General features: G+C 38.0%; 4 protein-coding genes across 6 annotated transcripts in view; 3 read left to right on the forward strand and 1 right to left on the reverse strand.

Annotated features, from left to right (window-relative positions):
• The first annotated feature begins 23,393 nt into the window (after positions 1-23,393).
• Positions 23,394-36,599, forward strand: PDAP1 (heat- and acid-stable phosphoprotein). The gene is made up of 6 exons (XM_012941971.3): positions 23,394-24,122; positions 25,418-25,782; positions 26,691-26,758; positions 28,396-28,598; positions 30,680-30,834; positions 32,658-36,599. The coding sequence occupies exons 2-6, from the start codon at positions 25,776-25,778 to the stop codon at positions 32,825-32,827; spliced, it is 603 nt and encodes a 200-aa protein (XP_012797425.1). The 5' UTR covers positions 23,394-24,122; positions 25,418-25,775; the 3' UTR covers positions 32,828-36,599.
• Positions 36,600-38,083: 1,484 nt separating this feature from the next.
• MS3_00009351 (uncharacterized protein) lies at positions 38,084-58,955 on the reverse strand. Of its 2 annotated transcripts, none has more exons than XM_051217716.1 (7): positions 58,893-58,955; positions 56,806-57,007; positions 56,406-56,762; positions 51,869-51,926; positions 43,862-43,929; positions 41,091-41,182; positions 38,084-38,627 (listed from the first exon to the last, which is right to left on the reverse strand). In XM_051217716.1, exons 2-7 carry the CDS (start codon positions 56,953-56,955, stop codon positions 38,549-38,551), a joined length of 804 nt encoding a protein of 267 aa, XP_051065152.1. In that variant the 5' UTR covers positions 56,956-57,007; positions 58,893-58,955; the 3' UTR covers positions 38,084-38,548. The 2 variants fall into 2 exon arrangements, with proteins under 2 accessions (XP_051065152.1, XP_051065153.1); XM_051217717.1 differs by having other exon boundaries at positions 38,463-38,627; positions 56,406-56,767.
• A 10,658-nt stretch (positions 58,956-69,613) lies between these two features.
• On the forward strand, positions 69,614-99,434 carry MS3_00011156 (uncharacterized protein). Of its 2 annotated transcripts, none has more exons than XM_035733812.2 (10): positions 69,614-69,670; positions 69,718-69,828; positions 69,877-70,056; positions 76,290-76,360; positions 78,607-78,820; positions 80,747-81,001; positions 85,442-85,831; positions 88,587-88,791; positions 90,241-90,559; positions 98,786-99,434. In XM_035733812.2, the coding sequence occupies exons 3-10, from the start codon at positions 69,945-69,947 to the stop codon at positions 99,335-99,337; spliced, it is 2,118 nt and encodes a 705-aa protein (XP_035586165.2). In that variant the 5' UTR covers positions 69,614-69,670; positions 69,718-69,828; positions 69,877-69,944; the 3' UTR covers positions 99,338-99,434. The 2 variants fall into 2 exon arrangements, with proteins under 2 accessions (XP_035586165.2, XP_051065154.1); XM_051219569.1 differs by having other exon boundaries at positions 69,750-69,828.
• Positions 99,435-113,722: 14,288 nt separating this feature from the next.
• The window catches only part of MS3_00009354 (uncharacterized protein), a 61,107-nt gene continuing 30,650 nt past the window's right edge, over positions 113,723-144,179 (forward strand). Inside the window, exon 1 of the mRNA XM_051217719.1 lies at positions 113,723-114,740. The gene's annotated coding sequence lies outside the window, so the exon portion shown is untranslated. The remainder of the gene's footprint in view (positions 114,741-144,179) is intronic.

Genomic DNA, 144,179 nt, shown 5'->3' on the forward strand with positions numbered 1-144,179 from the left:
CCTATATTCTAGTGGGTAAAGGTCTAGTGAACGGAGGCGTTCTTCGTAAGGCTTAGATTTGAGTCCTCGAACTGATTTCGTGGCTCGCCGTTGGATACGCTCCAAAGTGACCTTGTCCTTATGGAGTGAGGGGGGGAGTACTATGTTTCCGTACTCTAAATGGGGACGGATGAAACTATTGAAGATTGTATGGAAAGTTCGTCCGTCAAACTGTCCAAAAATGCACTTCAACGTTACCAGTGCAAGGTTTGCTCGGAAGGCATTTTTGTCACAGTTAGCGTAAGACTTTAAGTCATGGGGCACCAGGACTCCTAAATCTTTTTCGACTTGGGATACTACTAGAGAGGAGTTTCCTAAGTTGTAACTGTAGTTTGCGACATGTCGCAGATGGACTACTTTACACTTTGAAGTGTTAAAGGTAAGTCCGTTGTCGTCTGCCCAACTTTGAAGTCGAGTCAGATCCTCCTGAAGTGCCTGTGTATCGTCTTGGTTGCGTATCTCTCTCCAAAGTTTCACGTCGTCGGCAAAAAGTAGTAAGTCTGACGTTACCTGTTGAGGAAGATCATTTATGTAGATCAAGAAGAGAAGAGGCCCTAGTACTGAGCCCTGGGGACCCCACTAGGACATTCCATAGCCTGAGATAAAGTGAAATTAACCCTAACCTTAAAGTGTCGATTTTTTAGGTATGAAGTAAGCCAATCGATTAGGGGTGGTTTGATACCTAGTCGTTTGAGCTTGTTGATAAGACACAAGTGGTTAACCTTATCAAAAGCTTTTGAGAAATCAAGGTAAATGACATCAACCTTTCCCTTGCAATCGAGGATGCTTGTCCATCTGTCCACCGCAGTCAGCAGGTTGGTTATACAAGAGTAACCCTTCCTGAAACCATGCTGTTGGGGTGAGAAGAAATTTAAGGACAGTAGATAGTCATTTAAACCGTCGCATATCAGGGACTCCATGAATTTTGAAGGTAATGACAGAAGAGCCACCGGCCGATAACTTGAAGGTTCATTGCGTCGACCACCTTTGAAAATTGGTGTGATGTGAGCCAACTTCCAGTTTTCCGGTAATTTGCCTCGGCTAAGCGAGTGTGAAAACATCACGCTAAGCGGCGTTGCCAGGATTGAGGTTGCCTCCCTCAGTATGGCAGGATGAACCATATCCGGGCCAGGAGAAGTGTCAAGTCTTAAGTGCTGCAATTTCCGGAACACCAAGTCAGCGCTTAGGTCCACTTCAGAAAGTCCTGTGGAGTTGGAGATGAGACTGTCGTCAATAAAGTTGATGTCAGCCGGTTGAAATGTTTGAGAGTAATGGGCCGCCAGAAGGTTAGCGGCGTCGCCATCGTTGTTGGTCGGGCCGTTAAGACCTAGCAGTTGAGAAACTCCTGTTTTGGCTTGACGAAGAGAGGCTGCATAACGGAATAGGCTTCTAGGGTTAGAGGCGAATTTGTCCATAAGCTTTGTTTGGTGCTGAAGCCTGTCTTCTCTTATAGCCTTCGTGCATGTGTTCCTGATATGTTTGTATTGCCTATACGCTCCATCGTTATTAGTTCGTTTGTATTCCGCCCAACAGTGCCGTTTGCGGCTTAGGAGGCGAAGGGTACGGTTCTTGATTACTGTAGGTGGCTTGAAGCTTTTGGGAACCGTTTGAGGAACTGAATGGTCTGTAGCACATAAGAGCGTGTGCAGTAAGAAGTCCCAATGACCATCCACATCGATTTGAGGGTGAACATCCCAAACCACCTGTTGTAGATAGTCATGTAGAGCTGGCACATTCAGCCGTTTAAAATTCCAACGCAAATTATTGTTGGGATACCTTAGCTTAGTTTTGATGACAAAACTGAAGGCTATGACGGCATGATCGCTTTTTCCCAGAGGAGCCAGGATTGAGAGGTTGTCGACTAGGAATTCTTCGTTAGTGAATACACAGTCTAAGCGCGATGGTGTCTGACTGTTTCTCCAACGAGTTGCCGACCTCACATTTTCATATAAGCCCAAGTCATCGATGAGGTTGAGGAACCGAGCTTCAATTGAGTTGTCGCCTCCAGTGTACGTGTGTTCCGCGAAGCTGACTCTAGGGAGATTAAAGTCCCCTAGAATCAGGATGTGTGTGAAGCCGAGACGGATAGAGCGGGATAGTCCTTCCAGCATACGACTATCGTACTCGGTGTCGGCAGTTGGCTTCCTGTAAATGACTCCGACTAGACACCTGGAAGTACTAGACAATCTTACAGAGCACCATATGGATTCCTCAAGATTGTTAAACTCGAGGTTGTGAACCTGGTGCACCTCCAAGCAAGAGCTTATGTATATGGCTACTCCGCCCCCAATTCCTGTTTTTCTGTCGTTGCGGAACAAAGTCATCCCAGTCAATGCTAACTCTTGGTCCGAGAACTGAGAAGATATCCATGTTTCAGATATTCCTATCAGATGGGCCTTATTAGCGTTGCTTAGTTCACGTAGTTCATCCAGTTTGTTTGGTAGACTCGCGGCGTTCATATATAAGCAGTTTATGCTTTCAATTTGGAACGCGTGAGCTTCGTCCTGTTTTTCTGTATGAACCTTATGTGAATGGACAGGTAGCCCACCTATGTGAGGTTTGCCGAGGTGGTAGGCCCTGTCCTTTACACGTTTTTTATCGTTTAGACAGTCCACAAGTGGAATGGTCAGCTCCAACTTGTCTTTGTTCTTGGTCCTAACTTCGTATGGCCTATCCGGGTGCATGTGGATTCCAGGTGGCAATCGACGTCTATTAGCACGAAATGCTTCCAGAACTGCAGCCGCCATGTGGGAAGATGGGAAGGTTATCTTCATTAGACGGGGTCTAAGATCACCGTCCTTCTTGGCTAGTCTCGTCACATGCTGAGTCAGTATGTGTTTGAGCCTCAAGGACTGTTTGATGAATTTCCATTCCCTGATGTCAGAATTTGATTGAGTAGGGTCTGCATTTTCCGGTATACCTTGGACAATTATGTTTCTTCCGCGGAAAAACTTCTCACGAGATTCTTTAGGGACGTTTCGTATGATACTGCGCTCAGAGTACGGTATGTCGGGCAGTATTCTTACGTTACCATCTGATTTCAGCAAGTGGCTTGCTAGCAAGACGTCCTCTACGTCGGTAGCAGCCTTAAGTGTTACTCGGAGAAGCCTCGGGTGATTTAGATGCTTAGAATCCTTTCCTCGAGTGAGCCGGGTGACCGTCAAAGGCTCTATTCTAGGAAGTTCGAGCTTCTTGTTCAATTCACCCCATAGCATCCTGTCGTTTTTGTCCTGCAGACTGAGAGGAAGATCAGGCTTGTCAACGAGGTTCATGATAATGAGAGAATCGTCATGAACTGTTGTTAATTTACCAGGTTTCACGATGGGTTCAGGTTTAGTAACTTGTTGTTTGGAGGTCAGTGTGCGTTTATGAATCATGGGCTCTTTATTGACCGGACAAACAGTCTTGGGGGTAGTCTGTGCGACTAAATTACCAGTTATTTTCCGTGCAGCAACTCTTGGGTTGCTCGGCTTAGGCGGTGATGCCTGGTTCTTTTGGGCTCTCTTAACGTGGGTCGAATCACATGCAGGGTTTTTGGCAACCACTGTTGTGTTCGGGGACCCTGAGCTGGGAGACCCGAGTTTGCCTAGAGAGTTCAGTACCGTCGACGTAATGATGGTACTGAGCCTCGACACGTCGTCGTTAGTGTGGATGGATGCTCCATCGATGGAATACCTGTCGATATCCCTGTTTTTGAGTCCGTTGCACTCTCTTGTTTGTATATCAGTTTTTTTACTATCGTATTCCAAGTTAACTGACAACTTGTTCCGAAGACTTGTCAGTAGGACAATGATGTTACTCAGCAAGACTACGGAGTCTGTGTTGCACGTGACACACACCCACTTTTGCTCTGACTTGCTGAGTCTGTTGTAAGCAGTTGCTGTCAGATCTGTGCATGCTTCGTGGAACCAACCTTTGCAGTTGTCGCACTGCATGCCAGTTGTGACAGCAAAACGGCATCCCGGACGTTTGCATGAGTTTTTCATGACGGTGTTGAAGCAAATTATGTTATAGATGCTTGCAAGAGCCTAGGACCTTTTAAAAAAAAACACTAAAAAACACACTGAAAACGGACAAAAATGGACAAAACGAGTGATATAAACTGAAACTAGTCTATACGTGAAAAACAAAAAAAACCGAATAGTAAGCTGAGGCAAAACCACAGGTAACTATTAAATATAGTGAAACTCAAAAAAAAAAGTAATCTACCGAACGTATAGCTCAGGATAGATTCTTTAGAACTGAAATGGTACTTTTGTTGCGTAAGAACACAGCAAAAGTTTGATAAATGCAAATCACGTTAGGACTAAACTTCCCGTTCGAAAAGCGCTGTTAGATAAGAAGAACTCATCAGTTAACTAGCCTCCGTGTTTGCGTGTTGTAAATAACAAAATTCGAGAAGTTGTACATAAATGAGACTTGAAAATAGATAATAATTAAATAGACAAATTCACAAAAACAATTTTTAATCTTTTTTGCTAATCCTAATATATAGACTTCTAGCTGGAAGAATCAAGTGATATAACCGACGGTGTGAAAGTGAGTTCATGCTCGTTGTTTTCTTCATTGCATGTCCAAAATGCATCTCTGGTTTTTTGAGTAGTGAAGGAGTATTATCTGCGTCTTTTTTAAGTTCAACACACGAAATTGTTCCGGTTTGTTGCAACTATAAGTGTTGCGAAGATTATCTAGCTATTTTCCTATATATGCTTTCAAAGGAGAACCATCGGCAATTTATTCAACCCTAAACAACGCACTCAACATGCCCATAACACTTAAAAGACGTAGTCAATAGCTTCACTCGACCATATTTTCCTCACTTTTGTTTACACAATCAGTAACTCTCCTTTGATAATATTTTCGTTGATAAGCACTCATATATACGAATTGTTGAGCACAAAACTATAGAACGCCTGCAATCCAGAGATGATAATAAAAATTTGATGGCTAGACCGCCATACTTCCTTTTCGAAGATATCAAGAACTGGAGATATTATTCAAGAGCTTCCACCGCCTATATATGAAAACTCACTATACTCTTGGATTTCCTCTCTTTGAGATGGAGCGGATTCTTATTCTCCTGTAGCTCAACGATATTTATCCCGTTTGATCCATGTTCTAGATCTATTATTAACTTGTTCTTCCATCTTTGCATTCGATCTAGGAGATTTATGTCTATCTTGAAGAGAGGGGCTTCAACAAGACTGCAAATAATGTATGGTTGTAGAATTATGGTCTACTTTGTTATTAGCACCATTATAACCATAGCCCTAATCCCATAATTATAAATATGTCATGATGTGACCACCTAATCTATAAGACATTCTTGGAAGTTACACTAATATCTCCACTGACTCATCGTATCGTGACAATTAACAGTATGATGTTTCGAGTTTGTAAAGGACACGTTTAGGCTAAATATAGAATAATATATTTATGGAGAGTGAAGACAAGTTATACAGAATGACCACGTCTGCGAGGCTCAGCCATGTTATCCGATTTATTTCAATTGAATACTCTCGCGTTCTCCATTGTTGGCCTTCTCTGCGTGTTATTTTTTAATATTCATTTTCCTAGTTATTTCACATTCAGCTTCGAGAACTGCGTGGTTTTGACCAATGCTACGATTTCGTGTAGAAATATTTGAACAAGTGACGGTAAGATGCGTAGTGACAATCGTTTGTTTATAGCTTAACTCATGATTAGTATAATTATTTTGTGTTTAGAAATAGGAAAACAGTTAATGTTGTATCATTTTCGATATTATTATTGCCTCTGGTTCAAATTAGAAAGTCAGTTGACGTTTATGTTGCCATGCTATCCGTATGAGTTGCATTTCATTTGCATTTGCATTAGTAGGCTAGCTGAAAGAACAAAACAATACCGTGGAAAAGAGGAATTTTAACCAGTTAGTCAGTTTGTTGAGTTTGATACAGTTAGTTCAGGTACGGGGAGATTTTGTTGACCTCAATATTACTTTACCGTGTTGGAATTTGGTAATACTACTAATATATAGGAATCATTATCAAAACTTCTTTTAGGTGAGAATAGTGATAATCGTGTGTACTTTGGACAGATACTTAAACATGAGTGTATTCATGAGAGATGCTCTAGACATAATGAAATAGACTATTAGTTTACATTTATGCCAACCTGCTGATGATGCATCCAAGTTCGTTGCAAATACAGGATTAACCATAAGGTAGAAAACGAATTATCGGAAATATAATGATTAAAAATTATTGAAATCGACAAAACTGTTTTTCCACAAACATAAGTGGTGAGGCGTTGCACTATGCTTTCGGCTATATAATTCTTTACAAGCTGAACAACAGTGGGTGTCGCTCATGTGATTATCTACGAGAACATAAGTTATAACCAAGAGGATTACAAATATAACCTCATGTCTATGATACCGATTTGAACTTATGTCAGTTGTGAGATAAGTTCGAAAATATTATCAGTGTTCAGGAGGTTTGCTCAACTACTTATATCTGTTGTCAGATTTATTATTCTGGTAGTAAATCAGCAGGGAAAAACGCAGTGTATAAACTTGAAAGAGATTAACTATTCAAATAAGATGGTGAAAGGGTGGTCGGTTATCAGTGTAGATCGACAAGGTAACGCCAAACGTGGAGAACACACGTCTTTGCATACACTCCCCCTGTCTGTCTGTTACTTTGGGTCTTCAATAAGAACATTCCTTCGTCATACATCTACTCAAAATATGATGTTCTCAGTGAAAAAGACCATTATTTGGTCAATTATCAATGTTTTGGCCTCATATATGGGTAGTACGTCGCCTTAATATGGATATAGATTTTACAGTCGATGCGAAAATTACTTCTAGTCAGTTGGCGGTGGACTATTTCATCATTTCAGCTTTCAACTTTGTGTGCAAACGTTTTCTATCGACCCGGGACCACATTGATATGCTCAACTTACAAATGACCTAACTTTCACTGATATATATACTATTCACTCATGGCTTTCATTGGTACTATGTATCCCTGAAAGATCTTTCGGCTTATCAGTATAAAAATAAGGTAAACAGAAAATATTCATGCAAAATGGTTTAGCTGCTCAGTATCCATTGCTGTTTCATGTGATTTAGACGCTGACAACACTATCTAGATTGAAGATGAAAGCTATTTAATTAAACTGACTTCTTCAGAGTAAATAATGTCACTAAAATCACCTATCTGATCAAAACATTTCTTAGTAATTGAGCAGCCTGTAGATCTATGGCTATCTTATTAAATTCTCATTATGCTTTGAATTATCTGTGTTACTACGATTAAATTTTTAACTCATAGTAATACTGAATGGTGTTACTGTATACCAGTATTGATGTCTATATTTAAGCGTGAAATTTGAAGCGGTGAGGGCTAAATATAGTGGTAGCAATAACAATGAGGAATATAAAGTATTGAAAATATGGTCCGAAAAAAGAACAGCATGAAAAGACATGAGGAAGAAATTCTAGAACTCAGCATCTGGAGAGAGTTAACGAATGAATGTACCATCACCACCATAGCCGGTCCTAAACTATGGCACTCGAATATATATGTCGTCTCGATCGAGTCTAACCAACAGTCGTTAACTTTATGAACTGAAGTCATGCTTTGGTTTGGTATCACCTAGCTTTCGTTCAGCCTGTTTCTACATCGAAAATTGGAAGTTGAGGTAGGCACTGATGAGAAAAAGTGGATGAACAAGTATGACTGGAATTAACCACTAATAAGAATGGTAACAATAGGTTTCTCTCTCCACACCTTATCTACATTCCCCAGGATCACACTTGTAATTACTCTCAGAAAGAAAACTTTTCACACCCTTTAGTACCAACCCATCACATAAAAATGGCTCCCATGTATAATAACAGTCGCAACGCCTCCCAGTTACGCGCAGCAGACCCCTTTTACGCTAACGTAAACAGCCATAACAGAGGCTGTGTGTCTAACCATCAAGACTATTTTGCAAATAACCATACACTTCACAGTAGGCCTGCACAAGATTTTTTTGGAATAAGACCCCTAGTGGAGAAGATTTGTAGCTCAGGTGGATGATTTTGGTGGAGCTTTGTTCTCTGAACTCAGAGATCCCTGATGACACCTCTGTTGAAGCATATAGCCCGAGTTATTTCAAACCACATGCAAACCATAAATTTCTTTCCTCCGTACAGTTTCTGTCAGAAGGCACTCCCATCCTTTCCTCCTGAGTAAACGCCTCAATCAACTTCCATAACTCGTCTGATACATCTCTCACTAAGTTTAGCTATCAAAATACCAAACTAATGAAGAACATTCAATACCTCATTTCAAACTCATCTCACACCCGCGAGGGTTACGACGACTTTATCCGAGATACCCTCACCCATTTTAATTTAGTAGGCCACTCGCTTAATATATGTCTTATCAACGCTCGATCGATCTGCAACAAAAAGACGGATTTAGCCCTGTTTGTATCCATATATCAACCACCACTTATAATGATATCTGAAGCATGGACTAACCGTAATATTTCCGATCGAAGTAAATCTCTTGATAACTATTTCCCATGTAAAAGTGATAGATTGAATGGACGAGGTGGAAGATGCCTTATTTACGCTCTCTAGCCTAAACTCACTACTATGTGATATGCCTGAACCAAACAAACTGGAGGATTAGGTTTGGACTGTAATGAAGCCGTCGAATTCCGTTACCTTACTGCTGGTTTGTGTTTATCGTCAACCCAATGCATCAATAGATGAAATAGCAGTATTATCGGAGGTGTTCACACTAGCATCATCCCTTCCATTCACAGACAAGCTTATTTGTAGTGATTTCAACATGCCCGAAATTTCTTGGCACCCAGTCAGAGCGCCGAGACGTTATGAATCATTTATTGAATGCTTAGAGCTTGGACAATGGACTCAGTATGTCGAAAGCCCTACCAGACATAAAAACATCTTGGATTTTGTCTTTACCTGTGTCTTCATCCCCAATACTTTGTATATTGGAAAAAAATTTCCAGGTGGTGATCATAACATTGTCATATGCAGCCTTGATGTAAAAACCACAACCGGTAGAGGTAAAACCGTAACACTTCGTAGAAACTATCGCAAGGTTGATTGAAACAACTTCCACAATTACCTGAGAAGCACTGATTGGAGAACTTTCTTTACTGCAAACAATACTGACACACTAACCAATATATTTTATCACAACATCAGGAGTATCATCAACAAAATCGCACCTTTAGAATACTGTAGACCTACGTTCTCCAAAAATCTCTATATACCGGTCAGTGCAAGAAGACGTCTTCAAAGACATTGTACTCGATTCCACAACTTAAATGAATTTTCCTCTTTATTAACGATGACAGAAATACTTTTCCGATAGAGGCAATAAGTAAAGAAAAAGTAGTAGCACAGGAAAAACGTGCAGTTGAACTTAATGATAACTCCTCTGCACTCACCATACTGCTCCAAAATAAAGTTAAACGTTCTACATCGAGGGGGAGTATATTCATTAAAGGCAAACAAGTATACGAAGATCCCAAACTTGTCACAGAATTATTTAGTGAACACTTTTGTTCCTCACTAACTAACAAAAAACCACTTAGTGATTCAGAACCAATCCCAGTACCTCCCTGTGAAATTACTAATGTAGAATTCAGTGTACAAAATATCTCCAAGGCAATCAGTACATTGAAACACTCCTACACTGATGGACCAGATGGTATTTCATCTAGCATGCTAAAACGTGGTGATGATGTGTGTTTTGCTTCTCAAACCGTTCGCGACATCACTCTCTACAGCCTGTTACCTTAATGCCTGGAAAACTACGCATATCATTCCCAAAATTAAAACAGTACTTGAAGCAAATGTTGACAATCACCGGCCTATAAACATAACTTCAGTGGGATCTAGAGTGATGGAAAAACTAGTTAAGGCGGCTGTAGTCCAACATCTACTAACTAATAATCTCATCTCAACCTACCAGCATGAATTTCTTAGGTCCAAATCATGCGATACATGCCTAGTAGACTACTTGAATGATATAACTCTGAAACGAGACAGCGGACTCCTTGTATCAGTCCTATTCCTAGACTTTAAAAAAGCCTTTGATAAGATCCCACACAAAAGGCTACTCGTCAAACTAAAGTCCTTCGGAATACACAACGCACTGTACTCATGGTTTGCTTCGTTCTTAACAGAACGTAAACAGATGGTAAAGTACAATGACTGTCTCTCGTCCCCTAGACCAATCACCAGTGGAGTCATCCAGGGAAGCGTATTAGGTCCACTTTTGTTTCTTATGTATATAAACGATATATGTAACACCATAGAATTTGGGAAACCATACTTATATGCTGATGATCTCAAAATAGTATACAGCTATAAGCCTGAGACTCTAGACGAAACTGTATCCCAGATCCAAAATGACCTCAACAACTTAACCACATGCAGTGAAAATTGGCAATTACCATTTAACCTCAACAAGTGCGAAATCATGCACTTTGGAAAGCATCCCTATAAACCGCAACCTCACTTAAATAAAAATAGAGTCCAAACACTCGAGTAAGTATACGATTTAGGAATGAATTACACAGTAAGGCTGAATTGTGAAGAACATGCCTCCTCTATTATTTCTTAATCTAGACGGATAATTGGTTTATTAATGAGAACATTTTTCACAACAGAGGGTAAGCTTATTCTCTACAAAATATGTGTACGGCCCTCTCTTGAATACTGCTCTTTTGTCTTCTCTAATATGAATATCACAAACAAGATAAGAGTAGAAGACGTTCAAAGAATTTTCATACACCAACTGCTGGGATGTAACTCGAATCTCGATTACACAGATAGATGTAAGCACCTCTCTTTAGAAACTTTATGGAACTTTACGCTCAGGAACAATTTATTATTCCTCTACAAAGCGATACATGGACTCTCATTTCTAACCTTCTGCCCGACTATGACCCACGACCCAGCCTATAGACTAAGAAACAACGCATATACACTACACACCTTAAAACACCAAAAACAAACGCGTTGTAAGTTTTTACAGTACGGTATAGTTTATTGTGGAACAGGCTGACAACGCCTATCCGTAACTGTGATACGTTTACCAGATTAAAAAAGCTAATCACCCTATTTCTAGACTCCAAAGAGCGTCAACATTTCGTCGAACTCCCACCCACCAATGAGGCACTTTATTACCGGCCGCCTAGTATCTAGAAGGAACAAGAATATAACGAGCCCCACTGTTATTAATATGAGTATAACCAAATCACAGAATATATGGCTTATCCTTTCCTATTATTCATTGTTTATTAATCATGACTTCATGCTCCTAACCCTAGCTTTCAGTCTCCAAATCTCTACAGGTTAAATGTACATTATTCTTCCTAAATGTCATGCCTTTTTTTTCTAATGCAAGTAGACAGATAGCTCAATCTTATGGATGCTGATCTACTAAGGCCGATCATACAAAGCTCAAAATTTGGCCACAAAGTCTTGTGAGTTTCTCAATGTTTTGTTTGTCTTACCCTGAAATCTTGTTTTTTCTACAATTTTATACCCTCTCATATCTTTTGATTTGCTATTAGTCCTTACTTCTTTAAACCATTAGTTATTTTCATAGCAGTGTGACATACTATGTGGACATCTAACCCATAAAACAGACTTTTCATCTATCTGATTTGCTTGCAACATGGACCTAGTAGAGACAGTGTATTCCAACTATGGGCTTTAATTAAAGCAGTATTCATACTTACCACAACCGTAAGAGAGCCTAACATCACAAAAGGAGGGAGGGTGGCGTTACTGACCAGCAAACATGATGGTGGGGAGATAAATTCAATCCACCCATGTCTGTAGGGCAGAACATTTTGTTTAATTACGGCTCCTTATGGTTTAGTGGGATGTCACGAACTTAAGGTATTAATGCTGACTTATCATGCAAAGTACCTCACTAAATCGTGTTACAAACGTTGAATTAGTTTCACTTCCTACCCAGTAATCCTATTACAAGTAGACTAGACAATTGTATGTCCACTCATACTTTGTTTACACTTATTTTCTTTAACCCATTAAAATGCTCTTGCTTAACAAGTACCTTAATAAAAGAGTATCAGACTAAGTAACCATACTTCAAACATTCCTTCATGAATATTGGCTACTCTGCCTCTCGTGTTTTCTTTTACTTTCTCCCTCTTTCAGCCCCCTTGTGATATGGAACTGGTGACTTCATCCTGCACCATCCTAAAAGCCTTAGACATTCCAAAGGGACATAAGGTTGCGACATTCAGAAGCTCACACCTTCAAATGGACCTATCCTTGACCATCAGTTGCACATTCGCAACGCAACTTTCGTGAAGCGCGCCAACTGTAGTACTGATTAAAACCATCTACATTCATATCTTATAAATTATCAACCCAGCTATGTAATTTACTACAGTGGATATTGTATCATTTGCAACAATTTGATCTTGCCTGTAAACTGGCATGCCTCATGTAAAAAACTGTTATTTGAGAATAAATTATTATTATTATAACTATTCCTCAATAATTTGAACTTCAAAAATTTTTGAATTCCATTTCTAGTCAATTTTTCCTGATCACTGAAGTGTTTTGGACTTACAAAATTCAGAAACAAAACATCCAAGATCTGAAAACATGTTTCGTATGATAAACTGAGATTTATTCACAGATGACTCGTCAAAAAACATCACTGATGTTTTCACTTGTTACTTCAGATTCTATTTTGATATTTTTTGTCTAAACCAAATACTTTTCGTAATCTTCGACCGATTACATCTCAAAACTGAAACGAATTCATGAAGAGATAGACTCCATTAATGTTCGAAATCTGAATGACCTAATAAACTAAGAAATTAAACGTCTAAATTTGACGTTTACATAGCGAATCCTGTCTTGTAACAACCTCAACTTCATGGGAACCCGTTATTGAGCCTAGGGGCAGGAAACACTAATGATGATATCCAACTGAACGTTTGTGACTTATGTAAGTTATGTAAGTTATCTAATGCCCTGTTTCCGATGTCGTCATGTTTGGAGAAATACTGCGTTTTGATTTTCACTGAAACTGATATCCGAAAATGTTTTCGGTCAATTGGTTAGACCTTATATTTAAAACCTAAGGAAATCCTAAAGCTACTTGTGGTAACTGTGCATCTTTACCGGATCCTTCCCAACTAACTTCATAACAAAATGCGAATAAATATAAAAACAATTCCAACATCAAAGTACGTGTCTGGGGTATAAATGCGAAATTGAGAGCCATAGCAGTAACTTTCAATTATCAAAAAAACAACGGTATATCTATCGCTGCTCCCAACTCGACCTACACAAAAAGTATATTGATCAACACATTTTTTTTAAAAATGAGAAGGAAGGACTTGGGATGCTGCCATGGCTAAGCATCATAACATGGTGTTCACCATTCTAAAGTGTAAAAAATATGCTTGATGTGAATCGCTAGGCTATACTTGGGTGAATTTATCCGCATTGCAACCATGTAAACTTAATGTATCGCACAGGGTCATCTATGCGTTCAAGTAACCACAGATTTTGTCATTTCATAATGTATTTTTGATTAAATAACTAGATTATGTTGTTAATTTTGCTCTGTTCTTAATTTTTGTTCGTCACGTCCGACTGCGTTACACTGTACGTTCACTGCACGCTGGGATGTTATTTTAAGTCATAGTGAGTGTAATCACATAGTTGATTGTTTCTAGATAGACCTTCAGTGCATAATGTTACTGAAGAAAAGTTTGCTGTACTGTAAACTATGTTTCTATGATCAACTGACTGTTGTCATCGGTCGGAAAGAAATATATATATCCTTTTCTTCTGTTAGGTAAGTTCAAATGGCCCATATTTCGTGTTTTGGTTTTATCGGCTGAATTATGTTCATTTTACTCCGTTTAGCAACATGTCTGTGCAAATGGAACAATATTTATGACACTTGCTTAGTTTAGTATTCTTTGTTGCCGTTATAATTTAGATTAGTCGATAGAATTACAGTATACTTAAGTATAGTGCTTAAAGCCTGTAACGAAACGGATCAGTTGAGTAAGTAGAGCTGCCTGTTTTTAGTGAGCATACGGATTCAAAACAGTTTGATTAAAAATATGAAAAAAACGTGCCGCTGATACTGTTGCTGTCATATATTATAACATAGCTTTAAGTACGTTTGGTGTTTATTTGTAGACAGTACGTCTAACACTGTTCATGTTTCAAGACCACTGTCATTAAACAATTTCCCCAGCAATAACATCGGTAGCAAGATAGCTAAGTGTCTGAGCTTTTATTTGCCTGCAGAAGAGCAGTATACAGTCTTAGAAGATGAGTGTTCTGTGTCTCAATTTAATGCAGATGGCTGTGGACAAATGTTAAGAATCTTTTTGACAACTGGGACTTCTAGTTTATCAGACACTAACTGTGCTTGTACGTCTTCCTGTTAAACTTGACGCGGATGCATGGGAATACTTAAATGGGAGCAAAATAATAAAAGCATTGCAATACGGTACTAAGCTCATGTTATGCTTTGCACAAGTAATAGTAGCTGACCTGATCTAATATTCATGAACCCAAGGTAAGTCACAACTACATAAATTCTTCGCTAAAAACATGTAATTTGGTTATTTATCTATTCCACATTTCTGACTAAATTCATTAATATTTTCTCATTTAGAATGCAACAGGAGTGAGCCATCACAGATCCTAATAACTGTTTCGCCCTTGGAACTATAGCCCTATGAAACTGTTTACGGGAGACCCAACTAACAGCAGATTATAAAAAGCATGCTGGATGTCCATTTTAGTCTCACAACCACTCCCAGTAATTTTTGAATTACTTACTTTACTCTTTCGTTTGAAAAAAAACACAATAAAGACTGCATTTAATTGAGACACAGAACACTCATCTTCTAAGACTGTATACTGCTCTTCTGCAGGCAAATAAAAGCTCAGACACTTAGCTATCTTGCTACCGATGTTATTGCTGGGGAAATTGTTTAATGACAGTGGTCTTGAAACATGAACAGTGTTAGACGTACTGTCTACAAATAAACACCAAACGTACTTAAAGCTATGTTATAATATATGACAGCAACAGTATCAGCGGCACGTTTTTATCATATTTTTAATAAAAGCTCCAACTATTTTTCAGCAACTAATGGATACCATTCTATCGGGTATCCTGAGGGTCACAACTTATCTTAATGACATCTTAATTGTTGGCACATCGTTAGAACAGCTTCGAGAACGCACGACGGCTGTACTACAACGCGTCAGCGATAACGGACTCCGATTACGCCCAGAAAAGTGCCAAGTTTTCTTGAAGTCAGTAAGATTCTTGCGATTCATCTTTGATGCCGCAGGTCACAGACCAGATTCTGAAAACATCCGCGCTATAAAACTGGTGCTGACTCCTACTAATATCTCTGAGCTACGATCATTCCCGGGATTAATTAGTTACTACTCAGCCCTTGTTCCGTCGGTGCATGATATATGTGTCCCGCCAAATTATCTTCTGAATAAGAATACTAGATGAAACTGGACAAAAGAATGTGAAGCTGCATTTCGCAAGCTGAAACAATCATAAGCTCTGAACTATTACTGACGCACTACGATCCGTCCATGCCAATCATCGTCACTGCAGGCGCTTCGGCTTTTGGACTCTGTGCTGTCATCTCACAGCGGTTCCCGGACGCAATAGAGAAAGTTCATATGCATGCATCTCGCACACTGACTCTAGCGGAAAGAAAGCGCAGCCAGATAGAGAAAGAGGATTCCGCCCTTGTGTTCACAGTACGCCGTTTTCACAAGTTTTTGTACGGTCGAGGATTTGCTCTCCTCACTGATCACAAGCCTCTTCTCACAATTTTCGGATCAAAATCTGGTGTTCCAGACCGCTCTGCAAACCGTCCCCAGCGATGAGCTTTGATAGCGTTTGGTTATGATGTTGACACTCACTACCGGTGCACCCAACAATTTGGTCAGGCAGACGCCCTGTCACGACTTATCAGTGAACACCATACGGCCGGCGAAGATGCAGTCATTACCTCCCTAAAGACAGAAGACCACGCACAATGTTACCTGACGACTGCTGTTCGCGCCTTGCCAATCTTAGCATCTGAGATACATTTTGCCTCTAGGAACGACTCCACCATAAAGAGAACGATGAACTGCGTCACCGCCAAATGGTCTCGGTGGTGACTTGAAGCAGCTTAACCACCGTCGGGACTCATTATGCGTCGTGGCCCGGTGCTTAATGTTTGGAGATAGAGTAGTGGTGCCAGAGTCCCTATGATTAAGGGTGCTAAAGCAGTTCCACACTGGTCATCCTGGCATAAAACGAATGAAATCCATCGCTAGAAGCTATGCTTATTAGCCCCTCATGGACCAAAAATCATGGATTTAGTAGGCAAATGCACACGATGCCAACAAGAGGCGAAATGCAATACGAAAGTGACGTCGGTCCCACCGCGCTTCCGTGTCTCTGGCTGAAATTAACAGTTTGAAATTCAGAAGGTTTATGTGTGAGGCCTCTAAGGACAAAACTATTCGTTTTAAGGTGTCGTGAAGGGGTGGAGATCAGTATTCATGCGGTCACATAACCTGCATACGGAACGAGAATGTTTTCTGTAGAAGATGGCAGATCATGAGAAATAAGAAGAGAAAATAAGAGAATTTTCTTGAAGCGTATTTCATGTGTCCTTTATTTCTATTCCCTTATTTACTCCATTTCCTTCTTTAAACTCAATTCAATATTCTTCTCAATTGCACAGACCCGATTTATTATTATTAATATTCTACTATTATTGCTCAAAATTTTTTTAAATGGCAAGTAGAATGCTGACATTATTGAAAATTAAGTATTATTGCATTTTTTTGAAGAAACCCGAAATGGTTTCTTCACAACACTTATGTACCCATAAGATGTTTGTGAATAATAATAATAATAATAATAATAATAATAATAATTACCAGTGCAACTTTTAATCGGAAACTTTGTTTAAACCTTTGTTTGATATTCGATTCTTAAAGAAAGTTCTTAAATAAATTTTTGAACCTAATGCTACTTTGTTTTATCTACTTAATCGTTGCAAGAAACTTGTGATATACGAGCCTCTTAGCACCTAGTTCATGTGTTCAAATGGTTGTGGAATGAATAGAAGCTTTCGCTTAACAGGCTTCCGTGTCTAGTAGCGGGGGGTCACGAATAACTCCAGGCAGAAACCTAGGCATATTGGCGATAAAAGAGGAAACAGAAATTGGTAAATCATTGTATGATAATATCCTTAGACCTTAAGAATAGATCAGATTACCTCTTAAAGGACTCCTGGGCAGAATTTGACAACTCCTTAGGAGTAGAAGTGGTGTCTACAGTACGTTCTCCTATGTTGTCTCCAGTTTCTGGGTGTTATCCCTTTGGTTAGTGTTAAAACTAAGCTTAAGTAGGTGTTTGAGAGGATGTCAAGAAGTGTTAAGATACTGTAAGCCATTAGGTCACCTCGAAGACGTCTATACTCTAATGGGTTAAGGTGAGAAAGTTATACTAGAACTACGAATAATGTGGGAAACTAGTCAACCAGGGCGTACGAAGCACTCGAACTAGGAGACAGTTCTCCAACGATAATTCGAATATGAAGGTAAAAATTTGCAGGTACTTTTTATCGTATGGGTGAACATATTAGGTACCGATTGATGTCATACCGTAAAAAAACAGAAGTTTGCGAGTGGTGAAATATGATCTATAAAAAGGTGAGCGTAATAAAAGTTAATTGCCTCTTTACCCACTGATTATGACCCTTTGGCTTGCTTTTATGGCCAAAACAGCAAACATACACTACACACTGATAGCAGATTTCCGGCTTTTCAATGTTAAGCTTGCTTTAACGCACGATGTAATGAGTAAAACCTTTCTATTACTGCTATATGGCATATTTTCATAACAAACCCTCTGCAATAGATTGGTAGCATCTGTGACTTCATCTGTGGTTATCGGAAGTCTGATTCCTTTCGAAAACAATACTGATATCCCCTACTGCTGGGCACTCCGTATTAGTTTGACTCGTTGGTGGGATAGCGTTGTCCATAGTACTGAAGAAAATTGAAAACCGGAGATTGTTTCCTTTCGCTTTGCCGATAACATCATAAAGAACAGTTAGGAACGAACATAAGGACAGTTAATCACAGGCGGCAGCAACAATTATTTTAGCTGAAAAACGAGCTTCGGCCTTGGATATCTAGAAAACAAGTCAAAACAAAACCGATAAGACTAGCCAGCTTGGCTGAAGAAATACATTGACTTCAGTAGCAGCACCAGCCGAAACCCAGAAAACAAAGCAAAATGAGGAGAAATATTACTCCAACATTCAGAGTATTACATTAACTTCTGCATTTTAGCACACTGAAACATTAAATTCTGTAGCTACACAAAAGAAATAGCTGAAAAAAAGCACAGAACGAAAAAAGCCGACCTCCATTGCTTACAAAGATGGCGGATATAATAGTTCCCGCCTCATTCTGATTAATTGTTAAGATGAAGGCCACATTTACGAAATTGAGTTGCGTTTAATTGCAGCCCTATACTTCCACTTTAAACACTACTTGATGACTACTGCTACCAATAAAATTTACCATCGTCAACATTGGCAGCTCGCTAACCTAATAGGTGTATTCTTACCTCATCGGAGGAGGATAATGCACTAGACTTTGAGGAAAGCGTTTAACAACTTTATTAACTTAAGGTGTGCTTCAAGAAAATTCTCTTATTTTCTCTTCTTATTTCTCATGATCTGCCATCTTCTACAGAAAACATTCTCGTTCCGTATGCAGGTTATGTGACCGCATGAATACTGATCTCCACCCCTTCACGACACCTTAAAACGAATAGTTTTGTCCTTAGAGGCCTCACACATAAACCTTCTGAATTTCAAACTGTTAATTTCAGCCAGAGACACGGAAGCGCGGTGGGACCGACGTCACTTTCGTATTGCATTTCGCCTCTTGTTGGCATCGTGTGCATTTGCCTACTAAATCCATGATTTTTTGGTCCATGAGGGGCTAATAAGCATAGCTTCTAGCGATGGATTTCATTCGTTTTATGCCAGGATGACCAGTGTGGAACTGCTTTAGCACCCTTAATCATAGGGACTCTGGCACCACTACTCTATCTCCAAACATTAAGCACCGGGCCACGACGCATAATGAGTCCCGACGGTGGTTAAGCTGCTTCAAGTCACCACCGAGACCATTTGGCGGTGACGCAGTTCATCGTTCTCTTTATGGTGGAGTCGTTCCTAGAGGCAAAATGTATCTCAGATGCTAAGATTGGCAAGGCGCGAACAGCAGTCGTCAGGTAACATTGTGCGTGGTCTTCTGTCTTTAGGGAGGTAATGACTGCATCTTCGCCGGCCGTATGGTGTTCACTGATAAGTCGTGACAGGGCGTCTGCCTGACCAAATTGTTGGGTGCACCGGTAGTGAGTGTCAACATCATAACCAAACGCTATCAAAGCTCATCGCTGGGGACGGTTTGCAGAGCGGTCTGGAACACCAGATTTTGATCCGAAAATTGTGAGAAGAGGCTTGTGATCAGTGAGGAGAGCAAATCCTCGACCGTACAAAAACTTGTGAAAACGGCGTACTGTGAACACAAGGGCGGAATCCTCTTTCTCTATCTGGCTGCGCTTTCTTTCCGCTAGAGTCAGTGTGCGAGATGCATGCATATGAACTTTCTCTATTGCGTCCGGGAACCGCTGTGAGATGACAGCACAGAGTCCAAAAGCCGAAGCGCCTGCAGTGACGATGATTGGCATGGACGGATCGTAGTGCGTCAGTAATAGTTCAGAGCTTATGATTGTTTCAGCTTGCGAAATGCAGCTTCACATTCTTTTGTCCAGTTTCATCTAGTATTCTTATTCAGAAGATAATTTGGCGGGACACATATATCATGCACCGACGGAACAAGGGCTGAGTAGTAACTAATTAATCCCGGGAATGATCGTAGCTCAGAGATATTAGTAGGAGTCAGCACCAGTTTTATAGCGCGGATGTTTTCAGAATCTGGTCTGTGACCTGCGGCATCAAAGATGAATCGCAAGAATCTTACTGACTTCAAGAAAACTTGGCACTTTTCTGGGCGTAATCGGAGTCCGTTATCGCTGACGCGTTGTAGTACAGCCGTCGTGCGTTCTCGAAGCTGTTCTAACGATGTGCCAACAATTAAGATGTCATTAAGATAAGTTGTGACCCTCAGGATACCCGATAGAATGGTATCCATTAGTTGCTGAAAAATAGTTGGAGCTTTTATTAAAAATATGATAAAAACGTGCCGCTGATACTGTTGCTGTCATATATTATAACATAGCTTTAAGTACGTTTGGTGTTTATTTGTAGACAGTACGTCTAACACTGTTCATGTTTCAAGACCACTGTCATTAAACAATTTCCCCAGCAATAACATCGGTAGCAAGATAGCTAAGTGTCTGAGCTTTTATTTGCCTGCAGAAGAGCAGTATACAGTCTTAGAAGATGAGTGTTCTGTGTCTCAATTAAATGCAGTCTTTATTGTGTTTTTTTTCAAACGAAAGAGTAAAGTAAGTAAGACAGGTTTAGCTCCAGGTTTCAACCGAAGTGTTGCTTTCATAATACTGCGCTGACTCAACACAGGCTGGAAAATGTTGAAAACTCCGTCATTAGTTCTTTCGAATATGCTTCAGCTTCGTGAGGTTGTTTCACCAGATGTCATACGGTGCTTAACGGAACGTCAGCTGAATATAGCCGGTCAAACCAGTCTAAACCAAGCACATTAAGATCAGCTGGTGTGATGTAACATACTCCGGCAAAGGCCAGGTCATAAAAAGGAACTTTACAATCCAGTTGTCCCAACAAACGTAGATAATTACCCCATGCACTTCTAGGTTTCTGTGTTGTTGGCACCGTGCGTGGTCTTCCCATTTTTACCCAATATTTTCGTGAGAGAATCGTTACGTCAGATGCAGTGTCCATTCGCAATCTAAACGGGCGCCCATTAATATATTAAGGGTAATACATTTCCTCTCACCTAGGGTTGAGTTCTGACAGCTTGCTATTAGACTCAACGAATTCGTGTTGGATCTAGGCGTAGGCTTTCTGGTACCTCTGGAGCTGCTTGGCTTCATTTTTTCGACAAAAACCATCTTTATGACCCATCGCATTACATTTCCTGCACCGATGTTGTTTATATGGACAGCTTCGAATAAAATGTCATGCACCTCAGTGCCAACATGGGGCAGGAGGATGCGTTTTTGTCTGTTGACCTGAACTAGATGTCGCTGGGGCAGGTTTATGCGTGTTAGGTGGTTGTTGGACCACATGATCTTCAGTATGATCTGAACCACCACTCTGGACCGTCGTAGGGTCACGCTGTAGATTGATTAGACATTGATATTCGTTCTCAATATCATTAAGAGTTAGTTTTGGGTCATGGTTCAATCGACTTAGCAAGAGTGTCCTAATTTCACTGAACTTCTGCGATTGAAGGCTGCAGATGATAATGAGGGCCTTAAATTGGTCTTCCGTCAGCGACTTCAACCGGAAGCGTTCGCATTCTCGGTTGAAGATACCCACATGTGTAAGAAAATCAGCATCTCCGTTCATAGTGAGCCTCAAACATCGATAGCGCGCATTGAATACTGAAGAGTTGTCTCAATGACTGAACAGTGTCCGAGAATGGGCGATCGCGTGGGTTTAGAGGCAGAATTAAGTTGCAATACCTGCCTAGTTCACTAGGACCGAAGTAGCAGCTGAACCTTCCAAGCATTATATTGGTAAGCGAAGTCAAATTTCAATAGGACTTCATAACACATGTCAAAAATAAAAGTTGGAGTCAGGATCATAATGAAACTTAGTAATGCTATATGCGATGTCATCTATTTATTGTGCTGTAGTTGCATTAGATGTGCTAGGCTGTGTGGGAGGCAAAATCTTGATATCTGCCAACATTTGCATTAGTTTCAATTGCTGCTCGAGTAATAATTCAAGTTTGTAAGGATCCGTGTTTCCGAAACCACCACCGCCAAATTTGCTAGGTTTGAAGTTATTACAAGTTCACTTAGTATACGAACGGAACAAAGGCTTGTGACCGTCGACCAATAAGCTAGCTATATGATGCGTCCCAGCCCCGCTAACTAGAGGAAGAAGTCCAGGTTTGGAGCGAGAAAGTATATTCCGTAAGCCAGAAGCACGAGTGAATAATAACAGACACAAATCAAACGTATATATAGCATAAAACTCGCACTGGGAAGCGTTGCAAAAACAGCATACTAAAAGTACACAACGGACCAGTAAAGTTGAAGATTCTCCCGATTGGGAGATACGACATGAAGTTGTAAACAGGCGCTTTTGGCGCGAAAACAAGGAAATTTAAATTTCCAAAACAAAATTACAAAATTAAGGCACTTACCAAGCACGCTCTGACACGTTTTTTGAATCCCTTGAAGTTAATGCTATTAAGGTTTCTCTAACAAAAACAGAGTCGATGGTCATTTGTCTCAGTCTCATTGTTTCTTCTTTTCATGTTTTGTGGTTTTGGAGGAAAGTTCGTAGAATTACGGTCTAAATCACTATAACAACAGATTCAATCCTAAAATTGTACGTTTGTCATGATGTGACTATCTTATCTATGAGATCTTATGCGGCAGTCCTACTATTGTATACCTTGACTCATCGTCTCGTAAGAATGGGCACTATAACATCTAGCGCTTTTGAAGGTTACATTTGAGCTAACGAATAGTATATTTAATGTCGGTGGGGACAAGTTAAACAAATTGACCACATCTGGGAGGCTGGTCCATGTCATCCGATCTATTTCAAGTGAATATTCCCACGTTCAACTTTTTTGACTTTAAATTGAAGTTACATGCTGAAAGTGAATCTCCTCGGTAATTATATGTTCAGCTCCGAATATGGTGTGGTTGTAAACCAATGCCACGAAAAGTTTTCCATCTATATTACTGCACTAAGTGGCTGCATCCCTTTGGCATCGCTCGGGATTAACACCTGCGACTTTTTGATTCTTACATTTGGCCTATTATTATTTACGGCCCTCCATCATTATTTTTTCGGGATTTCGAAAAAAGATTTTACGAGGTTACGATTAGTACGGTTGTGGATAGACATTTGACATCTTGCGAACCCCTGAAAAGTGTTATCAGATGCTAGCTTTACATTTTTTCCAAATGTTTTTCCCTGCATATCTTCTGGTAGAACTCGACGACAATGCATTATATTCCATGCACGGAAGCCAAAATACAAAAGCTCTGCAGTGCCTTATCTAGCAAATATACTACAAGACGAATAGGTTGTTGAGGCTGGGTTGGTCAAATACTTATTTTTTTAGACATAAACCAGTACACATTCATATCTTATGGAAAATCATTTCGTTCAGATCCAGGTAGTTCATTTATTTAATTTGTGTATATATAAGTGCGGTTATCTGTTTTCTTTTTCTACGAAACAAACTTGTTGGAATACTTTGGGATGAGAGTTCTATGTAGTACTACACATTTATTATTGAATAAACGCATGAATAATAGTGATATTGTGTACTTAGACCAACGGTCTTGGCGTCTAAACATATTTTTGGAAATTACCAAGGCAGTTCCAAATTTTCTGCTTGATAGTGTTTTGCAGCGAATTCGAAATGTGAACACTGCGGAAGGTTATATTTTCCAGTACACATAGAGGAGATGAGATTACCATATGTATGGGAATCGAATTGCTAGTTGGTGACAGTAAACAATGACTTAAGCATGATTGCGCGCTCTCTAGTGCGGGAGTCACTGGGATGTTTCATGTGTCATGATGATTTTGTTGACATTTTATTACTAAGAGATCGATACTACGTGGCATTATATATTGCACATCGTCAGCCAATATTTTTGAAGAAAATTGAATTTCGCAATTAAACAAACCGCGAGGATTACAAAATTTTCGGCAGTCACCAAACCTAACATATGTAATGGGTTATGCTACCTCCTAGAGAAAATTAAAGTTCATTTACCTCATCTATGTTCCATGTACTGTTCCGTTTCATTTAGTTTTTAATACTCTTGTTGTTGATGTTCTGAACGGCCTGAACATTCTACATTCATGGCGCGAATGTTATTTCACGTAGGGTAGAATAAATGCTTCCTGGTTTATCTAAGCAAAGTGCTGATGAGTTAACTATTCCGTAGGTTTCGGAGTCCCCTTCAAATTAGTTAGTTGACTGTTTAATAAGAAATTTGTTGGTTTCTCGCTCCTGCCCTTATTCTTGTTGCTTTAGGCAGAGTTATTGTCCTCAGTCACACTTTCCACCTTCCATTCTCTATATGAGCTCACTTTAATTCTTGGAGTTATATTGTGAACATAGTCTTAAAGAACTGCTATCCTCTTTGGAATCTTTAGGCTATGAGATTTAATTCCATCTGGAACGATAGTTTGTTAAGCAAGATTGACAGATTTTCGAAAATTCAGTTGCGGAGTCGCTTAGGTTTCAGAGAGCGAAGGAGCATCTGAACTCAATTTACCTCCTTGGTCGTATTTATGAATATGAGATGACTGTAACTTCCAAAGTACTTAAATGTAACTGAATTGTTTTATTCCTTGTTTGAAATTTGGAAAGACATTTAGAATTTCTCATCGAGCCATCATCGATTACAATGGCCTGAGTACATCACTTTCCCTGGGTTACTCTTAAAGGACAATGAGTAGGCATGGAATTCATGTTTGAAAATTATATTCAAATGGTTCAAATGGTTGTGGACGGAATAGAAGAAGCTTTCGCTTAACAGGCTTCCGTGTTTAGTAGCAGGGGATCACCAAATCCTCCAGGCAGGAACCTAGGTATGTTAACAATAAAAAAGGAAAAGAAATTGGTAAATCATAATGTGATATTACCGATCCTGAACTATTCACAAGAATCGTAATATTTAACAACAGAAAACTAGTACGTTTTTGCAAAGTTTACGAAACAAGAATTGATGTATCTTACACCAAAAACCTTATTTTCCTATACACATGGAACAGTCTTTGAGAGATGATAACTGAATATCTTTTACACTTCAAACTGTGAAACAGTCCATGTGAGTCACGTTTCAGGCTACAGGTAAACCTTGGGCAACACTTTGGAACATATCCAATGACGAGCCGCGAAATCAATTCGGGACTCGAATTCAAGCCTTATGTCAAATTCTGGAATTCGCTGCTAGCTGGGCTCGCACAAACGACTTCATATGAGTTCTTTAATAGAAAGCTTGACATGTTCTTGAAGACTAAAGATAGTATATTATTATGATTCATCAATCTTTTTGATCTCTTCCCTCTTTTATAGATAATATACCTAGGTTCCTGCCTGGAAGTATTGGTGATTTAATGCTTCTAGATGCGGAAGCTCATCAAGCGAAAGCTCCTTCTATTCCGTCCAAAACTATTTGCATGAGACAATCTATTCATCTTTTATGGGCATTTCGGTTCCGCATAAAGACATTGTGTTACAAAAATAAGAGGTTCGTTACAGGGTGACGATAAGATACTGAGCACCGTAAAGTAGCGTGATAACTTCTGTGGTGAAGAAATTTAAAATCTCGAGGTCATCTCTGGCCCATCGTATCCGTGTTTTTGATTGAATCTCCCTTTCAATTCCAAGGGTTTTCTGACTTCATCTAACATCCCATTCTATTTTAGCAAAAATGAGAGGTAATTTAACACAATTTTTTGTTGTTACCAATTAAAGCTGTAATCGATAAATGATTAACGCTGAATATCCACTTATTAGCTATTTGACCACAAACATTGGTACAAGGAGGCATCAAGTATATATGCGCCATACAATTCAAATAGTTTGTGTGAGGGCTGGGACAGTTCCTGGGCGTCCAAACTGAAGCAAGTGGTTCTGTTAGGGGGCCGCACTCTTGTCTAATCTTTTCCCATGCCACCACTTGGCAATTTTCAGCTATTCAAGTCGTTAAACATTTTTGGTTCTAATTTACTGTCATTACGAGTAGCCTTATAATTAAATCCTCCGTATTCTTATACCCTCTTCATATTTTTTACCATTTAGTGTTGTTGCTACCATCATTACGACAACTTTATAGCTGTCTTTTGATAATGGCCATTACCTTCGTCATCCTGTGTATAATAATCTTGACAATCTACATGTTTCTCGTACTCAAATACCTCATATTCCCTCGACTATCACATTTGTTTACAAATCGAATTTGTGTGAATACGGACATTATTTGGGATTACTTTAAACTAACGATAAAAGTGACACTTCTAACTACATGGTAAAGTACTCAACTATACAAATCACTGCAATTAAGGAGGAGTTCACACTCACCAACCTAAACGAATACAGTTTGTCTCACGGTGTTTGTTGCTTTTGCCTTCCAAAGATTATTGGCCTGTTTAGGTTAGGGCCGGCTAAGCTAGAGGAAAAGGTTAACACTGTCTTACATTATGCAATTTTCAAAATTTACACTAATTTTCAGGTTTTATAGACTAACTAGCTAGTGACTGAGTCTAAAAGCATCAATGTTGATATGGTCTTGAACTCATAATTAACTCCGGTCGTACGATTGTCTTGTTTTCTATTAAAAAAATAGGCAAACGTATGCACAAAGGTAGAACCCGAAAGTTTACTGCCCCGGAAGAAATTGATCGTCAACTTGGAGTAAGTTATACAAAATTTTGGAAGTTGGCCATCAAGTTTTGTCTCTAGAGTTCTATTTTTAAAGGAGATTTGACCATAAATCTGGGTGTTATATCGTTTTCGAGACTGGCTCTTCACACATTATATGGCGAGCAAGGTTTATACACCACGTTATTGATTACAATATTTGTTCTGCGTGAACGAATTACATGGTTAGAGCGGAATACAAATATAATTAATCAGTCAGTAACTTGTGCTGTCATGGGTATGAGGGCTGATATCACTTCCCGGCTGCCCACACCGTGGAAGGGTATTTCTTGAGGAACCTGAAAAGGAAATTGGATTAGTGTTGGTCTTGACGACCTGGGAGCGTGACCGCAGAGCCCAAGGGACAACTGCTTGAGGCCGGTCGCGCACGGCCTTTTTGTGGAAGGTTTTTGACGTGTTAGCTCCGTTCTTCAAAGGGCCTTACCACCGGAGACGGAAATCCGTGAGGTAAGGTGAGGTGTGACATTTTTAGGGTCGACCTTTTCTAACCCCACCCCTCCTTGTGGGAAGGCAGCATCGCTGCAGATGCTGGTTGTCTGAAGGAAACACCTTACTGCTGTCACACCCCTCTACAGTCAGCAGTACGACTTCGCCCTCAGACCTTGAGTTGCTGCTTTTAGTCTTACCGTTCACCAATCGACCTGCCTGGCATGGTAGAACCTGCAGGAACATATGTTCCAGCCAATATAGCTCGGTTGGGTCATCACGATAGGCAAGCCCGACCACCGCGTCAAGGTAGCAGCTTCGATCGGGATATAATTAATCGTGTGCTGTCACTTACACTCTGGGTCAGTCTGTAGTATAAACTGTAAATCCAAAAAAAATCCCCAGACTACCGGCACTAATAATAATCATACGCTTATCAGTAACTAACACTGGGCCATTTAGATGTAGGTCAAATGCTAAGTGAAGTGCTGACAGGCTCACGCTATCGGTCAAGCTCTGGTTTCATTTTCCAAGAAAAGGGACACTATATTGATTGGAAATGCAGCGTTGTCTTTTGAAGAGGAGAGACATAAATTAGGTATACACGTGTTTCCGATTCAATTTAACAAATAAAAGCTCCCTACTCATTTTCGGTTTTCGCACTCAAATAGCCCGTTGGGTTTTCGTATAAGAAGCGTGTATATTGGTAAAAGACTCTGTCGATGGCAGAACATAACATTAACTAAATCCGAGAGGCAGTTACTGAGGTTATAGCGGAAGTCCATAATTAGTAGAGTTCAACCGTGTTTGGAGGAGGTCAATTAACCATTAATGGCGGTGGATGATTCTCGCTCAATATCACATTAGATGAATGAAGTTAGATGTAAAACATTAGGTCTTAACTCAGCGATTGGGAGATTCAGCGCTTGCCGCTAAGCATCAAGGCACGAGATTTGTTCCATAAGTTAGTCTCATCATTCACACTATAGAGGAGTCTCATACTAGGAAAAAATAACTATTCGGCACTTCCAATCTACATACAGTTAATCTGTGGTCTGAACTGCAAGAGTCCTTTTTTTCGAACTGATTGTTTCCAACTTTTGCTTACAGATATTATCATAAAATTTGCATTTATGGCACATCATTCAACGCTTATTATCATATTGATCGATTTACTTTTTTAGTTATCTAAAGAAGCTGAATCATCTCTCAATAAAACAATTCATGACAAGAATATTGACGATACTGAAACGGATGATGATGATGAGGAGGAGGAGGAGGATGAAGATGATGACGATGAGCAAGACACAACTGAACGTCATAAGGGTGTTAGTCATTTGATTGAAGTTTGCAATCCTAATCATGTAAAATCTTCCAAAACAGTTGTGTAAGTTATTCTAATCAATTGATGTTTTGATAGTGTAATGGTGATTTCGGTTGATATTTTTTGAGCCTCGTCTCTAAAGAATTAGAAGATATTGGTTCTAATGTAATAGTATATGCTATGCATTTAATACCGAACAGGCCCCCAAATGTGCTGGTACGGCCGAAAGTGGGGAGTGTCAGCTCGCCCTCTTGAAATGCTCTCATATGGCCACGTGCATGCAACCACTGTCAGGGAAGTCCTACTCACTGCCTTCTCGCGGCAATACTGTTTTTTTTACGAAATTGGTAGGACGAAAAGCTAATATCCGGCTCTTTAACCGGGTTGGTGGTCACGGGGAGTCCACTTAGGAGGGTTAGAAAACCCTGATTCCAAACCAGTGGTGCACATGGTCTCCGGTATCCTGAAGGAACAAATAACGTATGAGCCTATTGATGGTCACGGGCTACCACGGGACTGCATTCTCTTACGTTGCTCCACTGTCTTGTGGATTAGACCTTTAGGTCAAATGCTCCGGGTGGGGCTCCCTAAGAAAACCACGTGCTTCTATCTGGACATCCAGGGAGCATCCCAGTCCTCACATAAATCTAGTGTCTTGTGGCGCATGTTTGTTTGTTGCCTCCTTGTACCAATGTTTATGTGTTTAAATAATAATAATACTGAACAAGAAATAGTATTTACTAGGTAAGTGAAAAAGATTACCCGACTTCCATAGACATTTTTTTGGAATGATATTACCCCTGTCATACACATCAACACACAAAAAGTTACTCTGACTTATTGACTTACTTTTATCAGTTATTATTATTATTATTTATTATTTAAACACAAACATTGGTACAAGGAGGCACCAAGTAGATATGCGCCACATAAATCATTCGATTTGTGTGAGGGCTGTGATACTCCCCGGGTGCCCAGACCGAAGCAGGTGGTTTTCTTATGGAGCCACACCCCGAGCCTTTGACATAAAGGTCTGACCCACAAGGTAGTGGAGCATCGTGAGGAGATGCAGTCCCATGGTAGCCGGTGACCAATGATTGGTTCATACGCCATTTGTTCCCGCAGGATACTGGAGCCCATGTGCATCATTGGTTTGGAATCCGGTTAAAGCGCCGGACATTCGCTTTTCGTCCTCTCACTTTCGTAAATAACAGTAATGACACGAGAAGATAGTGAGTAGGACTTCCCTGGCACAGGCTGTATACGCGTGGCCGTGTGAGAGTATTTCGAGAGGGAGGGCGGGCCCACCCCACTCTCGGCCATACCAGGGCATTTGGGTGCCGGGTGTCGTCGGCTTGCCGACGACCATACCACGTTTTATCAGTTACCCCAGTTATATTCCTACTTCAAATTTATTATCGTGTTTCAGGATGATAGGCTATCCAAATCTTTTCAGATACGTATTACGTATGCCGAACCACCTCATACCTTGACACCCGATATTGGCTGGTGTAGAGGTAGGTTGGAAAAAAAGTTAATAGAAACACCCAAAACCAGACACAACATACGTCTATGAAATCATTGACTGTTGGTCTAAGTTATATTAGTAGGTTCAGACCACCTGGTTAGGATATGTCCAAAAATCGAAACCAATGGTATGATACGTTAGATGGCGTGGTTAGTCACAACGCCACAGAAGCATCCACTTTGTCTTCCTTTAGACCTTGAGTTGTAAAATTGTTATACTTTTATCATACCGATTTATGTCCTATAATCACCTGTGTGGCTGGTCTGTTCACTAAAACCGATAACACTACTTCTAGATAATTTCATATCTCTGTAATGATGACTAATTGAACTGATTTACATATGTTCCAGGTTCTATGTTGCTTATGACTGACTGATTAAACGTTACTCCGTCTGGTTCAGTTCGGACAGCCGATTCGTATCATTAGCTCTCAAAACCAATATACCTTAGAGGTGCACTGAGTGAATGTGTTGTTTTAATAGACGGTAATAAAAAAATTCCACTGATTACGTATATGTTGCATTTCATCAATATTATTTGTAAACTGCACGCAAATTAGCTATTAAACTCAGTTTTTTTTCTTAAAGAAAAAGTAGTAATTTCTTCTATATTTCAGTCCTTCACGAAAAGAAGTTGCCGCATCTATTAAAGCTACAACTGATCCAATAAAATTATTATCGGAAACTGAATTAGCAGCTAACATAGCACGTCTTCAATTAGTTAGGAAAGAACGTGAATTAGCAGCTCAAAAACTTGAACAAGAAAAACAAGGTAAACTATAATTTGTACTTTTACATATTATTCAAACAGTATACAATTGTGAGTATAGTTTTTAAAATGTAAGTTATATATATAGAAAGAGTAGAAAAACAGTGACACCTCATAGTTTAGGTATTCCCCTAAATCATTGAATAGTTTTTGTATGATAAGAGAGATTAATTGTTTATCGAATTGTATTAAAGCTCAGAAAAAGTTCTCAGTCGTCAAGTTAATTACTGTTAGTAGTAAGACCATGCATCAGTCAGTCAGCTACGACGTAGGATCAGGCATATATATGCATCGATACAAGTTGTCATACCTCATTAGCACAACAAGATGAACACCGGATTCATGAGAGTAGTTAATTCAATGGTGGTAATATATAAAAGAAAGATTACATATAAGGATATAGCACTGGAAGAAAGAATTAGTTCGTAAAAAGACAGGTATAAAGCGATTTTAATCTCATTGTTTAAAGGGAAGACAGAGAGTGTATATACCTACGCCATTGTGATCGATTCCGAGCCATGTCCACACACAGTCTACAACCATTCGTTACGATAGTCACGCGGACTCCAACCAAGTAGTCTGCATCTACCAACATGGCTACGGCTAGAAGTTAGTGACTTTATGGACTGATGCCACGTTTTGGTTTGGCCGCCCCTAACTTTCTTCCGGACATTCCCAACACCGATTAGCATTGCGCGTCGTGATAGTCGGAGTTCAGGCATATGTAAAACGGCCCAACCATCTCAGTCGATGAAAATTCACAACCTCATCAACTGGTTTACCATCATTCCCTAATACCCTGCGTCCCAGCAGATGCCAGCAATATATCTGAGGCATATCTGTTATTATTATATTATATTATCATATTTGTTTAAACATATAAATATTAGTACAAAGGGGCACCGAATAGATACGCACCACACAAGTCACTTGATTTGTGTGTGGGCTGTGATACTGTCTGGGTGCCCAAACCGAAACAGGTGGTTTTCTTAGGGAGCCACACCCGGAGCCTTCGACCTAAAGGTCCGGTCCACAAGGCAGTAGAGCGACGTCAGATGTAGTCCCATAATAGACGGTGACCAGTGATTGGTTTATACACCATCCGTTCCTTCAGGATCCTGCAGCTCATATACACCATCGGTTTGTAATCAGGGTTTCCCAACTCCCTTAAGTGGACTCTTCGTGTCTACCAACCCGGTTAGAGCCGGACATTCGCTTTTTTCCCTCTCGATTTCGTAAACAGTAATGCTGCGAGAAGGCAGTGAGTAGGACTTCCCTGTCAGTGGCTGTATACATGCGGCCATGTGAGAGTATTTGGAGAGGGGACTCTCCTCACCCTCGGCCGTACCAGGGCATGTGGGGGCTAGATATGTCATGCAAGTCTCCGACCAGTGATTAGGCAGATACCAACCAGATATTTTTCACCTACCAATACAGCTTAGTCCAATAGTCAATGAACCCATTGATTAGTGCCATGTTTTGGTTTGGCTGCCCTTAGTTCTTTTTCCGACGTGCTCCTACACCGGTTGATATTGTACGCCAGGGTAAAACGTCGTTGGGAAGGTATAATGCTTATCCTGACCGCCTCATTCGGTGATAATGAACTGACTTTCAACATAAGATTCCTATTTTGTAGACCACGACCCACTTTTTCCAGTAGTTAGGAAATAACAACTCGTTAGGTCCCTATATGTAAATATTTAATAATACTAAAAGTTTATACATGCAATATATTCTTCCATGTAAAACTCGTTTTATTTCATACCATGCGAGTATTTAAAATAACGTTGCTTATGTTTCCTTAATCTCACAATCTTATCATTTAGCCCGTGAAGCACAGCGTGCAGCAATCGCTGCAGCCAAACGTACATCTCAGACAAAACCACAACAGAAAAGTGGTCGTAGTGGTAAACAACATACTAAAAGTAACAAAGAACATCAAATAGTCAATCAAAGAAACAATACAAACTCATCAGTACTCACCGATGATAACTGATCGATTAATTGGTTGGTCAATGATTATATTATCCCTAAGTCTATGCTTGTCTGATGACTCACATATAAAGATGAGGAATAACAACTATGTTGCAAAGTTGCCATATATATATATATATATAATACTCAAGCAAATCCAACTATCTTTATTCTTTTCGATACATGCCATAAAACTGTTTTAGATTACGTTCTCTGTTATTTGACTTTCTGTATTAATAACATGAAAAGTTAATTCATAAATTGTATTCTTTTTTAGCCAACGTGTTCTCTTTTATACATTTTAATAACTATATAAAACATTTATATATATACAGCTGTATTCTTGTATGGTTGTATTAAGCTTGATAATACCTTCAATCAGCTTTTAGAGCAAATGCTTGTTTGTGTGTATAGTGCAATCACTAAGTAAAGAATTTCAAGATTTAACACAGTATAGCGAATACAAAACGATAAGTGGTTTCTCATGAAATTATGAATGGTTGGGACGTGCCACATGTATTTCAATCCATAGCCTACCTTAGTATGCTATGCTGGCAAGTGTAGAATTAGCTTAGAGACGATCAGAAATATTTAAATGAAGAATGGATCAGTCTATGAATTTACTGACTGCTTTTGTCTCATTTGTGTTGGGCGGTTCAAAGATCCTAACGAGGATGCGTGAGACAAAAAAGATCTTGGACTTGGATCTCCCAGTAGTGAAAGAATGCTCTATTTCATTAGGCAAGAAGTGTATTATCTTTAGAACTGATTTTTATTATCTCTCTTTGTCTATCTTTCCTAACACCACATTCTAGTGATACAAATCTTTGGTTTCAAACTGTGACAGCTTTTTCTCTTAGTTTTACCACACCCCCAATTGACCTACTTGGTTATCGTAAGAACTCAATAATTAAGCGTCTCAAATGGACTAAATCATCGCATTACATTGAAATCTGACCATCATGTGCATTAACAGATTCTGTCAAGTCAGTTAATCTTAGTCATAGTCGTGAATATACTTGTTGTAAGGACGACATTCGGCGGCCTTTGCTCCATTAGGATTAGCAGGCGTAAGTAACTAAGGACGACATTCCCTGGTTTTTCTTTGCATTAAATAAAGCTTGAGTTATTCACATGTAAATGTTAGTTCAATTAGAAATTGCGTGGTTAGAAAATTTAACCAGCAAGCTGAATTATAACAAACATTAATATCCTTAAGACCTACAGGACGTGTTCAATTGTAGTGATTGTTTCTCAAATAAAACCTTAGTGACATATTTGAGGGACGTATATTCGTCTGTATTTATAGTACGTCATAATCTTGTATTTAACGCGTATAATCACATGAATTGTAAGTTTGAAGAATACAAAATAGTGAGTTGTTTGTCCGATCTTCCTGGCGTTCTGATTGATAGTTTGATGATTAAAATTGCAGTATCGCGTGGACTATCCAACCGCTTTAGCACATACATTAACGGCGTTAACTGGGACATAGTATAGAAAAACAACAAACCCTATTCCATATACTACCAATTGAAGATAGTCTCGTTTAAATTGGTGTAAGTTATAATCCTGGTCCCAGTAAACTTTTTAGGACCGTACCCAATACATTTTATTTGAAGAATCCAACTTTCTTGTTGTTAGTACAAAACAGAGCATTGCGGAACACCCTTACTAATATCCACAGCGGAAAGAGACTGGCTGATGAATATTTCCAAGTGTTCTCTTTTAACAACATAAACCCATAGAACACACAGCTCTAATTCAAAGAAAATAAATCTTGAATAAACACATGTGATTTTCACCGGAGAAAACCTAGTTGGATAAATTAGATGCATCGTAGTGTCACTTACTATGTTAAGCCCATATACCTTATTCCAGCTTCTGGACACGCCAGTTTATCCGTTATTATTGAGTCACATTTTGACCTTGTTAATTATTCAACTTACCAACCCCAACTGTCTTTATATGAGCGTATGTGTGTATACACTTATCCTATTCACCACATGTCTGTAACCTATTTTTACCTGGCTATGAATATTGATTAACACGTGATTAAATAGAGTTGGTTCACATGACATCTCCACTACACGTCATTTCACGTCACTCCTCTCTTGATTTCATCTCCTTGATTGCCTGTTCAAATCACTGAGTGTATAAAATAAACATAATCAAAAGCCATTGTTCGCATTAGGCTTATTTAATTCCGTTATATTCACTAACGCGAATTAGGTCGATAATAATATACGAGAAAAGTCAGTCAGCTACAACGTAGGACCAGGCAGATATATGCATCGGTCCAAGGTGCCATACCTCATTAACACAAGGTGAACACCAGGTTCATAAAATTAGTTATTTCAGAGGTGGTAATATATAAAAGAAAGATTGCAATAAGGATATAGTACAAGAGGAAAGAATTAGTTCGTAGAAAGAAAGATATGAAGCGATTTTAATCTCTTAGTTTGAGGGAAGACAGAGAGTGCATACATCTATGTCATTGTGATCGATTCTGGAAAACATCACTCAGAGTCTCTAACCATTGGTTACGATAGTCACGCGGACCCCGACCAAGTAGTCTGCACCTACCAACATGGCTCAGACTAGAAGTTAGTGATTCCAAGCACTGATGCTAGGTTTTGGTTTGGCCTCCTCTAACTCTTCCAACCATCTTCAACGCTAGTCAGCATTGCGCGTCGTCGTAATTAGTGTTCAGTTATACGTAACACGTGGTCCAACCATCTCAGTCGACGAAGATTCACAACCTTATCAACTGGTCTACCATCATTTCCTAATACCCTGCATCCCAGCAGATGCCAGCAATATCCGAGGCATCTGTTTCTAAATAGTAGTAGCTTACGAGTGTCTCCTACTCTTAATGGTCATGCTTCGCTGCCGTAAAGTAGAACAGAACGAACTGCCGCGCAGTATATTCGTCCCTTAATTGATAAACGGATATCTCGCCTTCGCCATAAGTGACGTAAGTTGGCAAAAGCCAAACGAGATTTTCGAATCCATGCTGAGATTTCGTCAGACACAAACCCATTAGGGCTGATCAGACTTCCGAGATAAGTGGAGTTGTCAACGCGTTCAACCACTTCATTTCCTATCCTTAGTTCAGGTGTTAATGCAGGCCAGTCTTGAAGTAACAACTTATATTTAGAGGGAGAGAAGCGCATTCCAAACATTCTGGCATTGTTGCTTAGTGCTACCAGAAGACTCTGCATTTTATCAGCGTCTTCACCAAACAGGACTATATCATCTGCGTATTCTAAGTCGATAAGTGGACCACCTGGAAGGAGATCAATACCCGAGAATTCAGTAGACGAGAATGTTAATTCCATCAGTGGGTCTATGAAGAAGGTAAACAAAAATGGAGAAAGTGGACAGCCTTGACGGACACCACTTGAGGTTGTAAAAGCAGACGACAGTTCGCCATAAGCTCTGACTCGACTAGTAGTGTTCGAGTAAAGAGCCTTCACAAGGTTTATGTACTTCTGAGGTACGCCTTTTAATGACAGACTGCCACAGAATCCCGCGGTCTACCGAGTCAAATGCCGCTCTAAAGTCAAGAAAGACCACCATTGTCGGACGCCGGTAAGTATGCCCATGTTCTAGAACCTGACGAATGGTGAATGTGGTCGATGCAGCCACGACCAGGTCTGAAGCCAGCCTGATTTTCTCATGTTTGCAGTTCACGAGTCTTAGTTAGGCGTTTGATAATTATCGAGGCTAGTATTTTAGATACTATATTTGTTAAACTAATCCCTCTGTGGTTGTCACAGGATGAGTTTGACCCTCTCTTATATATTGGGACGATAAGTGATTATGACCAGTCAGATGGGATAACGTCTAACTCCCAGATCTTAGCTAAAATATTAGTCAACCTAATCGCTAAAATTGGACCACCATCCTTAAAGACTTCTGGAGCCAATCCATCTGGACCAGCTGCCCTTCCTCGTTTCAGATTCGCTATAGCCTTTTGAACTTCTACTAGAGTTGGGGGACCTACTTCAATGTTCCATTCACACTGTTTGGGAATGGAGGGTAGTTGTAGGGTCGCTGAAGGCCAGCTGAACTGTTCTCTGAAATGTTCCGCCCATCGTTCTAAACGTCTGGACTGAGAACAGATGAGTGTCGTCTTTTTCAGAAATAGTCTGACTTACACTTGACTTATTAATTCCAGTTTCTTTTATTAGTCTGTAGAGCTGTCTTGTGTTCCCTATAGCCGCCGCCTTTTCCATCTCTTTTGCTTTCGTTGCTCACCACTGCTCACGGTCGTTCCTTAGTATGATATTTCAAATTATTTGAATTATAGTACGAAATAAGAGTCTCAGAGATAACGCAATTGAATTAAGAAATAAGACACAAGCACAAGCGAATGTACTGTATTTGGAATTTGAAATCGTGCAATCAACAAGTACAAAAGTATCATTAGTTCGTTCAAACACCACACTTAGACTTTGCCTAACCTAGATCTGATTTGTTTTCGCTCTTCATCGTGTTCAGAGTCTGGTGGGATGAGTTTACGAGAATCCATCAGTGCAATAGACCTTGAAGAAATCCATTGGTTTTTTGTAACCCTGTGGTTTAAATCACCGATAGATGTCACTGCTGTTTCCACAGCTCTTTGTATAGCTTTCCAAGTAACATCTGAGTCAGTCTCGTTTTCAGAACTACTTAAGTGTGACCTCAGTTGTTCCTGAAACCTGCTTCTGGTTTTCTCGCTACTCAATTAAGTTCTAATGGGTCTTTTTAGTGTAGCTTTTTTGCGTCCAGTGAGACGAAAGCAGATGCGTGCCCGTATTAAGGCATGGTCGGAATCCAAGCAAGTACTCCGGAATGAGCGACAATCTTCTACCGACTCTCTCCAACGATGACTGATGGCAATATGGTCTATTTGAGTCCATCGTTGGTTTGGTGTAGGGGGTCGCCATGTTAGACAATGTCTCTCCTTATGCTTAAAATTTGTGTTTGCTAAAAATAAACGATTGTCTGAGCACAGTTGCAGCAGACGATCACGGTTATCTGTTCGTTATGCCGGAATACTAAAATATCCACCTAAATGCCTTTTTGTTTGGTTTAAACTACCTATCTGGGCATTAAAGTCACTTGCGACGAGTACTATGTCTGAACGTTTAACTTCCTGAAGAAGTTCAGGTAGCTTTTTGTAAAATCCATCTTTCAATTCATCCGAGCTGCAGTCGGTGGGAGCGTAGGCAGAAACGACAAAAAGGCACGAGAAAAGTTAGGATGTATATTTTGACAGTAATAATTCATACGATCTACTTGGAGTCGGATCCCGGGCCACTAAAGCGTAACAAATAAAAAAGTTACAGTAGTATGTGTAGTTGATGAATAAAGTTAAAAACCCTGTTATCTACAAAGTACAAATTTGAACACTTCTTTTGCAAACTAATAGTCGAATCCAAGAAATGAGTATACCTTTGTGCGAAACTCCTTGGTTAAATTTTCTTGCACTCTGATGTTGGTGTTCACATCACACTGAAACTTGAAATCAGTAGTATTTACAAGTTAAAACATCGCAACACATTAACCACTATTTATTCATCAAGATTCTAATTCACGAAAATCAAATCACAAAATACCACCAACGAAGAAATACCAGATTGTTATAATCAAAATAAAGACAGAATTCATTTTGTAAACTGTACAACATTTTATTTTCTTGATTACCGAAATCAGTCATTTAGTGTATAGATTTATGACCACATTTTATTTTTTGTCAGTAATAGGATCGAAATGCTTTTTTACTGCTTCGTGGAATAGAAAGACTGGAAATACGTAAACGACAGAACGATGAACTACAAAAAATGATAGAGAAAGTTTATAAATGTAATATTCTTTTCAGTAAATTATGAGGACAATGAAGTGACGAAAATCAAAATGCACCGTATTTTGCGTACACATTGGCTGGTTATCCAAGCTGTGATAAGGATCTGTTGATAGAAATTTTAAATGGTTTAACTAACAGATGAGCGCTTACTTTAGTTAACATTTAGTCTAACCTCAGCCAGTCGCGCGCGAGACTGAAGGCCCTGAGTTCGAATCCCGCGGGCGGGATCGTGGATGCGCACGGCTGAGGAGTCCCACAATAACATGAAACGGCCGTCCAGGGATTTCAGGTTTTTAATGGTGGTCTAACAACAATCGGTTTATGATCTCAATCAAAACCTTAATCATCTCCGCAACCCTATACTGACAGTAACATTTTTAATGGTTTGAAATATGCTCGATTTATTCTCTGTTCCTTCGCTCTATACGACCAATCAAAAATGTCGTTTCCCAGACGTTTAACGAAGAATCTACGTTCAAAATAAACTGTAATTGCTTGAATTTAGTAACAAAATTGTTATTTTTATTCCTCCAGTCATGTTACCTCATATGCATATTTAAAACAGATAAGGGATAATCTATTTGGAGGAATTTTTGTGGTTGTTGGATTCCCAACAGAAAACCAGTTTGTTAGACCAGTTCAAATAATCAAAAATGTAAATATATTTTCAATGAAAATGCAATGGTATATGAAATAAAACAACTATATATATCAGGGGTTTTGTGGAGATTTTAGTAATTTCAATTGTTGAAATCATGAGTCAATTGATCAGTAGGTCCTGGGTTCGAACCTCGCGGGGTGGGATCGTAGATGCACACTGTTGAGGAGTCCGACAATAAGACGAAATGGCCGTCCAGTGCTTCCAGGTTTTCCATGGTTGTCTAGTTTCAACTGACTCATGATCTCAACCATTGGAACTATATATACGTAAAGTTAACGAATTACACATTCTGGGTTATATATTCTACACCTCATTTAAATGGCTTTGAAATAAATGAAGAACAATAAGAATGCAAACTCTCTAGTAGTGAATGATTATACATCCAGAAAAGAGAAATTAATTCACAATAAGAATATTTAGAGATGTATGGAAAATCGTACGGGGAAGTGTGTATCTCGCACTGTTATACGATGTGTGAATTTACTACAAAACACCCAACAGAACACAATTATGTTCTGGATAAAGGTAAATGTAAAAATGAAGTCGACAGAATGAAAGATCAATCATCTTCCTCAATAGAAGCGGCATACCAGATAGTGGCTACAGCAGTGTCAATTATACATTCAGTATGAAATTCACTAAACATTTCTAAGGTATTTTTTTAAAATCCCTCTAAAATTCATTATACCCCATCTGTTTAAAATAGACATATGAGATAACATGACTGGAGTAATAAGAATAACAAATTTTTACCGAATTCGAGCAATCATAGTATATTTTGAAAGTAGACTCCTCATTAGACATCTAGGAAACGACGTTTTGGATTGATCGTATAGATCGAAGTGATAGGAGGATAAATCAAGCATATTTCAAATCATTAAAAATGTTATTCCCTCTTTCAATCCTCATCTTTATTAACATGTGCTTTTTTGGTGGTTGCCCTCATGAATATGCGCCTTCTTACACTCGTCCTTTTGATAGTCACCATCTGAATGGATACCGTTCAAAAGTCATTTTGCAATTATTACCCTACTGTTAGATTCAAAAATTTCGCCAAGAATTGTCAGGTTTCTTCAAAGCAGTGCTTGCATCTACAATGAACACCTTTAGTGAATAAAAATGAAGATAGTTCGTAAAGCCCTAAGCATAGAAGACAAATTGAAAGAAAGTCGGTGCAAAACTTCACCAACTAAGAGAGGTGGTCAGAACCTTAATCATTTCTTCTTATCCGGGTGACCCATTTTCTAAGTATAGATGGTTCATATATTTGGTTTTGAGTAATACCTTAGGTGTGAGGACTAAATTGACAATTTCCGTCTGCGCAAACTGAAGTGCCAAACAGAGGTCTAACCGGTGAACTAGTGGAGAAACGTCGAATAATTCTGCCATAAAGGCATTATGCTCCACTTAATCCGACGAGTAGCAATGATCAGCTTAGAAGTTATGTGACAATCACACTACGGACGCCCTAAGACATAATACAGATGTAAATGTAAACCAATGGATACTGATTCAGTAGTCTAGGAACGAAGCGTACGCCGCGAAACCTGGAGATCTTGGACTCAGATTTAGCAGTGGTCATGGTTGTCAACCACTGGAGTCGACTGAGATATAAACTCAAAATTCCTGGACAAAATGATCAAATTCGATACTTAACTATGAAACACGCATTCTATACACAATGTACTAATAAAAAACAAACCAATTTTAATGTGAAGTAGTAAAGAAATATCCATACTTATTACTATTTACCACACTTTGAGAACTTACCTTAATCTCATAAATATTACAGAATAATAAATCAATAAACCAGATGTTACGATAAATGCAGTGAGTACTTTTTCCCATACAGAAGTTTGAATCTTTGATATGAAAAAAAGAGTACATAACAAGTACATTATTAAGTAATTAGTATAAAATCCTAATTTAATGAACTGACGAAACGGACATCCAGTGCTTCCAGGTTTTCAATGGTGGTCTAACATTGATCGATTTAAGATCTCAATTAAAAGCCAACAGTCTGAACAACTCTATACTGATAATTATCATATGCTCACTAGTGACCAGCTTCCAGAGATAATGCTCCGAGTTCTAAAGAGAAGCCGCGACCAGTGGAGTTTAACCGTGTCGGGTGTGAGGCACTTCGCCAACGAAGATAATGTAAGGAGGTTGAGCAATATTGTAGATTGGTTAAAGTGCGACAATAACAGCGTCGAATGACGTCTTAGTGGTCTAGAGTTTGGGTATTCTTGTACCAGACTGAAGGTGCCGGGTTTCGACCTCCCCTGCCAACAACACCCTCACTTTCGTCACATTACTCAGGTTTATGCAGTGTATTTCGACAGTTAGCATATGATCTATCACTACCAGGCATCACATTGATCGATTGATGATCTGAATGATGAAATTAGCAAACAATCTCCACAACCCTATACTGATATTTATTATGATGCGCTGGCTGACCAGTGACTAGCTTGGAGAGGTGGATCTCGGAGTTGTAGTGAGAAGCTGTGACCAGTGAAGGTAATCCACGTGAGGTGTGAGGCAGTTAGCCACGGAAGACAATGTAAGGTGGTCGGGCAATATCGTGGATGCGCACTGCTAAGTGGCCCCTTACTAGGACGAAGCGGCGGTCCAGTGCTTCCAGGTTTTTAATGGGGGTCTAACGTTGATCATTTCATTATCTCAATTAAAAGTATCACATATCTGGGCAGTATATTCGATAAACAAGGAGGATCTTGTGCAGATGAAAAGGCAAGGATTGACAAAGCAAGGACAGCATTCCTACAGCTGAAGAACATACGGAACTCAAAACAACCGGCAACCATTATCAAAGTCAGAATATTCAATACGAACATCAAGACAGTTCTACTGTACGCAGCTGAAACTTAGAGAACTATTACAGTCATCACCAAAAAATACAACTATTTATAAACAATTGTCTACGCAAGATTCTTAATATCCGCCGCCGAATTGCCTGGTACGAACGAGGCTGCCGAGTCCGCTCTCCCTCTCGAAATGCTCCTACATGGCCACGCGTATACAGCCACTGCCACGGAAATCCTACTTACTGCCTTTTCGAGGCATTACTGTTGTTCATGAAATTGAGAGGACGGAATGAGAATGTCCGGCGCTTTAACCGGGTTGGTGGACACGAAGGGTTCACCTAGGGGAGTGGGGAAACCCTGATTCCAAACTAATGGTGTATATGGGTTCCAGGATCCTGAGGGAACAAAAGGCGCATAAACCTATTGTTAGTCATCGGTTACCATAGGACTGCATCTCCTTACGTCGCTCCACTGCCTTGTGGATTAGACGCATATGTATTTGGTGCCTCCTTGTATTTTATTGGCCCGGGATCTGACTCCAATTAGATCATATGTTGATCGCTATTGAATGATTGCTATCGAAATATATATGTCGCCTATTCTCGTATATAATTATCGACTTAACTCGCTTTAGTGAATAACGGAATTAAAATAAGTTAAATACGAGAAAGGATTTCGAATACGTATATTTTGTACAATCATTGATCTGGGCAGACAATGAGCGGGAAGAAGCGAATAGAGGAGAGAGAAATGAAATGACGCGCAGTGGAGAAGGCATGTGAACCAACTCCATTTAGCCATGCGTTAATCAATATTTATAGTCAGATGATGATGAATAGAATAAGAAGTGTACACACATATGCGCTCACATAAAAACAGTCACGGTTGATAAGTGAATAATTAACAAGGTCAAAACATGACAGAAGAAGAATGGATAAATTGGCCTGTCCAGAAGCTAGAATAAGTTATATGGGCTAAGCTAGTAAACAACACTATACTACCAATGTTTATGTCTTTAAATAAGTAAATAATATCTGTTGGCCAGATATCACCAGCTTAACCTACTATAGAAGAGAACAAACCAACTACCAACTAAAGAGGAAATTAAGAAAAACGCTGGAGGTGGATATGACATACATTAGGGATAACAGGAAAGGATTTCTCAGGACAGAGGTCGATGGAGAATGCTAGGGAGCAGACTTTGCTCCTCCACAAGGGGTAATATATATATATAGGAACCATTAATAGTAAAAGTCGAAATTAATTGTCTATAAAGAAACAAAAATATCAACAATAACCAATTAGACATAGAACAGACGGGATATGGCTTACAGTGGAATTCAGGACGAGCATTTCATCCTACTTGAGACTTGATCTTAATTGAATGTACCTGGATCCCATAGTTGATGTCCATTCCGGGATTCAAATGCACTGGCGTTTGAAACGAAAGGTACTATATTGACATCAACCCTAGAATGCACGTACATTCATCTAAAAATGATTCCCAAACAGGACAAAACGTGCGTCTAGCCACACTTCATCTATCTTTTATCAAATTACGTCATAATGGCTGTATCGAGGAAATCCACACAAGACACCCATATCCTAACTAAGAATAACAAAATATCAGTCAAAAATATCAACAATAGGATAATCTAAACTATTTCAAATTGAATTAACAACCAATTAACATCTATCAGAATTAAAACTTACATGTGAATCTGGTAAAATCCAATATCGATCACAAGATAACTGATCACATAATGTAGTTTGAAGTAGTTCTACAATCGTTCATTATTATTGTTATTAGATAACCATGCAATTATAATCATTTTCCATGATATACGGGTATTAGATGTATGATGATAAAAAATAATGAGAAAAGTATTCATCAAATCAAATAACACAATATGTGAATTGATCTAAGTTGTCATAATATATTATAACAGTAAGATAATATTAAGAGTGTCAGTGATAATAAAAGTTACTGACAAAGATGATTGATACAGTGGGTCAATTAAAACTCACTAAATGAAATCATGTTGTGCCAACCAAAAATTTAAATGCGTGTGTAATTGACTGAGAAGCAGTTTCATTTTCTAAGGGGTATATACAAATATATGATATGCATGTGATTTAATTTAGCCCAATAAACGTTTTCGTTCTGATAAATCTTCTAGTTGAACGCTTGAATCGGTTTGGTAAGCTCTTCTAGCAACCTCTAGACTCAATCTACACGGCAACTTGAACACGCGAGAAAAGGTGCGAAATATGTTAAGAGCGATTTATTCCGAGGTTATTTTATGTACAGAAAATCTAGGGTATTTATAACATTTCAGATGACCTTGGGCTTTTGGGAAGTTCTAGAACCCTTCTAAACATAGTAGTAGGAAATGCGACACGTGACTTTTCACTTTCCAGATGTTTCTTACAAACGTCTATTGAATGTTGATTGAATAGGATGTCTCCAAGCGTTTTCAGGGCCACTTTTGGGCTTTTGTCGAGGAATTTTCTGGGTCTTACCAACACTTCCACTACCAGTTTCCTCACTCAGTATCTGGTTAACGGTTTGCACATAGGAAGTTTATGTACCAATATCATTATAAGAAAAAGTAGTACAATAACGAACAGAAATTAGTTCATGATAGTGAAATAATAATAATGGGAGAGGCAGTGCAGTTAGCAAAGCTACAACCAGAAAGAATTCTCCCAGTTAAATTTACATCCACGTTCTATGAAGAAAGTGAAAGAAAGTTACAGCACGATCACTATTGGCTTCTATTCTCAGCCATATCTGATGAAGTCTCGAGCCACTGTATTGCACCATTTCTAGGACCTCAACAAGGGGTCGTGAAGAACCAATAGAAGATAATTCTGTGCAGCATTACTTCATACCACGGCACCACCTCTCCGCTTTTTCCAACCAGTCCCAGAGTCGGAAAATAATACACGACGTGGGATTCTCTAGGGTGACATTCGTAAGAAGTATCCAACCACTGAAGTCGATGTTTCAAGATAGTAACACTAAATGCATTACTTTCGCTGTGCCCAACCTCTGCCTTACTAACATGGTGTTGCCACCGGATGTCAACAATCCTTCGGAGACAACGATGACCAAACACAGAGGGTCGTCTAACATCCTTAACTCTGAGTATAGGCCTCACAAGCATAAAGCAAAACTCTAACCGACGCACTGTAGATACGACATTTTACAGCCAGACTAACATCACGAAGGCTCCAAAGATGGACCAGATTGGCATAAGCCAATCTGGCTTTCACTATACGTTGATTGATCTCATCACTCACGCCACCACCAGCACTTATGCAGTTACCGAAATATATGATTTTTTCAACCAATTCTATCTGCTCGCTACCTAGGATGAGGGCAGGATCAGAGCCCTGTCAGTCTTGTAGAATTACTTTGCACTTAGAAGGTGCAAAGTACATACCATATCCACGAACACTAATTATCAACTGATTAAGTGAGGATTGCATAGCTTGGGTATTATCGCACAGTAAGATAATATCATCCGCATACTCAGGGTCGAGAAGTGTTACTTCAGGCAACAGATCTACACCACTATTACTTACATCCATCAGAGCTGTTTCCAGAACGTCATCGATAGCAAAGTTGAAGAAGAATGGTGAGATTGGGTAACCCTACCTAATTTCACTTCTTGAGTGGAACAATGGGGAAAATTGGTTGTATGCTCTCACTCTGCCTGAGGTGTTTGTATATAGGGTTTACAAGGTGTTATTAAACTTCTCAGGCACACCCTTCTTCAATAGACAATCCCAGAGAACAGTCCTGTTCAACGAATCGAAGGCAGCCCTGATGTCAAGAAACACTACGATTGTTGGCGTGTGATAAGTATGACGGTGTTATGACATCCGGCGGAGAGTAAAGATATGATCAATACATCCTCGACCAGAACGAAAATCAGCCTGCTCCTCATGAGTCAATCTTTCTCGGGTTTTGAACAACCTACGGAGTATGACGGAAGCCAACAGTTTGGACGCAATCGGAAGTAGATTTATCCCCCGATAGTTGTTACAGAAAAGACGTGAACCCTTTTTAAAGATAGGGACAACTAGCGACTCATTCCATGATGTTGGAAGACTCTCTAGCTCCAAAACCTTTGTAAACAACTTAGACAGTTCCTTAACAAGAAAGTCCCTATCATCTTTAGAAAGGTTCGGAGGTGAGTCATCTGGACATGGTGATTTGTAGCACTTCAAGAGTTGAAGTTCCTTGCGGACTTCCGCATTATTAGGCAGATCAGTCGTCACGGGTCATGGAGGACGATTCAGTTAAACAATAAACCAATCACCCATTAATGGGATAATTTGTGAGTCATGCGTATAACCTACACAGTTATAGAGTGATCTAGTATAGTCAGGCTATCACGAAAAATTCCCCACTATATACAATTCAAGAGAAAAACTGGTGATGTCAAGAAGCTAATGTGGTTTGGCGATTATTGATATCAATACATGTAAAAAACACAGATAGGAATCCGATTGGAGAAATGTTGGAATTGTGGATGAGGGAAACTGTAACAATCTCTCGAGATATGGCATTCAAATCACAGATTTAATCTATCAATCAATATTAAAGAGGTCAACCGATAGTCAGGTGGTGAAACTTATGAAGATAGCCAATCACAAAAAAGCCATTGTAACGAAATGATAAAACACTTATGGAATAAATGAAAGATTTGATTCTACACAATGTAGGCACTGATGTTGTTCGGAACAATAATAAGAGCTCCAAAATCGAACCATTTAGTTCATAGAATACAACATTAATAAAAGCATCCATCTGAAAATGTCAGTCAGTCAGTCAGTCAGTAACAACGTAGAACTTCGTACGTATGTACATCAGTTCGAGTTGCCATAACTACATTAGCACACAGAAACAACTGTCGATTCAAATGTCGTAGTGTTAGGCGTAGTAAGAGTATAAACAGTAATCGGAAGGATAAGGGTTTGAAGATGTTATTCAAGGAGTATGATCCAGTAAAATAAATTTGCAAAGAGAAAAATAAGGAGCATGAAGATTTCAGAAGATCAGGATTTGGGAGAACCCAAAGATTGGATGCACATGCGCCACTGCAAACGATTTTGAACCATGTCATTCAGAGTCTCTAACAAACGGTTGCTATCATCTCGCGGTCCCCAATCAGGTAGTCTATACCTAATAATATGAATCAGTCCACTTGCCAGTGACTTCATGGACTTGTGCCATGTTTTGTTCTGGTCGCTCCTAGCTTTCTTCCAACCTACTCCTATACTATTGAACATCGCACGTCGGTGCAGTTGGTGGTTGGGCATACGTAACACTTGTCCCGGCCATCTCAACTGATAAAGTTTCACTACGTCATCAATTGATTTGCCATCCTTACCTACTACCCGTTTCCAAACTGTATTACTTACTCGGTGGTCCCAGGATATACGAGCAATGGTTGAGGGGAGAATCGCATCCCGAACATGCTTGCATTGTTGCTTAGAGTGGTCAGAAGACTCTGCATTTTGTCAGCGTCTTCACCAAATAAAACTATGTCATCAGCATATTCTAAGTCAACAAGTGAACCCCCGGTAGAAGTTCAACCCCTGGAAATTTCAATGAGGGAAGTGTTATCTCTAAAAGTACGTCGATGACAAAGTTGAACAAGAATAGAGAGAGTGGACAGCCCTGACGAACACCACTTGAGTTAATCAATTCTGATGACAGTTCGCCATAAGCTCTCACTCTACCAGTTGTGTTCGAGTAGAGAGCCTTTACAAGGTTAATGTACTTCTTCGGTACTCCTTTCAATGGCAAACACTGCCATAGAACCTCACGACCAACAGAGTCGAATGCTGCCTTAAGGTCGAGAAATACTACCATTGTGGGGCGTCTGAATGTGTGTCTGTGTTCTAGGACCTGACGTAGTGTGAATATCTGGTCTATACAACCACGTCCAGGTCGAAAACCGGCCTGATTTTCTCTAGTCTGTTCTTCACGAGCTTTAGTTAGGCGTCGAAGTATTATTGAAGCTAATATTTTAGACACTATATTAGTCAAACTGATTCCTCTGTGATTGTCACATGAGGACTTTTATCCTTTCTTAAAAATTGGTACAATCACTGATTGAGAGCAGTCAGATGGGATTACGTCCGATTCCCAAATTCTACCTAGGACCTCAGTTAATCTCACTGCTATTACTGAACCACCATCCTTAAAAATCTCAGGAGTAAACCTGTCAGGACCTGCTGCTCTCCCTCGCTTCAGATTTCCTATAGCTTTTTCAACTTCATAAAGAGTTGGAGGACCTAAATTAACTTGCCATTCAGGTTGACTGGAGATCGTGGGAAACTGAAGTGTGGCTGAAGGCCAGTTGAACTGATCCCTAAAGTGTTCTGCCCATCGATCCAATCTCCTGGATTGAGAATGTATAATATGTCCATCTTTCACTGAGATTGTTTCGCTAACAGTCGGGTTCCTAATTCCGGTTTCCCTAACGAGTCTAAACAATTGTCTGCTATTATCTATTGCCGCTGCCTTTTCCATCTCTCTTGCTTTCGCTACCCACCACTGTTCACGATCATTGCGTAGGCTTCTTGTCAGCTTGCGCTTGAGCTGACCCCGCTCTTCGTTATGCTCAGATCCAGATGGAATGAGTTTTCGAGCATCTATCAATGCGGTTGATGCTGCTGAGATCCAGTGTTTCTCCCTAACCTTACCGGTTACCTTACTGGCAGATATCACTGCTGTTTCCACAGCCTTTCGGATATCATTCCATGCTGCCTCAGGGTGGGCATCATATACATGGCTGCCCAACTGTTTTCCTAGTTGTTCCTGAAATATACTCTTAGCTTGACTATCATTAAGTAGGGCCCTAAGAGGTTTACTTGCAGTGTCTTTCCTATGTCCAGTAAGACACAAACAGATACGCGCTCGTACTAGAGCATGATCTGTATCTAAGCATATGCTCCAGAATGAGCGACAGTCTTCTATCGAGTCCCTCCATTGGTGGCTGATAGTGATGTGATCTATTTGGGTCCAACGTTGGGACGAATTAGAGGGTCGCCATGTTAAAAGATGTTTTCCTTATGCTTAAAGTTAGTATTTGCAAGAAACAGGCGGTTATCTGAGCATAGCTGCAACAGACGGTCGCCATTATCTGTTCTTTGAGCCACGACACCATAAGATCCACCTAGGTGTCTTTCACTTTCGCTTAGTTTACCTACTTGAGCATTAAAGTCACCAGCCACTATTACTACATCAGAGCGCCTAGCTTTTCGGAGAAGGTCGGAAAGCTTTCTGTAAAACTCATCTTTTACATCATCTGAGCTGCAGTCAGTGGGAGAATAAGCAGAGACGACGAAGAGGCAACGACGAGTGTCCCTATCTTTCCGAGTCCTTACTGTTCCGTTTGGTCGGACAGCGCACAAACGACTGCCTACTGGAATCCAGTCTAAGAGACCTAGTTCTGCCCTAGGACTCAATGCTATACCTACGCCGGCCAGTCCACGAGAAGCAGCATCTGGGCTTCCAGATACACGAAGTGTGAATGGAGTTGGTTCTTTATTTTGGTATGGTGAGGTCAAGTGAATGACGCTACTCGGATCCTGTATCAGCGTTTCGGAGACGCAGCATACATCGATGGCTCGAGATTCTAAAGTCCTAGCTAAGGATGCCTTTTGTCCTATTTGGCATAGTGTTTGGACGTTATAAGCTCCAATATGAGTTTCAGGAGACCAGGAATAACGTCCCGCGTACTCGAATTGTTTGCCCTGGCGGTACGAGGTGATAAATGGACAAGAGAAGGGTTAGTTGGGGAGATAAGAGTGGTATTAGGAGGTGTAGGAAGGATTTGAATGTGGCCAACTTGGTCTCGTGTGCTGTTACGGGTATGAGGGCTGGTGTCACTTCCCGGCTGCCCACACCGTGGAAGGGTATTTCTTGAGGAACCTGAAAAAGAAAATGGATTAATGTCGGCCTTAACGACCTAGGAGCGTGACCGCAGAGCCCAGGGGACAACTGATTGAGGCCGGTCGCGCACGGCCTTTTTGTGGGAGGTTTTTGACGCGCTAGGTCCGTTCTTCAAAGGGCCTTACCGCCGGAGACGGAAATCCGTGAGGTAAGGTGATGTGTGACATTCTTAGGGTCGACCTTTTCTAACCCCTTCCTTCCTTGTGAGAAGGCAGCATCGCTGCAGATGCTGGTTGTCTGAGGGAAACACCTTACTGCTGTCATACCGCTCTACAGTCAGCAGTACAACTCCGCCCTCAGACCCTGAGTTGCTGATTTTAGTCTTACCGTTCTCCAATCGACCTACCTGGCATGGTAGAAGCTACAGGAACATATGTTCCAGCTAATATAGCTCGGTTGGATCATCACGATTGGCAAGCAAGTTTGCGGAGAACTACTACAACCATCATCAAGATACAAGTATTTATAAATAGTTGTCTACGCAAGATACTCAACATCCATTGGCCGGATACCATCAGCAACAGCCTTCTGCGGGAGAGAACAAACCAGCTTCCAGCTGAAGAGGAAATTAGGAAAAGACGATGGAAATGGATAGGGCATACATTGAGGAAATCACCAAACTGCATCACGAGGCAAGCCCTAACTTGGAATCCTGAAGGGAAGCGGAAAAGTGGAAGTCAAAAAACACATTACGTCGGGAAATAGAATCAGATATGAAAAGGATGAATAATGACTGGAATAAGCTGGAAAGAATTGCCCAGGACAGGGTTGGATGGAGAATGCTGGTGAGTGGCCTATGCTCCTTCATGAGGAGTAACGGGCGTAAGTAAGTTTGCGGAGATTACTGAAAGTTGGACATCCTTTGAAAAACATGAAACACTGGACAGTTACCCGACCGTTGTTGCTACCTTGATGTGGTGGTGGGGCTTGCCTATCGTGATGAAGCGACCGAGCTATATTGGCTGGAACAACCGTTCCTCAAGGTCCTACCATGTCAGACAGGTCGGTTGAAGAGCGGTAACACTAAAAGCAACAGACCTAAGGTCCGAAGGCGAAGTCGTACTGCTGACTGTACAGAGATGTGACAGCAGTATGGTGTTTCCTTCAGACAACCAGCATGACAGCGATGCTGTCTTCCCACAAGGAGGGGTGGGTTTAGAAAAGGTCGACCCTAAAAATGCACACCTCGCCTTACCCCACTGATATCCGTCTTCGGCGGTAAGGTCTCAACAAGTACGGAGCTAACACAAAAATTACCCATAGAAAGGTCGTGTGTGACCGACCTTAAGCAGCTGTCCCTTGGGCACTGCGGTCACGCTCTCAGGTCACTAAGACCACTACTAATCCAATTTCCTTTTCAGGTTTATTTATTTATTTATTTGAACACATAAATATTGGTACAAGAGAGCGCCAATATATATGCGCCACACCTTTTCAGGTACTTCCAGAAGAACCCTTCCACGGTGTGGGCAACCTGGCAGTGATAACCGCCCTCATACCTCAAACAGCACTGGACAGTTATTTCATCCTAATATGGGAACATGTTAAAAACCCAGTGATTATGACTTCTCACCAGATTTACAAACTTACCTAATGGTTCTCCATCTATGATCTAACTTGGATCAGCTTACAATATGGATAGCATTATGAGATTTACTTTTAACACCAAGAAATTTACAAAACTAAATGAATAGAAATAATAGTGTTCGTTTAAAGAAAAGAAAATTGAATTTATAACTTACGACGTATTTGTGTACTGCTACTGTCATTTCCAGATGGTGTACATTTATTCAAGATATCCTAGTTTATACAAAAATAGAGAATATGGATAAAAGAACAGAAAATATTAATAACAAGACTGTTTAGTGATTCAGTGGTGTATGCTGCTTATATCGACATAATTAGTATATGACGTTAGTCGTGAACAGAAGGTCTGGAAGCAGAGAGACAAGACCATCGAACAGTAAAGAATGGAAACAAAGAGGAATTTGTATGAAAATGCAAGAACAATAAAGTCTGAATCATTTTAAGACAATTGGTGGATATTTTGCAAATTAAGCATTTATTTTATAATTGTTAGATTTTATTAACAAGTCCTGTAATTTTGTGTAAGATACATTCGATTGTTCCCACCCGTGTTCTGTTCACTACAATTCCATCTAAAGAAAACTTGAATTTACCGATGATAAAAATAGAAAACTCAACACAAAAGGCTCACTGTTGTTATTAAAAGCATTCCCCATAAAAATTTGAAATTCTGAGACAATATCTGCTGAAACCCACTAAAACATTTTTTTCAATATCCATCCCATGTTTCATATCATAAGCTTAATAATTACACGTTTCTTAACAGACACTTTTGGATGAAGTTTAGAATATAATACATTGGTTTTACCCATCATGACTTATATTTACCAGTTTACTTGCTTCTATGAAGAAGTGTGTATTGACCAGACACGTTTTGTGTTCTTTCACCTCAAAAATGATATCTCTTAACAGTCATAATATAAACTATCATATCTGCGTCATCTTAACAGTGCCGTAACACCGATTATCCATATATTTAGGTACAATGCTTCCCGCGAATAAAGTATCTGCAATTTGATGTACGTTTTCAATAGAAAGCTATTGTTGGTTTTTTTGCTTTAGTAATATAACCCGTATCTGATTAAATAACTTTATGAAGCTCTCTTACTCCAAATCATGTCTGTTACTTACTTACTCCTGTTACTCCTCATCAGTCAGTAACAAAATAGAACTGTGTACGTACGCACATAAGCTCAAGTTGCCACAACCACATTAGCACATAGATACTGTGGTGTGTGCTACTTATATTGATATAAGTAGTATATGACGAGAGTCAGGAACGTAATGTCTGGCAGCAGAAGATGGGGGAAGATCAAGAAAGCAATAGTGAGAATAGAATGCAATTTATGTGAAAATGCAAGGGCAATGAAGTCTGAGGCATTTTGAGACAATTGGTGGACATTTTGCAAATTAACAGTTTAATATATGGTTCTCAGATTTTATTGAGATGCTCTGTAATTTCGTGTTAAATACATCCGAGTGTCCCCACCCGTGTTCTGACCACTACAATACAACTGTCGATTCAAATCCCGTAGTGGTAAGGGTAGTAAAATTATAAGCAATAGTCGGAAGGATGAGGGTTTGAAGATGTTATTCAAGGAGTGTGATCCAGTAAAATAAATTTGCAAAGAGAAAAATAAGGAACATGAAGATTTCAGAAGATCAGGATTTGGGAGAACCCAAAGATTGGATGCACCTGCTCCATTGCAAACGATTTTGAACCATGTCATTCAGAGTCTCTAACAAACGGTTGCTATCATCTCGCGGTCCCCAATCAGGTAGTCTACACCTACTAACATGAATCAGTCCACTTGCCAGTGACTTCATGGACTTGTGCCATGTTTTGTTCTGGCCGCCCCCAGCTTTCTTCCAACCTACTCCTATACAACAAAACATCGCACATCGAGGCAGTCGGTGGTTGGGCATACGTAACACTTGTCCCGGCCATCTCAACTAATGAAGTTTCACTACGTCATCAATTGATTTGCCATCCTTACCTAGTAACCGTTTCCTGACAACTGCATAACTTACTCGATGGTCCCATGATATACGAGCAATATTTCGAAGACACCTATGATCAAATACTAGTAACCTACGAATATCCTCCTCATGGAGGAGCATAGGCTGTACACCAGCACTCTCCATCCAACTCTGTCCCGGGAAATCCCTTCCAGTTACTATTCATTATTTTCATGTCTGCTTCCATGTCCCGACGTAGTGTGTTCTTCAGCATTCCTTTTTTCCCTCTCCCTTCGGGATTTCAAAATAGCGTTCACCTCGTGATGTAGTTTGGTGATTTCCGCGATGTATGTCCTATCCACTCTCAACATCTTTTCCTCTTCAGCTGGAAGCTGGTTTGTCCTAGTAGGGTGTTTCTGATGGTTTCCGGCCAACGGACGTTGAGTATCTTGCGTAGACAATTGTTTAGAAATACTTGTACCTTTTTGATGATGGTTGTGGTAGTTCTCTAAGTTTCAACTCCATACACTAGAACTGTTTTGACGTTCGTATTGAAGATTCTTACTGTAGGAAGCAATTTCCTACAGGTTCAACTCTAAGCTAGTCCCTAGACTGTCGAATACAGAGTCTTGGTTCAGCCAAAGTCAGAACAAGTAAGCAATTTGGTTCGATAAACTTTATCTGTTTCTGAAACGTAAATTAACACTGCTAGTGTATAAAACAAAAGTACAGTCTATAAACAGGGGAAAACGAAGACATAAACAACGTACCGAACAGTAACCAGAGAGTAGGAAAAATGAGTCAACAAGGCAAATATTGTTTCATAAGAAACATCGAATTGTGATTGGTGAATAAATAGGACACAGTCATACAAGGTCAAGAAAAGTTGGTGTAGTGGTGGGCGTTTCACTTTACTACTGGTGGGTTCGTTTATCGATCACATTTTACACTTACTTTGATATTAGCTGACGGTTGTTTTTAGTTCCATATGTTCTTCAACTGTGGGAATGATAACCTTGCTTTGTCGATTCTTACGTTTACGTTTGGATCCGATCATCCTTGTTCATCGACGATGCTTCCCAGTTACTTGAAAGATATTTCATCTTCTAGAGCTTCTCCATCAAAGTATGATTGGGTTGGTGTTCTCCGTTTTCTCCCAAATTCTAATCTTCTGAATTCTTCATGTCTCGTTTTTTCCTCCTTCCAAATTTATTTCACTGGATTATACTCCTTGAATAACATCTTCAAACCCTCATCTTTACGATTACTGTTTATACTTTTACTACCTCTACCACTACGGGATTTGAATCGACAGTTGTAACTCTGTGCTAAAGTGGTATGGCAATTCAAACTGATGTACGTACATACGAAGTTCTATGATGCTACTAACTGACTGGTGTTCTCCGTGTTGTATTTGGGGATCTTGCTTTTTCCCTTGTGTATGTTAAGGCTTTCTGATGCAGTGGCTGCTGCTACATTGGTTGTCTTGACCTGCATTTGTTCGTGTGTATGGGAAATTTCCTGAGATAAACCAATAGCATATTTCACTTTTAAATATCAGTAAATCCGACTCAGTCACTTAATTACATAACAACCCAATAATTCAAGATCCCCATGCTCCCATACTATTATTCTAACCAATTTTCCAAGGTTAACATATTTAAATGTAATGGTAAGTTATCAAAAAAAGTAAAACCTAACAATTACGTGCATTGACTCAATTCGTCACATTGTATCAGCAAGGCGAGATAGATATTAGAATGATAGGAACAGTAATAATATTAGAGGTAGCAAGGAAAGTTTAGGTCTAGACAATATAATTCCAGAAGAACGAATTCGCGGAATAAAAAGTATAAGATAATTCTAAAGCTCAAGATTGAAAGGAAGACAAAGAGTGAATGTCTCTGTACCGTTGTGGCTGATTCTCAACTACGTCAGTTAACGTCTTTAACCATTGATTGGGACGGTCGCGCAAACGGTGGTCGGGGATACGTAATACACATCAAAAGGGGTTAGACTGCAACGAATTCACTACGTCATACACCGATTTGGTATCTTTACCAAGTACTCTGTATCCGAATTTAACATTGCTTACTCGGTGGCGCCAACATACGCTAGTCATGCTTAGATAATTTTATGACTAAATACGAGTAAGCCATATATATCCCTTATTTTAAAGGTTACATTTGAGTATAACAGAGCCGACTGTTCTGCAGTCAACTTGTCCTTCAGTCGAAAGACAGACATCTCCCATGCGCCACAAATAATCCCAAGTTGGAATGAATGAAATATGTATAGTGACATATTTTATATTCACCAGCAGTGGTATTTCGTTTTTTGGAAGGTAAAACCTAGCAATGAGGCTACTGTTTGTTGCCAGGTAGAGTAACTGACTTTGTAGAAACACCAACACCACATAATTAGTGAAGGCCAACTGCTTGTAAATATCTCAATTTCAGTCGGTGACTAATCAAGTATGCATCAGTTTCTTAAAACGTTACCGTGTTCCGCCTTAAATACTGATACTCGATTAAATGTAATACACATGTGGAGGGAAAGTGGTTTAACTGTGCAAGCTTTCAAATCTACACCACTCGACAAAAGGTTTGACGGGGGCCACTTTATCTCGGTCTAAACAGATGGGTAGTGGCAGTATTAGCATCTAAGCAAGTCCCGCTCAAAGTATAGTGTACATGAGTTCCTAATTAGATACTTGTGTGAAAAAATACCTACCTCACATTGCTTTGAAATAGCTTCAAACGACTTTGGATCACATAATGCTTCATCCCAAAACACTTGATAACCATAATCAATATCTGGTTTTAGTACAGAACAACGAAGCAACGAACAATAGGACGATAAACAAATTGTACGACTGGTACTATAAGCATTTGTTTCATGTCTATTGCCAATATGTAAATCAAATGTATTTTCTGTGTAAAATCGTTTACCACACATTTGACATTCCCAATCATAATCAGAAATTTTATTTTTCATTTGTTCATGAATAGCATAAATATCATGTTTAGGATGAAAAGGGCATAGTTCGTTCATAGCAACACCTGTATATTTAAATAGTGGGAAAACAATCTTTTCTGTAATTAAATGAATATTTCAAAACTCAATGACTTACCTCATTTAAGATGGAACGTGCTAAACGACTTTGAGAAATGCTGCATTTGTCTAATATATTACTGTATACTGTCGAAATCGAAATGATGATTAAACAACACGCAGATAATATCCGTGTTTTGGATAATGTACGACCAATAAAAGAATCCATTTTAACGAAATTTAGAAATATCTGTTCTTAAGCATAGCATTGAGAGTTGTAGCTAGATGAAACAGATTGAATAAGTAAAACAAAAATTAGTTGTGTACATAATCAAAGGATCAACTCCAAAACCCTTGAAGAATCAAATATTTAACAACTAGAAGGCATAGTCATTGTAGATAACAGTAAACTTCGAAGCTTGATTATTCTCCCAGACCACTTCAGTAAACTGAAACCACGTTCGGTAACTGATGTTGCTAAATAGTTATGATGTTGACAAAAACGGTAAGGGGTCATCTCCGATGATAGTTTAAAATCAGTTTTTGTTGAAAACAAAGACGATGAACGTTTGATGGCAGACAGTAAGTCTTCAACTCCTCGAGATTTATCACTATCAAAATCCGTTAACTTTACTCCCATTCTCATCAAATGTGAAATTTAGTGTGGTGGATCTGTTAATAGCCCTTAACTCTTCGTACATTCGAGTGACTAAAATACTTAAATTTTTGTACCATTTCCTTACATCCGCTATACTAGATAATAAAATTTTGGTCAGATTATATTACGACAACATAATGTCCCTTTGAACCCATTCCTTATTTCCATAAATTCTAGTCAGCTTGACTGATTTTAATACACACCTGGTAAAATAATAAACCCGTTAATATGTTACAGAGAAGTCTATTAAGTATGAGTTTCATCCAATATTCATAATGTCGCTCATGTACACGGAAAATAACCCTGGGAAACAGCTGCTTGAGAACTGAAGTTGACAAAATGAACTCTTGAATACTTTGTACTTTTGTACACAACTCAAACACTCGTGTACACTATAGGTATAATTACAATTTTCAATTCCTTAATATTTGTCTATAATCTAATTTTTGCTTGACCTTTTTTCAGACAAACCCCCAAGGCTTAAACAAAGTTTTCTTCAACAGACTAAGATTAATTCATATCTATTGATCAGACCATGTCGAAGGCTCCGGGTGTGGCCCCCTAAGAAAACCACCTGCTTCGGTTTGGGCACCCGGGCAGTATCACAGCTCTCACACATATAAAATGAGATTTGCGTGGCGCATATGTGCTTGGTGCATTCTTGTATCAATATCTATGTTTTAAAATAAATAAAATAAATCCCTTTATTTATTATACTTCCTGATAATGGATCCATGGTAGGATTAGTATTTTTGCTGAAGAAGTGACTGTAACTGTCGCAGTGATTCGAAACTTAACTATTAAGAATCAAATGATCGTGGGGGCAAAGCTACCAATCTCCTTGTAAGAAATGAATATATTTGACTAGCAAGTGACTAATAATTCACATACGAAACTACTGCGAGGTACTTGTACGTAATCTAAGTATTTAGAGGAACCTAAGAGCATAAGGTCGTGGCATACCTTTAGTCGCAAAAATACCAAGCAACTGTTCGCGATATGTTTACACAAGATGTCCTGCTAAATAATAGTTCAAGGGTCTGTACCTCTATTTTCTAATATTTACGATCTCCAGTACACGGGAAGATTCATTATTGGTTGCTTAGTTAGGCAATAAATCTTAAGATTTATAGGCGTGGCTATCGTAACCGTATACCACAGTATATACCACAGAAAGTGAGATTGTGGCACAATCAGAAAGCGTACGCTACCACAAAACGTATTTGCAGGACAACACGGGATAACATACGTCCGAAATGAGGAACTCGATCAGTTGGCTGGAATTGCTGTTGGACTAAATGTCCCCATGAGGTGTATCCTGAGCTCCCAACTTTGGGGTTTTTGTGCCATTTCCCCAAAATTGGGAGCTCGGGTATGTATCTTCCCAGATCATTTAGCTTTTAACTAACTGCAAATGCCTAATTAAAAGTATTGATCCAACAAACTAGTCAGTCAATAATCCCAAATGACACGTCGTCCCTTTCATATCGTCTTACGTTCATACATACCGCTAATTCAGAAATACAAATCTTCTGTATCCTAGTTTTACGCACTTGACCTCAAGGTCGAATGTTATAAACGAACTTTGGGACTTACGGCACAATGAACTAAAACATTTATGACAAAAAAGTACCTTAACAAGTTCATCTTTTTTAGTCATGTAATTATACTTTACTGTCTGGTTCTATTCTTTTCTTTAAACCATTAAGCAATGTGCTTTACACTTGTTTAGGTATTATAATTATAACCTCGAAGAAAAAGGCACTCACTTATCGTGAATCAACTTTGCTTGTGTGTATCTATTCCATTCAAGCCGTATTTGGTCTACTTGACCATAATTATTGAGATTAAGGTCTGAAATTTACGTCAACTCCGTTTTGTGGTACTCTTTTATTCCTTTGCTTCACACACTGATGAATAACGCGAGTATGGTTTGACTTTTCTCTCATTCATATCTATGTACAGTGACCAGTCGTACTTATAAGTGTGAATATCTGAATCGTTTCCACCTTTTAGAGGACGAAAAGCTATTAATGTGAAAGGCGATTCAATTCTTACCACATTCAAAAGATGCTGGGAACCTAACTCCCAAAGACTTTATATATTTTGTTGTTCGAGTGAGATACCGCTAATCAAGGGAGCGATGGGCTTTCCATGGACTTCCCACAATAAAGTAAACGGTGACTGCATTGGTAACATCAGTACGGTGGGAGAAGTATGTGTCAGTGTAGTACGAGCTATTACGGAACAAATATGCGACTGTGAAATGAAAAATGGAAACCTCCCTTAAAACAAACAAAAAGCTAAATACCACCGGATGTTGATTCTTCAGATTCTAAAGTAAAACCTGAAGACCTAGATAAAACCGTCATTGTTCCAAGTAGTCCGGATGTGGTTGCCCTGAGTAACGGGAAATGGGCAACAGTTCAGAAACAAAGAAGAGAAAGAAAAGAAACCGCAAACAACATCCGTTCGCGTGACTTGTATTTGATAGGCTCCTATTCTAAATCACAGGATAAACTGCCGAATTCACAAAGACATAACCCTAAAGTGTTTGGAAAACTTTTGATCTCAGAGAATAGTATTTGAGTTTTTCGTTACAATCAAACAGTTCCTATCCAAAATAGTAACGTTTGGAAAAAGTTGTGGCATCTGTTGATAGCGTCTTATCAGAATATTTCGCTGGAGTTTAGATCGAACAATTGATAAGAAAAGGTGGGAGGAACGACAAAAATGTTGAACCCCCACCATATAGACTCCTTAGTGTCGGAGGAACAATTAAATCTTTTGTTAACTGGTGCTCGAAGTCACGATAACACTGACATCCTAGTATGACGTTATGTCTCCAGGAGACAAACTAAAAAAGAAAACTTCATTGGCTGAGGCTGAAATGCGTTGACAAAACGGTGAGGAACATCTCCTTTTAGTGGCATTTACAGTGGTCATTTCCTGGAAGCCTATGCTACCAAGGCCTGTACGGATATGTCATTAACTCCAGGAGTCCTATATAAAAGATTCATAGACTTGGAAATATATTCTATAACTTCGAATTATCGGTAAACTAATTAGGATTACTCATCTCAGCCGTGACCGAAACTTAGTTAGTTCATGACTTTGACGTCATCCCAGTATTATCGGGTTACAAATACCTTAAAAGTTATGGGAGTGGATGTAAGTAATGCGCTAGAGTCCTCACATAGTTAACGATATAAAAATGCGTTCCTTTACTTGTGAGTCTCGTGATAATGGAACTTGTTAGGTCCTGTAATGTGAACCCAATTTTTAAGTTTGTACATTTTGATGAATGTCACTTATCGTAGTTCAGTCTGCTTAGCTGATATCTTTATATAACAGCACTTACAGCCATGGAGTAAAACTAGTAGATGCCTGATATTTGAATGTTCTAATGCAAATGATATTAATTGGACGGAGATGATCACCGTAGGATCTGAAAACTCTTTCGCTAACAGGCTTCTGATGACGGTATTAGGGCATACTTTAGTACATCATGCATCCAAACCCATACGTTTTGGTTCAAAGATCTCCATTAGAATGATTAGTCACTCATGCAACTGAAGTTATTGCCTATACAGATATTCTCCCACCGTAAGCAAGTAACGATCATGCTGTTTAGCCATTCATGTTTAGGGTTTGTGATTTAGTACACAACCAAGTTAAACCTCGCCCAAATGTGTAAAGAGCAAAACATATCGGCTATCCAGTGGTGCACTGCGACAACGGACTGATCAGTCAATACCAGCTCAACAAATAAAGAAACCTGGTCCATATTTGAACGTACTCTTAGCTTAATTGCGTACTCGTTTATACCGTGTTTAGTAATACGTAGACCAAATAGATGTTCACAAGGGAAAACCAAACAGGTCGAGAAACTTTTTAGGTGTAGGAATAAACTTTGGAGTATATTTATCTTTACAGGCTCTGAACAGTACAGATCGATTTATTGTGAGACTCTGGACGTTTGCAAAGCGTTGATAAGGCTGGACATTCATATGAAAATCAATTGGTTGTGGCCCATGAAAGTCCGAAAAGTTTGTAATCGTAAATAACGAATAAAACCCAGCAAAGTGATGGAATCCTCCCTCTATTGGTACAAGAAAACCCATTGATATTGGCAAGAAATGATGTCACAACTACTAAATATTTATCGCAATGTTCCAGTAAAGTGTTTCCTACTGACGGTAGTAGAAGACTAACGATTGGCTGTTATAATAGCGGCTCGTCGATGGAAACTGAGGTTATTGAGAAAGAAGCCGTCTTACTATTACTTCAACATCTCAAGACAGATGTGTTCTGTGGTCCTGGCAAATCTGTTCAGTGCACGAGAAGATCGAGCTGCAGAGAAAAATATAGATGTTTGAGTGGATATACCTTTCATAGATCTAAGTATAGCCGTCGACAACACCTTTCATTTGGGTCCCGAATTAAAACTTGAAACTTTTTGAACCGATCATGGAATCATGATCTAGATAAGTAATTTTCTCAATGATAGAAGATAGCGGATTGGGTCAAACGGGGCTCAATGAGCTTGAGAGTCAGTAGAAAGTGGCGATCTCCAAAGTACATCCCTTGATCCTTTCCATTTTTTACTTTATGTAAGTAGCTTACAGATTGTAGGAGTCATCTGCCCTACTCTTTGCAGATGAAACATGACGTTCTCTGCCGTTGATCAGATAGGATAATATCGTTTAGTGTGCAGGTCCACAATCGGTATTAGCGGACCTATTTGTACTGCTAGACTAATAGCCTAAATGTTAGTCTACTGATTAGCTATGATGTGATTGCCTGGCTTACATTCAAGTCTTGCAATTACTTACATTGACTCCTCCTATCGCGGTGGTCAGCACTATTATTTGTATTATTCCTTAGAAAGTGCATTTCTGCTGACAACAAAATAATACACTCAGTACAAAAGAGGTGAAATTATTGACTGATCATGGTCTCATGGCCGAGTTACACAGTATCGGAAAATCCGCGTTGACTTGCACTGACCTTCAATCCTCTTCATCAAGTATTGACCGGCCCAAATTGATCTTCTAGGTTAGTAGATGTGTGGAATTAAGGTCTACTATGATGTTAGTACTGCTCTATTAATTGATCTAATCCTAAACTTGTAGATTTGTCATGATATAACTTCCTAATCTATAAGTCACACCATCGACTACACCAACTCACTGTGTCGTAACAATTACCAATACATGATGGAGAACAGGCTTAGGCTAGAGAAGGAACAATATGTTTAATATGAATAAAAGATATAAGGTAACATTCAGATGGACCACGCCTGCATGCCATCCAATCAACGCTAGTCCGTTCAACCCATTCTTCCCGCCTTTTCCATCGTTAGATATTTCTCCGCGTTAAATATTGAATTTCTATTTTCCGAGTAGTCTCGTGTTCAGCTTTGAGGATTGTGTGGCTATGGTCTAATGCCACTACAGATGTTCAGCTTTATGATGATGGCTGTTCACCGACATTCTGTTACCACTATTACCACTTCGAAAAAATCCAAAAAAGGGCTAGGCAATCAGAATGAGATACTGCGTTCGGAATCTGTGAGGACATATGTTCGAGTATTCTACTACGTAAAAGTGCCCTAGGCTATATTCAGGTCGGTAAAAATGTCGGTTTCACTCAAAGACTCTCGCCGTTTCGTTAGATTAACCCTGAACGGCTTGATATGAGGCATCCGTTCCGTATTTCGATTGTCGTTTGTTAGTAGGGCATTTGTTAGGTTGAATGAAATACTAGAGTTTTTATAAATAAGAAGTCTGTTACTTCAGTAAAATCACAAAATCATTGCAAGGAACATCGAATAAACTTTCTCTGTTTTGTACTATACACGTTGGCTCAATTGTCGCTTCATAAATTTATCTCGGATACCGATTTCTCTACTGAAGTAGAGAAATAAAGGTTCATGAGCCTTGTCGTCTTCGGTTAAAGCTTGATGCGTTCCAAAAAACAACGTAACACGAATAAGAATAACCTAGCAGTTCTAGATGAGCGAACGTTCTATAAACCACCGTTTTAAGCGTACGTAAGAAGACAAAATCTTACAGGTAAGCTCAAACCATTACGAAGTATAAATTGCACAGTCGATCATATTCCTGGACACTTCAGACCATGGAAGATTGCTAACACATGGACCTTTTATGATAACATGAAACGTTTGTTCCCCAGACGTAGCAAACTGTATTTACAGATACAACGAATCCCGAAAATGCACAAACAACAGACTGGATAAATATGGTGGGTTGTTTGCAATGACAGCGTAGAAAACGTTAACAATTATTTCTCGAGAATCATCAATAACTAGGTAACACTCCAGCTTCTCTAACGCATTCATTTTTATGATAAAAACGCCTTGGAATATGAAAAAGTGTGAAGATGTGACAGGGACTGTTTACTACAAGAACTTCTCTGTGATTGTATTTTAACTTAACTGCATATACAACTTGCAGACATATTTTTCTGCATCAAATGTCATTCTTCCTTTACCAGCAGTCATGATGCATCAGTAGATTTTCGCTCAACTTCTATTTCCGTCTTCTCCGTAGTTTCATAGGGAGGTATACTGACAATCCTAACGATCAACTGTTTGTAAAAATTAGAAACAACTGAGTGTTTTGTAAGTACCCATTTTGCTAAGAAAACTTGAATTCCTGCATCAGTTTATAATTTTCGCTGAAACGTCAACCAGTATATATAAGTTTCTTCACTATGACAGCATATTCGGATGAATACTAGCAAGATTTGTGGTGCAGAATGAAGCGAACTTCCACCAAGTCCTCACAGGGTTTGAGACGCTACGAATATTTTGCTTGTTGTGTAACTATGCAAAAAAGTCGAATTAGTATGTATATTTGTTATATTTATATTTAAATAACTCATCAGACAAATAGTCGCTGAAATGGTCAATAATTGATATAGTTATTGTCAACATGGTAATTGTTCTTTCATAAAATTTTCCGTGTACAGGAATCAGTTAAGTTGTTTACCGGTAAATACTTGAATTTTATAAAGGTTTAAACCTTCCAATTAGTCGACAGAAGCCATAAGTTGCATACCAGAGAACGTATGAATAGCTTCTAAGCCTAATCAATGCAATTCTGAAAAATAAGAAATCAATCACAAAACAAACGATATGGTTTCGTTATAAGTATCAAATTCAATATGTAGATAGAATAACGGAAAGAAAAGCGGAAAGAAAAGGCCATTAGCGCCAAGTATTAGTGATATAACTTTTCTTCCTCATATAAGGTACATATTAATATATCAGTTCCCCAGGCAGTCAACAAATGCGAACAAAGGGGAAATAAAGAGGATATTACGTTAAAAAACAATGAAAAACACATCAAAATGTTAGGGTTTCGCCTGTCATGAAAAAGTAATGAGTAGTTTCCTCCTTTTGCCACTCTATATTTCAAATTTCACTGTATGGTCGCTTTATTGTCTGACTAAACACAGAATTGTCTACTTTCTTACTAAATACTCACTTAATTTCTTGATGTCTGTTTGGTTTTACACCTTAATGTCCACTTTTTGCTTAACCTCAAATGTCTCCTATGTTTGCTTTTATTTCCATAACAAACCAGTTGGCGGATACAGTGAACCAGGTTAAAAAATGATACGTGTTTATTGAAAAGAAACAAGCATCATACTGTACAAAATATGAATAATATAGATATTCTCAAGAAACGATCGTTATGTATTTTCATCTTTAAGAGCCAAGTCTTATTATAATCTACGAAGGTTTGAAAAAATGCAGGTTAATGGTTATTGAGTAAAAGTTAAATATAAAAATCATTTCAATAGTAACGGCTTTCTTAAACTGCAGTGATACTCCTCCGAACCGAAATAGCCATCCTATGAATTCTGTAATATAATAAACACAGAAAATTACAACGATGTCTAATTGCCATAGTTTCTTAAACAACTGTCTACATAAAGTTGTAGTGACCTACTTTTATCAAGAGAACGCGTTTGGTGTAAGGGAAACAACTATTATTATAACTAGTTGTACCAGAGGTTGTTTTACCGTACTTGTTTGCCTAACTGAACCAAAATATATACATTCTTCCGTTGATTGTGATGCCATGAAAATTCTCTTGCTTACAGAAGTCATAAGTTTTAGCAAGTTGTTTCTAATTGACGGATGAAGACGAGTACCGAAATATTAAGAGACCTAAAGGCTATAAAAAACTTCCTTCTTCGTAGGCACCCGTAAAACCTGCACTTCTGAAGTGATCTTCTAGGAGTGCCGTGTAATGTGAATAGGAAGGCAACTTCAAGGGTTATGACGTGTAACAAAATATAGCGCATGAAAAATTTAAGATTATAACCCATTAACCATGTCAACATGGCTATTTGCAAAAGGAACAAACAGTCAAATGAATTTCACTTAATCATAAATTTGTCCCTTATATTTTCTTGCTAAAGACATGCGATCAACGTTATCAGTTCCTCTTTAGATGACAAGGGGATCCGAAAACTTAACAGTCAAACGTCAAAGGTCCTTGGATTGCTTGTATACTAGCATCTTATATTATGTTTAAGAACACTTCAAAGCAGAATTGCTGCAGCCTGCATTTATTAAACAACTGCCAGACATCCATGTTCATCAACATTCTCAAGGGTGGTGAATCAAATGTTAAAGGTTTTTAGAGTTCATTTTTGTCTAAACATTCTAACTGCGGTCTATCTCTGACTTGATAGAAAGTAAATTTCACTTGCTTGAGTTTACAAATAACCACATTAATCTGACTTAACATTCACCCAAGTGGTAAATAACAACTACGTTAAACTGCTAATTTACTGGGATAAAAGCTATATAGCGAGCACAAACGAAAATCGACGTGTGACGACTAAAGTGCTGCTAATAGCTGATAAATAAGGACATCCAAAATATTCGATAACATGTGACACGTACGCGAGAACCCATAGCTTGACAGTTTTATCTTCCCATGACACTGTTTTCTGATTTATATAAAGTGAATGTAGAGCTAGGCGACTGAACCATCGAACCCTGAGATCACATAAACACCAAAAAGAGTTTAATGAGCAGCAAATCTTTTTGATCACTTGTAGGTGTCCTTACGATGTTAAAACATCATTGTGGATCTATAGAAACAACTGCTTGATCTCAATCAAAATAGTAAAATTAGATATAAACTTTAGACGGACCTAAGACATATGTTTTGATTCTTAACAACGTTCTTATGTAGAAATTTACTTCACTTTATCATGATCAACGTTTCTTACCTATAACCGTTTACATAGCCACTTAAGGTTTTACTCATAATGAGTTACCATAGTCGATTTTACTTTTTAAGGTCATACTCTGATACAGAATTTCGCCTCTAAAAACATTGGGAAGAAAAGTAGGAATGATAAGGAAGGACTTCAATAAACAAGGGACTCGGAACGGCCGTCTGCTTAGCGAAGTGAACCTAGTGGTGATTTATGCATTGCATGCTCTTTACTAGACAGGGTCAGTGAATCATCATTCTCTTAAATATGTGGGACAACTGCCGTCATGCCATAAGTGTTCATGTAAAACAACGATTCATGTTAATTTATTCATGCCTCTGGATTCTATACGTATTCCCAGAGCTCAGGGGAAATCCACCAACAAGGCCAATGAGACCAAAATTCTGGGCTTGACGTACACTGAAGACACTCGCGCTAATTACCAGATAAAGCTACATTGGAACAGACCGAAATGTGGTCACAACGTCTTTTGTTTAATTGGGGTATATTGGCATGTTCACTTGAAAATCACAGACCATTCCATACAAATCCATCTCAGATAATGAGAATGATCCAAATAGTACCAAATGTGTGAAAGTTCAATTTCATTAAAAATAGCCACCTTAATGAATATGAACCCTCAGTAAAAAATATGACAGATAAATCCGCTGATGTTTCAGAGGTCAGAGACCCCATTATCCGTGAACACTGAGGATCACAGGACAAACCACGATCTGTAAGAGCCTCAAAAACATAAACAAGCATCAACTAATCATTCAGTACAGTGTATCGTTGGGTACCTAGGGTAACATGTGGCTTTATAGTGGCATTGAACCATAACCACACAATCCTCAAAGCTGAACACTAGACTACTCGAAAATAGATTATCAATATCTAACGACAGAAAAGGCGGGAAGAATGTATTGGCTTGGCCATGCAGGCGTGGTCCATCTGAATGTTACCTTATATCTTTTATTCATATTAAATATATTGTTCCTTCTCTAGCCTAAGCCTGTTCTCCATCATGTATTGGTAATTGTTACGACACAGTGAGTTGGTGTAGTCGATGGTGTGACTTATAGATTAGGAAGTTATATCATGACAAATCTACAAGTTTAGGATTAGATCAATTAATAGAGCAGTACTAACATCATAGTAGACCATAATTCTACAGCTCTTCGAGAGAGGTTCATGAGAATGACACACAGCAGTGGTGATAGTAACCATGCTACCAGAGAGTGCGCATAAGCCCTCATTTTGCCCGTCTGTCGTCCCCCACGATGATCAAGTACTATTTCAAGAGCCATAGACCTCAGAAACTAGGAGGACCGAAATGAATTTCTGCAGGCTTGGAACAATTCCAGGAATGAACTACACAATATTCTTGACATAAGATCCTGTCAATCACACCGCGTGATGCAGCAAACAGTTATTTTTCTGTACCTTAACATAAGAATGCTTTGAGGCAAAGAAGGAGGAATCAGGAACACGTGTTTCCAGTTTGAAATGATGGACAAAGTTCTTATTGCGACCTGATTCCTTTCTGAAACGACAGACGACGTAGTAAGCATAGAATCTATGACACTCTTTAAGCATGACAGAGAACAAAATGCTGGAGGCAAAGTGGCCATGCAACTCGTAACTTCAAAGCCAGTACATAGACTAATACTGAGAAGACCGGATTACGATTGTGCAGCTGGTTCTGCACTAGCTGGAACAGTACTAATTATTTGGTAACGGTAATATATCGCCCTTCCACAAACGGTAAGAGAACAAAGATCAGATAACTCATACCTCATCAAAATGAGCTCACTTGGTAGTCAGTTTGAAACTCATAACGAGGAGCCTTAACACTCTCACTGGACTGTACAGCACCCGCATTTTGAGTGGGCAAACATTTAATAGCCACCACTAAAAGCGACGTAGTATTCGAGAGCAAAGAGGATGCAAAAAAAGCTGGGTGAATAGGCAGCAGTCTAGACTAGCTCGCTACTATCAAATGACTGGCTTACAGTCCGGAATGTACAGATGCAAGTCTTCGAAATATCTGGCGAGTGATATAATGAACTTGTGCTCTCTATAATCACCCTGATTAAGAAGTGTTCCGTTTTTGATTGTTTCCATTTTCATTCGCCATTCTTTCCATGACTGAATCAGTGGATAGCTCTCAGATAACACTTGACAAGAAAAGTCTCACACATTGACTACAATCTTTCGCTTCTTGTAGTTATGCCGGATGCGTTTCGTAACTTACTCAGTCTTCATTATGAAATATTTTTTACCGACTGCTATCCCGTTTATTATATCATATCCGCTTCCAATTTTATTCTTGCAGTTCAGTCCCCTCACATCATCTGCATCACTAATCAACTGATCTTCTTATTCGTTAGGTTCCTGAAATAATCATCCCCCTTTTTTCAATTATCATTTCATTATTTTTCACATTACAAACAACCGCCCCCCTTCCTGGTCGTAATGGCTGCTGTTATCCAGAGAACCTACTGCTACAAGACGAAAGCACCCACCCGAACTACAAGATATAATAACTTACAATAACTGTCACACTGACTAGAATTAATGCAGCTGAGTGGCTAGAATCTCACTCATTGGACACTAACTGGGACAATAAGAGCTGGGCCTGAAGAAATCGAATCAACATGTTTTAGAGGGCTATTCTATCTGATTTTAGCTTCGGTTCCAAGATCGTCTTGGTCCACGGCCTGTGTTGTTTCCATTTTTCATCCATTTGTTTCCACATTAAATGTAACTGGATTGTGAGCGCCTGCAGGACCGTCAAGCCACCTTTTCTTCTATTCTTCTATATTTAACACTTACTCACTCAATCGATTCTCCATTCATCTTTAGGACAATGAGTACTTTCTGGCTAAACACGAATGCATACAAGCTCATTGAAAGGATACTGTGTTTTGGAAGCTCTGAGATTGTACATTGCGAGAGGCGCGGCTTGCGTAATGTGCGTTACACCGCGTGTTTTTTCTCGTTCTGTAGTCAATTCAAGGTAAGACAAACGGTAATTGTATATCTTTATATACCTTTTATGCCTAGGACTTCATATGTCACTGATTTTTGCGTTACAGAGAGATTTTGAAACATAGTGTCGAAAAATCATAATTGTCCATCTGCTGTTTGGGTGTGATCATCAGGAGTATTGAAGCTGTAAGAATGATAAAGATTCTCTTAACTCAGAATGTTTTTTATGTATAGGGTATCTAAGCGAAGTGATTCAGTCGAGACCACCGCGTTTACGTTAATTGTAGTCGTACAACGCTTTTATGACGTTCAGTCATTTGGGTTTGATTAGAGAGTTGTGTTCAGTATGTCAGCATATGAAGTGGGATTCTCCTACGAAAATACAACTGAAATCGATTCCTTTCGCTCTTGAAGGCAAGTGACGTTAGACTTTCCATCGTTAAAAATTACATTAGTCTTATGCAAGTTTTCGTTTTTATCACATTTCACTGTTTACAGATAATATTCTAAGTGGCTGTTTGTTTAAGTAACACAACGCTTCGACTTTTGGTTTAGGAATCAGGTATTTTTATTTGTATAGTTTACCGATTAACTGCAGGGCATATTAAAGTTTTTGAGTATATGGCTTATCTGAAGATTGGAAATGATTTAGTTGCTAAAACTTTTCCATTGTAGAAAAGATTCATTTTTCACACCGTGATGCTGTTGAAAATTTCTTATTCATTTACAGCCTTTAAGATTATTTGCGTGCACACTACCAGATTTCATTTTATCACGTCTACTAGGTTGAAGTCATTGAATTGGGTTCAAAGCTCACGGATTAGTGTTTTGTGCAGGAATTTTCGGATAAGCTTTCGAGTAAGATAAAGTATTTATTTACAGAATATCAAAGTAAGTTTCAGCGCTGGATGCCGTTATCTTAGAGTATTGTTCGCGTTGCGGTTAAAGTATTCGTATTTCAACCTTCAGTTTGAACAGCTTGTGGTGGACCAAACAATATATGAACTCAAAAATAATAACAGAGTTATTGAGTACAAACAGTAACGGTAATGTATATCAGCTAAATGTTATAAACACAATAACAATTAGGGACGTTACTTAATTCAGCAGGTTTGCGCGTGTTCAGGTTGAGTTTCGTACCAGAATATACAATTATGGATGATTGATGGTTCCAGTAAGATTGTTGTATTTCCAGTGACATAACCAAACGTAGAATATCATATAATTTGGTTGTAGTCTATAGATGTGAACAGTAGGTGATTTAGGGTTCCGTTATCACAATCACAAACAGTGGAGAACACTAGGTGTGTGTATTGTAGTGTATTTGATAGTAGATAACAGCGTGTCATGCTATAAGTGTAACACGACGGAAGAAAGTGTGTTCAAGATCATGCATTTAAACAACACGTACAATCGTTTAATGGTAGGTGTACAGGCTGTGAAAAATTAACAAAATAAATACAAATAATATCATAAACTATTTACAAAAATAAGTTTGTCATGCATATCTCCACATAGCTCCCCCCTAGAGTGTCCAGGGGTAACACTGGTTATAACAAGAAAGTGTAAGAATATAGTATATACATGTATGTAAAATAATATTTACGATAATAACCAAAAAACATGGAGATTGGTGTGACATGCGCATAAGTATTATACAATGTGTTAGTGTACAAGGTAGCATGAATGTAGCATAGCACCACAAAAAGGAATGAAAATACGGTCATTCACTGTCTTGGTTTGTTAATAATAATAATAATAATAATAATAATAATAATAATAATAATAACGTGCAAAATTGTTGATAAACCCACAAAAAATTGGATTGTTTATTAGTGTGACGAAAGTTTTTTTTTCTTTAAAAATTGTGACAAAACGAGTGATTGTGGAAAAATGTGATTAATTATATACACGTGTAAAAAAATAGATTTTATTGGGAAATTGAGTGAATTTAACAGTGTAATATATACCAATGATGGTTTGTTTTTATTTATTTATTTTTGTTTTATTCAGCAAAATGTACATAACGCTTGGGTTTCTTTACAGTTCTGCCTGAACGTGCTAAGCAAGTAGGCTTAATGCTCGATTTTTCATCCTCATCTGCTCTCGTAGTGATTAGTGGGAGGGATTGTTTATCCAGTGTTATCTTCTTTGTCTTATTGAACTTCGTAGAAGGCTAGCTTTATTCTATCTATAGAGATAGTCTCCTTCTTTCCACCCTTGTTGATGATGAAGTGTTTATTTGTTCTTTTAATTAATTGATATGGTCCGTCGTAAGGTTGTTTCAATGGTTTTTTAACAGCGTCGACTCGAACGAAGGCAAGTTTACACGTTTCTAGGCTTTTGTCAAGTTGTATTCGATTATTATGTTCTCGCATCGGTATTGCTTTGATACTTTGAATTGTTTGTAGTAGTCGACCAACAAAACGACTTGGATCAGTTGATACTGATGTGTCTGGATATACTAATTGACCTGGTAGTGTAAGAGTTGTGCCATAAACTAGTTCAGCGGCTGTGCAATCTATATCATTGATGGTTGAACGAATTCATAGGAGTACGAGTGGTAATGCGTCACTCCACTTTGACGTATCAGCCTGTGCCATCAGAGAGCTTTTTAATTGGCGGTGAAACCTTTCGACCAGACCAATAACTACTGGATGATAGGCTGTTGTTTTGAAGTGGTTCACACCCAGAAGTTCTACAAAATCCCGAAATATGATAAATTGGAGCTGGGGACCACGGTCTGTAGTGACGATTGAAGGTACTCTGCAATTTGATATCCACCGCTCAAGAAATACTGATGCGACTATCTTTGCAGACGTATCTGAGATAGGGCATGGTATCGCCCATCTTATGAACCTATCTACCGCTGTAAGAATGTGCGTGAAGGAGTTTGATGGTGGTAGGGGACCGACTATGTCTAAATGAATATGTTGAAAGCGTTTATCAGGCAATGGGAACTTCCCAACAGGACTTATCGTGCGTTTTGAATTTTGCTGCGTTGACATTGTATGCAGCTTCGAGTCCACCTTTTTACCTCCGAGTTGATTTTTGGCTAAACGAAGCGTTCTGTTATAAGTTTTGTGGTGGCTCGAATTACAGGACGTGAAAGCTCGTGTAATTGTTGAAATATCTGTCGTTGACAAGCTTTTGGTACAAATGGGCGGTTACTGCCGGTTGAAACGTCACGAATAATAGTTGCGTTTGAGAAGGGAATAGGTACGGGTTTTAGAATCAAGTTAGACTTTTCTTTGAAGCTTTTCAGGTCTGCGTCGTCCATTTGTAGTTTTGCTATGGTTTCAAGATCAATGTCTTGTTTATTTATCAGCATATTGATATCCTTTCGTGATAAAGCATCGGCTACGACGTTACGGTGTCCCTTGACATGCTAGATATCTGTTGCAATTTTATTTTAACACATAGATATTGGTACAAGGAGGCACCAAATACTATGCGTCACACATCTCATTTTATATGTGTGAGGGCTGTGATACTACTCAGGTGCCCAAACCAAAGCAGGTGGTTTTCTTAGGGGGCCACACATAAAGCCTTCGACCTAAAGATCTGATCCACAAGGCAGTGGAGCAACCTAAGGAGATGCAGTCACATGGTAGCCGGTGACCAACGATTGGTTCATACGCCATTTGTTCCTTCAGGATCCTGGAGCCCATGTTCACGATTAGTTTGGAACCAGGGTTTTCCAACTAACCTAGGTGGACCCTTCGTGTCCACCAACCCGAATAAATCGCTGAACATTAGCTTCTCATCCTCTTAACTTCGTAAACAACAGTAATGCCACGAGAAGGCAATGAGTAGGACTTCCCTGGCAGATGCTATATACGCGTGGCCATGTGAGAGAATTTCGAGAGGGAGGACGGACTGTCCCCACTCTCGACTGTACCAGGGCATTTGGGGGCATCTATTGTAAACTGAGAGATGTAATCCAGTTATCGTGCTTCCCGTGGCGAATGTCGGTCGTAAGACGTGTTAAATGAATGACATAGACGTTTATGATCAGTCATGATAGTGAATGCACGTCTTTCTAACAAAAAGTTATTGTTTGACTGCTAAATAAATAGCGAGTAACTCCTGTCCGAAGGTACTATAACGTTCTTGGGTTGGTGACAGTCGTTTGGAAAAAAAACGCTATGGGAGTAACGATGTTGTTTACTCGCTGTTATAATACTGCCCCAACGGCTTTTTAAACGCGCCCGTGCATCAAATCAGGTGGGTTGTTGGGTCAGTATTTAGATGCTGTAACATAGTGGCATTGGCAATCATAGTCTTTGCTTTCTCGAATGCCGTTTTGGCATCAAAAGGTAGCTCGAATATGTCGTCCTTTTTTTCCTTCGTTACTTTTTTTTTATCTATTTTTAGCAAGTCTGTTAAAGGTTGTAATACGTCTGTGCAATTTGGTAGGAATCGTCGATAAAAGTTACACGTTCCAAGGAAACGGCGTACTGGAGTTGGTTAGGGATAGTTGATGATAGCTTCAACTTTCTCCTGAAGTGGTTTAATGCCTTGAGAGTCGGTGTAGTGTCCTAGAAACTCTAAGGCTGAGACGCCGAATATACACTTAGGAGGATTAATTATAACACCATGCTTTTTAAAACGGTCGAAAAGGACCTGTAAATTCTGAACAAGCTCTTCGATTGATGAGCTAGCAATCAAAACGTCGCCGATATAGGTAAATCCAAAGTCTAAACCTCTGGTGACCTCGTCCATAAATCGTCGAAACGTGTGAGCGGCATTTTTCAGTCCGAATGGCATTCTTAAGAACTCAAACAAACCAAAAGGTGTAATGATGGCTGTTTTTTCGATATATTTTGGTGCCATCGGAATTTGGTGGTATGCTCGTACGAGATCAAGTTTCGAAAAGAAACGCTTTCCATGTAGGTTTAATAGGAAATAGTGTAGGTGTGGAATTGGGTATCTATCTGGAACGGTTTGGTTATTTAGACGTCGGTAGTCTCCACATGGGCGCCAGTCTTGATTTTTTTTGGGAACCATGTGCAATGGCGAAGCCCATAGGCTGTTAGATTGTCTGATGATTCCAAGTTGCATCATATTCTCAAATTCTCTTTTAGCAGTCTGTAACTTGTGTGGAGGTAATCTCGCCTTGGCACAAATGGGTGGGACGATAGTAGTAATGTGGTGTCGCAAATGATGTACGGTGCATTCCTTTTGGTAATCTACTTTAGTGATGCATTCGTATTTCGTCAGGATATCGGTAAAAAGATTGTTCACAGGTTTTATTATCCGTACACCATGAATTTCATAGTCGGTAGTAAGTGTACCATTCACCTGCAAACGTGTATTCTTGTCAATCAACTTTCTTTCGTTCATATCTACTAATAAGCTGTAGGCACTGAGAACATCGGCCCCGAGAATGAGTTGCTTGACTTGGGCAACTATGAAAACCCACGTGAATCTTCTCCGGAGTCCAAGGTCTAAAATAAGAGGTTGTTCTTTATAACTTTTAATGACCGTGTCGTTAACAGCAATAATTGATAATTCGGTACTTGTGGTGTGCTGTCGTCGTGAGAAGGGAAGTGGGACATTGCTGATTTCTGCCCCTGTATCGGCTAAAATGTCTGAGCCAGAAATACGATCCCGGATGTGAAAAAGGCGGCTAGCGTGGTGGCCAGTAACAGACGCCGCCATTATTGTCTGGCCGGCCCGTTTCCCTGCGTCTCTTGCTTGTTTGATGTGAAGGTGCACGGTTGTGTGCAGCGACGTGCTTTTGCACCATACTTCAGATGATACCAACAGATTCCAGCTGCCCGTTTAGGTGACCTAGGGCGCTGTCTGGAGACTGCTCTTCTTCTAAACGTGGATCTAGCTGGTCGGGAATGGCTCGTTGCGATAGTGGCCTGCAGTGATGTGTTATCAACTGTGTTAACTGTTGCTGGATGTTAAATATGGTACTCGTATCTTCTTTACTGGAGTTTTGTATAGCATTAACACGGTGACTATCAGGGTAAATTTCCATCATTTTGTCTGCCATGTCTGCTAGATCTTCTAGATTGACGGAATTTCCAGACACGCTAAGGATCTGCCTCACGTTATGTGGTAATCGTTGGAACCCATTTGTTTAATCAAGGTTTCGTCTAATTTATACGAACCTGCTAGTTGCTTCATATTTCGTAACAATTGCGATGGTCTCTTGTCTCCTAGTTCGCATGATGTTGACAGTTGCTGTAGTCTTTTTTGTCCGAGACTGATGTACGTTGTAATACTGTGGCTTTGATTTTGTCGTAACGTTCGATCTCTGGTACCTGGTCGATTAAATCTCCGACTTCGGTAACGATTTCAATAGGAAGTGCACCGACTATGTGACTCATAGCTGAGGAGTATTTCTGGCATTTTTTCTCAAGCCCCCTAATTTCTCCTACGCGTACATCGTTAATTATATCCAACATAAATACTGACGTTTGTTTGGTACACCGATCAAGAAACATATTGTGACAAGACTGATTTGTATCTTTTGTATGCTCTTAAATATCTAACAAGGTAAGCGCTTACTAACTAAACTTCCTGAAAACGTTATAATAAGCTTACCTATCGTGAGTGAGTAAACGAATTCACTTTTAACTCCACCGTTCAATTTCCTTATCAACCAATGGATTTCACTTTAATATTTCCAGGAAAAGATATTGTTGGGATTGCTGAAACGGGATCTGGTAAAACAGGAGCTTTCCTTCTACCCATAATTCAAGTAAGTAAAATATTTTGCCCGGAAGTATGTAATAATCTCAATACTAACACATACAACTGCATATTAATATGTTTCTTTGTAATAATTCACTGTTTAATTGATTATTCTATGCCCCTAATCGTAAATGTAAGTTTTAACGCATAACAATAGAGCTCTTTTGACTCAGTTTATCCATCGGAGTCTGTAACCTTCAGTCAGTAGAGCATGAGACTCTTAATCTCAGGATTGTGGGTTCAAGCCCCACGTCTAATATCGTCCGGTGAGGTAGTTCATCGTATCTGCCAGTTGCCGGCCTTAACTCCGCCTGCAGCTCCTGCAGGGTTTCTGCAGGTCCCAAGCCCGGGTGAAGGAGGAGTATTGAGCATGGGGTCAGCAACTTTATCCCGTAGAAAATAACCTTGCAAAACAGCACCAACCAGATTAAACAAATTCAACCATTTAAACTCTGCTCTGGCAGTTGAGGGAAGAATTATGACGCCTCAGGATGAAAGACGGGATTCTTTGGAAGTCGCGAGGCCGATACCCCTTCTAACAACCGGAGCAACAATCTTTATAGGTACACGAAACGTCCGGACAATCTGGGAGGCCGGGATGACCAGTCAAATAGCAACGGAAATGAGGAGATACAACTCAGAATCAGCGAAACCAATTGGACCCAAGCTGGATAGCAACGGCTAGATTCGAGAGAGATGCTGCTGTACTCCGGTCATACGGAAGTAACTGGTCGTATCATGTTTAAAATCTCCATAATCTTAAAACTCCTAAGAATGAAGCTGTAAAAACAACAGGTAAATAAATTAATACCATTAAACTACTAAAGATCACTGAGAAGTCTCACTAAGCTATCTCAGTTTACGACTGGCCCTCTGTGGATCGAATAATAAAGGTCCAAATCTCCAAGAGTTATAAATACAACATGATATTCTTCATTATTAACTAACATAACCTGTAAAACCACTAACAACAGGGATATATTAAACATTTATCTACTCTTCTTTCCGGGCATCCATGCTTGGGAGCTAGAAAGATAATAATCCAGTCGCCAATTTGAAATCTAGTCGTTCACATCGGTATCCCTAATAAGGTTATTGCTTCATCGTTGAATTTGTTAAATACGCAGTCTCACTCCTATTAATAATTCAAAAAAGACCCGTCTTTAATATAATTATGTAGTACATAGTTGTTAGCGAGTAAACTGGTTTTGTGGATATTTTGAACAGTTTGAAAATCCTTTTCATTTCAGTTTGTAGTGGATATCATGTTCGAATCGCATAGACCATCTGAATAATTAATTTCTTTTGTTCTGTTTCGTTGAAATAATTCTCTCTTTTTTAATTACCTTTTCATTTATTTATTGTTGAATAGTTTTTAAGGTTTCTTCGACTGTTTGACTAAATGAGCCCCCAAACTCCCTGGTACGGCCGAGAGTGGGGAGAGTCAACTCTTCCTCTCGAAATGCTCTGACATGGCCACGTGCATGCAATCACTGAACGGGAAGTCCTACTCAATACCTCACGAACGGATTGTTGTTTACGAAATTGAGAGCACGAAAAGCGAATGTCCGGCGCTTTAACCGGGTTGTTGAACACTGAGAGCCCACTTAGGGCAGTTGGAAAACCCTGATTACAAACCAATGGTACACATGGGCTCCAGTATCCTGGAGGAACAAATGGCGCATGAACCAACTATTGGTCACCGGCTACCATGGGAGTGCATCTCTTGACATTGCTCCACTGCCTTGTGGATTAGACCTTTAGGTCGACGGCTTCAGTTTGGCCACCCGGGTAGTATCCTAGCCCTCACACAAGTCGAATGATTTACGTGACGCATATCTATTTGGTACCTCCTTGTATCAATGTTTATGTGTTTAAATAAATACATTTATTTTGACTAAATGCAACACCAAACTGTGATTGATATCCAATCATACGATGTGTTCGACTAGTTATGACACTAAATGATTAAGATATGACTCTTAATGAATTATCGTAGAATACACAAGACTAACCAGTAGAATAAAATGCTTCTAAGTAAATATATTCGCTTACATACACAATATTCAATATAAACATAAATACGATTAGGAGTTTTTTGCAACATGTCCATTGGAGGAATGCAAATTTTGTAGATATATCTCACACATGTGCCTCTGAGAGTCAATTTGTATCAGTTTAATATAACATTACTAAAATAATGTTATTTCTTTTCGTTTGTTTTGTTTTGATTCATAACTCATTTGTGTATAGGATTGGATTAAATGTGGTCAACCAGTTGGTTTTGCATTAATTTTGGCTCCTACTCGTGAATTGGCTCAACAATTAGCCAATGAGGCTGAACGTTTAGGACAGTGCAAAACAGATGAGTTAGAATTTCATTTAGAAGTAATTCTTCTTGTCGGTGGTGAAGATATGGTAGATCAAGCGTTAAAACTTGCATGGAGAAAACATCATTTCATTGTAGGTAAATGAACTTATATTTTGTTGAGTTATATATATGCTTTTCTCATACGTGTTCAACATTCTTAATGTTAATTGTGATAGCTGTATGCTAAGCTACATTCTTAAGATTATGTACACTTCCCCCAAATGCCCTGGTACGGTCGAGAGTGGGGAGAGTCCGTTCTCCCTCACGAAATGCTCTCATATGGCCACGCGTATATAGCATCTGCCAGGGAAGTCCTACTCATTGCCTTCTCGTGGCGGGGGTGTTGTTTACGAAATTGAGAGGACGAAAAGCGAACGTCCGGCGCTTTATTCGGGTTGATGGACATGGAGAGTCCACCGGGGGGGGGAGTTGGAAAACCCTGATTACAAACCAATGGTGCACATGGAATCCAGGATCCTGAAGGAACAAATGGCGTATGAACCAATTGTTGGTCACTGGGTACCATAGGTCTGCATCTGCTTACGATGCTCCACTGCCTTGTGTATCAGACCTTCAGGTCGAAGGCTCAAGGTATGGCCCCCTAATGAAACCACCTGCTTTGGTTTGGGCACCTGGCTAGTATCCCAGCCCTCACACATAAAATGAGATTTGTGTGGCGCATATGTTTTTGGTGCCTCCTTGTACCAATATCTATGTGTTAAAATAAAATAAAATAAAAAACGTACATTTGCTTGAGTTCTAATTAAAAAGGGATATTTACATTTAAGAAGTGCAGAAAAGTGATACATTTGTATATATTATTGTATAATGTCACTTACCAAAAGTTAAATCCACACATGCCCTGGAACGGTCGACAGTGGGGATAGTCTGCTTTCCCTCTCCAACCGTTCTCATAGTTAGTCAGTCAACAGTAACTTAGATATTTGTATGTACTCACATCAGCTCAAGTTGCCATACCACATTAGCACACAGATACAACTGTCGATTCAAATTCCATAGTACTAGAGGTAGTAAAATTATAAGCAGTAATCGGAAACATTAGGGTTTGAAGATGTTATTCAAGGAGTATGATCCAGTAAAATAAATTTGCAAAGAGAAAAGTAAGGAACATGAAGAATTCAGAAGATTAGAATTTGGGAGAACATAAAGATTGGATGCACTTGTGCCATAGCAAACGATTTTGAACCATGTCATTCAAGGTCTCTAACCATCAGTTGCTATCATCTCGCGGATCCCAATCAGGTAGTCTACACCTACCAACATGACTCAGTCCACTTGCCAGTGACTTCATGGATTTGTGCCATGTTTTGTTCTGGCCGCCCCTAGCTTTCTTCCAACCTACTCCTACACCATAAAACATCGCACGTCGAGGCAGTCGGTCGTTGGGCATACGTCACACGTGTCCCAGCCATCTCAACTGACGAATCTTCCCACTGGTGTTAGGACTGCAACTGATCGGTCTCGGATGCTCATATGCCAAGAAGAGACTGATCAGTTGCAGTCCTAACATCAATGGGAAGATTCAAGTGAATTTAAACTTTACTCCATTTCACAAGCAAGTGGCTATCAGGACTCAGTAGCTAAGTGGATAACGTAATGGCGTTTGAAGCCGACGGTATTAGGTTTGAGTCCCAGAATGAACATCAACTCTGAGATGCAGATACATCTAGCTGACGAGTTCCACATAGGATGAAACGCGCATCCCGAATTCCACTATGCATCTTTGCTTATAATACACTGTAATTCCTGACAATTAATTGCTTTTATCACTTATATACCAATGGTGTTGAATGTTTATAAAATCGAGTTTTAAAAAAGTAAAAACCTTCAAGTTTTGATTACTGCTGAGGAGTCCGACAATAGGACGAAACGGCCAACTAGTGCTTGCACGTTTTCAATAGTGGTCTAACATCAATCAATTCATGATCTCAATAAAAAAACTTAATAATCTCCACAACTCTATATTAATAATTTTTTTTTTTCATACATCGTTTTCTAAAGCAACTCCTGGACGTTTAGTTGATCATTTAAAACAATCAGTAAATTTTGCTACACAACAATTATCAAATATTCGTCATTTAGTATTAGATGAAGCTGATAGAATGTTAAATATGGCTTTCGCTGATGATATTGACAAAATATTAAATTTATATGAAAAACCAAAATCAAAAGGAAAGAAACGTAAACGAAAGACAAAACCACTGTTAGTTCAATTAGCCGATAATAATAATAATACTAATGATATGACTAACAATGGTAAGTGTGAATAATGTCTGTTTAGATGTATCTTTTCGTTTAATGGATTAGATTTTGGATTTCTGTGAGTATTAATGTTTGGCTTTTTTTCGCTAATATTATGGTCTGCGCTCAGTACATAAATCTTTTTCTATCCAACTAGCTCGAGAGAAATGAGAAGTCGTGGATGCGCACTGCTGAAGAGTCCCACAATAGGACAAAACGGCTGTCCAGTGCTTCCAGGTTTTCCATGGTGGTCTAGCTTCAATTGACTCATGATCTCAACTATTGAAAAGTATAACACCTTCAAGGCTGAATGAAACTGTTAAGTTTCCTAACTGAATACTAGATTCGGTTTCCTAAACTCTTCTAGTAACACCTATGCTAAATCTACACGTCGACTTGAACATAAGTGAAAAGGCGCGAAACATGGAGGAAAATGTTTTGCTGCAAAGATTCGTTTATGTACAAAAAATCTAAAATATTTATAATATTTTAGATGACTTTGGGCTTCTGGAAATTCCTGGAACGCTACTGAACATAGCAGCAGTATAGGTAATCATCCGATCAGAAACTCGACTTGTGACTTTTCGCTTTCTAGATGTTTCTGACAAAACTTCTATTGAGTGCTGATTGGATAAGATGTTTCTCAGATTCTTTTGAGCCTTTTCTGGCATTTTTTCTCGGGGAATTTTCTGGATCCCCCCCAACAGAAACTACCCGTGATTCATATATGTTTTCACACAGTATCCAAAATGATCTTGGCAAGAATATATAAATAGTGATTGTGGATTCCAGCTTATTAACACTTTACATATTATCGGTTGGCCTTAAACTTCATATGAATTGCCAGTGATACGTATAACACAAAACTGAATCTCTTGGTTTTTCTTATCCGACAGTATATAAGGCGTACATTCGTTCATAAAGAACCTTAGTGTGTGTGTGTGTTGGGTGTGTGTGTAAGAGAACAACATATTTGTGCGTTACATGCTAATTTGAGCTCCTTAGATCTAAGCCTACCTATAAGCCTTTATTATATTGGGCATAAAATTGGTTCCAGTATATTGAAGTCCCGTTTTGACATTTATTAAGAACGAATAGAGCAAAGAAGTTTCTTTCCAATTGATTTCTCGTCATGGCTCTACAATAATATATCTATGTATGATGTATAACAATGAAATACTCATCGATTAGTTGCGTTACGTAATTGTATGATGTCACAGTGATGATAAAATAATATTGAGTAATTGGAAGGAAGCGGATCATGATAACCAAAGTAATTATTCGGAAAATCAATCAGTTGCTACATTGCATAATACATAAAGAGAAAAAAAACAACAAAAGTTCTTGAATAAAGGTCAGTATTATAGTAGTTATGCTCAGGGGTCAAGGGACGAATTTTGAGAACTTAAAATACATCGTGGAAGAAACTAGAAAATAGTTGAATTATTGAGTCAGTTTAAGCTAAACCACCATTAAAAACCTGGAAGCATTGGACAGCCGTTTCGTTCCAAATATGGGACGCCTCGGCAACGCGCATCCACGACCTCACATGCGGGACTCGGACTCAGGACCTTTGATCCCGCGTGCGAACGTTTAACTTCTAGACCATTGAGTCGCCATCGAACGGTGTTAATGTCCAACTCCGATCGACACATGATCTTGCGTAACCCTTAATCCATTGTCTGGGATGGATAATTGTATGTACTCGAAACGGATTGAACCCCACTGGTCACGGCTTCTCACTAGATGCGCACTGCTGAGGAGTCTTGTATTAGGACGAAATGGTCGTCCAGTACTTTCAGGTTTTCAATGGTGATCTATCTTAGATCTACTGGTGAATTCAACTATTAAAATTTCTACAATCTTTACAACCCCCTATTCCGATAGCTAGAAAATAGTTTAAATATTTCTGAAGGAAAGGGTTTCATCAAAGTTCAGCTCACAACTCACTTTTATACCGATGGCCAATGTAGCGGGGGTGATTGTACGTACGACTTTTGAATGTAAATGTTTGGTTTGTGAACATGGATTTCAATGGCTTTAGCAATCTGCAACAGATGAACTCGTAAACTATATAGTAAATTTGATAGAATATGGTGGATAACCTTAAAAGCTTTTTTCAAGCCAACTTGATTGATTAATTTTGCGTTATGATTAATGTTCTTCATGAATATCCGCCTGTTTTCTATTCAGTCAGTTTTCAGGAAAAGTGACAATGTGTAATTCTAACAACTCAATGATATATATATATGAACGACACTACTAATTCACTGTTATCGTTATTATAAGGGGCTTACAGTGATTGTTGAATTTGCAGTTGATATCATGGACTAATTTTAGTTAAGCAGCATTCCAAAACCAGGAAGTTCCAGAAAACTATTTTATCCTAGTATGAAGCTGCCCAGCAGTGCGCATCCAAGACTCTACCATGAATTAGGTCCAGGACCTTCGAATCTCGCCATGAGCTCGTAACTTTCAGATATCTGAGTCACTACCCAAGAATATACATTTTTAATCTCAGTCAATTCGCATTATTGTGTGATCTCGGTAACCTCATTTATTTCTTTGAACACATAAATATTGGTACAAAGGGGCACCGAAAATATATGCCACACAACTCACTTGATTTGTGTATGGGTTTTGATACTAGCCGGGTGCTCAAACCGAAGCAAGTGGTTTTCTTAGAGGGCCACACCCTGGGCCTTTAACCTAAAAGTCTTATCCACAAGGCAGTGGAAGAACGTCAGGAGATGCAGTCCCATGGTAGCCAGTCACCAATAATCGGTTCATACGCCATTTGTTCCTTCAGGATCCTGGAGCCCATGTTCACCATTGGTTTGGAATCAGGGTTTTCCAACTTCCCTAGGTGAACTCTCCGTGTTCACTGTTAGGATAGTCGGAAAAATATACCAATAATTATCATGTTAAGTCTATGGTGGCCTTGGACCTTAAATGTACATTTCTTATTGGTTGATGTTTATTTCACTTGTTAAATATTTTGTAAATGTTGTTCTCTATTTTATGGTACGATGTGGTTTGTTTGTTTGGTATATAAATAGAGTATGTCTGAAATACAATGATTCATAACTCAGAGGCTGTGACTTGCGTTCTTGACTCAACTGGCTAGGACAGATAGCGAAGCAGGGCCAATCAGGGCACTAGGTCGTCCACTACGTGTTTACGTGTCCACTGTCACAGAAGCGATCAATAAAACGCTGCTTAGCAAAACCTGCAGTCACACACGTTACAACATTCACCAACCCGGTTAAAGCGCCGGACATTCGCTTTTCGTCCTCTCAATTTCGTAAACGACGCCCCGTTAGTGAGGCAGTAAAACTTTCGTGGCAATGGCTGTGTAGTGAACAAGAACACGGGTGGTGACAATCGAATGTATTTGACACAAAATTACAGGACTTGTTAATAAAATCTAACAGTCATAAAGTAAATGCTTAATTTGCAAAATGTCTATCAATTGTCTCAAAATGACTCAGACTTCATTGTTCTTGCATTTTCATACAAATTCCTCTTTGTTTCCATTCTTTACTGTTCGATGGTCTTGTCTCTCTGCTTCCAGACCTTGTGTTCATGACTAACATCATATACTACTTATGTCACCCGACCGTTGTTGCTACCTTGACGTGGTGGTCAGGCTTGTCTATTGTGATGAAGCAACCGAGTTATACTGGCTGGAACAACCGTTCCTCAAGGTCCTACCATGTCAGACAGGTCGGTTGAAGAGCGGTAACACTAAAAGCAACAGACCTAAGGTCCGAAGGCGAAGTCGTACTGCTGACTGTACAGAGGTGTGACAGCAGTATGGTGTTTCCTTCAGACAACCAGCATGACAGCGATGCTGCCTTCCCACAAGGAGGGGTGGGGTTAGAAAAGGTCGACTCTAAAAATGCACGCCTTGCCTTACCCCACTGATATCCGTCTTCGGCGGTAAGGTCTTAACAAGTACGGAGCTAACACAAAAATTACCCATAGAAAGGTCGTGTGTGACCGACCTTAAGCAGCTGTCCCTTGGGCACTGCGGTCACGCTCTCAGGTCACTAAGACCACCTCGAACCCAATTTTCTTTTTAAGGTTCCTCCAGAAGAACCCTTCCACAGTGTGGGCAACTGGGAAGTGATAACCGCCCTCATACCTCTAAAAGCACTCAAGACCATTGACTGACTACTTATGTTAATATAAGTAGCACACACCACAGCTGTATACGCGTGGCCACTTGAGAGCATTTTGAGAAGGAGAACGAACTCTCTCCACCCTCGGCTATACCACGGCATGTTTGGACTCCATTGGTTATAGTGAAACAAATATTCAGTTGCTACCTCATTTTCAGTGGTTTTCTAAGTTTGTGATATAACCTTTGTTAATTTGTTACCATCGAATAAATAACCACATATTTTTTTGTGTATATATTTCTAAACTCTAATATGTATGTAACACTTTTAGACATTCAGTCAAATAACAAACGGATTCAGTCAATTTCAACCAAATATCCTCATCCACAAATTTATTTATATTCGGCTACAATGACAAAAGATGTTATCAAACTACGTCGTGCTGCATTATCATCAAATGCTGTATTTATCAATGAGAATGATAATACCCTTAATAATAATAATAATAATCTAATGATGGATAATCAGAGTACAACAGAATTTAATCTTATACAACATTCTAATTCATCATTAAAATTAAATAAAAATTTAAAAACTGGTTTCCCTATTGGTTTATCACATTATTGTCTTCCTATACGATTGGCTGATCGTCCTACAATATTAAATTGGATTGTAGAAAATGTGATACAAACAAATTTATTAGAGAAATTCGGCATTACTAGTAAGTAACATACTCATATATATGTGTATGTTAATCAGTTCTTTTTTTGAAAAGAAATAGATCCAATGAGTTGTATCTTTCAATGATCATATCGTTTGATCTTTTGCCCCTGGTGTGACCGAGAGTGGAGTGGGCCCTCCCTCCCTTTCGAAATACTTTCACACGGCCACGCGTATATAGCCTGTGCCAGGGAAATCTTACTCACTGTCTTCTCGTGGCGAGAATGTTGTTTACGAAATTGAGAAGACGAAAAGCGAATGTCCGGCGCTTTAACTGGATCCCAAACCAATAGTGCACATGGGCTCCAGTATCCTGAAGGAACAAATGGCGTATGAACCAATCGTTGGTCACCGGCTACCATGCGACTGTATCTCCTCACAATGCTCCACTACTTTGTTCGTTAGACGTTTATGTCAAAGGCTCGGGATGTGGCCTCCTAAGAAAACCACCTGCTTCGGTTTGGGAACCCGGGCAGTATCACAGCCCACCCACAAATATAATGAAAATGATGATATTTACTGAAAACCTTATTGTCGCTTCGATTTACAGTCAAACATTTTTTAGTGTGGCGCATATATATTTGGTGCCGTCTTGTACCAATATTTATGTGTTCAAATAAATTAATTAATTGATCTTTTGAATCATTAGATTATCTTATTCGAATCAATGAATGTATACTATTTTGTTGATGAGTTTTAGAGAAGCTTAAAATTATTAATTAGCAATTTTTGTAGGTGACACTGTAATGAATGTACACTCAGGTAGGGAAGACTGATTTTATTATTGGATGAGTGCTGTTAGAGATACTCATTCATGGTATTAGGGAATGATGGTAAATCAGTTGATGAAGTTGTGGATCTTCATTGACTGAGATGGTTGGGCCACGTGTTACATATGCCTGAACTCCGATTATCATGACGCGCAATGCTAATCGGTGTCGGGAATGTCTTGAAGAAAGTTAAGGTCTGCCAAACCAAGACGTGGCATCAGTCCGTAAAGTCACTAACTTTTAGTCTGAGCCATGTCGGTAGATGCAGACTACTTGATTGTAGTCTGCGTGACTATCGGAACCAATGGTTGGAGACTGTGTGTAACATGACTCAGAATCGATCACAATGGTGTCGGTGTATACACTCTCTATCTTCCCTTAAACTAAGATACTAAAATTGCTTCATATCTTTCTACGAACTAGCTCTTTCTTCCTGTACTATGTCCTTATATGCAATCTTTCTTTTATATATTACCACCACTGAATTAACTACTCCCATGAATCCGGTGTTCATCTTGTTGTGTTAATGAAGTATGGCAACTTGGACCAATACATATATGTGCCTGGTCCTACGTTGTAGCTGAATGACTGACTGATTGTTGAATAAACAATCACACGGTACCTTAGTAAAATGTGAAAATCATACGTCAAATACATCATTTTCACATCTTCGAATTGTCTCTTACAAGCTTCATTGTTCCTTCATTTCTGTTGTTATCTGGATTGCTTTCAGTTTCATTGTCTCTTTTTTTCATTTTCAATCTTTTTAACCTTCTGCTCTCAGACATTCCACTTACTATTGGTGCTATTTACTACTTATATCTGTATACATAAATAGCATACACCACAATACAAATAAATAATTTAGTGCACAAAACCCTTCAAAATTATTAAAAGTTTGGGATAAAGGAGATAAATGCTTTGTGGTCATACGGATAATTACCTATGCACTCAAGCAACTAGCTCTTGATGGAAATATAAGTGAACTCAACGGAAACTAACAGACAACTTCATGAGTGAATAACTTTAATATTAATTTCCAAGGTTGTTCTCAACCATCCTATCTAAGAGAAACAGTTATAATTAGTGGAGGAAGACTGTGGTTGAATTTTTTATATATTGCAAACTGACTAAACAATTGAATCCCACCATACAAACTAATAAATATCATCACAATTGATTGATCACTGGGTGGTGACCAATGTCATGTGTGTCAAGTCCTTATTAGTGCAGATCGAATGCTATCGACCATGATGCAATGTGGCCACCAGTCTGGTGACTCGACACTGCGTAGACTATTGTGAGATTAGATGGTGGTTGGAGGTAGTCGACAGTAAACCTTGGACCCGGGTTTCGTGCTACTTGGCACTCGTCAGCAAGGTGTACCTGTAATCTTGAGGAAACTGGTGCTCCGTGACCGATCTGTCCGTCAATTTGTTATAACTTGTGCCATGAGTCCTATTCATGTATAATGTGATAATACCGCCAATTAGAGAGCAGTGAATTGTCGATCGGACCAATGTTGCATAAAACCCGTACGAACAGCCTAGAGTCCTTATCGGTCCTGCTTCCTGCCTAACCCTGTCTGCCTGTTGAATCCAGAACACCAATCTCACCCTCTGTAATATGAATCATGTATTTCAAACATACAGGGTTTATATACCAATCAGACAGATCACATCGTACCATAAATTAGGAAATAACGTTTGTACAAGATCTAGCCAAATGTAACTGTGAATGTGGGAGATAGTGATTGATAGACTGGGTATAACTCAAGAATGGTAAATCGTATATTAATAGTTCATAGATCAAAATAAAGCTCATAGTAAGAGGAACACGGATATGAATAGTTTAGTTATTTAACAATTATACGTATAATATGAGTCCTTAAACGGATCCTTACAGTTACCATTCATTATTCTCATCAAGATATAACACAATTACTATCCTTTAAACTATTACTAATTGTTTATTTGATTTTCATAGGTTCTACACCAAGTCGTAAACATCATATCATGATATTTTGTAAAAGATGTCATGAAACTATAATGGTTTCAGAATTTCTTCGTGAATCTGGTCATTCCAGTGTGGCATTAACAGGACGTATGAAACAAATTGAACGTAAAGAATCATTAAATAAATTCATTTCAAGTGAAGTAGAAGTTTTAGTTGCAACTGATGTTGCTAGTCGGTATGTTGATTCTAAAAATATATAACAGATTATAGCTAATGTTAACTCTAATGCCTAATCCTTAGTTTTAACTCTCAATTGTAATCCTAATTCCTTACACTACTCTATAACCCTCATCCAATCCTAGTAGGTAGATGGGACTTTTAAAGATCACTTCAGTGTCGCTCAAAGGTCGTCCATAAATTATAGGCTCGCCGAAGTGCTTTTCTATTAATTAATCGTCTTTTTTATAAGTGGATGTACAGTAATTACTATCTTTAGTGTAAAGTAGCCTGTCTTAAAGAGGAATACGTTTTTAAAGGGTATGTAATTTATTTTAAAACCCTCTTACCTCCCACTATTCGCTTGTACCTTTCTTCTACCAATCAAAGGCGTAGTTTCAGCTGGGCAATGAAATGCTCATTATCGGACATACCAAGGAAGTGAGAGTGAAATAATCACACAAGTACTTTTTTGAAAAAAATAAAAAAAAAGTTGAACATTTATGAATTCTATTCTCCACCGCCCCACTATGTGCAGAACTTATCAACAGATTATGTAATGCAAAGACATTAGTCAGTATTCTGTATCACCTTGTGTGTTATGCTTGAACTAATCATGCTTGCGCTCCTAACCCGATGATTTGATTGTGCTTATTAGTCCATGCAAAGCCCCTCATCCTTGCTCCCAGGTTCCAACGCGACCAAGAGAAAAGTACCTTTGTGACTTCTGTATGTTAACTTGAAAATCCCGCATGATTGAACACTTGTCCTGTACATCCCTGACCGAATATCACTTGCCCAGTCAGGATCCTACCCCTACTTTGTAGCTCATTGTCCCTAAACTGTTTAGCTACGCGCCTGGTCAGCACTATTGACCTTGAACTGATAGCCAAGTTCGTGTTGGTCTACTATTCTAAAGCTTCCCTCTATGTCTTGCTCTTGAGTCCTAAAGTCACCAACCAGCCTGTATTACATTTCTATTTCAAACAGAAGTGGTTTATATACAGACATACTCGATCCACATAACACCACAGAGTAAAAAATAACAATACATGAACAGGCCGAAAATGGATGTGAATATAGGAGACTGTAGATAATCGACTGACAATTTAAGAGTAATAAGTTGTACAACAACCGAAAGCTTATGATAAATGGGATATATACACACAGTAATCGACTTAGTCAATGGTTATACAATAAAGTTATAATTTTAACAGTTGAATCCATGAATCGATCTAGGCTAGACCACCACTGGATGGCTTTTTCGTCCTAGTATGGAACTCTTCATCAATGCGCATCCATAACTCCTCACTCACGAATCGAACCTTGGACCTTTAATCTTGCGCGCTTAAACTGCTCAGTACTTCTTAGTCTTCAATAGTTATCTAACCAAAGTCATTCCTTAATGTGAAATTAACATGTTGTTTATCTTCAATTAGTAATGAATTATTTCTTTTTTGCTCTTCAGGGGACTGGATATTCCTCATGTTGAATTTGTTATCAATTATAATGTACCTTTATCGGAAAAGACCTATCGACATCGTGTTGGTAGAACTGCACGAGCTGGACAAACTGGTGTAGCGTTAACCCTAGTAACACGTGATGTAGCTCAAAGTTTTTTAGAATTAGAAGCTGCTTTACTACCTTATCTTCCATTATCAAATACCAATAATAATAATTCACCGGGAATACCTCGTTGGCCAATTCCACTACCGGATTTACATGGTCGGAATGGACTGATAACTCGTCGTCGTCTAGCAGATCAAGCTTGGTCGAGAGCTTCAAAGGTAATTTCGTTTTGATTTTTTTTGAATTTGCTTGGACGTTAAATTGTTCTCCATGAGTTAGTACCTGATAGGTTGTGTTTTCCATACGTTCTGTTATTTCTCTATTGGTGATGATTGTGTCGTAGAAAAGGAACACTATTTGTACATCAATATGATTCATTGATTTGGATCACTGTGAAAATGACCCTATGATGATTGTTGGTAAAAGGCTCGACTAGCTTTTACCAACTTGCGTCATTTATGGCGTAGGGGAGATATCCGTCTATCAGCCAAAGGACGTGTTTACTGCGCAGCAGTTCGTTCCGTCCTACTTTATGGTAGTGAAACATGGCCGGTAAGAGTAGATGATATTCGTGTAGGTGTAGGTGTAGACTACCTGATTGGGGACCGCGAGATGATAGCAACCGATGGTTAGAGACCCTGAATGACATGACTCAAAATCGTCTGCAATGGCGCAGGTGCATACACTCTTTGTGTTCTCCCAAATTTTAATTTTCTGATTCCTCCTTGTCTTTTTTTCTCTTCCCAAATTTATTTCACTGTATTATACTCTTTAAATAACATCTTCAAACCCTAATGTTTCCGATTACTGCTTATACTATTACTACCTCTACCACTATGGAATTTGAGTAGACAACTGTGTCTCTGTGCTAATGTGGTATGGCAACTCGAACTGATGTACGTAGGTACGTAGTTCTACGTTGTTACTGACTGATGATTGTTCAGTGCTTTATGACTTTCTTTCATACTACGACTTTATCCTACGGTAATGTTTTGATTACAGGCGACTGAAATCCTCTTGTCAAGAATAAAAGTTAATAGTGACTCGATAGTAGAGTAGGTTGGAAGGAAGCTAGGGGCGGCCAGACCAAAACATGGCATAAGTCCATGAAGTCACTGGCAAGTGGACTGAGCCATGTTGGTAGGTGTAGACTACCTGGATGGTAACCGCGAGTTGATATCAACCGATGGTTAGAGACCCTGAATGACATGGCTTAAAATCGTTTGCAATTGCACAGGTTCATCCACTCTTTGTGTTCTCCCAAATCCTAATCTTCTGAATTCTTCATGTCCTTTTCTTTTTCTCTTTCCAAATTTATTTCACTGGATTATACTCCTTGAATAACATCTTCAAACCCTAATGTTTCCGATTACTGCTTATACTTTTACTACCTCTAGTACTATGGGATTTGAATCGACAATTGTATCTCTGTGCTAATGTGGTATGGCAACTCGAACTGATGTACGTAGGTACGTAGTTCTACGTTGTTACTGACTGATGATTGTTCAGTGCTTTATGACTTTCTTTCATACTACGACTTTATCCTACGGTAATGTTTTGATTACAGGCGACTGAAATCCTCTTGTCAAGAATAAAAGTTAATAGTGACTCGATAGTAGAGTAGGTTGGAAGGAAGCTAGGGGCGGCCAGACCAAAACATGGCATAAGTCCATGAAGTCACTGGCAAGTGGACTGAGCCATGTTGGTAGGTGTAGACTACCTGGATGGTAACCGCGAGTTGATATCAACCGATGGTTAGAGACCCTGAATGACATGGCTTAAAATCGTTTGCAATTGCACAGGTTCATCCACTCTTTGTGTTCTCCCAAATCCTAATCTTCTGAATTCTTCATGTCCTTTTCTTTTTCTCTTTCCAAATTTATTTCACTGGATTATACTCCTTGAATAACATCTTCAAACCCTAATGTTTCCGATTACTGCTTATACTTTTACTACCTCTAGTACTATGGGATTTGAATCGACAATTGTATCTCTGTGCTAATGTGGTATGGCAACTCGAACTGATGTACGTAGGTACGTAGTTCTACGTTGTTACTGACTGATGATTGTTCAGTGCTTTATGACTTTCTTTCATACTACGACTTTATCCTACGGTAATGTTTTGATTACAGGCGACTGAAATCCTCTTGTCAAGAATAAAAGTTAATAGTGACTCGATAGTAGAGTAGGTTGGAAGGAAGCTAGGGGCGGCCAGACCAAAACATGGCATAAGTCCATGAAGTCACTGGCAAGTGGACTGAGCCATGTTGGTAGGTGTAGACTACCTGGATGGTAACCGCGAGTTGATATCAACCGATGGTTAGAGACCCTGAATGACATGGCTTAAAATCGTTTGCAATTGCACAGGTTCATCCACTCTTTGTGTTCTCCCAAATCCTAATCTTCTGAATTCTTCATGTCCTTTTCTTTTTCTCTTTCCAAATTTATTTCACTGGATTATACTCCTTGAATAACATCTTCAAACCCTAATGTTTCCGATTACTGCTTATACTTTTACTACCTCTAGTACTATGGGATTTGAATCGACAATTGTATCTCTGTGCTAATGTGGTATGGCAACTCGAACTGATGTACGTAGGTACGTAGTTCTACGTTGTTACTGACTGATGATTGTTCAGTGCTTTATGACTTTCTTTCATACTACGACTTTATCCTACGGTAATGTTTTGATTACAGGCGACTGAAATCCTCTTGTCAAGAATAAAAGTTAATAGTGACTCGATAGTAGAGTAGGTTGGAAGGAAGCTAGGGGCGGCCAGACCAAAACATGGCATAAGTCCATGAAGTCACTGGCAAGTGGACTGAGCCATGTTGGTAGGTGTAGACTACCTGGATGGTAACCGCGAGTTGATATCAACCGATGGTTAGAGACCCTGAATGACATGGCTTAAAATCGTTTGCAATTGCACAGGTTCATCCACTCTTTGTGTTCTCCCAAATCCTAATCTTCTGAATTCTTCATGTCCTTTTCTTTTTCTCTTTCCAAATTTATTTCACTGGATTATACTCCTTGAATAACATCTTCAAACCCTAATGTTTCCGATTACTGCTTATACTTTTACTACCTCTAGTACTATGGGATTTGAATCGACAATTGTATCTCTGTGCTAATGTGGTATGGCAACTCGAACTGATGTACGTAGGTACGTAGTTCTACGTTGTTACTGACTGATGATTGTTCAGTGCTTTATGACTTTCTTTCATACTACGACTTTATCCTACGGTAATGTTTTGATTACAGGCGACTGAAATCCTCTTGTCAAGAATAAAAGTTAATAGTGACTCGATAGTAGAGTAGGTTGGAAGGAAGCTAGGGGCGGCCAGACCAAAACATGGCATAAGTCCATGAAGTCACTGGCAAGTGGACTGAGCCATGTTGGTAGGTGTAGACTACCTGGATGGTAACCGCGAGTTGATATCAACCGATGGTTAGAGACCCTGAATGACATGGCTTAAAATCGTTTGCAATTGCACAGGTTCATCCACTCTTTGTGTTCTCCCAAATCCTAATCTTCTGAATTCTTCATGTCCTTTTCTTTTTCTCTTTCCAAATTTATTTCACTGGATTATACTCCTTGAATAACATCTTCAAACCCTAATGTTTCCGATTACTGCTTATACTTTTACTACCTCTAGTACTATGGGATTTGAATCGACAATTGTATCTCTGTGCTAATGTGGTATGGCAACTCGAACTGATGTACGTAGGTACGTAGTTCTACGTTGTTACTGACTGATGATTGTTCAGTGCTTTATGACTTTCTTTCATACTACGACTTTATCCTACGGTAATGTTTTGATTACAGGCGACTGAAATCCTCTTGTCAAGAATAAAAGTTAATAGTGACTCGATAGTAGAGTAGGTTGGAAGGAAGCTAGGGGCGGCCAGACCAAAACATGGCATAAGTCCATGAAGTCACTGGCAAGTGGACTGAGCCATGTTGGTAGGTGTAGACTACCTGGATGGTAACCGCGAGTTGATATCAACCGATGGTTAGAGACCCTGAATGACATGGCTTAAAATCGTTTGCAATTGCACAGGTTCATCCACTCTTTGTGTTCTCCCAAATCCTAATCTTCTGAATTCTTCATGTCCTTTTCTTTTTCTCTTTCCAAATTTATTTCACTGGATTATACTCCTTGAATAACATCTTCAAACCCTAATGTTTCCGATTACTGCTTATACTTTTACTACCTCTAGTACTATGGGATTTGAATCGACAATTGTATCTCTGTGCTAATGTGGTATGGCAACTCGAACTGATGTACGTAGGTACGTAGTTCTACGTTGTTACTGACTGATGATTGTTCAGTGCTTTATGACTTTCTTTCATACTACGACTTTATCCTACGGTAATGTTTTGATTACAGGCGACTGAAATCCTCTTGTCAAGAATAAAAGTTAATAGTGACTCGATAGTAGAGTAGGTTGGAAGGAAGCTAGGGGCGGCCAGACCAAAACATGGCATAAGTCCATGAAGTCACTGGCAAGTGGACTGAGCCATGTTGGTAGGTGTAGACTACCTGGATGGTAACCGCGAGTTGATATCAACCGATGGTTAGAGACCCTGAATGACATGGCTTAAAATCGTTTGCAATTGCACAGGTTCATCCACTCTTTGTGTTCTCCCAAATCCTAATCTTCTGAATTCTTCATGTCCTTTTCTTTTTCTCTTTCCAAATTTATTTCACTGGATTATACTCCTTGAATAACATCTTCAAACCCTAATGTTTCCGATTACTGCTTATACTTTTACTACCTCTAGTACTATGGGATTTGAATCGACAATTGTATCTCTGTGCTAATGTGGTATGGCAACTCGAACTGATGTACGTAGGTACGTAGTTCTACGTTGTTACTGACTGATGATTGTTCAGTGCTTTATGACTTTCTTTCATACTACGACTTTATCCTACGGTAATGTTTTGATTACAGGCGACTGAAATCCTCTTGTCAAGAATAAAAGTTAATAGTGACTCGATAGTAGAGTAGGTTGGAAGGAAGCTAGGGGCGGCCAGACCAAAACATGGCATAAGTCCATGAAGTCACTGGCAAGTGGACTGAGCCATGTTGGTAGGTGTAGACTACCTGGATGGTAACCGCGAGTTGATATCAACCGATGGTTAGAGACCCTGAATGACATGGCTTAAAATCGTTTGCAATTGCACAGGTTCATCCACTCTTTGTGTTCTCCCAAATCCTAATCTTCTGAATTCTTCATGTCCTTTTCTTTTTCTCTTTCCAAATTTATTTCACTGGATTATACTCCTTGAATAACATCTTCAAACCCTAATGTTTCCGATTACTGCTTATACTTTTACTACCTCTAGTACTATGGGATTTGAATCGACAATTGTATCTCTGTGCTAATGTGGTATGGCAACTCGAACTGATGTACGTAGGTACGTAGTTCTACGTTGTTACTGACTGATGATTGTTCAGTGCTTTATGACTTTCTTTCATACTACGACTTTATCCTACGGTAATGTTTTGATTACAGGCGACTGAAATCCTCTTGTCAAGAATAAAAGTTAATAGTGACTCGATAGTAGAGTAGGTTGGAAGGAAGCTAGGGGCGGCCAGACCAAAACATGGCATAAGTCCATGAAGTCACTGGCAAGTGGACTGAGCCATGTTGGTAGGTGTAGACTACCTGGATGGTAACCGCGAGTTGATATCAACCGATGGTTAGAGACCCTGAATGACATGGCTTAAAATCGTTTGCAATTGCACAGGTTCATCCACTCTTTGTGTTCTCCCAAATCCTAATCTTCTGAATTCTTCATGTCCTTTTCTTTTTCTCTTTCCAAATTTATTTCACTGGATTATACTCCTTGAATAACATCTTCAAACCCTAATGTTTCCGATTACTGCTTATACTTTTACTACCTCTAGTACTATGGGATTTGAATCGACAATTGTATCTCTGTGCTAATGTGGTATGGCAACTCGAACTGATGTACGTAGGTACGTAGTTCTACGTTGTTACTGACTGATGATTGTTCAGTGCTTTATGACTTTCTTTCATACTACGACTTTATCCTACGGTAATGTTTTGATTACAGGCGACTGAAATCCTCTTGTCAAGAATAAAAGTTAATAGTGACTCGATAGTAGAGTAGGTTGGAAGGAAGCTAGGGGCGGCCAGACCAAAACATGGCATAAGTCCATGAAGTCACTGGCAAGTGGACTGAGCCATGTTGGTAGGTGTAGACTACCTGGATGGTAACCGCGAGTTGATATCAACCGATGGTTAGAGACCCTGAATGACATGGCTTAAAATCGTTTGCAATTGCACAGGTTCATCCACTCTTTGTGTTCTCCCAAATCCTAATCTTCTGAATTCTTCATGTCCTTTTCTTTTTCTCTTTCCAAATTTATTTCACTGGATTATACTCCTTGAATAACATCTTCAAACCCTAATGTTTCCGATTACTGCTTATACTTTTACTACCTCTAGTACTATGGGATTTGAATCGACAATTGTATCTCTGTGCTAATGTGGTATGGCAACTCGAACTGATGTACGTAGGTACGTAGTTCTACGTTGTTACTGACTGATGATTGTTCAGTGCTTTATGACTTTCTTTCATACTACGACTTTATCCTACGGTAATGTTTTGATTACAGGCGACTGAAATCCTCTTGTCAAGAATAAAAGTTAATAGTGACTCGATAGTAGAGTAGGTTGGAAGGAAGCTAGGGGCGGCCAGACCAAAACATGGCATAAGTCCATGAAGTCACTGGCAAGTGGACTGAGCCATGTTGGTAGGTGTAGACTACCTGGATGGTAACCGCGAGTTGATATCAACCGATGGTTAGAGACCCTGAATGACATGGCTTAAAATCGTTTGCAATTGCACAGGTTCATCCACTCTTTGTGTTCTCCCAAATCCTAATCTTCTGAATTCTTCATGTCCTTTTCTTTTTCTCTTTCCAAATTTATTTCACTGGATTATACTCCTTGAATAACATCTTCAAACCCTAATGTTTCCGATTACTGCTTATACTTTTACTACCTCTAGTACTATGGGATTTGAATCGACAATTGTATCTCTGTGCTAATGTGGTATGGCAACTCGAACTGATGTACGTAGGTACGTAGTTCTACGTTGTTACTGACTGATGATTGTTCAGTGCTTTATGACTTTCTTTCATACTACGACTTTATCCTACGGTAATGTTTTGATTACAGGCGACTGAAATCCTCTTGTCAAGAATAAAAGTTAATAGTGACTCGATAGTAGAGTAGGTTGGAAGGAAGCTAGGGGCGGCCAGACCAAAACATGGCATAAGTCCATGAAGTCACTGGCAAGTGGACTGAGCCATGTTGGTAGGTGTAGACTACCTGGATGGTAACCGCGAGTTGATATCAACCGATGGTTAGAGACCCTGAATGACATGGCTTAAAATCGTTTGCAATTGCACAGGTTCATCCACTCTTTGTGTTCTCCCAAATCCTAATCTTCTGAATTCTTCATGTCCTTTTCTTTTTCTCTTTCCAAATTTATTTCACTGGATTATACTCCTTGAATAACATCTTCAAACCCTAATGTTTCCGATTACTGCTTATACTTTTACTACCTCTAGTACTATGGGATTTGAATCGACAATTGTATCTCTGTGCTAATGTGGTATGGCAACTCGAACTGATGTACGTAGGTACGTAGTTCTACGTTGTTACTGACTGATGATTGTTCAGTGCTTTATGACTTTCTTTCATACTACGACTTTATCCTACGGTAATGTTTTGATTACAGGCGACTGAAATCCTCTTGTCAAGAATAAAAGTTAATAGTGACTCGATAGTAGAGTAGGTTGGAAGGAAGCTAGGGGCGGCCAGACCAAAACATGGCATAAGTCCATGAAGTCACTGGCAAGTGGACTGAGCCATGTTGGTAGGTGTAGACTACCTGGATGGTAACCGCGAGTTGATATCAACCGATGGTTAGAGACCCTGAATGACATGGCTTAAAATCGTTTGCAATTGCACAGGTTCATCCACTCTTTGTGTTCTCCCAAATCCTAATCTTCTGAATTCTTCATGTCCTTTTCTTTTTCTCTTTCCAAATTTATTTCACTGGATTATACTCCTTGAATAACATCTTCAAACCCTAATGTTTCCGATTACTGCTTATACTTTTACTACCTCTAGTACTATGGGATTTGAATCGACAATTGTATCTCTGTGCTAATGTGGTATGGCAACTCGAACTGATGTGTGTACGTACGAAGTTCTACGTTGTTGCTCATCGACTGAATGAGCAATTAAATAAGCTTATACGTAGATCTGTATTTGGAAAATATGAGTCATAGAAGCTGTCGAACTAATAGTTATTGTACCAGTCAATATTCATTTGGTATAATCAGCTTGCAAGTGAATTTATTTTTCACTCGCTATTGTTAAATCTTTCCACTTCAGACTATTCGATCCCAGCTTGAAAGTCATCGTAATGTAGACAATAATCTAATCGATTTCGATCCAATAATGAATGAAGAATTAATTGAGGCTTATGCTAATTCTGATGAAGATGAGCATAGTAATATCTCTAGTTCATCATTGTCAAATGATGAGTTAAATATCAATGAAATATCAACAATATCAAATAAACACTATCCTATTATCCCATTAGATACATCCGGTCAAGCTGGTATTAATGCTGCACGTAAAACATGGAAATCTTTAGCTAAAATACATCAACTTCAACAAAAAGCAAAAGCAGAATCAGCAGAACAACAACGTTTAATTAAATCTATTGGTTGGGGTGTTACTTTAACAAGAAACGCACTGAATAATAACAATAATGGATCCGATGATAATGAAATAATGGATCGTTTCAATAATGAAGATATCAATGATGATGATGGTGATGAACAAGAGATAACTCACTTTGACCAACCAATTAAAACAAAATATGCTAAAATTCAATCAATGAAAAAAGTGAACAAATTGAAATCCAATAAAATCAAATGATGATAAGGTAACAGTTTTCATTTGATTTCTTCAACACTTATGCCTGTATATACATTTGCCAGTATTGTTCTCTTGTTTCAATAAACTGATTATTCTGTATGAAGAAGTCATTATTGTTTCTGTTTAGCTTTGATTTTATATAGGTGTATTGTGTATTTGGTTAATAGTGGAGTTTTTAAGATATGTGTTTCGTCCCGTTTTGGAGGATTCGTCAGTTCTCAGTTCTTATTTGAACAAATAATTATTGGTACAAAGGGGCACTGAATACATATACACCATACAAGTCACTTGGTTTGTGTGTTGTAGGCTGTGATACTGCTTGTGTGCCCAAACCGAAACAGGTGACTTTCTTAGAGGGCTGCGCCCTGAGCCTTTGACCTAATGGTATAATCCACAAGGTAGTGGAGCAACGTCAGGAGATGTAGTCCCAGGATAACTGATGACCAACACTAGGCTCATACTCTATTTGTTCCATCAGGATCTTGAAGCCTATGTGCACCATTGATTTGTAATCAGGATTTTCCAACTCCCCTAGGTGGATCCTTGATATCCAAAAAGTCGAATAAAGCGCCGGACATTCGCTTTTCATCCTCTCAATTTCGTAAGCACCATCTAGGCAGTGAGTAGAACCTTCCTGTCAGTGGCAGTGTACGCGAGGTTATGTGAGAGAATTTCGAGAGTGAGAGCTGATTCTCCCCTCGGCCATATTCGATAATTTTGATGTTTGACCATATTTCCTTAAAAAATCTTGGACCAAATTTCCAGGCAAAACGTTGAATTTACTTCTAATTCATCCGCTGAGATTTTACAAATACATTCTTCCTCTTTAATATCTTATATCAGCTCGGTGCCCCCCCCAAAAAAACTATTCGATCAAATTTAGACGAATGTTCTTATTTATATTCAGCTAGATATATCTGTACCAGAGTTAACGTGCACTTCAGGACTTAAAATTGATGCCAATGTCCTCAGTCGTAATAGAGTTATCCACATTGCTACCAAATCCAGATGGTCTTTGGCTTGTGTTTTTGGATCGTGAAAATTACTAAATTCAACTCGAGCTACTCACTAATATTAAGTAGTACAGCATGGAGTAAAGAAATATTAGGAATAATAAACAAATCAATATGCTTTCTTACATAATAACCAAATCTTTATTGTAATACCAAAAGTGATGAATCCATTGTCGAAACATTTTCATATAGGTAGGAATCATGAGCTAGCTAGGTATGCAACAAAACATCAACTCTGTTATGCAAGCACATGCGGCTGACGTGTCTCAAATAGGATGAAACGCGCTCCCTGGATTTCATTGCTAGCCATCGTCATCTCAGCTTATAATGTTATTTCCTAATATTTCAATTCAATCAATTATGTTTCCATTTGATATTTGTCCACTTTAAAGCATATTTTTCAATAATCTGATTGATGACATGAATTCTGATGGTGAGATTTTAATGATCCAACCTTTACCTTAAGGTACTTTAGCTTACCAAACCATAATTGATAAGACTATGCAAAGTGATTAATCATAAAAGCTCCTCACTAATTATTGTCATTTCCTGGTTTCACATACGTAACTGTTTACTTGGACAAGGCACAAATGAAGTGCATACCAGTCACTTTAACTTATTTGTAAATACTTCGATGTAATCTCTATGTTCACTGATCATATACCTTAACCGTAGAATAAGAGAATTTTCGGAGGTAGGCAATATAATACACTTTCAATAGATATATTCATATAAATCATGTATAAGATGCCTGGTAAAGGTTCACATTTCCATTATAAATTTGAAAACATTTCTCCGCTAATTAAAAGGAGCCTTTTTGAATGTTAAATATATGAAGTAGGTAGTTGTACGACCATATTTTGATTTAGAGTTGTCATTATTTTTGTTGTTGTCTTTCAATGAACTTACGTCGTAGTAATTAACTTCATGTAACGTTTTGTTTCAGTCAGTTAGTCAGCTACAACGTAGGACCAGGCACATATATGCATCGATACAAGTTGCCATACCGCATTAGTACAACAAGATGAACACCGGATTCATGGGAGTAGTTAATTCAATGGTGGTAATATATAAAAGAAAGATTACATATAAGGATATAGTACAGGAAGAAAGAACTAGTTCGTAGAAAGATATGAAGCAATTTTAATCTCTTAGTTTAAGGGAAGATAGAGAGTGTATACATCGACGCCATTGTGATCGATTCTGAGTCATGTCACCAAGAGTCTCCAACCGTTGATTACAATATTTACACGGACCCCAACCAAGTAGTCTGCATATACCAACATGGCTCAGACTAGAAGTTAGTGACTTTACGGACTGATGCCACGTTATGGTTTGACAGCCCCTAACTTTCTTCCAACCATCTCCAACACAGGTTAGCATTACACGTCATGGTAATCTCTTAGTTTAAGGGAAGAGCGTAGTCACGCGGACCCGAACGTTTTGTTTATTTGATTTTCGTTCTGCTTAATATTTGATTGCTTTAGTTCTGAGATAATGATGAGAATATTGATTCTATGCGACAAATTCTTTTACGAATACTCATCATATGTCTCTTGGTATATCCATGGTAGAAAAGAAGGGATCTATGCGATCCTAGTGTAGTGTATGTTACTTATACTAACAGATATAAGTAGTATGTAGCATCAATCGGAATCGGAATGCCTGTCAGTAGGTGATTGAAATAAAGCGAACAAGAAGGAAGTTGGAAAGTAATCGAAATAACAATAGAATGAGAAGAATAGTGGTGCATAGAAGCTATGCAAAGAATGTATTAAACGTATAATTTTAATATTTTACTAAATCACTATATGATCTCGCATCAAACAATAAATTGGCATTCTTCATCCAAGTTGTCGATCACTACACTAGTATTGAAGTGTCGTTAACAGTTATAGCCATTATCACAAAAGTATCACAGAAACCAATTAGTTGTAAACCTATTAATTTAGTTCAGTGGTCAGGACTCTAATGAACTTATTGTCTTAAGCTATCTTGCAATATAGACTGACTGCAATGGGAGAGTCTATTGCAGCCGATGACAGTTGGATAGAAATTTTGTCCTACATTTAGGCGTTGCAACCTTGATTGAGATTAAATCCGGAATCGTCCGTTCATCTGAATAGAAAAATACTTTATAATTAATGAGTTAAAATTTAGTGATCCATATTTTCAAATTCATTCCGATCACAAAGTAATACGATTGTCAGTCAGTTTGGTCACTGATGTCTCTCTCAATCTTACCGTTGGTCAACTCCTATCTACTTCCAACTGACATACTGAGGCCCTACAAGATGTCAGTGATGGACCCGAACAGTTCAGTTGTAATGCCTTACACTGTGAATTTAAATGACCCAGGATTAAATAACAAACAAAGTTCCAGTCTTCTTAAGATTTTGTGTATACCTCACTAATGAGTCAGAACTAGCGGAAAAATTAGGTCTAGAAGTCTAATCGAATTCTGTCATCAACCACCTGATATATTAATTTGTATAAAGAAGAAACAATAAAATTTAAATCAAAAGATACTGAATTCATCAATCTGTTTGAATGCATTTATTTACGATAGCTTCTATAGAATTTAATAGTTGAGTTCATGAGTCAATTAAAGCCAGATCAGCACTCGGAAGCACTGGACGGCCGTTTCGTCCTATTGTGTGACTGCTGAGCAGTGCGCGTTCACGACCTCGCCTCGCGAGATGCGAACCGAGGATCTATCAGTCTCGCGTGCAATCACTTAACCTCTAGACCACTGAGCCGGCATCTAGTGGTGTTCATGTCTAACATCAAGCAATCCACGAAGTTGAGTGACGCATCCACTATTGTCATTAGTGAGTTGCTATTTCACAACAGACCGATATGTCATGTTATCGAATCCGTCAGGGAGCATCAGTTCCATTAAGAATAATACAGGTACACTTTGCTGACGAGTGTCAAATAGCACGAAACCCGGGTTGAGGGTTTCCTGTTGACTACCACCAACCTCCATCTTTTCTCAACATGGTTCACGCAATGTCGAGTCACTTAGACTGATGACCACATTGCAACTTGATCGATAGCATTCGATCTGTAGTAAGAAGGACCTTAAATACATGGCATTGATCACCACCTAGTGATCAATTTACTTGTAAATACATCTCAATCCTATAAGAGATCAGTAGTGGCCTGGATAGATCAGTGGTAACATCTCTGACTGTGAAACTGAGTGACACGTGGTCGAATCCGTTATGGAGTATCAGTTCGTTCAAGAATAATGCAGGTACTCCTTGCCGACGAGTACCAATTTGTACGTAAGTTAATTCCACGGTTTCTTGTTGATTATTTCCAAACATCATCTTATATCTGATGTTAATGAATTGTTTACAGGTCTTGTTTTGTTGTTGTTTTTCTTCATTTCTTTGTTTATTTACTTATTTATCTTTCTTTTTATTTTGAAAAACAAACAAACAAACTCGAAAACAAGAAATAATAATGAATAATCTAATTAAGTTGAATTATCAATTTCACATGAGTTATCTCCTCTATTAAGTATGTTATCATTGATACCTCAAATAAATGAAGTGAGTAGTTTTTGTATGGACTAACAAGGAGAGGGGAATACAAAAATTATGTTTAGTGAGATAAACAAATACATATATACCGTATACACAGAAGTAAACAAGAAACTGAGAAAGAGTATTAGAGCTGGAAAGTAGAAATATGTGGAAGATCTAACAGTGATAGCGGAAAAAGCTGCATGAGAAGGAAATATGAATCAACTAGATGAAACAACGAAGAAACTAGCAGGGAAATATTGTAAACTAGAACGATAAGTTTAGAACAGAGGAAGCTAACCGATCCGTGAGATCCAAGAATCGTAGAACAAGTAGGTAGACCACTCTGAAGAGTTCTTGAATACACCACCTCCATTGTATCCACTGAACATCGAATCAACATACATAAACCTTCCTATAGATGTTACTCCGCCAACGATCAAAGAAATCAGGACGGTCATCAGACAAATCAAGAATAAGAAGTCAGTAAGACCTGGTAATACACCAGCTGAAGCACTGAAGTCAGACAGAAGTAACTGTAAACATGCTCCGTGTTCTATTCAGGAGATTTGCGAGGCGGCACAAATGCTGACAGATTGGAAAAAATGATGTCTCATCAAGGTACCAAAGGAAAAAGATCTAGGTAAATCTGTGAACTAACTATTAGAGATACCAGGAAAACTTTTTAACAGTATTACTGAACTGGACGAAAGATTCAGTAGACTTTCAGCTTCGAGATCAACAGGCCGGATTTCGTTAGAATCGGTTGAGTATAGACCAAACCGCTACACTGAGTTTTTTGTTGAACAATCATTTGGATGAAAATCATCACTGTACACCAACTTCCTTGATTCTGAGAAAGAATCCGACAATGTGCATAGCATAGTTCTTAAACACATGGTCAATTTGGGTCACACCACATCGCGTGAATCTTCGTTCAAAATCCTCTACAAAGTAAAAAAAAAACGAACTGGCTTAAAGAAATCTTTGGATGAAGAATCTCTATATAATTGATGCTATAGCAATTCAACATTTCCAACCCGACCTTATTCTATGGAAGACTCATATTCAATCCCTAATTCTTCCACAGTCTTAGCAATCTTTTGAATTCTACAAATTGTAAGTGCTAAGCATTAGTTTCTTCTTCTTGTTAATTAAGTCGACAGTTATCTCTAACCTTTATTTTATCGTTTATTAGTTGTTATTACTTCCAAAACTCTTATATAAAGTAAGCTCTTGACGATGTTTGGTTATGTTACTGAATGATGTAACCTATTTTATCCAGTACATGAAAACTTTCATTACATTGAAATAACACCATACCATTGATGAAGTATTACTTAACATACTTGAAGATTTTTTGATAATCTTGATTATATTATACAACCACCACTTCTTAATAGGTGTTACTTCTTCTTATATGAACCTTCTTTGACATCATGGTGTACCTGGGAAAATCGTCAACATCATAGAGAATTCATATGACGGACTACACTGTAAAGTGGTGCATAGAGGATAGGTTCATTCCAAGTGAGGACCGGAGTCAGACAAGTCTGTTTGCTCTCGTCCCTTCTATCTCTTTTGTTGGTTGACTGAATTGTTAAGACTTCGTCATCTGAGGGAAAGCGCGAAATAAAATGAACAGGTTGAATACAACTACACGCTTTGGTTTTCGCAGATAACCTGAACCTTCTACCTTGTCTATTTTGTCTAAACATCACAATGACAATATTTTTCATTATTACAATGAGTTACATTAGGAACCATCAACTTGAGTGAAGAATGAATACAAATGGAGAATAGACTAAGTATAAAGGGTTTATAGAAGATTGTTCAGTATTATAGTTCACATCATATATTGAATTTAGATAAGGAAACTGGTCAAAATCAAGAAATATTGGAAAGATGTATCATCTTAGTGTGTGACTTCTTAACGGCAATGAACACCACAACACACCTAAGAGTCGAAAGTAAGACTTACAAGTTCCATGACGAATTATACCACTGAATTGACATGTAGTGTCCTACATTTCTAATTTCAATCAACTCACGATAAACAGCAAACATCTATACCAATAAATAATGATGCTTCCTAAGTTCTAACAAGAATCAATGACCAGTGGTGTTCAACCATGTTGCCTATGAGGTAGTCACTAATAACAATATATAGAGAATTGATTAGTTATACATGATCATAATTGGATTCTGACATAGTAGTTTTAAATGAGAAACGTTTAGAGAAAAAAAAAGACTTGAAGGTCTTGGGTTAGATTCTTGATGTGATAATTGATATGCATCACCCACTTAGAGAAGTCTCATAATTGAATGAACTGACTTTTCAATGGCTCTTTGTTTTCAATACTCGTTTCATTAAAATCAGACTATGATTTAAAGTATAAGAAAAAGGAATAGAGCTAACAATCTGTTGACTGGTTCCAATAATCATTTCATTCTAAACAATGAACCCTTAAATTAACCTTGTCGATTGATTTATTTTTATGCGTTATGATATACAATGTGAGTAAACTTCAAAGTTTTAATCAATAGTTATGATAGATTTTACAAGTGATCAGTAATCAGTCAGTCAGTAACAATGTAGAACTTTGTACGTACGTACATCAGTTCGAATTGCCACATCACATTAGTACAGAGACACAGTTGTCTACTCAAATTCCATAGTGGTAGAGGTAGTAAAAGTATAAGCAGTAATCGGAAAGATTAGAATTTGAAGAACACAAAGAGTCGATGCACCTGCGCCATTGCGACCGATTTTGAGCCATGTCATTCAAGGTCTCTAACCATCGGTTGCTATCATCTCGCGGTTATCAACCAGGTAGTCTACACCTACTAAAATGGCTTAGTCCACTTGTCAGTGATCAGTAATACATACTGTTGGTATAAATTAGTATTCCCTAGAGAACTGATATCACTTGACAATGATGAATAGTAGCTAATAATGGGATCCAGGATGGGCATTTTGTCCTATATCATTTAGATAATTTATTAAAAGTGATAGAATACAAGATAGTTATTCTATTCATCTTCGTATACCCAACCACCAACTGCCTCGACGCGCGATGTTTTATGGTGTAGGAGTAGGTTGGATGAAAGCTAGGGGCGGCCAGACCAAAACATGGCATAAGTCCATGAAGTTACTGACAAGTGGACTGAGTCATGTTGGTAGGTGTAGACTACCTGGTTGATAACCGCGAGATGATAGCAACCGATGGTTAGAGACCTTGAATGACATGGCTCAAAATCGGTCGCAATGGCGCAGGTGCATCGACTCTATGTGTTCTTCAAATTCTAATCTTTCCGATTACTGCTTATACTCTTACTACCTCTATCATTATGGGATTTGAATGGATAATTGTTTTTGTGTACTAATGTGATGTGGCAATTCGAACTGATGCACGTACATTACGAAGTTCTTCGTTGTTACTGACTGACTGACTTTCAATTTCTGTAATAACTTGAATTTCAGAATAATTACATTGACATTTCATTTACTTCATAAGACCATCTTTGTGATGTTTTCGTATTCAAAATAACCGTCTCTTCACAAAATACTCTATTGATTCAATTACAGTTGAGCTATCGGTCATGCTGGTTAGCGTTTTTTTAGCGAGTTAGTTTTCTACGGGATCGGGTCGCTAAGGCCATGCCCAACTATCCTCCTTTACCCGGGCGTGGGGCCCCCAGTAACTCTAGAAGAGCTACAGGCGGAGTTAGAATCTTCAATAAGAACGTCTAGGCAGTTCTACTGTATGGAGCTGAAACTTGGAGAACTATTACAACCATCATCAAGAAGATACAAGTATTTATAAATAGTTGTTTACGCAAGATACTCAACATCCATTGGCCAGATACCATCAGCAACAGCCTTTTGTGGTAGAGAACAAACCAGCTTCTAGCTAAAGAGGAAAATAGGAAAAGACGACGGAAATGGATAGGAAATACATTACGCAAATCATCAAACTGTATCACGAGGCAAGCTCTAACTAGGAATCCTGAAGGTAAACGGAAAAGTGGAAGTCCAAAGAACCCATTACGTTGAGAAATAGAAGCAGATATGAAGAGGATGAATAAAAACTTGTAGGAGCTGGAAAGGATTGTCCACGACAGGGTTAGATGGAGAATGCTGGTGAGTGACCTATGCTCCTTCACGAGGAGTAACAGGCGTAAGTAAGTAAGTATCGGTCATGTTAAATGAAAAGTTACAAAAGAGAGTTTTATTCCAATCCATTATAAACTACAATTATGATACTTTAAGTTTACAATAAGCAGTAAATAAACCGGATATACTAAATGTTAATTTAATGGAAATTACATTTAAGTAAATATTGACAGAACAATTTTTTCTTTCTTTCTTTCTTTTAGTTACCAAGCCCTTTTACTGATTCTTTTAACCTTTTTAGACATTTTCAATCGATATTGCCAAAAAAAGAATCCAGACCAATGTATCTAATTTAATTTGATCAGAAATTCAGTTTATCAGAAGAGAGTTTGTAAAGATTTTAATAATTTCAATAGTTGAGATCATGAGTTAATGAAAGTTCGATCAATATGGAAAATCTGGAAGCACTAGATAACCGTTTTGTCGTAGTATGAAACTCTTCAGAAGTACGCATCCACGATCTCGCCTCGTGGGATTCAAACCCACCCATATTGGAAACTCATCTCAGTTTTATGATGTGTATAATAAGAATATACAAATGAATCGTCAATAGCCGTATCTGATGATATTCCGACTTAATGAATTGCATAACCTTCAGAACCGTAATCAGTTTGTCTTGATGGACTGATAGATATCAGTTCTCTACAACTATTTTCCATATCTATCCCATATATCATAAACTGTCCAACTCTACATATCTCCACTCAGTTCTACCATCGCTAAACAGTGTTAAATGTGAGAGTCTTCGGAGTGACATTCATAACACACGGACAAGCCACCAAAGCCGCTATTTTAGCGTGGTGACATATAACTGGGTATACACTGCCAATACACAGATTTACTAAAAGAGTATTAATATCAGATGAGAGCAATCCTTTGGTGATAACTGTGATCAAATACAATCGGTTGCTCAGCATCCTCAATCCTAGGAGGGGTCAGTTATCACTAACATATAGCAGAACTGCTCTCGCTAACGGGTTCATATGGCTCATACACTATTTATTCCATCAAGATCATAGAGACTATGTTTAACATTACTTTGGAATAAGGTTTATCCAACTCACCTAGGTAGACCGTCTGTATCCACCATCCCGTTTTAAGCCCTGTCAGTCTATTCCGAGACTGAATATCACGTTAGTAGTCAGGATCCTACTCCTAATCTGAGACTTATTGTCTCTGATTTGTTCAGTTACACGCTTGATCAGCACTATTGACCTTGATCTGACAGCCAGGTCCCTGTTGGTCTACTATTCTAAAGCTTCCCTCTATGTCTTGATCTTGAGTTCTGAAGTCATCAACCAACCTTTAATACATTTCTATTTCAAACAGAAGCGGTTTATATACAGTCATGCCGGAACCGCATTACATCGGAAAATGAAAAATAACAACCATACACGAACAAGCCAAAAATGACTATGAATAGAGGAGATTGTAGATAATCGACTGACAACAATTTAAGAGTAATAAGTTGTACAACAACCGAAAGCTTATGATAAATGGAATAAATGCACACAATAATCGACTTAATTAGTGATTATACATTAAAGTTATGATTTTAACAATTGAATTGATGGGTCGATTTAGGCTAGACCACCATTAAAAACCTGGAAGCACTGGGCGGCCGTTTTGTTCTAGTATGGGACTCTTTACAAATGCTTAGACACGATCCTGCAAGCGAGACTGGAACTGTGGACCTGCGTTTTCGCGTGCCAAAGCTTAACCTATAGACTACCGAGCTGGAATCGAATGGTTCACGCACGATACTGATAGGTCCTAGGTTCGAATCTCGCGAAGCGGGATCGTGGATGAGTATTGCTGAAAAGTTTCATACTAGGACGAAACGACCGTCCAGTGTTTTCAGGTTTCCTATGATGGTCTAGCTTCAATTGACTCATGTTCTCAACTAGTGAAATATAATTTTATTATATCTTAATGAGTGGAAAAATTGTATTTCTGATGTTTCGTGACTTAATATAAACCACTTTATCAGAGTAAATAAATAACTTTTCAACCAATACTCAATTTATTTGAAACTATCAAGTCCATCCAACCTTGCCATTGATAATTACAAGTCATTGTTATACCAGGTTAATTGAACAGTAAATATGACCTTTAAAAAATAAAGTTGATAATTTTTAATTGAATGAATGGTATCATACTCATAATGAAACATGAATATCATAATAAATGATTGGAGGAAGTTGATGAGACACTGTTAATTTAAATTCACTTGGCATTATTTGGCATGTATCTTTCCATTGATGTTTAAGACTTCAATTGATCAGTCTGTTATTGGTATATGCGGATACTGTGCGTATGTCTTGATATTGCCTTAATTCACAAGCTTTTTGTAAGCAATGATGGATAGTGGCTAGCAGTGGAATCCAGGACGCGCGTTTCGTCCTATTTGAAACTCGTCAGCTCAGTGAGAAGATACAAGGTAAATAATACCAAGTGAATTTAAACTTCACCCCATTGCACAAGCAAGTGGCTATCAGGACTCAGTAGCTAAGTGGCTCACGCGATGGCATTTGAAGTGAATGGTACTGGGTTCGAGTCTCAGAGTGAACATCAACTTTGAGGTGCAGGTACATCCAGCTGACGAGTCCCGAGTAGGACGAAATGCGTGTCAAACTGGATTCCACTGCTAGCCACTATCCATCATTGCTTACACTGTTAATTCAGGTTATACGTTAGTTGAAACTAGTTAAAAAAAACTTATGTAAAGTTTTAAAGGGGACTTGTATTTTTCTGTAACATGTAACCTTTTGTAATTTCTTACAGATACATTACTGACTAGTCTGTAACTAATGGAAAACATTTTCTCATCAGTTTTATAGTAATGTAGTGGTTCACTGGTTTCCTTTGTATTATGTGCTACTGATATCAACAGATATAAGTAGTATATGAAATGTCTGGAGGCAGAATGTTAAGAAAATAAAAACAAACCAAAACAAACGAGGATGAGAACAGTGAATGATTGCTGTGGAAATGAAGGAACAATAAAGTCTGAGACAATTGATTGACATGTTTCAGACGAATTATTTACTGTATGGTTCTTAGAGTTGACTAAGAGATCCTGTAATTTTGTGTTCAGAAATGTTTGATAGTCTCCACTTGTTTTGTCGTTCATTACACCTTTAGTTGGTAATTTTATATTAAGTAGTGACATGTTCATTTGTGGGATTTCGGTTTCTTTGTGTCAACTGTTCTGTCTTTTGAATATACAGTCAAATAAAAATCTGTATTTGAAGGAGATAGAAATTTCAAATAATTGAACCCAGGATGTATGTTCTATTATATTTGGGATAAAGCTAGATGTACCTTCATCATAGTTGATGTTCATTTCGGGACTTGAACTCTGTAATTTTCACTTCAATCCTTAATCCATTTTGCGACTAAGTCTAGGCAACTACTCATTTAAAATAATTTAAACCGTTACGAATTTAAATAGAGCCATTTATTATCATGATTTTCGTTATTATTATTACCATTCAAAATCATCAGTATAGGGATGTGGAGATTACTAAGTTTTTGCTTGAGATCACGAACCGATTGATGTTAGACCACCATTGAAAACCTGGAAGCACTGGACGACCGTTTCGTTCTATTGTGTGACTCCTGACCAGTGCGCGTCCCCGACCTCGTCTCGCGAGATTCGAACCCAGGATCTATCAGTCTCGCGCGTGATCGCTTAACCTCTAGACCACTGAGCCGGCATCCAATGGTGTTAATGTTTAATCTCAACTAATCCACGAAATTGCGCGATCATCTTCCATTGTACTGAGGTAGATACCTGTCTCTACTTGATATGGATTAGCTCCACTGGTCACGGCTTCTCAATAGAATAGAGAATTCCCTCACGAAGCTAGTCACTAGTGAGTATGTGGTAATAATTAGGTTTTTGATTGAGATCAAAATTAGCTTATTAGTCTGAAATCATCATACTCATCATGAGATAAAAAAGATTTTCAATCCTTTCCATTTTGACTTTTTCGTAAACGGTGTTGAATTGGTTTAGATTAGATTGAAAATATTGTCCGCATATCTACTATTTTTTGAAAGTTCTTTAGTCGATCCCACTTTCAGGAACGCTCCTGAATCGCTTTATCCATGAGACATTCTATACCACCTACAAATTTAAAGGTTCAATATTACGAATTGGCTTTAAATTAGACAACCATTAAAAAGTAATAAGCTCTAGACAGTCTTTTGATCTTAGTTTTAGACTTCACAATCATGTGCTCCCCCTAGGACTAGAGAGTTATTCAGTGTTTCCCAGTCTTCAATAATTATCTAAGTATAGTCAGTTCTTAATTTAAACCATAAAATATATTTTTAATTGTTTGTTTGTATCTCCTCACTGATGTTTAGGAATGAAATTGATCAGTTTGTTATTGGCAATATGTGCATCTTGTTCGAATTACCTTGATATTACCTTAAGTGCCGGAGTGAACATCAATTCTGGGATGCATGTTGATCCAGTTGAAGAGTCCTAAATAGGATGAAACAAGTATCCTGGATTCCACTGTCAGCTACCACCCATCTTTACACATAAAATACAGTTTCATTTTTTGTCAACTTTGCATTACATCTACATTCCAGGATGGTGATAATCAATCGCTTATTTTACATCCAAATGTAAGTACATCTATGTCGATTCTGAGGTTTTGTTGCACAAAAATCAACATTTCCCCATAATTAATCAAGTAAAATCGTCCAGATCGAAATTAACACAGATGGTATTATTAGTAAATCTGTTGACTACTTCCAACCATAATCTTATCTCAACATAGTTCCAGTCTCTTAGACTGATGACCACATTGCAACTTGTTCAATAGGACTTGATCTGTACTAAGAAGGACCTGATATACACGACATTTATCACCATCTAGTGATCAATTTAATTGTAGATACATCCTAGTCCTATAAGAGATTAGTAGTGGCCTGGATAGATCAGTGGTAACATCTCTGACTGTGAAGCTAGGTGGCACTGGACTGAATCCATCCGAGAGCATCAAATCCCTCACGAAAACAGGTACACCTTGCTGTTGAGTGTCAAGCAGCACAAAACGTAGGTTCAGTGTTTCCTGTTAAATATCTCTAACCACCATCTTATCTCAACATAGTGCATACAACCTCGAGTCACTTAGACTGCTGACCACATTACAAAATGTGTTCGATAGTACTCAATCTACACTAAGAAGGACCTGAAATACATAAAATTGATTCCCACCTAGTGATCAATCAATTGTAAATCTTATTATTGTTTTAATGCTGTTATTCTATTCATGTTAGTCATTGAAATGATTACATAATTTGTTTTTATTTTCATTTCCAATGTTTTATCTGTCTATCTCATAACCAATATAACTTCTTATTACAAAAACAAAACAACAACATACAATCACCTATATACATAAGTTATCCCTACTCTATGTTTTGTATATTTGTTTGTTGTATACTGTGTGTATGTTGTTCTCATTCAATGTAAACTATTCTACTTCTTTAGTTGAATAAACAGAAGACTAGTACTACTAATAATGTTAGTAGTAGTATTCATCTAGAATAAAATCAAATTTTGTTCAAAATGAATAAAGGAAGAAAAACAATCATTCATCAAGATGTTCATCTTGTATAGTCAATTTATAGATTATTAAGACATAAATATTGAAATCATATGTATATCATAATGTCATAGTAACACACTTAGGCGGATATATATATATATAAACATATAGGGAACTAAATATATGATGTATATGTGTTTGTACTCACTCATGGTCTAACCGACATAAACTAAGCCTTAGCGAATAATACAGTCTATCATTTACTCAATATCCATATTATGTGTAATAATAATAATTTTTATCACTACTGTTATTATATTATCTCCGTTTCCCAACGATTAGCTGGAGGAGGGGTGTATTACAGTTGAATGAGCACAGATACAAATAATGTGCATAAGTATATACATATATATGTCTAACTTTTATATTAGATATGCTTATATAAGACCAATAATATTCTATGTGAATGATATTAAAATTAACTAAATCCAGTTGGTTAAATCTAATTCTTAATCAAAAGAAAATAAGGAAAAAGAAATCTTTTTTTTGGTGACTGATTCAATTCATAGAGTGGGTCAGTATAGAAGATAAAATTATGTTTTACTAATACATATGTGATTTTATTTATTTATTTCTTCTGTCAGTTTGTCAACAAGGTTTAGATACTACACTATACTATACCATACTATACTATACTAACCATACCATACTGTACTATACCACACTATACTACACCATACTAACCGTACTATACTATACTCATCATTCAATAATATGACTATACAGACTACATTAAACTTACAAAAGTTCATTTAACATTTCATTACATAATTAATAAAACATTATAATCCTGTAACCAACCAAACAAAAAAAATTGATTAATGAACATTACTTTTCGTTGATTATTCATTATTGGCGATCAGTTTGTGTGTGTGTGTGTGCGTGAAAATAAACATAAACATATCGATTATTTGTTTATTTATTTATTTTGTTTATATATGTGTGTGCAGTTAACAATCATCTTTTGTAGTAGTTGTCGTTGTTGCTTGTGAATTCTTTGGATAAAAATATTACATCATTAAAAGAAATAAAAATCTTTTGAAGAAATTGGTAAGTAACTGTACATTTTGAAATTGTTTGAGAAAATAGTATAATCTTTCATGTTAAAGACAATGTTGTCCTATGTTACTAGGTTATCTATTGATTTATTTAAATAATGTGCCACACAAGTCACTTGTGTGGGCAGGTTGTTTTCTTAAGAAGTTTAACACTTGGAGCCTTTGACATAAGGGTCTGATCTCCAAACCAGTGGAATAACGTAAGAAGATGCAGTCCTATGGTAGCCGGTGACCAATAATTGGTTCATACGCCATTTGTTTCTTTATGATCCTTTCGAATCCCCCTAGGTGGATCATCTATATCCACCAACCCGTTTGAAGCTCCGGACATTCACTTTTCATCCTCTTAATTCCGTAAACAACAGTAATGTCGTGAGAAGGCAGTGAGTATGACTTCTCTGACAGTAGAGACCTAGCTTTCCTCAACCCCGGTTAATTTCAACATTATATTTATGTATGTATTCATATTCACTTCCTTATTGTAATCCTACTTATTATGTATAATACGATTAATGATACACAAATACCTAACATGAACCAGTAAGTTATTGAATGAATTCATTGCTAATAATTCATTAGTTGACAATGGTTCTTCGTGAAAATATAAAACTGAAAGGTTAGATTCGAGTAGTATGAGAAGTACTATAGACTACCTATCTATCCGAACAACATTTTTTTATTGACGCACATACAATCTGACTGGTTATTTTTGTTTAATTATACTATCTAATATTTGCACAAATAATGTGATTGGTCATTTCACAAATCTTAGATTTGATTATACTCCTTTTTATTGGTTCATAGATTTAGTTTTTATTAGTATTTGAAGATTATCAACTAACTTAAATGTATTATTATAGGAGTGTATTGTAACGTTTGATCATTGATTAATGTGAATATATTATTGTCTTCAGTGAGTTATTATATCACAACAGACCTCTTAGTCGAACTCCATTAGTCACAGTTTCTTACTAGAACTGCAGAGAATACTTCATGAAGACAGTCACAAGTGGGTACATGATGATTATTATCAGAAGGGGGATTTCGTGACGATTTTATTAATTTAAAAGTTGATTTCATGAGTCGATCTAAACAGGACCATCATTGAAAACCTAGATTGATTGGATGGCCGTTTCTTCCTAGTATGGAACTTCTCAGCCGTGAGCATCCACGATCTTGCCGTCCAATGCTTCTAGGTTTTCCATGATGATCAAGCTTTAATCGACTCATGAATTTAATTATAGTGTGAATATAAATGAAAAATGTGACCAAATGATCCGATATTGTATTTCAATCACATTTATTACAGTCTATTTCATCCAATTTCTTTTTTATTTGTCATTGAATCCATTAGTTTAAATAATATAAACTGAATATATTTTGTTAACTTGTAACTTGAACTAATTCTCAAAATGTTTCGTTAGTTCAATGTCAAAATCCAAGACTCATCATCTTTAAATCTGATTGGTTTGTACATACTTTGTAGTTTTGCTGGAATAAACTTCTCTAATTAAAAAAAGAAAGGAAAACATTATCCTCATCTTAAATTTCAAAATTAGCTAATCTGATTATAGATATTGGTGTTTGACAACAAATGCCTTAGAAATATTGCTCTCGTCTGCTAGAATCATCGGGTAAGTAATAGTGAGGTTCGACGCAGGGTATTAAGGAATAATGGTAAATCAGTTGGTGAGGTTGTGAATCTTCAACGACTGAAATGGTTAGGTCACGTGTTGCGTATGCCTGAACACCGATTATAACGACGCGTAATGCCGACTAGTGTTGGAGATTTTTGGAAGAAACCAAAACGTGGCATCAGTCCATAAGGTCACTTAATTCTAGTCTAAGCCATGTTGGTAGATGCAGACTACTTGGTTGGGGTCCATATGGCTATCGTAACCAATGGTTTTAGACTGTGTGTGACATGACTCAGAGTCGATCACATGGTGTCGGTGTATACACTCTGTGTCTTCCTTTAAACTAAGAGATTAAAATCGCTTCATATCTTGCTTTCCACAAACTAATTCTTTCCTCTTGTACTATATCCTTATTGCAATCTTTCTTTTATATATTACCACCATTGAAGTAACTACTTCTATGAATTCGATGCTCATCTTGTGCTAATGCGGTATGGCAACCTTGACCGATGCATGTATGTGCCTGTTCCTACGTTGTAGCCGAATAACTGACTGACTAATCTTTAACAGAATTTGAGATCACATAAATAAGATAATCAAATCATGTTGTAGTAATCAAGAACACCCAGATGTATTCGAATACAAAATTATAGAATGTATTAATAAAATCTGAGAACTATAAAATAAATTCTTCATTTGCAAAATATTCATCAATTGTCTTAGACTTCATTTTCTTTCGTTTCCGCAGCAATCATTCTAATTCCTCATTTACTTTTCTTCCATCTTAACCTTCTACTGCCGGGCATTTCATTTTCGACTGATGATACATACTACTTATATCTGTCAATATCAGTAGCATACACCACAATGTTACTTCTTATAGTCCTTACTATCTAATGAATTTCATATATATAACGTCCTATATACGTTTTTCAACCTACTTATTGTAGAGGTCGATATGTGGCTTTAAACTTCATAAGATGTTGTAAGTATACTGATAATTATTTAAACACAACAACCGCCAATCTCGACACCTGATGTCTGCTGGTTAAATGTTAGTTTAGAAGGAAACTAGGTGGGGCCAAATCATAAAGTGGCATTAATCCATAAAGTCATTAAATGTCGATAAATTCAGACTATTAATTCATGAAGTATCGTAACCGATGATCAGAGATGTTGGGTGACATGGTTCATCATCAATCATAATGATGTAAATGGGTTCAGTGCCTTGGCCTATCTATCAGATATTGGACTCATATACTATTCGCTCTTTCTTCTTGAATCATTCTCTCACTGCCTGATATTACTTCACCATCATTGATAAGACTGTATCTATTACTTTAGCATTTCTCTCCATAGTTTTACCTAACTGTACCGATGACATAAGTAAGTATCGGGAACTAACCTGGCTTCAATGATGTAACTTGAAATCTGTTGAGTTCATACTAAGATAATTTCTTATTATAAATCATTGGAATTATTTTAAAACGAATAGGATCTGTTGGAAACTTTATATTACTGTAAGGGACATACACAATTCTTCACCAATAAATTGAAGAACAGATTCGATATTGAATAAGAAAGAAATTGAAGCCGAACAACGGTGTACATATAACAAAAATACATATGTTTGTGACACACCTCCACCTGGAGCCTGATGAAGATGTGAAGGCGCGAATCAACAAAGCAAGAGTAGCATATCTATAAATGAAGAACATCTGGAACTCAAAACAACTGTCAACCAAAACCAATGTCAAAATACTTCGCATCCGTCGGCCAGGCACTATCAGTAACAACCTACTTTGAGAGAGAACAAACCAGATCTCAGAGGAGGAGGAGGTCAGGAAGAAGCTCTGTAAGTGGATAGGACGCATATTGAGGTAAGCACCGGACTGTGTCACAAGGAAAACTCTCACCTGTAACCACCAAGGCAAGGTCAAAGGAGAAAAGGAAGAACAAAGAACACATTACGCCGAGAAATGGAGACAGACATGAAAAGAATGGACAACAATTGTATGGGACTACAAAGGGAGGTCTAGGATAGAGTGGTTTGGAGAATACTGGTCGGCGGTCTATTCCCCACTGGGAGTAACAGATGTAAGTGTAGTGAACACGAACTCCAGTGGGAACAATCAAATGTACCTGGCACAAAATTACAGGACTTGTTAATAACATCTAACAATCAAATAGTAAATACGTAATTTGCAAACTGTCCATCAATTGTCTCAAAATGACTCAGACTTCATTGTTCTTGCATTTTCATACAAATTGCATTCTGTTTCCATTCTTTACTATTCGATGGTCTTGTCTCTCTGCTTCCAGACCTTCTGTTCACAACTAACATCATCTACTACTTATGTCAAAATAAGTAGCACGCAACACAATACCATCTATGAAATTAAAATAAATCGGATAAATGCTCATGTTAATGAATCATGTGTTCTCTAGTGACTAACTTTGAAAGGCAACTCCATAATTCTAGTGGGAAACCGTGACCACTGGCGTCCAGCTATGTTGAGTGTAAGTCAGCTGCCCATCAACTATATTGGAAATATGGTTTCACAACATTACGAATTATTTAAAGTTAAACATACAAACAAATGAATACTGCCTCAGTGATCTAGATGTTAAGCCACTACGATCGAGATTGAAGCTCCTGAATTCAACATTAACTCGTGATGTCATGAACACAGACAACTAAGGAGTTTCAAACTGGGAACAAACACCTATTCATCATCGACTTCTAGTTTTCAAGTGGTTGCTTAACCATGAGCACTAAGAAGTACAATCTATGAAAATTCCGACTGAAAAATCTTTCCATAATAAGTTAAATACCATAAAAGCAGATTAAGTAGTTTATATTGGAAATCATTCTGGAGACCTTTTGTGACTACAGCTGGACCCAAACCTGGATAAAGAAGGAGAGTTGAACATGAGGTTAGTGACCCCATCCCATAGAAAACTAACTCGCTAACAAAAAACGCTTAATTATATTAATCACTCGCTTATCCCATTCATTTATAAATTAAACATGTGTACGTTTTGGAAAGTATTCGTTGTTGTATTCCACTTTGTATGTTACATGCAACATTACGTCTAGTAAACATTTTACTCATTAATACAAATCAGTAAGTTTATGGAAAGAAACTATATGAAATCAATGCAATTTGTATTGGTTGTTTGAATCTTCTCATTAAGTTCGAGTTCCGAGGATACACATCAACTATGAAATGCAAATGTATCTAGGATAACGAATTCGAAATACGAGTAAACGATCATCTTAGATTTCACTACTAACCATCATCCATCTTCACTTATCATGTTTGTGAATGAAGGCAATATCGAGGCAATACGCACAGGATGCACATATGCCAATAACAGACTAATCAATTGCAATCGTTAAAATCAATTGGAAGATTCAAGTAAACAATACCACATGAATTTAACACATAACCCGATTTCACAACCAAGTGTCTATCAGGTCTCAGTAACTAAGTTGATAATGCAATAACATATAAAGAAGCGAACACTACTGAGTTCGAATCCCAGAGTGAATATCAAGCCTGAGATGCAGATATACTCAGCTAAGGAATCTTAAATAAGACTAACCAATCGTCTTACATTCCATGACTAGTTACCATTCATCTTTGTGTTGTTTGTTGTTGTTTTAATGAAATCAATTCAGTAATATTCTACAATATAATTGACAAGAAGATTCCATCAAATGAATTGATTACGTCCTAATAGAAATGGCTTATACTTATTTGTACTTAAGTATATTTACTTATGTACATATTCTATGATAAAACTGACATTGTATATTATTAGCTTAATACAAATGGGACGAGTATATTTCATAATCCTTACTATGATTATTATTATTATTATTATTATTATTATTATTATTATTATTATTATTATTATTAGTCTTGACAGTAAAGCAATTCTCCTGGTAATAATCGTACTATTCTTTCAAGGGCATTTACTTGAGATCACTGGATGTATTTCTTTTCTTATTTACCATCACCCCTACATGCACCTCCACGCCCACCACCACTGCCACCACCACCAACACATCACCCCTTCAAATTGTAGTAAAATATACACTTGAATATAAATAATAATAAATTGATGGTGGTAGAGTGATCTATTTCTTTATTCTATTCCATTGGTACCTCAAATTTATATCTGTGTTCTATAATAATAATAATAATAATAATAATAATAATCAGAATCAGAATCAGAATTATACCTTTAGGCTATGAATCAATCGATATTTCTATTGAATTACATAATTCTTATCCATCTTGATTAAAGTTTTGTTTGTTTGTTTGTTTGCTTCCCTTCTCTCTCTTGTACAATTCTGAGGATTATGTAAGTAATAAAGTAGTAAGTATATCCACATGGGAATCCAAAAAAAAACAGAAAAAGTAACAAACTATTTTCTCGGTAGTCCATTCAAATTAGTTCACTCATAATCCTGTTTTGATTTTTGTCTTACTGAAGAAGAAGAAGAAGAAGAAGAAGAAGAAAACGAAAATTTCGTTCAAGGTCACAATTTTGTTGTTCCGATTCTGTTTTCCTCTTTCACTCTCATTCGGTTAAATCAAGGAAAAGGAGTATGAAGATTATTTTCTTTTTGTTTTTGGTGCTTATAGACGAAAAGTTATAACGTAGAGTTGCTTGGACGTTTTCCGTAGATATTATAGTAATTTTCATAGTTGAGATCATCAGTCAATTGAAGCTAGATCAACATGGAAAACCTGGAAGCACTGGAAGGCCGGGTCTGTTCTAAGATAGTAACTCACTGAAGAGAATTGGTGAATGTGTCGCTCAAATACGCGGATTAGTTGAATTTAGACATTAACACTGTTCAATGCCGGCTGAGTGTTCTAATGGTTAATCGATCGCGCGAGTGACTGATAAGTTCTGGGTTCAGATCTCCCGATGTGATATCATGGATACTCACTTCTCAGGAGTCCCATAATAAGACCTAACGGCCGTTACGTCTATAAGCACCAAAAACAAAAAGAAAATAATCTTCATACTCCTTTTCCTTGATTTAACCGAATGAGAGTGAAAGAGGAAAACAGAATCGGAACAACAAAATTGTGACCTTGAACGAAATTTTCGTTTTCTTCTTCTTCTTCTTCTTCTTCTTCAGTAAGACAAAAATCAAAACAGGATTATGAGTGAACTAATTTGAATGGACTACCGAGAAAATAGTTTGTTACTTTTTCTGTTTTTTTTTGGATTCCCATGTGGATATACTTACTACTTTATTACTTACATAATCCTCAGAATTGTACAAGAGAGAGAAGGGAAGCAAACAAACAAACAAACAAAACTTTAATCAAGATGGATAAGAATTATGTAATTCAATAGAAATATCGATTGATTCATAGCCTAAAGGTATAATTCTGATTCTGATTCTGATTATTATTATTATTATTATTATTATATAGAACACAGATATAAATTTGAGGTACCAATGGAATAGAATAAAGAAATAGATCACTCTACCACCATCAATTTATTATTATTTATATTCAAGTGTATATTTTACTACAATTTGAAGGGGTGATGTGTTGGTGGTGGTGGCAGTGGTGGTGGGCGTGGAGGTGCATGTAGGGGTGATGGTAAATAAGAAAAAGAAATACATCCAGTGATCTCAAGTAAATGCCCTTGAAAGAATAGTACGATTATTACCAGGAGAATTGCTTTACTGTCAAGACTAATAATAATAATAATAATAATAATAATAATAATAATAATCATAGTAAGGGATTATGAAATATACTCGTCCCATTTGTATTAAGCTAATAATATACAATGTCAGTTTTATCATAGAATATGTACATAAGTAAATATACTTAAGTACAAATAAGTATAAGCCATTTCTATTAGGACGTAATCAATTCATTTGATGGAATCTTCTTGTCAATTATATTGTAGAATATTACTGAATTGATTTCATTAAAACAACAACAAACAACACAAAGATGAATGGTAACTAGTCATGGAATGTAAGACGATTGGTTAGTCTTATTTAAGATTCCTTAGCTGAGTATATCTGCATCTCAGGCTTGATATTCACTCTGGGATTCGAACTCAGTAGTGTTCGCTTCTTTATATGTTATTGCATTATCAACTTAGTTACTGAGACCTGATAGACACTTGGTTGTGAAATCGGGTTATGTGTTAAATTCATGTGGTATTGTTTACTTGAATCTTCCAATTGATTTTAACGATTGCAATTGATTAGTCTGTTATTGGCATATGTGCATCCTGTGCGTATTGCCTCGATATTGCCTTCATTCACAAACATGATAAGTGAAGATGGATGATGGTTAGTAGTGAAATCTAAGATGATCGTTTACTCGTATTTCGAATTCGTTATCCTAGATACATTTGCATTTCATAGTTGATGTGTATCCTCGGAACTCGAACTTAATGAGAAGATTCAAACAACCAATACAAATTGCATTGATTTCATATAGTTTCTTTCCATAAACTTACTGATTTGTATTAATGAGTAAAATGTTTACTAGACGTAATGTTGCATGTAACATACAAAGTGGAATACAACAACGAATACTTTCCAAAACGTACACATGTTTAATTTATAAATGAATGGGATAAGCGAGTGATTAATATAATTAAGCGTTTTTTGTTAGCGAGTTAGTTTTCTATGGGATGGGGTCACTAACCTCATGTTCAACCCTCCTCCTTTATCCGGGCTTGAGATAGGCGGTATCCCCAGAGAGAGGTCTTGTCATATTCGAGTACACGGAAAATGTGATTAGGAGAAGTAAATGATGAAACTTATACTAATTGCTAAACTTTATCAAGGCCATCTATTATGTTACTTTAAAAAGGATAAAGAGAATTGAATGAAAAGAACTATCTTTTCAACAAAATCATTTTTGATAATGTGTATTGTGGTATTATAGAAATAAAAAACGTAAAGGTGATAGTAACAATCGGATAATGAATATTTTAACTTAGTAACTGATCTTAGCTACACCAACATTAAAACCTGTGAACACTTGATGGTAGTTTGGTCCTAGTGTTAAGTTCTCAGTTCTAGACGGCTGTTTCGTCCTTAAGTGTTACTTCTCAGCAGTACGCAACTATGATCCTGCACAAGGGATTCAAACCCATGACCATCGGTATCTCACTCTCATTCATCTAAACAATAAAATCGACAAACGGATAACTGACATGGTCAAATGTGTATAGACATAAGGACTCAAAAAGAATGGATTAGATGATCTGCTCAAAAGCCAGAATAATCAATGATAGAGTGATGTATCATTAAATGCTATTCCACATCCCAGAACATAAAAAAGCTTGTAGATTTCTACGAATTCTCACATAACTATCCAAAACATACAACTTATCTTGAGATAAGATGATAGTTGGAGGTAGTCAACAGGAAGCCTATGTTTCGTGTTACTTTGCAGTCATCAGTAAGGTTTACCTGTATTATTCCTGAGGGAACTGATGCTCCTTGGTGGATTCGACGCCATATCACCCAGCTTCACAGTCAGGGACGTTACCACTTAACTATACAGGCCGCGACTGACCTCCTGTAGGACTGATATGTATTTACAATTGTTTGATTACTAGGTGGTGATAAATGTAATGTATATCAAGGCCTTCTTAGTACAAATCGGATGCTAACAATCATGTTGCAAACCTAGGTTCACGGTTTCCTGTCGATTACCTACAACCACCACTTTATGTCAACATATTAAACGCAATCCTGAGTCACCTAGGCTACTGGCCACATTAAAACTTGATCAACAGCATTCTGTATCAAGAAGGACCCTTACATACATGACACTGATCACCACCTAGTGATCAATCACTTGTAAATATGTTTGTTTCTGTTACAACATGTTTACTTCAAAATTGTGTTATTCACAAATTAGAAAGGTCATTCAATAAAGTTCAGAATGACTTGGAGTAAAGTGTCAAATCATAGTCAGTATAATAGTAATATAACAAAATAACGAAATATTGTAGGTTTAAAATGCATAGTAGGAGAATTTCATCTTATCAATCAAGATAATAATGATAACAGTAATAATAATAATGTTTAATAGTTGAAATCATGAGTCAATTGGAGCTAGACCGCCATGGAAAACCTAAAAGTACTAGACGGCCGTTTCGTCTCAGTATGGGACTCCTTAGCGATGTGCATCCAAGACCCTGGCCCGCGAAATTTGAATCCAGGAGTCTTATACAAAAATGAAACATTTGTTGAATGCTTATTAGTTTTAGATATTGTCTGCCTAAAATCGGTTTATATAATGAAAATCACAGAATTCAACAATCTTCATAAAATTTTTAGATTAATTAGAAATACCTCTTTCTTGTGAACTATTGAAACAAACAGAGGATATATGTTTCTGTTTACATTGAAAATCTAAAACATTTCAGTGAATACTTGACAATCATGATGAGGACGACTCACAGGTGAACTCAAGGAAGTTCCAAAATACTCAGAAACAGTCGAAGATATCCCATCCAATCATCTTTTGGAAGAATATTCAAGAATCCATATGTGTAACTTCCCTATTAGACAAAAGCTAATAAATACTTGTATGTGAACTGAAGGACTATAATAATGGTTTAATTTTTACTAAAAACTATAAATACCTGACAGTTCTGTACTATAAATGACTCTGTTTTGGAATAGCATTCCTTTCATTTGTCTTTTGTCTTCTCGTTTGCAACTTGGACGATTCCAGAGTTCGAGTGCTCAAGATTTACGCGGTATATTAAGAATCTGAGCACTAGATATAACAATCATGTAAAGAGTTTTATCATTAAATCAATATTCTATATTTATTTAAACACATAAATATTGGTATAAAGAGGCACTAAATGTATATGTGCCACAAAAATCACTCGATTTATATAAGGGCTGGGATACTGCTCGGGTGCCCAAACCGAAATAGGTTGTTTTCTTAGGGGGCCACACCCGGAACCTGCGACCTAAAGGTCTTATCGACAAGACATTGGAGCAACGTCGGGAGATGTAGTCCCATGGTAGCCGGTGACCAACAAATTGTTTATACACCATTTGTTCTTCCAGGATCCTGGAGCCCATGTACATCATTGGTTTGGAATCAAGGTATTCCAACTGCCCTAGGTAGATCCTCCATATCCACCAACCCTGTTAAAGCGCTGGATATTCAGTTTTCGTCTTATCAATTCCGTAAATAACAGTAATGTCGTGAGAAGACAGTGAGTAGGACGTCCCTGGCAGCAGTTGTATGCACGTGGCCATGTGAGAGCATTCTCGGCCGTTCCAGGGCATTTGGGGGCATCAATCAATATGAATGTCATGGAATCACCTTTGATTACCTTTCAAAAACCATTTTATGTGTTTAGAGCATCACACATTAAACTGTTGAGAAGAAATATCGCTGAAGACACAAGACACTCAACTGTTTTATTACAGTATTCAAAAACATCATTATTAATGACTGACAAAAAAACTAAAAAAATAATAATCAGAGAGGGGTTTTGTGATGATTGTAGTAATTGAATTCATGAGCCAATTGAAGCTTAGCCATCGTGAAAAACCTGATTGAAGTTAAACATTAACATCGTTAGATGCCGACCGGCTCAGTAGTCTAGAAGTTAAGCATTCACGTGCGAGACCAAGACCGATAGATTCCGAGTTCGGATTTCGTGGAGCAAGATCGTGAATAAGCACTGCTGAAGAAGTTTTATACTAGGATGAAACAATCATCTAGTACTTTTAGGTTTTCTTTAGTGATCTAGTTTCAATTGACTCATGAATTCAACTATTCAAATAATAATTATAATAGCTCTTTGATAAAAATCAATCTAAACTATACTCTACAACCGGAAGTAAACAATTTTCAGGAATAATATTTAAAACTTTGAGTCTTTAATTTAATTATAGCAAAAGTTCAATGAACTTTAGTGTATCTATACAACATTTTTAGATGTTCTATGTATTTGTCAATTTTACAGCATTTTAAATCTTTACAGAATAGGGTAATGAATCTCAAAGGTTGGGATCGTGAATTGACATTGCTGAGAAGTCTCACAATAGGACAAAATGACCATCCAATGCTTTCAGGTTTTCCATGGTGGTGGTCTAGCTTTAATTGTCTCGAACTGATATGAGTTAAGATGCTGAAACTTTATTTAGTCAAATGGATGATTGAGTTTCATGCTGAAATCCAAGATCTACTATCTTATATCTATACCTATACTAGTAATCAACATGTGCTCACTAATGACTAGCTTCGTGAGGGAATTCTCGGAGTTCTAGTGAGAAGCCGTGATCAGTGGAGCTAATCCATGTCGGGTAGGAACAGGTGTCAACCTCGGTACAATGGATGCCGTCTCAGTGGTCCAGTAGGTTAAGCGTTCGCGAGCAAGACCGAAGGCCCTGCGTTTGGATCCCGCGAGCGGGATCGTGGACGCGCGCTGATCAGGAGTCACACAATAGGACGAGACGGTCGTCTAGTGCTTCTAGGTTTCCAAAGGTGGTCTAACATCAATCGGTTCATGATCTCAATCCATTATTTTATATCTGATTGGTACGTCTATAAATTATAGCCTCGTTACAATTTTTCATTCAATCGGAATATAAACGATAATAGTTTATTAATTTACTGGATTTACCCAAAAAATGTATAGAGTTAAGACTAGAATAGAAAGTTAGTTATTAGATTCATTTGAACGATAGAAATTGTATCACTTCTTTCTATGGCAAACTAATAGACTTTGCATGTTTATCAATTTTAAATGTTGTCAATTGAAGTCTATTTCATCTTATTTGAGACTCATCGGTTGGATGTACCTATATCACAGAGTTGATTTTTACTCTAAGATTCGAACACAATACCGTTCGCTTCAAACTCCATCACGTTATCTACTTAGCTTCTGAATCCTGATAGCTACTTGCTTGTTCAATAGGGTGAAGTTTTAAATTCACTTAGTGTTGTTTGTTTGAATCTTTTCATTGATGTTTAAGACTACAATTGATCAGTTTCATATTGTTATATGTGCATCTTATGAGATTGTATAGATAATGTCTTCAATCACATAGATTATAAGTTAAGATGGATGGTATTAGCTAGTAGTGAAATGACAGATGCGTGTTTCGTCCTATTTGGAACTCATCAGTTGAATGTACCTGCATCTCAGAATTAATGTTCATTCCGAGACTCGGACCTCGTACCGTTCGCTTCAAACACCATCATGTTAACTAGTTGGCTACTGAGTCCCGATAACGACTTGCTTGTGCAATGGGGTGAACTTTAATTTCATTTGGTATTGTAGTACTTGAATATTCCCATTGATTTTTCGGACGGCACTTGATCGGTCTTTTATTGGCATATATGCTTTCTATGTGTATTGCCTCAATATTTTCTTAATTCACTAGCATTCCAAGCAAAGATAAATGGTGAATATAGATGAAGTGAACATCAACTCTGAAATGCAGGTGCATCGCTGCTTATAATCCTTTTGACTAAAAGCACTATCGAGGCACATATACGCATAGGAGGCACATATGCCAATAAAAGACCGGTCAATTGCCGTCCGAAAAATCAGTGGAACTATTCGAATTAAATAATACTGAATGGATTTAAACTTAACCCCATTGCACAAGCAAGTGACTATCAGGACTCAGTAGCTAACTAGTTAACGTGATGGCGTTTGAGGTTCGAGTTTCAGAACGAGAATCAACTTTGAGATATGACAGGTACCTCCAACTGACGAGTCTCAAATAGGACGAAACACGGATCCGCCATTCCACTATTAGCTAATATCATCCATCTTTACTTATACTCCTTATAACTAAAGACAGTATCGAAAAGTGTTCTTTCTTTAATGAGTTTTGAATTTTAAGTCTGATTAGTTCATTAGTAAAGTAATATATTTTAATCTATAATCTTATTGTCCTTGATCTCTTCTAACCTTTATTTCATTAGAACACATTCCCTATTTTTAATAATATCTCATTAACTGGCACATGAACAACTTTTAATCGTATGGGATTAACATATAACAATGTAATTAGAATATTCTAACTTAATTAATAGTATTGACCCATCGTTTTTCTTGTTTCCTTACTCTGATTTGTTTAAATCACTCTTGATTCGGATCAATGTAGATATTAAGGTCGTTTGAAAAGAAAAGAAAAACCCACTGTTTCATGATCCATAAAATAGATATGTTAGTCAGTTAATGAGGTTGTAAATCTTCATCAGCTGAAATGGTTGAGCCACGTGTTACGTATGCCCGAACACCGATTACCACGACGTGCAATGCTGACCGGTGTTCGGTATGGTTGGAAGAAAGTTAGGGGCGGCCAAACCAAAACGTGGCATCAGTCCGTAAAGTCACTAACTTCTAGTCTGAGCCATGTTGGTAGATGCAAACTACTTGGTCGAAGTCTGCGTGATTATCATAACCAATGGTTGGAGACTCTGGACCATATGGTGGCTCAGAATCGATCACAATGGTGTCGGTGTATACACTCTTTATCTTCTCTTAAACTAAGAGATTAAAATTGCTTTATATCTTTCTTTCTACGAACTAATTCTTTCTTCCTGTACTCTATCCTTATATTCAATCTTTCTTTCATATATTACCACCATTGAAGTAATTACTTCTATAAATTCGATGCTCATCTTGTTGTGCTGATGCGGTATGGCAACTTGGACCGATGTATATATGCGCCTAGTTCTATGTTGTAGCTGAATGTAACTACTATACAAACTAGATAGACTAGTTAATTAACACATGACAACATTAAACAATATTACTAATTCACATGTAACTAAGGAAGAAAGTAGTAACAGAGAGATAGAGTGACAGGAAGAAGACAATAGTTTAGAACATTTTTTCTTTCCCAAACATTGAAGAATCACTACATCAATAAACAATCAATAAAACCGATTTTGAATTATCTGACCTAAATGTCAGTAGTATCATTTGAGCAAAATTTTAATATTCATGACAGTGGTGAATTTGTGAAGGTTGTTATATTCCACAGTTTTTTTTATCCCTTACTTATGTTAGTCAACTAATGAATATAAGAGAGTACTAGACAACTGTCTTGTTCAAGTATGGGACTTTTAAGCAGACCGTATCTACGACCTTAATGACTATTGAAATTAGAATATTCAGGTTTTGATGTTGAATAACATGGAAATCATAAGATCATTAATTGATTTGATTTGATTTATTATATGATCATAAATTCATATCAAACGTAGTAAAGCTAATGAATCCATATTGATATAATGTTTCTTATCAAAAAGAAGCCGTGATAAGTGGAGCTAATCCATGTCGGGTAGAAACAGGTGTCTACCTCAGTACAATGGAAGATGATCGCGCAACTTCGTGGATTGGTTGAGGTTGGAAATTAACACCATTGGATGCCGGTTCAGTGGTCCAGTAGGTTAAGCAATCGCGCGCGAGACTGAACGCCCTAGGTTCGAATCCTGAGAGTGGGATCGTGGATGCGCACTGCTGACGAGTCCCACAATAGGACGAAACGGCCGTCCAGTGCTTCCAGGTTTCCAAAGGTGGTCTAACATCAATTGGTTCACGATCTCAATCAAAAAAACTTAACAATCTCCACAACCCCTAAGCTGAAAAATAATGTTTGTCTGACAAACTACGATGATGACCTATTACATTCAGAATGTATTACTTAAAGTCATTTGATTGATTATTGATTTGACAGAATTGACATTCACTTAACATTAGTAAGTAACTGTCGACAACTCCTCCCGCTCCGCAATTTATTTTTTTTTAATGTAATGTGAAAGTAACTTATCAATGTGATAAACATTGAGAATGAGTCTCCTGTTTTGGTTTCGGACTACCAGAGTAGGTTTATTATTCGATGAGAACATAGTATTAATAATATGTACACAACGTCGATGTTCTTGATGGTTGACGACAAGACTATAATTTATCAGTGAAACAATCAGATTTAAGATAACAGGTCATAAGATTTTGGCGCGAAATTCATTCACCTATTTGGTTAAATAGAGTTTTGGGCATTATAGCTGATATCAGTTCATGATGAAAACTCTTAATCTAATTCTTAATCTTAACCATTAACTGTAAATCGTAATCCTTATTGTTCAAACTACTTTATAACCCTCATTTAACTCTAGTAAGTAGGTAGACACTATCAAAGTCACTTTAGTGTCGATCAAAGGTCGTTCATAAATGATAGTCTCACAATTAACTACTCAGTTTAATAATCCCATGGTATTCCAGTGAAAAAAGAATAACATATTCATTCTTAGAGATTGTCATGTTACATCTTGGATCCATCAAAAATGAGGGGATGCACATTATCCAATTGTTAAATTACTTTATTATATGTTGTACTCGACTAGTACTTACTTAATTACGCCTGTTACTCCTCGTGAAGGAAAATAGGCCGCTCACCAGCATTCTCCATCCAACCTTGTCCTGGGCAATCTTTTCTAGTTCCTTCCAGTTGTTATTCATCCTTTTAGTGAATGTTTGATATTTAAATTTCAGGTAACAACAAAAGTTCTTGTGAAAATATGAGTATCATCGATGTAATCCTTTAAAGAAAGAAGTTATATATGATAACATAAACTAAAGAACCTGAGGTATTCAATGGTCGTATACACTTATTACAAGAATGAATCGATAATCTTAGTGGATTAAATGATTGTTTATAAACTTAGGTCTCATTCATTTAACTCTTCAGTTATTATCGTTAATAATGATTATTCATTCATCTTACATTTCATTAGGTCTTACAATATTTGAAAATAAGTATAAGTTGGTTTACTTAAATCGATTAGAGGTTAAGCGTTCATGAGCGAGACCGAAGGTCCTGGGTTCGAATCCTACCGGTGAGATCGTGGATGTGCACTACTGAGGAGTCCCATAAAATAACGAAACGACTGTCCAGTACTTTCTGGTTTCCAATGATGGTCTAACATCAATCAATTCATGATCTCAATCAAATACATGAATCGATATATGATTTTGTTCTAAACCGAATTTAGACTTTTCTAATCTGTCGAGATTTTTACAGTCAGCTCATAGGAACATCGCCTACGAAATAGATGCAAATCGTAGATAAGTTTGGGAAGCTAAAAATAATAACTAAATGATTAGTGATTGTCACATTTTATTTAACGAATTTACGTTTCCATAAAATTCACTTGGTGTCGTTTTGCTTGAATTTTCCAATTGTTATTTAGGACGGCAATTGATCCGTCTCTTGTTGGCATGTGTGAATCCTGTGCGGACTGTCTCGATATTGTCTTAAGTCACAAGCTTTAGAAGCAACGATGGATAGTGGTGACTAGCAGTGGAATGAAGGACGCACGTTTCATCCTATTTGGTACTCGTCAGCTGTATGTACTGTTCGTTTCAAACGCCATTGCGAACGGTATTGAGTTCGAGTCCTTGAGTGAACATCAACTCTGAGATGCAGGTATATCCAAATGGCGTAACGTACGTCCATCATCCATCTCCACTTATAATCCTTGTGACTAAAGACAATATCGAGACAATACGCACAGTATGCATATATACCAATAAGAGACTAATCAATTGCAGTTTTAAACATCAATGTGAAGATACAAACAACCAATACTAAAATCAGTTTTTCTTCCTTTATTTGACAATGAAACAGATTTACTTTAAAATGTAATCCGTTAATAAATTTCATTAGTTAGAATGAGAATAATAGTACGAGGCCTACAGAGGCACTGAAGATATCGAAGAGACTCCGTTCAATCAGAACATGATAGAGCTTTCTAGGATATCAACACGGCATGTTAAGATTGAATGATAGCACAACTTGTCTCCTTGAAGATTATCTGAATTACAGTGATGTTATAGCCAACACTAATAACTATGAATAACCTTGTTTTTTGCACATATTTTTATTCTTACCCAATAATCACTTCTCCTGCTTCTTCCGTCTTCTTATTTGTGACTGTATGGTTCTACACATTCGAGTGCCGTTAGTTATATATCGTATTCTACGTAATCAAATAAAGGACGTAGCAATATGACCCTCATAGGTAATTCATATCCTACCTGACATACTCGAGGGTCCGAAAACGTTTAAGGGATAACAATTCGCTTTTGTGAATAATGGTATTTCATTTGATTACATTTGTGTTGATAAGGTTTTAATCAGATGAAAACAAGAAATGTATCATCCCCTTCAGGTATTAAATGAATAACCATATTTTATCATGCAAGCACAGTAACTACTTGAAAGATTATGTTTAATTTCACCAATAGATTGCTATGACTTTAATAGGATATTAGAGAACTTCCCATAGTCAACTAATTTATCGACATCAAAAGGGGTTTTGTGTAGATTATAGTAATGTCAATAGTTGTGTTAGGGTTGAAGCTATCACGAGTTCACTTAATCTGCGAACGAAAAACAAGACTCGGTGACCAAAGACCAGTGAGCTAGCTATTTGATGCGTCCCAGCCCCGCTAACTAGAGAGAGAAGATCAAGCTTGGAATAAGGAAGTATATTCTGCAAACAGCCAGAAACGAACGATAACAACAAACACAATTCAAAACGTATATATACAGTGCAAAACCGTCCTTGGGGAGAGTTACCAAATAGCATACTAAAAGATACAACGGACCAATAGCATTTAAGATATTTCCCAGTGGGAAATACGATATGAAGGTGACAAGACCGCCTTTGGCACGAAAACAAAGAAATTCAAATTTTCTAAATAAAATTACAAAATTAGGTCCTTTCCCAAGTGAGTTCTGGGGATCTAACGTTCATAAGAAATTGACATCATGAGTGAATTAAAGTTAGACAACCATGAAAAGCCTGGAAGCACTGGATGACCGTTTCGTCCTATTGTAGGACTTCTCACCAGTGCGTATCCATGATCCCGACTCGTGAGATTCCAACCTAAGATCTATTGGTCTCGCATGTGAACGCTTAATCTATAGACCACTGAAATGGTTGGCATCCAACCATGTTGATGTCTAACTTGAAATAATGTACGAAATTAAACGACACATCCATCGTTGTCTTCAATGAGTTACTATCTGACAACAGACCCGGTTGGACTCCACTGGTCATTGCTTCTGACTAGTAGTGCAGGAATACCTCTTGAAGCCAATCACTAGTGAGCATATTTTGATTAGTATAAGAAGTGATTTTGTGGAGATTTAAACAAAGTAAAGTTATATGTTTATTAAACGAAAGTATTTATTGAGACTTAAGATTAATACACTTGATAGATTTTTTTAATTATAAGTAATAATAGAGCTAGACCACCATGTAAAACCTGGAATCACTGAATGGCGGGATGGTGAATGTGAACTACTGAAGAGTCTCATATTAAGACTAAATGGCCATTCAATGATTCCAAATTTTTAATGATGGTCCAGCTCAGATCGACTCATGAATTCAACTATAAAACTACTACAATCTCCACAAAACCCCCTTCTGATAATAATCATAATATGCTCACTAGTGACTGGCTTCAAGAAATATTTCCTGGAGTTCTGGTAAGAGACCGTGATTAGTGGAGTTCATCTAGGTCTCTTACGATATAGTAACTCACTGAAAACTAAGGTGAACGATGGCGTAATTTTGTGGATTAGTTAAAGTTAAACATTAACACTAGTGGATGTCAACTTTATTGATCTACAGGTTAATCTTTCGCGCACGCGTGACCGATAAATCATGGGATGAAATCCCTCGGTGCGGAATCGTAGAGGCGCACTGATGAGGATTCTCACAATAGAACAAAATGGCCATCCAATGCTTCTAGGTTTTCCATGAATTCAACTATTCATTGAATTATCAGTATACGGATTGTGGAGATGATTAAGTTTTTGAATGAGATCATGAACCGATTAATGTTAGAACATCGTTGAAAACCTGGAAGTACTGAACGGCCATTTCGTCCTATTATGGGACTCCTCAGCAGTAAGCATCTACGATCCCGCACCGAGGGACGTATCAGTTTCGTACGCGTACGGTTAACCTATTGAACCACTCAATCATTGAATTATATTATAATATTAATTATATATAATTCAAATTCTATTAGATTGACATTCGATTCATCTATTTCAATATTCAATATTTACATATTAATTTCTTTTTTTAATTGATTTAAATATTCAAGGATGTTTTTATTGATTTTACAGGGATATTTGAGGAAAAATATTTTTACAGATGAAAAATCAAAAAAAAATTTTTTTTTAAATTTTTTTATATAAGTTAACAAGGTCAATTGCCATGGCAACAAACGTCTTATTAATCCGTTATTCTATTGATGATAATAATTATAATAATAGCAATAGTAATACTAGTACCACCACTACTACTAATACCACTAGTACTACGTCTATTATCTTTCAAATTCTGAGATAGTAACGGTGATAGGAGTTATTATTATTATTATTATTATTATTATTATTATAGAGCATATAATGATTTACATGAGATTCGCCTTAATACTCTGATGATCGGTGTGATGAATGGAGAACACTAGTGAAATACAGATGATATAACTCTGAATTAAAACTCACATGAGTACTACAAGTGCATTATGCATCTTTTATTGATGGCATAAAGAATCACCAAATATATATGCGCCACACTTTGTTATTGGATTTGTATGAGAGCTAGAATACTGTCCGAGTGCCCATACACTGAAGAGGTGATTTTCTTAAGGAGCCACAGCCACAGCCTTTGACTTAAAGGTGTAATCCATAAAGGAATGGAGCAACTTTAGGAAGTGCGGTCCCATGGTAGACGGTAACTAACAATAAGTTCATAGGCCAGTTGTTCCCTCAAGATCCTAGAGCCCATATACATCATTAGTTTGGAATCGGGCTTTTCCATCTCAACCAACCGGGTTAAAGCACTGGCCATTCGCTTTTCATCCTCACGATTTCGTGAAGAATGGCCCCATCGCGAGAAGACAGTGAGTAGGACTTCCCTGACAGTGGCTGTATATGCGTGGTCATCTGGGAGCATTTGTCAAGGGAGAGCTGATTCTCCCCACATTTAGCCATACCAGGGTATTTGGGGGCTCTATACATTATAAATAAGAAATTACCATATATGCTTATCTAGAACATTTACAATACAGTATCTGTATATCATGTTTAGAATTCATTTACAGTATGTTGGGAACCTTAAAAGAAATAACAATAACTGTTTAGTGAAATACAGCATTACTATTTAGAGAACATGATAATATCGTAAACTGAAAGTTTTTTGTGATGCCGTGGTCTCTTTGATTTGATCGTATGATTGGAAACTGAGTTGTTTTTCTATTGTCCTTTCTTTTCTGAGTTTGTTCATTGAAACTGTGGAGTGCAGAATGTTTTTCATCGACGTGGTTTGCCACGTTAGATTTGCCGGTGGTCGCCGGCCCACCACTTTAGTGGCACGATATCTGACTCCAGTTATACAGTATGAATGATTGTTGTCAAAATATACATGTCGTTAATCCTCGTATATTTCATCGACTTAAGTCGCGTTGGTGAAAAGCGGGATGAAATAAGCCGAATACGATAATGGATTTTGTATACATATATTTTATATACTCACTGATCTTGACAGGAAACGAGTAGGATAAAATGAATGGAAGAGAGAGAAGCGAAGTGTAGACAGCTATTTTGTTGATGGTTATATTAGTTCTCAGAAGTTTCAGCTACGTATAGTAGAAGTGTCTTGACGTTGGTATTGAAGATTCTGACTTTGATATTGCTTGCCAGTTGTTTTGAGTCCCATAAGTTCTTCAATGGTAGGAATGCGGCCCTTGCTTTATCAACCCCGCGTTTACGTCTGCATCTGATCCTCCTTGTTCAACGAGGATGCTTCCCAGACACGCGAAGGATTCCACATCTTCCAGAGTTCCGCCATCAAGTGTGTTAGGGTTGGTTTTCTTCGTGTTGTATTTGAAGACCTTGGTTCTCCCTTTGTGTATGTTGAGGCCTACTGATGCAAAGGCTGATGGTACACGAGCTGTCTTTATCTGCATTTGTTCGTGTGTATGGGATAGGAGGTCTAGGTCATCTGAGAAGTCCATGACAACTGTACATGATATTAAGGAAATAATAACACTGAATAATATGAACAGATAAACAACTATACCATTGTATACTTTTAACAGTACTGTTGTGATGTATTCCACTTAAGTCTGTCGACATAAGTAGTATGTAACATTAATTATAAGTTGAATACCTGGTCAACATAAGGTTGAGAAGATTGGACTATACAAAACAAAATAAAGGGGAACAGAAAGGAATTGTGAATTGAACAAATTATGAAGGATGGTAAAGGATAACTGATGTAAGATTAGCGAATGTAGTATTGAATGTATGGTTTTCATAAATGACCAAAGAACTTTGTAATTTTACACCAATAATCAATTGGTTCTCTTTGTATTGTTTATTTGAATTTTCTCACTGATGTTTAAGATTGCAATTCACAAGTCTCTTATTGATATATGTGCTTCTTGTATGCGTTGCCTTAATATATTACCTTAAGTTACAAGCTATTTAATCAAAGATGGATGATAGTGGCTAGCAGTGGAATAGAGGATGTGAGTTTCGTCCTATTGTGGGACTTCTCACCAGTGCGTATCCATGATCCCGACTCGTGAGATTCCAACCTAAGATCTATTGGTCTCGCACGTGAACGCTTAACCTATAGACCACTGAAATGGTTGGCATCCAACCATGTTGATGTCTAACTTGAAATAATGTACGAAATTAAACGACACATCCATCGTTGTCTTCAATGAGTTACTATCTGACAACAGACCCGGTTGGACTCCACTGGTCATTGCTTCTGACTAGTAGTGCAGGAATACCTCTTGAAGCCAGTCACTAGTGAGTATATGCTCATTCATCTCATTAATGAATAGCTTAAGATATTAATTTTTTTAAAAGAAAAAGTCGATTTTCTTATAGTGTCGGTTGCTATGTTAAGCTTCTGTATACACAAATTTATTCAGGTTTCTTGAATAAAATCTTGATTTTTGAATAGGTATATTTCATGAACTCATTGATTTGAACAGGGAAGAATCAGGGAGATGAAACAAAAAAGGGAAAAAAGAAGCAGATTGAAGTGAATCAACTCGATTTCATCAAACGGTAATCAATATTTATAATCAGATAAAAATAAGTTAGAGACATATGATGAGAAGGATAAGTTGTACACATACACAACACACACACACACACACACATGCTCATATAAAAAAACAATCCGAGTTGATAAGTGAATAAGTAACAATGCCAAAACGTGACTCAAGTAGCTTCAACTGACTCATGATTTCAACCTGTGAAAATTTCTAAAAAACTCTCCACAAAACCCATTCTGATAATAATCAACTGCTCATTAGTGACTGACTTCAAGAAAAACTCCTGGAGTTCTAGTAAGAAGCCGTTACCAGTGGAGTTCAACCGGTCTGTTGTGAGATAACAACTCACTGAAGACAATGGTGTACGGTGGCGCAACTTCGTGGATTGGTTGAAGTTAGACATTAACACCGTTGGATACCGGCTCAGTGGTCTAGTGGTTAAGTGCTCGCACGCGAAGCCAGTAGGTCCTGGGTTCGAGCCCCGCGTGGTGCGGTATCGTGGATGTGCACTGCTGAGGAGTCCCATACCAGGACGAAACGGCCGTCCAGTGCTTCCAGGTTTTCAATGGTGGTCTAGCTTCAATTGACTCATGATTTCAACCTGTGAAAATTTCTAAAAAACTCTCCACAAAACCCATTCTGATAATAATCAACTGCTCATTAGTGACTGACTTCAAGAAAAACTCCTGGAGTTCTAGTAAGAAGCCGTTACCAGTGGAGTTCAACCGGTCTGTTGTGAGATAACAACTCACTGAAGACAATGGTGTACGGTGGCGCAACTTCGTGGATTGGTTGAAGTTAGACATTAACACCGTTGGATACCGGCTCAGTGGTCTAGTGGTTAAGTGCTCGCACGCGAAGCCAGTAGGTCCTGGGTTCGAGCCCCGCGTGGTGCGGTATCGTGGATGTGCACTGCTGAGGAGTCCCATACCAGGACGAAACGGCCGTCCAGTGCTTCCAGGTTTTCAATGGTGGTCTAGCTTCAATTGACTCATGATTTCAACCTGTGAAAATTTCTAAAAAACTCTCCACAAAACCCATTCTGATAGAATGAATAAATTGGCTTATCCATAGAAGCTAGAATAAGAGAATATGAATTTCATATAACAACCGATACTACAATCTCTTATGGAATTAGGTTATGCAATGCATTAAAATTATACATATCATTGTTGATTTTCTAAATGTAACAACAGTCAATGATTGTAATCACTAACATTATTTCATTTTCTAAGTTGTACTTTCTTATCTTGAATTAATGATGTCATGTTGTATATTGATTGTTTTCCTATCTCAGTGAAGTACTACTTGTTATGTTAGGGAGATTATAATGTATGGATGACGTTCGAGTAACGCTAAAGTTACATATTAACTAGGACTTAATGAGGCTTGTAAAACAGTGTAAAGAATTAGTATTATGATTTACAGTTGATAATTGAGGTTAGAAACTAGACTTAGGGTTTTTATCACCAAGTGATATCGATTAAAATGCCGAAATGCCATCTAGTTAAATGAGTGAATGGACTTCGAGCCAAAATTTAAAATCTGTTATCTTATTTTTAATTGATTCGTTCGTAAATTATAGTATCGCCGTTCTATTCCATGGACCTGCCAATATATCACGTAACTGAATCGTTAGTTAACACACTGACTTATATCATTTTGGTATTGTGCCAGATTACTGACTAATAAAACGGTACGAGTAGCTTAGAGTTAATTCTGAGTTCTTATTAGTCCTCTATATATTCACCTCTCACCTAGTCTAGTCCATTCAGTCCAGAACACCAATATCAGCGTCCAATATATGAACCATACATTTCACACATACTTGGTTTATATACAAACAAAACAAGACCGCATCATAATCGACAAAAGATGATGAAAATACTTCAACTAATCAATACTCTGTAGGGCCAGTGAGATATCACTGAGCGCTAGTCAAATCATCTGGCAGTTGGGTAACCGAATATTGAACAGATCATTCATCCCTGTCAAAGTCAAGGACAACCAAAGCGCATCATATGCCATGGGCTGTCCAATGTGGTAGTGGTCTCACTACAGGAGGTCATTTGCGAAGCGGATAGCTCATTAGTAACGTTTCTGACTGTGAAACTGGGTGCCACAAAATGGATTCCATAGGGGCGCACCAATTCCTTCATTAATAATACAGGTACACTTTGCTGACGAGTGTTAAGTTGCACGAAGCCTAGGTCCAGGGTTTCCTATTGTCTAACTCCCACAACCATCTTATTTCAACATAGGTCACACAAGTCAGCTAGACTAGTGGCTACATTGAAACTTGGTCGATAGCATTCGATTTGCATTAAGAAGGACCTGACGTACATCCTAATGATCATCACTCGGTGATCAATCAATTGTAAATCTACATTTTGTGTACAAACTAACCTTTGATATAAAGCTCCTTTTATACCAGCTATGTTTTGTTTACATTTAGGATTGAAAAGAAAATTTATGGGGACTAGGAAATAGTTAAAAGATTAATACCTATTACAATATATATCAGAAATATTTAACTTAAATGATAGGGAAGTGTAACTTAGATGGATCATTAAGAGATGAAATTACGTTATCTTAGCTGGATTATTTGATTACAAAGGTTTCATTGTTATTTAACTGGAAGAACACAAGTTTATCAAAACATCTTTGTATATCTGTATAGTCATAATGATCAATATCATGAACAAGTATGATGTCATTACATCTCCTTCATTCACTTGTATACTAGTAAATAATTTCAAAATCTATCATTGTGGTACATTTGATGGTGTCATGATAATTTGTCTATTACTTCGTCTGGTCATATAAACACATATAATGTCATTATCGATAGACGAAAATATATCATCAATTCTGTAGTGTTTAGTTGCTATGTTAAGTTCATATACCATATTCTAGGTTCTGAACAGACCAATCTATTCATTCTTCTTGAGTCACATTTTGACCTTATTAATTATTCACTTATCAAACTTGACTGTTCTTATTATGGACATATGCGTGTATACACTTCTTCTACTATTCATCATATGACAGTAACTGGCTATAAATATTGATTAAATGGATTTTGACTCATATGCCTTCTCCACTGTTATTTATTTATTTATTTATTTTAACACATAGATATTGGTACAAGGAGGCACCAATTACGATTGGTTCATACGCCATTTGTTCCCTCAGGATACTGGAGCCCATGTACACCATTGGTTTGTAATAAGGGTTTTCCAACTGCACTAGATGAACTCTCTATGTCCACCAACGCGGTTAAAGCGCCGGACATTCGCTTTTCATCTTCTCAATTTCGTAAGCAAGACCCTCGCCACGAGAAGGGATTGAGTAGGACTTCCTTGTCAGAGGCTATATACGCGTGGCCATTTGAGAGCATTTGGAAAGGGAGAGTGGACTTTCCCCATTCTCGGTCATATTAGGGCATTTGGGGGCTCTCCACTGTACATCTTTTCGTTTTGCTCCGCTCTCTCTTCTCCGTTTCATTCGCTGCGATTTCTCTGTCCAGATCAATGAGTGTACAAAATTACACGGATTTAAATATACATTCTCGTATTTGACTTATTTATTTTCATTATTCACTAACGCAATTTAAATTGATGACCATATACACAAGGATAATCGACATATTTATATCTCAATAACAATCATTCATACGATTTCAAATGGAGTCAGATATTGGGCTACTAAAATACATTTAGTTACATAAAAATCCTTTCAATTGAATATAATCAATTTTAATCATGGAAAATCTCTATTACATAATCACTATTACATAATCTCTATTATATAAGAATTCTTTTAATTTATCTAATCCTAATGAGTAGTATAATTTTTTCGGTTAGCGTTTTTTTAGCGCGTTAGTTTTCTACGGGATGAGGTCATTAACCCCATGCCCAACCCTCCTCCTTTATCCAGGCTTTGGACCGGCAGTAGCCCCAGAGGGGCTTCAGGTGGAGCTTTCACTTCATGTATCATATATTTCAAACATACTTGGTTTATATACAAGCCAACCAGACTCCAGGCGGAGTTCAGTCGGCGGCCTATGCTCCATTAGGAGTAACAGGCGTAAGTAATCAAGTAAAGAGTAGTATAATTTAGTAAAATCTCCCAGTTAAATCATAACGATGATAGAGAAAAGTATTTCACTGATAGAATTAATGAAACCTGTTAGAATTTAGTAGTTTCAAGGAGTGTACTGGTTTTTCATTGCATATTATTATTTGTCCAATTTTAATATTATACCAATATCATTACGTAATCAAATGAATTGAAATGAGAATTCATTTGCATTGATAGTCTATTTCTAACATATTTCTCATAATCATCATCGTTTACGCCTGTTACCCCTCGTGGAGAAGCATAGGCCGCCCACCAGCACTCTCTATCCAACCTTGTACTGGGCAATCTTTTCCAGTTGTTTCCAATTACTATTTATCATTTTCATACTTGCTCCCAATACCCAACGTGGTGTGTTCTTCAGCCTCCCTCTTTTCTGTTTCCTATCAGGATTCAAAGTTAGGGCTTGCCTCGTGATGCATTTTGATAATTTTCTTAATGTAGGTCCTATCCACTTCCAATGTCGTTTCCTAATTTCCCCTTCAGTTGGAGGCTGGTTTATCCTATCATAACCATAAACAGTTGGATAACAAAAAAGTGATTATCGTTTAAGAAAATCCTTAATACATTCATGTATTATTGTTGAGAAGGCTTCCAAGGACAACGACGGAGCCTATAGAGACCCTAAAGAAACCGAAGCGTTTCCATTCAATCAGAACGTGATGGAACTTTGTAGAATATCAAAGTGGTTTGCTACCATAACATGTGGATTAGCTGAATTATAATGTTGATATAAAAACCCTAATATCTATAAATATCCATGATTTTCTATACATTTTGATTCTTACTCAGCAAGCACTTCTCCATACTTCATCTGATTTGTGACTGTAGGGTTCTATACATTCAAGGGTTATAGTTGTATTACAGTATTCTGTGTTAATCAATTAGCGAACATAACAATTTTCATCACACATTTTATATGATGAAAGGTCATTTCATACCAAAACCCCTTAATACTTTTCCTTATTTTCATTGGTTCATCTTTATATTATGATTGTTAATGGTCATCTTGTCTATTATTAGCCCCCGAATGTCCTTGTATGCTCGAGATTAGAGAGAGTTAGCTCTCCCTCTACATATGCTCTCGCATGGCTACGTGCATACAACCACTGACAGGGAAGTCCTACTTAATATTTCACTAACGATGTGTTGTTTACGAAATTGAGAGGAAAAAAAGCGAATATCCGGCACATTAAGCAGCTTGGTGGATACGAAGAGTCCACCTAGAGGAGTTGGAAAAACCTGATTCCAAATCATTGGTGCACATGGGCTCCAGGGTCTTGAAGGAACAAATGACGTCTGAACCAATTATTGGTCACTGATTATCATGTGATTGCGTCTGCTGACGTTGCTCTAATACCTTGTGGATCAGACCTTTAGATCGAAGGCTCTGAGTGTGTCCTTTTAAGAAGACCACCTACTTCAGTTTGGCCACCTGGGTAGTATCCTAGCCCTCACACAAATCGAATGATTTATGTGACGCATATCTATTTGGTACCTCCTTGTATCAACATTTATATGTTTAAATAAATGAATAATATAGTCCATTAACCTTACTAATGATTATCATTAGTTATGTGAAAGCTATATTACTCTTTGAAGATCTTACAAGAAATAGTAATAACCAATGAAAATAGCAAGTTAGTACACTAATCATTCCTTTGCATTTCTAGAATTTGTATACTTCGGATATATCTCATTTTTATCAATCAAATGGATTATTAAGTTCCTCATTTCAACCTGTTATGAACTTGTTACTAGAAGTGTCAATAAAAACTTCATAGACTTAATAGTTGAATTCATCAGTCGATTAGAGCTAGATCATCATAACAAACCTGGAATTACTGGACAGCCGTTTCGTCTTTGTATGAGACTCATAAGCAATGCGCATTTACGATCCCGCCTTGAGAGACTCGAACCTAAGATCTCTTGGTCACACACGTGAACGCTTAACCTCTTATCCACTGAACTTCCCGGTATCCAATGATGTTAATGTCTATTTTCAACTAATCCACGAAATTGAGCGATATATCAATCATTGTCTTCAGTGAGTTACTATATCACAACAGACCCGGTTGGACTCCACTAGTACTGCAGGAATAGCTCTTGAAGCCAGTCACTAGTGAAGCACATGATGATTATTATCAGAAGGGGTTTTTGTGGAGATTTTAGTTGATTTATAGCTGAATTCACGAGTCAATTAAATCTACACCATCATGAAAAACCTAGAAGTACTAGATAGACGTTTCATCTTAGTATGTGACTCATAAACAGTGCACATTTACGATTCCGCCTCGGAAGATTCGAATCTAAAACCTATTGGTCTCCCACATGAACGTTTAACCTCTACACCATTGAATCGGTCGGCATTCAACGATGTTAATGTCTAACTTCAACTAATCTACGAAATTAAGTGATATATCCACCATTGTCTTCAGTGAGTTACTATCTCACAACCGATACCGTTGAATTCCTTTGGT

This window comes from Schistosoma haematobium, chromosome 5 (genome assembly GCF_000699445.3).
Source record: "Schistosoma haematobium chromosome 5, whole genome shotgun sequence".
Classification (NCBI taxonomy): Eukaryota; Metazoa; Platyhelminthes; class Trematoda; order Strigeidida; family Schistosomatidae; genus Schistosoma; species Schistosoma haematobium.

Excerpts from the sequence above, each read along its gene's own strand:
- PDAP1 (XM_012941971.3), top strand. Across the intron at positions 26,759-28,395 it reads AAATTGATCGTCAACTTGGA|TTATCTAAAGAAGCTGAATC; the intron begins GTAAGTTATACA and ends TTACTTTTTTAG. Across the intron at positions 28,599-30,679 it reads AAATCTTCCAAAACAGTTGT|TCCTTCACGAAAAGAAGTTG; the intron begins GTAAGTTATTCT and ends TCTATATTTCAG.
- MS3_00009351 (XM_051217716.1), bottom strand. The coding sequence starts at position 56,955 with ATGGATTCTTTTATTGGTCGTACATTATCCAAAACACGGATATTATCT. Across the intron at positions 51,927-56,405 it reads CTATTTCAAAGCAATGTGAG|GATATCTTGAATAAATGTAC; the intron begins GTAGGTATTTTT and ends TGTATAAACTAG. Across the intron at positions 43,930-51,868 it reads TAGCAGTACACAAATACGTC|AACTACTTCAAACTACATTA; the intron begins GTAAGTTATAAA and ends GAACGATTGTAG.
- MS3_00011156 (XM_035733812.2), top strand. The coding sequence starts at position 69,945 with ATGACGTTCAGTCATTTGGGTTTGATTAGAGAGTTGTGTTCAGTATGT. Across the intron at positions 81,002-85,441 it reads TAATGATATGACTAACAATG|ACATTCAGTCAAATAACAAA; the intron begins GTAAGTGTGAAT and ends TAACACTTTTAG. Across the intron at positions 90,560-98,785 it reads CTTGGTCGAGAGCTTCAAAG|ACTATTCGATCCCAGCTTGA; the intron begins GTAATTTCGTTT and ends TTTCCACTTCAG.